Below are 129278 nucleotides of genomic sequence, written 5' to 3' on the forward strand. Positions count from 1 at the left end.
TAATGTATCTAAAATAAAAAATAAAGCTTTAAATTAGCTTTTACAGTTATCTGTGGTCATCACCATTCAGTTTGTTCTGCAATTAATTCAACTTGTATACGTGAAACGTGTGGGACGGGGATTTGCAGGAACAATTCATTTGCACAAGAGAGCTCCCAACTACTACGACTGAAGAGGACATTTTCAGCTCCGTGGACTTGCATTTGAGTTCAGTGGGACTAAGCTGGGACATGTTCCTCGATATCACAACTGATGGCGCTGCCTTCAAGACAGGAAAAAACTCGGGGGTTGTGAGAATTCTTGACGAAGCGCAGAATGCAACTTGGAACCATAGTTTTTTGTATGAACTAAAATCAATCACACAATAACTCAAGAAACCAACTGAAGATAAAATCAAAAACTGAAAACAACAGGTGAAGTTGTCATTGGACCCTCCTGGGTCTTCTTCAAGTCTTACTAAGCACGTGACAAAGCTAAATATTTCTATCTGAGCTGTAAGGTCCTTTCTCTAAAACATTCAGAGCAAGAGTGGATGAGGAGGCTGAGGGCTCCTTAATTTATAGGCTGCCAGTCACAGACTCCTCCCTCTTGTCTATTCCACTGTGATCCTTTAATTCTATAACTGTGAATAAAAATAAACTTATTCAGATATAATATCATTAATGATTCCTTGTATCTATGAATATGTTATATTTTATTGGACTTAAGTGAGATATTTATTTATTTATAATATATTTAAAATAAAATTGTGACTTCAAACGAATTTCGTATCGATAAACTGTGATCGTTATAACTCACATATCACATTAAATGTTATTTATTTGAGTTGTGTACATCCATGTATTGTTTTTTGTATTAAATCAGGTTGTCATTACTAATTTGTGACGTCTACGAATTGTCTTTTTTTATAATTGAACTGTGACTGGTTATTTTAAGCGAATTTCGTATAGGTAAACTGTGATTGTTTTAACTTACATATCAAATTACATGTTATTTATTTGAGATTTCTACATCCATGTATTGTGTTTGTAATAAATCATGTTGTTAATGCTATTTCATGACATCTCCGAATTTTTCTTTTCTTTATAACTGAACTGTGACTTGTGATTTTAAGAGAATTTCGTATAGATAAACTGTGATTGTTTTAACTTACATATCAAATTACATATTCTTTATTTCCTTAGTGTTTATTGGAGTTGTCTACATCATGTATTCTTTTTGTGATCCATCATGTTTTTATTACTACTTCGTAACATCCACGAATTGTCTTTTTTTCAAGAGTCTTTGTGATTTGTGAGTTTCTTTCTTGTTCTTGTGAGTAAATCAATATATATATATATATATACGTGTGTATTTATTCTTTTTGAGTAGTGTAATTTAGATAATATGTTGTACAGAATATCTGGACTTAGATAAACACTGTTGTTCTCAAGTTGGAAGGGTTTAGGTTTAGTCTAAGGTCCATAGTGGTTAGGGTTACGGCCAGGATCCATGGTTAGTTTTTAGGCAGAGAGAACGTGGGTTAGGTTTAGGCGATAGTAGAGGAGACTTAGGTTTAGGCATGGGTTAAAAATGGTTAGGGTTAGGGCAATAGGCCACGGCCAGTCTTATTTAGACTAGTTCGGAGGTTAAGTATAGCCAAGGGTCCATGGTTAAGGCAGGAGTCTAAGGTTAGGTTTAGGAAGAGAGAGTGTGTGAGTTAGGTTTAGGCAATAATAGAGTAGGTTTAGTTTTAAGCTCAGGTAGAAAATGGTTAGGACAAGGGCCTTAGTCTACGGCCAGGAATCTAAACCCACTGTACACTCTATGAATTGGTTCTCCTGGGTGCTGAATGTTATCTTCATTCTAATTAAATGCCCCATGTTGTTTAGTAGTCATGAAATATTCACAAAATTGTTGAATTTATCTTTAACATTCAGGCCAATTGGTTCTATTGTATTTAGGAGGAAGATCCATCTTCTCTCCTTTTTCTTTCGTTCTATATCGGTCCAAGTTGTCTTGGACCGGAGGCCTGCTACTCTAAGTGATTGTGGTCCATGTAATATGAAGTGTTTGACTAGAGGAGTATTTGTGTTTTTCTCGAGTCTCAAATTATACCTGTGTTGTGCCATTCTTGTGGCTATGGAATTTGTTGTTTCTCCTACATGCACAGGGAGCTGATATTAGCCTGACCTAACCAGGTAACGTTGAGCTCTGCAGGCGTGGCTCAGCTGTCAGTCTTCACTTGCGCTCCCCTCCTCTTTGGAGGTATAGAAGAGTCGTTGTCACTCGCCTCGATGTCTGATACTGGGCTATCCTCTGTAATAACACAGGCATTTGTGGCACCTGTCCGCCATTACTAGCAACTTGTTTGCAAGGCAATGAGCTCTGTGAAGGGGTCAGAGCAGGAGTTATGTCTGTCTCCATTTCACCATCAGCCTCAAGTGGTGAATCGTGGTAACAGTGGTTGAGACCTATGATGAGAACGTGGAGTTCTAGAAGAGTCGTTGTCACTCGCCTCAATGTCTAATACTGGGCTATCCCCTGGGCTGCCCTCTAATGGCCAGATTAACAGTATGAATGTAACAAAATTCAATGTAATTTAAAATAAATGAAACTACAACTTATTATATTGTTAGATAACTGTTTCTGTATTTATTATGTATTCAAGTCAAGGGGGGTAGGACCATGAAACAACCAGCATATGACAGAAGCAGCATTTTACAAAACAATGAGGTAATGCTGCCTGTCCTTGAACACACACAAGTAGATCCCTGCTCATCCTGAGACGCCATCTCACACATCCTCATTCATAGATCATGTTCTGGAAATAACAGACAAAAAACAAAAACCCAGCACAATCATTAATTTGTACAAATATTATTTTATCCACACAGAGCTTCTTGATGGATAATGCAATGATAGGTTATCAGGGGTGTGTGACAGTTACTTTTTTGCAATTTCTCCTTCACTCGTCAAACCAAGCCTGATTTTCCTCCATGCATCGCAGCTGCTCCATCTGCAGTTAGTCCCACCAACTTTTCCCACGGCAATTTATGTTTACTTATGGATATCTCCACTGCCTCAAAAATTTCCCGACCCGTTGTGGTCCGATGCAGAGCTACATCCAACAGCTCTTCAATGACAGAGAGGTCCGGCTAAACGCCTCTAATAAAAATGGATAAATGCGCTATATCCACGTTGTCTGTTTTAGGTTTCATCCACAGCTAATGAAAAAGCTAGACTGCTCCATGTCTGTGAGATATGTTACCTTGGCGGAAACATCGAAATGCATTGTGGGAGATGTAGTTTAAGGTCAACGTGTGCTTTTAAGCAGCATACAGTGAACTTTTTTCTAAGACAATAATGCACCCGCTCTCGCTGCCTTGAGATTGACACATGTTGGTTAGAGTAACCCATTTTGTGTTATGTGTGATTGTGTTTTTTAATTATTTAAGGATGATTTATAGTAGCTTGTACAGTCATCTTGGCTATCTGTCTATAATTAAATATAATTTGTAATAAGGGTGTATTAATACACTGAAAACTGATTTGGGGAAATAGTTCTCTCTGTAAACTTGTTGAAGCTGCCTCTGTTATAACAGGCATTTGTGATTTCACTGTTGTTTGTGTAATTCCAGGAGAAACAGCAGCAGTCCAAACTCAAAGACCTTCAGAGAATCTTTTTTTTCTAGACATACAGTCTCTTCACCTCAAAGGAAAACCTTCTCGAGAGGTCCAGCCCACTGAGAAACATTTGACGAGCAGGCATTTTCAATTCGCTTTTCATTTGACTGAAAAGCGAATTGAAGGCAATGTAATGTGACATTATAGCCTCACTATAATGGGAAATCAGGAAAGTGTCATGGGAATTTCTCAATAGTCAAGCACAAGTCATTACAATGTCTTTCTGGAATTTATTTCTACATCTGCAGATGGGCATCAATGTACAAGACCATGGGATAGATTTCATACAATGAGTAATGACATACAAGAAAAACACCAACTCTCCAAGCCCCTCCTAGAGAGGAAACAAATGAAGTAATAGGTGTCGTCGCCAGGCACTAAACTTGACCTCGCCTCCGGCGATTGGACAAGCGTGTTTGTTGATCCAGGATTTGAGAAGGAATAATTAGACACTTATACATGAAGTTCTGGAAATTGAACATTTATTGTATTCAATGAAATACTTACAGAGAGTCTCTGGGGTTCTGCCGGACACGTCACCAGGTTGACTGGATCATGTCGAGAAGAAGCTCACCCACATCCTAAGTCCACAGTATATATAATCAGACACAGGGTGCAGCACAGAGGCGGGTCTTTTTCTTTGAGGGAATTCAGTTATTGGCCAGATGTATACTGTTTCCTCAAAGTGCAGTTTTTTGCAAGCACATCACTTTCAACTGACCAGGTGTCCCACTACTGTGGCCTTGGCCAACGGGGAGCCTGCTACATCAGAGAGACACAGATTAGACACCGAGGAGGATTTCATATCTTTTTCTCACCACGTTTCATGAAACACCTCTTTGTATTAATTCTGGCATGACCTCTCTCTTTCCTGAGAACCTGTGCTTGTTGTGCAAACCCTGCGTCTGAGTCAAAAAGATAGACATCATTCCAAGATAAGAAACAGCTGTAGCATAAGCATTATTGATTATATAGATTATACAGCTAATATTTATTCACAGGATATAGGTAAAATATAATCACAAGATACAGAGAAACATAGATATCTCAACATAGGTCACCAATATCCTGTCATCTACTCTTTCCCAGACCCCTGGAATGTAATATCTGTTTCAAGATCCCTTTCCCACAAATCCCCGTGCTGTTAAGTCTTTGTTAGGTGACCCTGTCAGTGAGGAAGTCATATAACATCAGTTTGAGTGCAACCCTGACTTCTCAGGGAGACATTTCTTGTAAAATAATTGGAGGCAATGTAATTTGCAATATAATGAAATACCACATGTGATCAATTTTCAAGTATTCTGTCTGATTTGTATAGCAAGGGAAATGTTCTTGAAAGGCACACAGCCATGTAGGGTGCATACTCGGGGTTAACTGGCTTCTCTCTTTTCAGACAAATTTGTGGTGCCATGTTTTTGTGCTGCTAAAGCCATAGGAAGAAGTCACTGGCACTGCCCATGTTGCAAAATGATCATGCATCCGAAAGTAACTTTGAGGGGCACTTCTCAATAAAGCATTGTATGCGCAATTTCTCATCATTCACATGAGATATAAAGGTCGTCCTATAATAATACCTACTTTCCAGCCAGGAGAATTTACAGTTTGTACCACAAGTGGCATTCTCTATCCTTAATCCTCAATTCTGATGAGAACACAACCATCACACACTCAAAAGCACTGTTGTGGCTGTTAAAACAGAGAAACAGAGGAGGACAGCCATGCTACAAGTGGGCAGATAGAAGTGCTACAATATTGAGGAAAAGAATAACTGCAGCGGTTTACCACTTCATTAACATTGTTTAACTTTGGTATTCATGCTTTTAAGGGGAAGAACATGGAGGAGCGGACTGGGGCTAGGGAGGAGGAGGGGGGAATGACTGGGGCAGAGGAGGAGGAGAAAATGACTTGGTCAGAGGTTCGAGGTGGAGGAGGAGGAGGAGGAGGTAAAAACGCTGGTGAGGAAGATCATGCCAAAAAACTGTAAGCCTACTTGTGTTTAACTGAATGTCCTCCTGCGATTAGAAGTTAATTTAATGTGATGCCTGTGTCATGATCACCCAGGGAGGTCATTCAGATGGACATGGAGATCTGGGAGAATTCTCACCAGTGGTGCCTCTCGTGTTATTCTAACTCCAAGGCACCTTTATCTGGTCAGTACCGAATACGAGTTCATCACATGATTTCTGATGTCTTTTGTTACCAGAACTCCAGTTGTGCATGACGTGTTTATCGTTTCAATCAACGAGAAATTTGATCACAGGTTTTACCGATCAATCTCAAGAAGAGCTCAGGATGGAGTATTTCTTCGGCCGGGTCTGTATTGTTAGCAAGAGGCTTGTGTTTCATCATTTTTGTCAAACAACCTTTTATTAATCTAGTGTTTGTACAAAGGTTAGATAATAAATAGCAGATATTTCAAAATTTGTTTAGTCTAACAAACATATTTTATGTGTTTAGCTGAATGTTGTCAATCAGTTGCTCAACCAGTGGAGAAGCAGAGTCCAGGAACTGAAGGTTATGAATCCAGCCACCCGCACTGCTTTGGTGAGACACACACCTTCAAGTGGCTTTGGTTTATTGACAGCGACTGGATTTGGATCCTCAACATCTGACTTTGGAAGCAAACGTGAAGATTAAGCATTGCTCATTTATAATCATATCAAAGTTGTCTCACGTTTAGGAAAATATTTTCATAATTGTATAAAGCCCAGCCCATAAAAGCATTTATGATTTGCATTTATAGAATACAAATCATGAAACAATTCGTCATTGTCTTGTATGAACGTCTGATGACGTGGGCTTTTGGGCGCCATGGTCAGGTTCCTTTGAAACCTCCTCCAGTTGACAGGCTGGTTGTATGATACGTGGGGAAACTTCTCAAAGATACATTAAATGTTTTCGTTTAAGATTTTTGTAGAAGTATAGAACATGTGCAGCTGCATAGTCAACAGTATATATATTTTTCAAGTGGCTTTTGTTGTAAAATGCTATTTTTGGGGTAACAGAATATGAACTGTTGATGCTCTGAAGCAGTTTTAGCTTCTACCAGAAGTACAGTAGACGACAGCAGGATCAGAAATTCCCTCATGACATTACTATTACCTGTGTATGCATAGTTTGGTTTGGTATCATGGAGGACTAGTGCCCCCTCCAGGTTCATTCCCTCCAAAGTCCCTAGAATTGCTGCTGCCTTTTACTTATGTACCAACCTGAGACCAAGGGAGTAGCGTTTGGAAATGTTGTAATTGCACCTCTCAACCAGGCGAGGGTGCCAAGAGTATCTAACGTTTGTCAAGCGCAAAGACAAACGAGGCGAATAATAATAATAACTGTACTTTTGAACTAATTTGTTAAGAAGGGGTCTCCTAATGTGAATATAATAAAAAATGTGACACAACATTGGAACTGAAACGTTCCCTGAGTTCTCAACCATCGGTCGAAACACCAGCTTTAGGTGTTCATCCAGTGAAAGAGAGGAGAGTGTGAGCTCAAACGAAAATGAAGGAATGAGTAATTCAATACGTATTCATTAGATGTTCACAGGGTGCGGAATACAGCCACAAAGAGACACCAATAAGCTATTCTGCTGCTATAGGGGCTCTGCTGACGGGGGGCATATTTTCAGCTGACAGTGAGTTTGTGAAATCAGCAAGAGGTGCAAGTGAGCTGTGTGTATGTGTTAGTGTGTGTGTGTGTATTTGTGAGTCAGATCATCTCCAAGTCCATTTTTCATGTCCCGTTAGAAGCGCAGTGCACATAGCTAATACAATTTATACAGTCACATAACTGAAATCCCAACATTTACTGCCAACAACAGTGCGCAACATCCTCATACCTCCTGCAGTAACATCCCAGCGCCTTGTGAGCAGATAACACTTAAATAATTTAATGTATTAATGAACGATTGAAATAGAGACACATAAAAAGGCTCATTACAGTAAAACATATATAAATCTTGCATCCACCTATAGTTTAGATTAACAGGGATGTTTGTGAATTTTAGTTTCCCCAACAGTAAATAAACAGCAGTTCTAATGGCCGACTGATGCATCATCAAATCTGCCTGTGTTTATGTAATGTGTTCTCAAGCTGCACTGATCAGAGCACATATTAAAAGTGAGGGATGAGCCTTTAGATGTGTGTGTGCGCGCGTGCACACGCACACATCTAAACAGATGGTTTTACTTTCTAAGGAGTGCATTAAGACAATTCAATCATATCAAAGAAATTATTATGTTTTTTCTCATATGGCCTGCTGTGTTAAATAGTGAGAATTTTTTGTATGTGAATGCTGTATTTTCCTCCTTCTTACCTCCTGGGGACTGCTGGGTACTCACAGGGGGGAGCAATGACATTTGAGTTGAAACCTGAATAGGAAACAAGAATGAGAATACATACACACAGAGTGAGAGGTTTAATTCTGCAGCTATTTTTCTTTTAATCACATTAATATATCATGTCACTTTTAAAATATGTATTATGTTATCAGCTTTCTGTGAATTTCAACATTCCATATAATTTGCTGTACTTAATATAACATTATGAAATTATTATTATTAATATCAATGTTATTGTTTGAGAAGCACTTGGGAAGGTGCTGTGTAAATAAAGCTATTCATAAACCTTATCCTTAACCTCAACCATGACCAGTTCTTGTCTAACCCTAAACGTAACCAGGCTCTGGTCCTCATGAGGTCCACTGGTCCTGACAAGGCCAGTGCTGGAAAATGTCCTAAAGAGGAAACAAAAATGAGTACACACACACACACACACCTTTCATGCACTGTGCACACGTCTCCTTCCCGCCCCCTACCTGCCCCACCTTCCTGTAAAATCACAAAATACACTGTAATTCAATTGACTCTGACCTGACTCCAGCCACATTCACCAGTGACACGGCGTATATTGTGCTCTTACACGTTTAACACACATTTCCATAGGGGGAAACAAGGCCGTCTGTCTTGTTTATTCCCTATTTAGACCATGTCCTGCAGCTGTGTATGTATGTCGAGCTGGGAGCGGATCAATCCTTTGAATTATAACTCCTTCCTGCAGCTATTGAAATTCCTCCTCCCTGATCAGCATTTTTTCTTTATGACACACACTGCTTAAACGCACATTGTGTTCATTGCTACAGCACGGGCATCATGGTCACTATATCAGCTGATGACAGCAACAGATGCTCCATTCACAGCTTCACTCTCTCTCTGCAGAATGGAAATTAGCTGATTCGAATTCAGTGCCGGGTATTAATGTTTGAAGGGGGGGGGGGGGGGGGGGGGGTTGATTCCAGTCAACCCTCCTTACTGTTGCAACAGAGAAACCAGGCTCAGTAATTGAAACAAAGACTCTCTGGGTATAATTGATCGTGTTGGGCTACAGCGGATGCCTATGGGAAACAGGGCATTGATCCAAGGCTCCTGATTTATGCCTATTTGAGTGGCTTGCCACATGGGTGACCGAGTTCCACATATTTCACCTGGAAGGGTAAGGAGCTGGGTTTTTGCTCAAGGGTTCCCATCAGGACAAGGGCAGCGTGTTCCTCCTCTCACAGTAACAACACACTGTGTTGAGTAAACAGTGTCAGGGCAGACAATATATGCACTGTGTTTGAGAGCAGACCACGGCAAGGCCTGGATCATTTGAACTTAAGTGGACCTAAGTGGCACTGAGAGGCTGAACAGAAAATCACATTACATCACATCCATTACATTCATTTTATTTGTGCATGCAGAACCTGCCGCATGAGCAGAGGAGAAGGAAGAGATGAAGCAATGTCTGTGCAAATGCATCAACCTGCAGGAGACCGGGTGTAAGTGTAGTTAATAGTTTTTATTTTTTTCAAATGCATATTTGCATTGCCTTGAAGTGGTGACAAAGCAACGACAATGCAACTATGATTATGACAAGTCTTGAAAAATACAGATTTTCGAACATGGAACAGGATAGTGAATGTTCTCTCCATACAAGTGAATTTGCCAACCTTCAGTAGATTATCAATAACCAGCAGATGTTATGGTCATAGCATCAGTTGTGCACCTTAGCGTCATTGGGTGTTTCAGCCTTTTATTCCAGACACCCTCTGCTAAGGCAAGCACACCACAGGCTGCTCAGACCTGGGTGTGTGTCCCTAACATATTGGGGCCCAGTTGGGGTCTTACCTTTTTATCCAGTGTCAGTGGCCGTACAAAGGACCTCACAACTTTAAATATAGCTGTTACATTTATCAGCCGGCGAGAAACAGAGGGTTTCCTGCATGAGCAAGTGGCCGACTTCCCTCCCTCATGCACCCTCATCCCTCCGTCTTTCCCAGACACAAAGAGGAGATGAGCTCCACAGGATTTACGCACGCATTCTGTGCTTGCCTCACATGGCCACACGATATCGCTGTTTGCCACACCGGCTGAAAACCCCCTCATACGCGCATCTCTCCTCCCCCCTCCCTTCCTCCCTGTCTCCAAAGAAGCGCGTGCAGTGTCAGAAGCAGCAGCACCGAGCCGAGGAGCAGTCGGACACCGCGCGCGCACACACACACACGCACACACCAGCATCGCGACTATTCAAGCCGAACGATGACATTCACACAGAGACGACACACAATAACAGTTATTTGACAACTTCCGACACCCCGCACCTTCACCTCGCCGGTCCTAGCTGCAAGAGGTGAGTGCAAAGATCTCTCCTTTTACTCCAGGGGCTCGAAATGCTTCCATTTCTGCACAGGGCGATGCATGAAGGATGTGGATTGATGCTCCCGCCCACGAATCATGCAACCAGCAGCAGAGCAGGTGATCGGTGAAAACAGCGGGGAGCGTGCATGGTTCAACCTGGGTGCAGTCGTGTGAACGTGTCTTTTATTGTGACAACGCACGGGGCCGAGCTCAAAGGTGCTGAGCACATGAGATCATTACGATCAGCTGGAAAGACTTGCTTCGCTCTCACATACTCCAACATCCTGCAGCTTCCAGGTTTATGTTTTCACCCATGAGCTGTTTAAAGGCACTGATGTGGTGGTTTGACATGATGTGCACCAGCTAATATGCATTCATGCTGTAAGGATGGATTGTAATTTGACATAAATACTCATCTAAACACAATGTTTCAAACTCCCCAATGCCTGATTGAATTTATTTATTGAATTATTCATTAAGACCTTTGGTATTTTGAACTGTTAGCTCAAAGTAACCAAACCGAGTTTTAACTAAAAAGAGTTGCATTGTGTTTTTATTGTGTTACTGCGTTTGTTGTGCGGTGGTCAGCAGTGTCCTCTCACGGCAAGAAGGTATCTGGTTCGAAACCCAGTTCAGCCAGGGTCTTTCTGTACGCACATCGGGGTGATTTCATTTTTTTGAGACTCTATATTGTCCTTAGTTGTGAGTGTGAACGGTTATTTGTCTCTGATGCTTTTGTCTTTCTTCTCAGCACATGTCTGTATCTTATTCTCTTCATTTACTTGCCCAAATTGTAGGTTTTGCTGTATTTGAACTGTGTTGACACTGTTGGAGGCCTATTAGGGGCCAATGGTATACAAAAAAGGGCCCCAGGACAAGTCTGTGCTGAGCTGCCACCCAGCTTCTGTTTGTTTTTGTGACAGCTGGGGGGGGGACTGTGGGGTACAGAGAATAAGCATATTTCGTAATATTCTGTCTTCTGCCAGGGCTCAGGTCAGGCCAAGTGCACGCTGAGGTGTGAGATTCTATCCCACGGCTGCACACGCATGTATGTAGGCACACAGACACACAAACACAACGACTCACGGGTGTGCGGTTCAAACTGTGCTCCCCACCTGGGCTGTGAGGGACACAAACCAGCCACACGGCTCCAGAGCTACTGTGTTAATGGGTTTGTGTGTTTTCTCTGAATCTCTCTAAGGAAATCGGACAATCTTAAAGCTCTGTTCAATTGTTAGGTCAGGGTGTGAGGTAAAATGAAGCAGTGGACCCTCTTTGGCCCTGTGTTTAAGAAGAAAGGGAATAATCATCCACGTGCTTAACTCTTGAAATCCTCGCCTGAGTCACACTTGATCCCCTGAATAATCCACTGAGACAGAATTGAGACGGTTAAAGCTGGAAATAGACTCAACGCTGTGGTCCGGAAAGCCGCGTTTCTGGGTCTCCATTTGCACTTATCAGTCCCGTATTTATACACAGAAGCCATTTTCCACAGAATCTGCATTTCTATACCAGCAGAGAAGATGGAGAAAAAAATACTGACTGATCATAGAATTTTACATCCTCAAACCGCCGCAACACAGCTCACAAGGGTGTTTATGAAGTATTCATGTTTAGCTCTACGTTTTGCAGGGTGTGGCCGACATACCGCTTTGAGGTGTGTGGTACCACAGTTCAGGGGCCAGACAGATTCCTGATTTTCTGAAATATCCACCAGGTTGAAATGCCTGTGCGTTAGTGGGTGTGCATGCATGCATGCTTGTGTGTGTTTGAGTCTGAGTTGTAGAGTCAGAGATGCGTCAGATAGTATCAGATAAGCTGGATACTCAAAAGGCCAGCCTGGCCGTTATGCACTGTATCATCTTTCATCAAAGAGCATCTGCTCACGCGCAGACACACATGCACACACGCTACACAAAGCTGGTAGCTGAAAAGGGCAAAGGCAAAGTCTAGTGCACAGACACACACACACACACAAACACACACAAACAGACACACACACACACAAGCAATGATACATCTGACCACACTTCAGATCTGTAGCTGCTCCTGGTTCTTCTTTGAAATGAAAATGAAATGAAAAAAAATCAAGGGGCAATGTTGGCACTTGTGGACAACTATTTGAAACGCACAATTCACTGGCCAGCTGGTATGTGATGGGTTTACAAAGGATGGCTGTGTCGGGGTTGCACCTCACTTCCTACTTTATGCTGGATTTGCTAATGAGACACAAAAGTTATTTACAAGATAATTTTTCACAATCACATCCAGACACATTCACATGCACGTGGACTTGTATATATAGTTTGGTTTGTCAGTGTCAGGTTATCGTCTGGTTAAATGCCAGAGGTTGGCATTATCCAAGCAACACAACAGTCCTTAAACTAAAATCAATGCCACTCCACACCTGATATGTGTTTGAGGCTGCTGCAGGAGCAAAGGTAACCTCCATCATGTGCACGTTGGTTACCAATGTGCTCACTTAACACATTTCATGGAGACAAAAGTCTGTTATGGTTTCCAACATGAGTAGTTTGAAACACAATGTGTTTGTAGTTGTTCTAATGATCTTGGGCTCACTGAAAATAATAATCGAATTGTGTGTCATTTATGAAATGTAAAATTAAAAGTCCAGTCTGTAAGATTTAGGTGAAAGGGATCTATTTGCCGAAATTGAATATAAAACAATCCTAGTGATGTTTTTACTAGTGTTTAATCATCTAAATTCTATATTTTCTTGACCCTAGAATGGGCCCTTTTATTTTTAAGTACTTTATATTCATATCTGGAGCGGGTCCTTGCTACGGAGGCCACCATGTTTTTTACAGTAGCCCATACTGGGCAAACTAAACACCTTGAAGGCTACCACAGGTTGTCTTTCATGTTTGGAAGGGGAGGGTGAGGTGAGGGATACTCAACTGCAACATGCAACTTCACCTCTAGATGTCACTAAATTCTTCACACTGAACCTTTAAACATGGACAATAAAAATCCGACTATTGACCTTAATTTTGTCAACATTTCATCCCACTTGAGCAAAACATTGCATTTATTTTGCAAGTTACAAAATGCTCTACAAGAGAAAATAATCATTAATCAACAAAAGCAAAATAAAATAAATTCACAAACAGAACAATGTAAGATAATTATCAAAAACTATAGTGACATATATGCCTATATAATATGACTGAGTTTGAAATACGTCACGTCTCAATTTGATTAGATTCTCGTGTATGACCTTATTCAGGTGAAGGAAATCCGAAACTGCTGTTGACATGTCTAACTATCAAACATTTAAACTACAATCAGACCAAGAAGGTATCCATGCAGATCATAATAATATGATGATATTAATACTTATAATAATATGTAAAGCAAAGAGATCTGACAACAATTGGGAGACACTATCTCTATATATTAAACTATCTGCAGCTATATTGAGGTAAAGGCATAACAGGTCTGTTTCATGTTCCTCCCCTAATGGACTGCACAATAAGTCATTCCATAACAAATATGACTCAGTAAGTTATTTGAATTTTTTAATTTAGACAGCATAATTGCATTTCAAATCTAAAAATATAATATAATTTTACACATTCAGGCTAGCTATAATTAAACACTATATGTATCAGTGTGTCAGATCAGCCAAAAACCTAAACACGCCAGCATCCCAACATGAGGTCACGTATAAAAGCCTATGATAGACGTCCTAAAAACATTAGCTGGCAGCGAGATAGATATGCAACTCTTATGTTGTCCTCCCACAGGATCTGACTATGATCCAATGCACACATCCCTTCCAGAGGTTAAGGGGTAAATAAGAGAGGAAGGCGTGTGCTGGTTGACCCCGGCTGTGTCCCTATAGGCCTGCTGTAGCATCCCCCTCTTAGCAGATCACTCCCCGAGCTGGGACGTGGCGTTGCAGGCATGTTAAGCGGGGTGAGATCCTGTGTGGTTCGCTGCTCCAGGCCGGCCACCAGCATCACAGGTGGGATGAAGACGTGTGGGGGCGGTTGAGGGGTAGCGAGGGAGAAGTCACTGTGACCACATTAGTCACCAGAGAAAGCAGGCCATGAGTCAGGAAAGCTTGCAGTCTCATCCATCACACCCCTCTTAACCCACTTTCCTTCCAGCCCAGCCACTCTGGCTTTTTATTTTGCTATTTTCTGCTGGCGCTCTCCAATCCCCCTGCTGCTGACGGGGTAACTTCACCATCCACTCTTTTGATGGCGATGAAAAGGAGAAGAGGGCAGAACGAGTATGTGTTCAGTGGCTGGACAGACGTGTTGAGAGATGATTCAGGCAAGAATTGAACTCCCCCCCCCTGTCCCACACTCATCTTTTTACATGTGAGGAAAATAATAAAACAGTTAAACAGGAGTTTGTTTGGTCTGCGTGTGCCTGCGGGGAGAAAAGGAAGATAACGCAGTGACATGATGCGTCTCATTTTCACAGCAGATTTCCCACGGTGTTGTGCAGCAAAACTCAGAGACTGCTGAGGGACGATAAGTGATATGAGATCAGGTCTCACTTCTCCAAAAGGCTGTTGGCTTCAAGCCTGGATATGGTATTTGATTCACTGCTGAGATGAAAACACTCTGTTGCGAGCTCAGCTGTGGATGGATTAGTGTTGAATAGAGGGGGGGGGGGAGCAGGGGATTGAGTGAATGAACATTTTAAATGATACTCTGGTGATTTGATGGTTATCTGTGTTTGTGTGTGTGGTTTCATGCCCGTATTTAGAAAGATATTTTCATGCAGTTGTTATTCCTGCAAACACGTAACCGCCGACTTCCCAAAAGACTTTGTGATTCCTGCATGTCTGGTTCATGAACTCACGTCCTATGAACACAAAGGAGTGGAGGGTCAAACTTCCTCAGCTCATATAGTATAATTTGAAGAGAGCCTGAATAATTCTAGTTTAGCACATCTCAGGTTTCATGTACATGATTGTACACTACAGGCTACTCACAAAGGTAATTACTGAGATCTAGAAATTGCAGATCCAATATTGGAAGAAACATGAGCATTCACAAAAACAAGCCCTCATGGTAACCAAACTTATTTTCCAATTGCGAGTAGTAAGCATCCATCATTTTACAGTCTAAGCTGTCAAGCTCAGTTTCCGCGAATCATACTTGTAAAGTTTTCATAAGAAAGTAAGTAGGTCAATGCATTACCGGTGGAAGCATTTTTGGTTTGACCCTCAAATAAGGTGGTTTATATAAACCACCATAATATTTTATTGGCCCATCTGAGGTTGATAAAAATGTAGCACAGTTTATGATGAGTTCCACACTTTTATAACTGCGAAAATCAACCACAAAAAAACGATGAAAATAAGATTTAAGTTTTAAATGGAACATGACTCCTTTTTTGTACTAGGTTAACGAATGTTATTAATGTCCTCATAGTATTTGCTACATTTTAACAGTTGTTAAAAGCAACACAAATATTAACCCTTTTTTGCTTCTCTTACATCACTCCTCTGTCATGGCCATCGGACGTTGTTTCATGCCTCCTGGGCTACACTACTTGTCCATTCTTACATGTAACACAGACTAGCCACTTCCATAGACGATGTATACAAATGGATGATATGACATTCTCCTAAAAACGAAGCCAAAGTATCTTGATTGCCCCTTGGTGGCTGGCTGCAGTATATGTCATAAATTCTGCCTGCTTTAAGGGAATTTTGAAGGAAATATATACCATATTACATGATTGACAGCTGAGACTGACTTGCGATGGGTTTAGCATGTGTATCGGTGGTGCCTCACTAACACGGCTCCATTGCCCAAATTGCTGCTGTGCAGAATCTGGCTCCCAATGACATAATCGGAGCAAGATGGTAGCATCGGTATCTGGGATATTTTGGCTTTATTTCTGGATAGTGGGAGGAAGTGAAGCCTTGTTGTCCATATTTATATACAATCTGTGAACACTGCACTGACTCACTGATGTCTCTGAAGGTATAAGGTGGTTAAATGAGCAATTTGATACCATATTGCATCTTTAAACATCCAGACAGGGGCTAATGTGACCCGTATTTGTAGATCTGATGGAGAAAGTATAAACCTCTGCTTCCCTGCCAAGGCTCATTCAGCATGATTCAGCAGCAGTTTGTGTTAAAACATGGTGTAACGGATCGGATTTATGTCCGCTGTCTCACGGTGATGTCGAAGGAGTGACTCAACGACACACCTCATTAAAGATTTTATTGGATAGAAAGGTAATTTGGCCGATGGGTGAGACAAAGCGAAGGCCCCTCGTCAACTCCACTTTCTGTTCATTTCACAGCTATTAGCATATGATTCAGATTTGTTTACGTGATCGCCGACCGTATTATTGCTCTCGGAAGCGTGAAATAGGAAGTTTGTGGATATTTAATGGTGCTTTGAGTGCATCTGGTCAGTTTGTGTCTGATCCACTGGACTCTCTCGTTCAACGTGGCATTGAAATTGAAAAATCTATGTAGGAGTGTTTTTACATATGATGTGGATGTTGATTCAAGTCCATCAGCCAAGATGGTGTCAGCGCTCTCTCCGTCATTCAATATTATGTCTCTTTCTTCTGCCACACTCTGGCACATACAGTCAGTGCGGCATATGTGTGTTTGCACTACAGCGGGTTTCAGTGTGTGGGATTTCGTGTGTGTGATCCATTTGGCTCTCAGTCATCCCACAGCCTGGCATTCTCACAGTCCTCTGTGTTTGCGGCGTAGTGGCAAAACCGACAGTCTGTTTTCTCGCCTTCAGAGCCCCCCTTATGATCAGAGGGATGTATCAGATACACACACATGCACACACATGCACATACACACAGCAACACCACCCTTACACAATGACAGCAGGCGCTGGGCAGACACACACAATGTCGTAACATGCAAGTTTCCATGGTAGCCTCAGCAGGAAGTGCATTACAGCTCCTGTCTGTCCTTGCACACTGCCAGTAGGATTGTTTATCACAAATTTTTGCAGTGTAAAAACTTACATACATTTAGGATATTTAAATATCCTAGATGTATGTAAATAATCAAGTTTTTCAGACTTTATTGATCATTTTCAAGACAATTGTTAACATGTAGGATATATTGCATGTGCTGCATCCTGTAGTTTAGATTTTGATGCAAATTACCTGAGAAAATGACAGAAGCACACCTTGGCCTGTTAGAAAAATATCAGCTCCTTAAATGTACAATATGTAACTTTGGTTGCTAGGGGTCCTTCAATCAATACAATAACAAAAGGCAGAGTTTGAAGATGAGAACCTTCGTCTCATCGTTTGTTTGTTTGTAATTTAATACAAATGATATTGTCATGTGTCATGCCTAGAAATCTCGTTCAATAAGATAAAAGGCTGATTCTTTTAAATAGCTGATGACGTTTGACAGATGACAAATGGCAGACACAATACTGCTGACATATATTTTTATTTATTTGTTTATTTATGACTCAGCTCAGTTCCCTCTCTGCCGTCCCACATGGGAAATTTGGCACCAGACCAAAGCTGTTGGCAAGCACGCATCCAAATAGACTCAGCCAACAACAAACGCTAAAAATAATAAATTAGAAAGAATGAGTGTAATCAATAGACAAAGACAGATTAGAAGTGGGTAAAAGCAATGAATAGGAAGATAAAACAAGAACAGGAGACGTCACTGTTTATGATCAGATTTATAAATGATGTATTATGGGTGTATGTTGTTTTGCCAAGACCCACAGTGTTTCCTTCCTTCTTTACTTAACAGCTAAACTGTAGGTAAATTAAAAGACGAGCAGTGGCGGTGTGGCCTGTCTGTAGAGAGCAGCTTTAAAGAGGGGGCCGTTAATGGATCGCTCAGCCATATCTTTATGGGAGTGACTGAAAAGGGAAGATCATTTTTTCCTCTCCTGTGCAACTCTGCATCAGTTTACGAGTGTGGACAGTCATACTTGGCTGAGGGGCCATCAGAGATATCATTCAGAAGGACCATTGCTCATGCATAGGAGACGTCAGACTTGGTCACACGCTATACAGAAAACAACACACTTGGAGAAACTCTGTGATCAGGACAGAGGAATTTCAATAGACTGTAAACAAGGAGGGACGACACCTCTTCACTTCCTCCCACTATCCAGAAATTAAGCCAAGATATCCTGTATACGACTGCCACCATCTTGGGCATTGGGAGCCTGAGTCTGCACAGACGGTAGCGATTGCGGCACGGAGCCCGGTAGCATGATCCCATCAATGCAAGTGCTCGACCAATCACGAGTCAATCTCAGCTGTCAATAATGTTGTTTTCCCTTGTTATTTATAGCATTAAAAAACTAATTAAAACAAATTTACCTGAAATTAGCTCATGAACATCAGAGTGAAAATTGACAGACACCATCTTTGAGATATTTGTGTTTGACGTGTACTTTGACTTCTTATGTTTGGGTCTATGTGCCTTCCGCTAACCTGAGGAGAATTATGACCTATACTCCAGCCATCCACCAGGGGACAATGAAGCCAATTTGACTTCATTTTTGGATGCATGTCCCAGTCGTTAGCACTGTCATGTTCTCCTTCTTCGTTCACTCCATTATTCCTCACAGATCGGGCCGCAGCTTCCTCCAGTGTTTTTCTGCGTCCATTCATTATGAAGCATTTTCTCCTCCCATGTCACTCCTCCTTCGCTCTGTCCTCACCGCTCCCTCGTTCTTCTCTGTCCTCACGCCTCTGTGAAAGCCGTCATTTTATTCTGAATGTCTCCCGTCTTTCTGCCCCCCCGTCCTCCTTTTTGCTGCCGCTCTTCTCGCTGTGTGTTCAAAGCACAGAGGCCCCCCTAGAGCGCTGGAGAGTGAGTGCACACGGGCTGGAAGAGAAAAGAGAGGGAGGAGAGAGCAAGGAAGTGGAATACGACTGAGGAAGGAGATAAGGACACATTGGTTCACCTGAATTTATGATTCAAGCCTGAATATCCCCGTTTCTCCTCCTGTCTTTCCCTTCTCGCCTCTAAACAAATGTCACTGCAGCACCTCTGTACAAAGCATGACGCCCCCCCCCCCCCCCCTTCCTCCTCAGCTAATTATTACAACTTTCATTACAAAAGGCCAAGATGTACCCTTTGCTGCCTGACTTCATAAGTCCTCAGTAGCACTTGCTTCACAAATTGCTGTTGGGGAAAGGGTTTTTGTACAGTAAGCATAAACATGGCGGTGGGGGTGTGACAAAGCAGCGCAGTGATGGTGATTCACTGAGACGTCTGAAGCACAGCACACTTACATTTGGCTCTTCAAAGACGTATTAAGGGCAACTTCACTGTACTTGTATTATTTATGATTTGCATCCTCGGCACTGAGTGTTTCAGCAGCGAAATACACGTGTGCATCGTTCAATGGGATCTCTGGATTTAATGTAAAACTGGTGGTGTTTAAGCATCAGCATGTTCGAATTATCCCTGGGAGCACGAGTAGCATTAGCATCTGGCTCGAAGCGTCGCGCATGTGGCGATGAGGGCAGACGCCGGTGTTGATGTGCCGTAAACAAAAACGTGATTCCGGCAGTGAAATTAGTACATTATGTCCTGCCTCCCGCATGATCTGCCCAGATGTCGCCCCTCGCCTGAGTGTTCTAGAGATTGTTCATATTTCAAAGACAAAGTCCAGATAATGTCCAGACCCAACCCGCGCTGTTTTCTGTGTTTGTAATTGTATGTGCAACAAATTAGTGCATTGACTGTACTTTCTGTGAGATTGTGAAAATGATAACAGAAGGGGAAAAGAGGGATAGGTGATGAAGAAAGAGATGATAATAATAATGGTGATATTTATCGTAGTAATAATAAGCTTCATTGAGATCACTTTTCTTAAAGATTAAGTCGGTTGCATTTAGTGACATCTAGTGGGGAAGTTGCATTTTGCAGCTGAATACCCCTCACCTTGCACTGCCCTTCCAAACATGAATGGAAACTGTGGCAGCCTTCAATTGTCATAAAAACTCAAAAGGTGTTTAGTTGTCCAGTCTGGAGTACTGTAAAAAAACATGGCGGCCTCTATAGAGTGGCCTGTTTCCGATGTATATATAAAGTATTAAAATATAAAGGCCCCATTAGAGGGTAAAGCAAAGAACAATTCAAACAATTTAAATGAAACACATAGTGAAACAATTACTAGGATTATTTCAATAACATTTATGCCAAAGGATCCCTTTCACCTCAATCTTACTCTGTTGTGCTTGCTGGCTCATCATAACACTGTCATGTCTTCAGAGGCCTCCTCTGTGTCTGTCCGTTACGGATAACAAAGTTTATAAAGGTCGGGTGGGTGCACACAAACCCACACGCCTGTATTCTCCTGGGATTCAACCGTCCTAGTGATGATTAGAGCTGTAGAGTTTCTCATCTGTCAGTGTTAAGGTCAGACACAGCATAAGAATAAAAAAAAACACACGAGACAAAGACCAGCTGACAGGGTCACCCCTCAACAGCATGCCAGCGCTGACATTTGTGTGTGTGTGTGTGTGTGTGTGTGTTTGTGAGATGTTATTCTTAACTCACTTGAACACCCTGCTGCCATCTGCACTGTCCTCGCCTGCTGACCTTTATATTCTTTGTTTACTCACTTTGCAAAACTATTGGGGATCAGAAAGACTTGTCCGGGCTTTTCACTTGGTATTTGTCTTCTCGTGGTGTAGGAAGTCGTTTCTGCTGCCTCGGCAATAAGTGAGGGGATTTAATTAAAAACTCATTGTCCCTCAGCCCTGGGAAGCTGTTGCTGCAGCTGTAAGATATTATACAGTGTTTCATCAAGATGTTTTTTATGTGGCTTGTCCAGTCTGTTCTCCCACCCTCACCTGTACCGTCTTTTCTCTCTCGTCCTCTCTCCCCAGCCCCCGGTCTAACTGTCTGTCCCGACCTCCTCCCAGCACATCAGGCCCTCCAGTCCTACAGCGGGACCATGATGCTCAGCAGCTCCGTGGAGGTGCCCAGCCCTGGCGGGATGAGCGGCCTCGGCGGGCTGAGCGCAGCGGCCCGGAACGTGGTGCGCTCCTCTAGCATCTCGGGGGCCATGTACAACCTGGAGAAGAGTCCCGGCAGCGGAGGCCCTGACACCACGTCTTTGGCCGGTAACAAGAAGCGGCGCTCCAGTCTGGGCGCCAAGATGGTGGCCATCGTGGGGTTGTCGCAGTGGAGCAAGAGCACGCAGCAGCTCCACCAGCAAGGTCAGATAACAGTTTGAAAAGGCTTTGCTTGACGTTGACTCTGGAATATACTTTCCCTCTTTTCTTTTTTTATCAGTTGTATTTCAACTCTGAAATGTTCCCACTTTAATTTATTAGAGCCCGAGCACCGACTGTGGGAGGCCCTATTGAAATTGTAAGGATTATTATTATTAGTGACCACATCTCCTCACCTGAGTCACTGAGCCAGGGTCAGTGTACCTGGATTCCCCCAGGGAATGTGTGTCCTGTAGCCGAGGTCGATCGTTTCCGTACCGATGATGTTCACACTGAGCTACTTGTAAAAAGTGAATGTTTTAACGCTACATAAATTACGAAACCTCTTCAAGCAGCAAAGTTTGTTATGTAGGTTAAACCTCGGACAAATTTGGTGTCAAGAAGTTTCTATCAAGTCTTGATCAAGATGGAGATAAAAATTGACTCAAAGATCGATTTTTCGTCACACAGTGAGATCGTGGCGTGGCGTCAAAGTTTGATTACACGCCATCTAAACACGAGCTTCTGTATCTCAGGCATATTTGGTCCAATCGAGTCCAAACTAGACATGTAAGACAAGAGTCGCGACCTGATGACATCTACACAGAAATCATGACTTACAATCTAAGCGCCACCTGCTGGCTACAGGAAGTGACATTGATGAACTGCTCCTGGCTGCTTTACAATATACAGCCCAAAATAGCTCAGTCAAGTCATTGGACCATGGTCAGATTTGTGACATTTCCTCAAACCGTGTAAACATTGAGATGCGGAGAAGGTTCATCCTTCGCCAGAGGACACGATGTTGTCATAACTCCAGTGTGCATAGTCCTATCACCCCCAAACTGCTGTCTCATGATCAGAGTCCAAGCCTGAACAGCCTTACGTGTCAATATTTCCTCAGTGTCATAGCGCCACCTACTGATTTGCCATGACACAGGAAGTACTTTGTAAATCGAGTCTGCATTATCCAACTGGCTCCGTACTACTGACCTATGATCACAATCCTGACCTGAACAGGTCCATATATTAATATTTTATTTACTTTTCTTTCCTTTTTTTTGGTTGGATGTCAACTCTGAAATTGATCTTCTCTTCTCTCTTTATTACTTCTGTCTCACACCCTGTGTAGTCCATGGTGACTTTTTTAACTCGCTTTTGTCCAATCATCTAAGGGTTTTTAATGGTTTTAGATTTCAAGTTGCAAATCACATTTTAATCCAAAAATACACCTTTTAAAACTATAAAATACTTTCCTGCTGCTGTTGATTCTTGATACAGATACAGAAACAGAGGAGTGATTATTTTAGTGTATGAATAATAACATTAGCATTATCCACTCCACCAAAGGGTTTTTTGCTGGTGTGCTCTCACAGTTATAACACCTGTATTCAACAAGCTCTCTGTGGCTCTATCTCTTTTTCAAGAGGTTGCTACACTGCTGTATTCATCATTCTGTGTTGAGCCCTAAAGTGGGATTGTTACAGTGGCAGCAGCAGCAGCAGCAGCCAGTGTGCGTTGGAGCTGTATGTCAACGATAGGGTCACTCAGTTCCAAGATGTCATCTGTGGGGTATAATTACAGACACTGCAGCTACAACAGAATGGGCTTCTCACTCTGCACCTCAGCGGCAAACCAAAAACACCTCAGTGCTACAGAGGGAGAAACAGGACAGCCACAAAGGCTTGGTAAAGGCTGAGGGGCAGGGGGTGTGACTTATTTCAATGCACTTAAATATCTTAACAAACTCGTCGTTCGTCTCTCAACATCCTCTCGACCACTCCGTACGAGCACCGCAAACGTCTTCCCGCTCGCCTGCTCCCTTTGCGGTCGTACTGTTACAGGTGATTATTAATTCTGTGAAAACCTTTAACAAGATGCGTTGATTTTGCGCAGGGAGCTGGGTCCCGTTTTTTTATGTTTTTTTAATTCAAGACTGCTGCCATGTAGGAACGGCTGACGGAGTTTTATGACATTAACTCAGTATTCAATTAAGTTGAGTTGTGGAACTGTAGAATGTGTATTTAAAGAAGTGTTAGCTAAAGAGCACTGAAATGAAAGATGGGTTTATTCGTTTTATTCTGATTAGGAGGATATATTTCAATATTGAGCAGAATTGAAATGAATGATGCATTTTTCAAATACGTATTTTAATGTTTATAGTATGAATATAATAGAGCGTGTTACTCTTTTTATCTTCCAAAAATCTTCCAAAGTTTAAAATAACAATATTTACTTTTTGTTGATTTATATTATATTAAACAGAATTTCTTTAGTTTTTGGACTGTGACCTGATATAAATCAATCAAGAAATGAATCTGAAATTATTTGAATCAAGTTGAATATTCCAAAAAGGAAAAATAAATAAGCTGTCCCAAATCCTTAATAATTATCCTGTATCATTACCTGTTTTTGCCATCCACCAGTTTGAGATAGCTGTTGCTTCACTACACACACACACACACACACACACACACACACACACACACACACACACACACACACACACACACACACACACACACACACACACACACATACACACGCACAAAGCCTGGCGCACTCAGGCACAGCTGACACTTGTCTGACGCAGGCTGAGCTGAGCTGTCGATCTATTTTCACCACGGGGCTTTCATGTCTCTGTGTTTGTGGTGATGAGGAGAGCACAATGGAGGGGAAAGGGTGGATGAGGAAGCTGGGAGGCACTGAGGAGGAGAAGAAGAAGAAGGGGAGACGAGGGGTGTGTCTAAATTTAGATGTTCTCAGCTGTCAGAGGAACACATCGCGCTTGGAACAAAATCGCCGAATCATGCACCACTCCTTGTTCCTCCATCTACACTGCATCTCTCCTCACTATAGAGCAGTTTCACCTCTGCTCCTCCACCATGATAGCTTCCTTAGTTTTCATGATGCAAACCTCCTTCTGACAAACTGAGCTTGAGTATTAAACACAGCAGAGCGTGCTTGGTACTGACCCTCTCATATTTATTAGTTCTGCTCCCTTCATTTAATACTTTGAGCTCATTTTGACGTGTTAAGCTACTGCTGCAAAGCACAGATGCAGCATTTTTACTTACATATATCACAAAGTTTGAAACAGAGTCTGAAGGACTGTGGACAGCTACTGCAGCATCAGCAAGCATTTGACCAGCGAGGAAGATTTACAGATATTAAATCTGCTCCAAGTCTCACTATTGGCAGATATCATGAGTATCTGAACAAGTTGGATCAGTGCCTCCCTAAACAAGAGAGTGTGAGGTAGACCCAGACAGTCAGTATCTCAATTGATTTAAACTGCACACACTTCTTTTACCTACAATTTAGAGCCTGACCAATTTATCGGTGACCGCTGATAGTGAAACAAGCCTTTCACACACACATCATATACTCTATTTTGGAAAAGAAGTATAGTATCCTTTTTCTTTATTTAGACTCTATATATTTGGTTCTTATAGTCATTACCTCTGCCAAGGAGGTTATGTTTTCATCTGCGTTGGTCTGCAGGATCTCGCAAAAACTACTGGACAGATTACCAGCTTGTTGGAAGGATGCAGTATGGGTCGGAGAAGAAATTTGTGTGGATCTGATTCACTGTAGATCTAGGAATCTTTTTTCACTTTAACATTGTGAGGGTGTTTTTATTTTACATTTCTGTTGATTTATCAGAGAGTAAATTATTGAGCTTGATGAAAATAATTGGACATGTTTAAGGGACTAATTTCATGATGGTGTGCAGTTTAGAGCAGATCCAAATAAAAAACTGAATCTAGTGAATGTAGATGTGGATTTGTAAGGGAACTGTTGGGCTCTACTGAGTGCCATTCTGTAGTTTCAAATAAAGTTTATGGTTAAATATATATATATATATATGTATATATTTATAAATCAATTAGAATATATTTTCCGATGCAATATATCAGCTGATATATTGTTTTTGATATATATTACCACCTTATATTGGTATCGGCTCTAAAATCCATATCGTTCGGGCCTAACAAAAATCCATCCAGCATCTAGATTACTAGCGATTGGCCGTTATTCAAGTAATGTTTGGTTCCTCGGTTTCTGGAGACAAGCAAAAGACAAAACCAAATGAGGACACCCAAATCTGTTGTTTTACCCACCTCATAATGCACACCAGCTAGAGGCAAACAAATGGTAGCACATATGTACACAGGTGACCCAGGCTTAGACACTGAGGAAGAGAAGGTCACACCCAGAAAGACGAGCAGAGTGATGATAAAACAATCCCCCCCGCTCGGTCAGGTTCGATTAGGGTCCTCTCTATGTTCCTTCCTTAATGGCCCAATCTGGTCGGCCATCAGTCCTCCTTGTTCCGAGTGACACATGCATTGATTGGCTGATGGGGAGGGGTCAGCTCAGGTGCCGGCTCCCGTGCTTCACTCGGCTGGTCACCTAATGACCAGCAAAGCACAGGTTGGATTGGTCCCCAGAGAGCAGGGAATGTGTGAGAGAGGGGGGGTAATTTGGATGCAACAGGATGATAAAGGAATGGATATAAAAAAAGAATCATTGATAAACAAAGATTGGATCTTTTTTACTACTTTTAAGATAATATCCCAATGGCATCTTGGATTTCCCCCCCCCCACACCTTTAAAGGATATTTGAAATAGATAATGAATGGCTGGACGGAAGGACAAACTTAAAATAGTCCTTTATTTTTAAATTCAAGTCTTTTCTACCCCTAATTATGAAATTGAAGGGCAAGAACAAATGTGAATGATTGGAGAGTAATAGAAAGTGAATGAGCTCTGAGGTGACTGATGGAGACTGAAAGATGTAAAACAAAAAAAAAGATAAAGTGAGCGGAGACGATGGGAGGACATGTCTCCATCTCTGCATTAAAGCGCTATTTGGAGGAAATGTGTTTATAGTGTTGTTATTGTGTCAGGAGTCTGTTCTAGCCATGCTCCCCTTTGTGAATTAGATCTTGTCAATTTACAACTATCCGTAGAATCTGTCCCGGTGAGCTCTTGAGCAAGCAAGGTCATGTTTTTGTTGACGTGTCCAAGCAAGAATAGTTTGTTGTGATCAAAATAACATAATTTCTCCCCACATGAAAACCTTTTTCATCTAAGGCTCCTCATGAGGCTCATAACCTGGTTTCTGTCCAGTGCTCTTGCTTTTTTACATGAATCCCCATTAGGGTCAATTAGCTCACAGCTTGGTGCGATGAACACCCAAGGATTCACGATATTTGTGACGTAGATGGTATGAAGACAAACTAGTGCTTACTCAATTATCTACGTGTGTTGTTTAATAAAAGCTTGAGTGAGCCTTACTTCACCTAAGCTGCTTTCTGGCGTGCTATGAACTTCGGGACATTTTCCTGATATTTCCCAGAGGGGCTGGTTGTGAATAGATGCAGGATGAAAAGAGGTGCCATATGTGTAGAAGACGCAGGGGAAGATGTCAGCTTGGAGAGACAATGATATTTTATGGCTTAGGGTGATAGACACAGTGTCAATGTCCTGTCTTTGACATGCTCTTCCCACCTATAACCTGAAAGCTCAGGAGATTTCCTCATGGTTCTGAACATTGTCTGACTTGGACAATCTCCAGCTGCGTACTTCATATCTGAATTGTAAACTCTGGACAATGTCTTGACGCTAATTGCGGGATATTTTTAATTTTAAGTAAATGTGAGTGACTGATTCTTTGCCTAAAACAGAACAAGGACATGACTTGTCAACATTTTCAGACAACAGCTGATACCTCGGAGAGTGTTAATGCCATTTAATTATGGCCGCTGGTCTTTTCCCAAAAAATCTGTACATTTATGAACTCATAACTTTAAGATTTATTTATGATTACCTATTTTGTATCACATATTGTGACATCTGTAGCTCTGATACTTTATATAATGACTACTACAAACCCTAGAGAATAAGGATTTTTAAGTTATTTCCCTCGATGTCGATGTGCAGCACTTTAACAAAACTGGTTGTTATATAAGGTGTTCTTCCATTTTTAGACCCTTCTCTTTGATGAAGGCTATTTCCATTCATTCCTATAGACCCAATATATGATTTTCTAACATAATTCATCTCACTTTTCCCCCATGCGGTTCCATTCATAGCCCTGACGCCCACTGCCATTGTCTCATTATTTTTGGTTTTGTAACAGGCGAGTGTTGGGGATGGCATTTTGGCTTTGTCTGTGTTCTATTTATTACCTGCTATTATTAGTATCGGTGAGGAGAAAGCACACACACACACACACACACACACACACACACACACACACACACACACACGAGCAAGCGGTTTCCCAGAGGTTTAATGGGTGAGTCACTCCACGGCTGAACATGGTCTTATCTCCTGAGCAGGTTTATCCGTGAAGACAGAGCCATAGCAGAGCAGCTCCCGAAACACTGTCAGTGTGCACGGAGGGACGGCGTTGATGAAATACAGTGCACCAGGAGAGTTGGATTAAAGGGGACCAGGCGTTGTCTGTTTTGTTTTTCTTTTGTGTGATTTTATATATATGTGTATAGAGGCGATATAAATATACAAGATATTCTCGTTGTGTGTGTTCGGCTGGCGCACATTCACACTCAATCACCTCACTCTGTTCTGCTCCATTTAGCTCCCTCAACCCACTCAACACCCGTCCTCTTCTTTTCGCCACCTCGGTGTTTTCAATTCCTCGACACACTCTTTATTTAAATCTTCCTTCTGCCTGTTTATGTCTGTGGTGCTAAAGTGGTTCTGTGTAGATACCGCTGGAAGCACACCAGAGACACGAGAGAAGAACCAGATCCGGAGAGGGAAGAATGCCTGACACAAAGAAGAGGGCCAGTTTGCTTGTGAAATTGATTCCAGCTTTGTTCTGAGAATCGATAGCAGCCACATCTTTCTGCTCTACTATTGTCAGACAAATTATTCTGAATTGGCCGACGGTAACTTGAGCTCCTGCCCCGGAGTGCAGATACGTGAAGGGGGCTCTCAGTGTTGTGAGTAATGTTGGAGAAACCCATTTTCCATCCCTCCTTCTTTCAATAAAATCAACCAGGTTGCAGATTGAATTGCTATAAGAAGCTTTAACCACTCCAATACTGCGCTATGAATTTGGTTTTATTCTGTTGTTGTGCCAAAATGAGCAAATTCTGAAAATATTTGAGGTTTTTTTTTTTTCTGTAGAGGAAATTTGCACCTTCTTACAATAACCATGTCTATCTGTGCTTATAATTTATACTCTAGTCTTTACTTTGATTACAATGTTAAACAGTTATGAACATGATGATGAACTGCATTGGGTCACGTTGCGCTCGTAATCTGTTACATAAGTGCTACTTGCAGGTCATGGCAGGGTTTTCATGGTTAACAGACTGTCTCATACCAAATCGTGTCTCTGAGATTATGTCTCCTTTATTAAGTCAGACTGATAAACAGTCAACATTAACAGTGTAACTGAGTGAGTGAAAATGCGGATTTCAGTTTCTCTCCTGTCCTTGATCAGACTGATAAAGGAATAGTTCACTTAAAGTTGAAAATTCACTTGAGGAAACTTAGTAAATAGTGACTTCAGGAGAAAAAACATAACATGCCTCCATACTGCTTATGTGGTGTCATCCAAGTGTCTGGAAGCTCTGACACTCATATTCAACTCGAGACAAGGTCATTTACACCTTGTTCTTAGCCGTAGAGAGGGTCGTCCACTTAGCATAAGTTCGATCCCGGCACCTCCTTTACTGCTTTTCACGGCGTCTCTTGGCAAGATACTGAACCCTGAAGGAGCTGTGGTGACGGGGAATGAACGGTGTGTGATAGAGAAAGTTCTGAGAGAAGAAGGACTGTATGATAGTGTGAATGGGACTTTTGAGGGGTCAGTAATACTGGTAAAGCACAGTGTAAATACATTCCATCACATCCGTATTCTGGTATTTCAGTTCTTTTCTTGTTCAGTAGAGTATATTTCAGTGAAGCTACTATCAGTATGACTACGGATACCAAAGAGCAGTGTTGATTCTGGGTATCTTTGGCTGCTGACAGGCCAATGTTTACCCTGTTTAATCCGTTTGCCTGATAAACAGTGTACAGTACCTAAAAAAAAAAAAATGTTCTCCCCCGCATGGAGAGAGCTCTGCAGGACAGGCTGATGTGATGCAGAGGGCAGATACAGATAACATTTTCTGAGTGTCTGTTTCTGTCTCACAATATGTAAAAATTGCTGCCTTATCAACTCCAGACACAGGCCACCGCACCGACCCATACCCAATTCTCCAGATAAGCCCACGATTTTCAAACTGTTAATTTATACTATCATGCTTTATACTCGCAGTGAGAAACTCAACAACAATGTTTCCGTCCACTGCCTCTTCATGCGTTACAGACTGTGTGAAAGTGGACCTCAGAGCAGACCTGGCATTTTAGTGCTCACGGGTGTTTTCGAGGTGACTCACTCGTGCCCTACTTCTTGCAGCGTTTCTGAGTCACAGCTAGGAAACACACTTTAGGAATGTTGGCAGTGGTGTTTTGGAAAGCTTACGGCGATCGGATCCTTCGAGGGAAAACTCCACGTCCCGGAGAGAAAATCGTGCACATCGAGACAGCTCAGGGAAAAAAAGCTTGTGGACAAAATGAGCAGCAGTGGATAAAAATCATATGTCAACAGTTAAAGTGGCCTTTCATAATAATACCTACCTGGCAGGATGATTACACATGAAAGCTATATTTGCTATGACAACTCATGAAATCCTCCTTGTGTCTTTTGCTATTACAGGTGAGCCTGCTGCTCTGTTGTCTCCCCAGACTCACCTCCTGCTCCTTCGACTCATTTTCTTCTCGAGTCCCTGGCTCTCCTGACACATATAAACTGAAACAATACTCATTTGTCGAAGAGCCTTCCCCCCTTGGTGCTTTTAGAGGCCACCGAACACCAGCTCAGCCGATCTGCGATCACTTTCTCCTCCTCTCTCTGTCTTATCTCTTCCCTAGCCACACTCCCTCACTCGCTCTTTGTGTGTGTCCCCAGCCCACTGACATCTTAATTTCCCCTCTGCGTCTTCCCCTCCCTTCATCTCCATTTCTTTTACTCTCCCTTTCACTCAGAGCGTCTATCATGTTTTCTCAATCTCGCCCACTGACTTCTCCATGCTCGCTGCTGCTCTATTCTTAGCCAGGCAGACTGGAGAACCATTCAATCAATCTTTCTTTGTGCCTCTTTTGTGGAAAGTATGTATGTACATCAAGTAGAGCAAAGGCCTTATATCCAGTTGTTAAACACTGCCCTAATCAATCAAACCAATCGATCAATCAAATTTTATTTGTATAGCCCATATGAGCAAATCACAATTTGTCTCACAGGGCTTTACAAGCTGGGACATCCTCTGTCCTTAACCCTCAACAAGAGTAAGGAAAAACTCTATCTGAGCTTTTGTAGCATGCAGCACATCAGGGTTTTCACCAGCAGTGGTGTAATATAACTCATATGTGGTCGACCTGCTCCATTAAATTACCAGAATATGTGCTCATGCTTGAAAATGAGTAAGAGCACTTGTCGGCACCTCAGCACGAGTTAAACAGGCAGTAAATTGCAGCGTGTCATTGAGCTCAGAAGTGTGTGAGGTGACTCACAGCATTGTGTATGTGTATAAATGTCCGTGTCGACCTGTTATTAAGGTGTCATTACCACTACTCTCGACAAAGAGTGCTGTAAACACACACTTACACAGAATGTACAGAAGCCTGCTACTTACGTACCTTTCTGTGAACTGATCCGGTCCAGTCTACATCCAGGACATGGTCAAACCTTACACCCTAGCCAGTCCACTCCGCTCTGCATCGGCTAATCGGCTTGCTACTCCCTCGCTGTTTGCTGTCCTGGCTTCTAAATGGTGGAGCAAGCTCCCCATTCAAATCAGGACAGCATAAAGTCTGCACATCATCAGCTGCAGACTGAAGACACATCTCTTCCGACTGCACCTTGGTTAAAAAACAAAATATTTTATTTCACTTACATGTAGCACTTTGTAGTTTTGCTTTTTTTAACCCTCATGGTTGAGTCACTTATTGTAAGTCGCTAACGTTGAGTGTAAATTAGCCTTTAGTTTCTATTTGGTTTAGTGTTGATATTACCGCTAATACTATTTCAAATCAGAGGGCACACATCTTAAGATCATTTCCTTTCTGCTCAGTGTTTGTCTACTTGTCCGGGGATTTTTCTTCTTGACGAGGGGCGTAATTTCCTTATCACAAACTTGAATTGTTGAACTTATTATATTAACTGTTAAATGAGATCAGAAGGAAATAGAAATATTTCGTCCCACTGTCAGTTTCGTAATGTAATGACGAGATCTTGTACCAGATATTGTGCTGTTCTTCTCATCTCACTGGTTCTGTCAGTGGAAAATTATCTTCACTGCTTAATTTACAGTTTAGTGAAATTATAAAGATTTGTTAGTTCCGAGCCAACTGATGTCCTCTGCTCCTCTCATCTGCCGGTTGTGTCGTTGGGCCATCTCACATCATTTGGCCATCAGCTGCAGAGTTGAGCAATCGAGAGGAAATTACATCGTAATTAGATTATTCTTTTCCTCATTGTAATTAATTGTATCTAGACAGAACCCGTGTGGCAGATTAACTCCCTAACAGACATCCTGCTCTACCCGAAGCTTATGGATGCTAAGAAATCATTTCCTACGCAGCATCATACTGGGAAAGGCTAATCGCTTCAAACTGACCACTCCCTGCCTCATAACGGAGCAGTTCATGGAATCTTTGCACACACTGATAGAACATACATTAGTCATTCTGTCTTTGTGAGGACACTCATTTATATGATGCATTATCTAGCCCCTTGCTCCAACCTTAAATCCTCATAGTTAAATGGATGTGGCTTCTGGTGTAAAGTGCTTTGACTGGTTGCCCACACTGGAGAAGCGCTATATAAATATAGTCCATATAACATTTGCCATTTAGGTGTGTCTCATTGACTTCTTGTTACTTGCATTAACCTCAACCATTAATAACACTTGCCTAAACCCTTACTCTAAACTTAAACTTAATTTAACCTCACTCCAACTTTGTTGTCTTCAACTTAAAGGTAATGATTTACGTTATAGTTCCTTTTTTGTCCCTTTAAGGAAGGTCCCCACAATATGAGTAATACCTGCCCCCCCCCCCCCCCCCCCCCCACACACACACAGAGAGATTAGTGTTGTTGTAATCCCATGCATTCTAATTAAAGACAGTAACATTCCCGGCTACATTTAACTTTCCACCACATTTCTTTGTTTTTGCATGCTCTGTTAGAGTAAAGTACCTGTCTTTGAAAAGTGGACTGCTGACAGAGTCTCATAAATTGTTGATTTATGTTGAAAATTGTTATAGGAAGCAACACACACACACACACACACACACACACACACACACACACACACACACAAACGCACACACACACGCACACACAAAATGTTTGTTATCCAAACTGAAGGTTTTGTGCTCTACTCACTAAAACTTTTAGTTTCATTATTATAAATAGTTCTTCTCTTACTGTTGATCTCAGACTGCTTGACATTTAAGAAACTATGCACTCTGACCAGTATCAGAATAGCTCTGCCTGAAGACTGGAGACAGCCTGTACAGCCAGTATTAAAATCTGCGTACCAGCATCTCTCAGGCTTATTAACATTGTACAACTAGCAAAGAGTTATTGCGAGATAACCAGAGGACTTGCAGAAGAAATTTCAATAATTGCAGAACTTTTTGAAAAGAGACTTAACCGGTTTAAAAATAACCAAACCTGCTCTAACCTCGGTCAAAGCAGTGTGTGAAAGTAGAATGCCGTCACTCATAATAATAACTGAGAATTGTTGAGGGCCTTTTTATCTTCTGTTGTGTTACTTTGTACTTCTTGCATTGAATTGAAAATCCTAGCAAGTCTTTTTATGGGTACATGCATGTCTGTGTGTATTTGTGTATGTAGACTATATTAACCACTGAATCACCCGCTGTAAGTTACATAACTGTATGATGCATGGTTGGTGCTCTGAATCACAGATTCACACACTTAATCCCTTGTCTCAGTTAAGCTTCTACCTTGATTCCTCCTTTTGTCCAAATTTAGCAGGGGTCCGGCTGTGAAGACACCACAACAGATCTTTCATCTCCGACACCCATGCCTGGTTACTGTTGCCATGCATGGCGGATCGTTTGCCGTCACCGGTGCATCCAATGGGCATGTCGGCACAGCCGGGGAGTCTAAAAACAGCATTCTGTATAACCGCGCATAATGAGAAAGGCTTCATCAGAGTTCTCTCCAAATGTCAGAGCGGCTTTAATGATCTACTGAGCACACACACATACACAGAAGCTGTATTTTGTGTCCGTGTGTGCGTGTAGTCACTGTGTGCGGCTCTTTTCTGCGTTGTTGGCGTTTTTTGGTAATCCCACCTGTCTTTATTTCCCTCTCTGCTATTAATTCTCTCCGCTGAAGCTATTAATTCTTTCCATCCCCGCCACTTCGCTCTCTGTCTCACATCCTAATCTTCCTCCGTGTTGCTGGGTCTCGCTCCGTCATGATTATCAAACATGTGGTTTGCGTAAGTATCTCCAATGAACATCTTGGTTCTTTTTCGAAAGAAAGTTTTGAGTGTGCAGATTGCTCCCAGGGGCGGCACTATTTTTTTTTATTTTTTTCAAGCGAGTTTCAGGAGTGTGTCTTAAGGGACAAAGTATTACTCATCACAGTGAAGCCGACAAGAGATGCTATAAGAAGAACCCTTCTCCTGTAGCACAGTGAACAACAACAGCTTATGTAATGCTGCTATTTTAGCTGCTCAAACGGTTCATACAGTATGTCAGGCTACCTCTAATTACTTCTCCCATTGTGCGTGTGTGTGTTGGTGTGTTTTAGGTTAACACTATACAACAAAGTTATTTCAGCAGAGGCAGAGGAGAAAATCCACTGAATAATTTAAATGGTGATGGACCAGGAGAAGAGATAGATAGGAGGTGTGTGATAAAGATGGACACAGGCCAACTATCAGTGGAAGGAATGAGAGTGAGGTTGATTTGTTGAGGCACGAGAAAAGAAACCAGTGCATTTGGAGTATATGAAGAGGAGGAGGAGGGAATCGAGGATGGAAAAAAAGATGTCAAGCAAAGTGAAAGACCTGGAGATGGAGAGCGGCAATAAAGGAGAGGAGGGTTGGCTGATTAAGACGTGAAACTCGTGGAGAGGACAATGAGAGCGAAGACAGACGCACACATGGAGAGGGAGAGAGAGAGAGAGAGAGAGAGAGGGGAAAGGCTTATGAGCGGGGCTCTTGGTGCAATGCAGACGGCATTGCCATGGAAACGAGTGAGGGGAGGGGGCGCAGGCGAGGAGGAGGGGATTAAATAGGAAGGAAGAGATCGCTGGAGGAGGGGGGGGGGGGATTGTTGTGATGAGAGGGGAGGGGCGGCAAATGAGCAACAAGTGAAATTAATAGCTGCTTGATGGCTAGAAGGTGTGTGTGTGTGTGTGTGTGTGTGTGTGTGTGCAAACTCTGTGTTATAGCCTTATTATTTTGAGATAACTTTCTAAAACACTTTATTCATCAATGGCAGGCTTGTATAAGAGCAAGACCAAGTTTGTGTTGTTGTTTTTTTGTTGTCTTGATACTACCCTGAAGATCATGAGTTTCTGTGAAATGCTACCGTGATAAATTAATAATAATAAAAAAAAAAAAAGTGATGGGGGGGTGAGCTTGTCGCCATGGCGCCAGTTGTCTCAGGTGGCATTGTCTGGGTCCATATCACAGGGCGGGGGTTGTCATGGCAGCAGGAGTGCTTCCTTGGAGTTTGTCTGGGTGTGATGCTGCAAAGACACACACACACACACACACACACACACACACACACACACACACTGTTGGAAATATACTTGACTGCAGGATTATAAATAGAAAGCAGCAGAAGGCAGCACCCCGCTCCTCGACTCCAGCGCTCATGGGACCCCATCATTCTCATCCTCCTCTCCACTCGTCTCTCAACAACACTTACCCCTGCTTGTCATCTCTCTTTCAGAGGCCTCTGTCCCTCTTGTGAAATCTCCTCTTCTCACCCCTGATACCTGCAAGTCGCATCAAGTGGCTTTGTTTGCTATCCCTTTATCTCCATAGAGATGGTGATGATGCGGGGTGTCTGTGGTTGTCATGGCGACGAGATGGGGAACAGTGAGGATGCTTAATGAGCTTGGAGTTGCTCGGGCTAATGAAGTGGGACGGCTGTACCTGTGTGAGTGTGCGTGTGCGTGTGCGTGTGCGTGCATGCTCAACTCGCAACATCGTGCATCTGCTTGTTAAAAGTCTCCTCCGGTGACTTGAATGCACCGTTCCACGATCTCTGCTCCCATCGAGGAGAGGAGATATATGAGTTCCTACAGCAATTGCAGCCGTAATGAGCTGCGCAGATGCAGCACTAAAACAGAAGTGTTGTTCCTCTTGTTATGGCTTTTCTAACCTGTGATTTACAAACATTTACAAGTTCAGCGAAGGGGAAAGGTTTAAGAATTTGAATCCCTGCTGCAGGATTTAAAAAAAGGAGTAAATTACCGGCCCAGAAAGCCCCAGTCAAAGGGAAGTCCCACAAATCAGTCTCGGACTTTATAGCGTTTTTTTTTTCTTCACTGACACAACTGTGCACATGTTTCTCATCCTCCCCTGTGACTGATGTGTCACCCTGTGGCCCAGACTGGTTGTATGAAGACACTGTGTGTAGAAAGTTTAAATGTTGTATGGAGGTGTGACCGTCTAGTGTCAATGTGTGTGTGCGTGCGTGTTTTTTAAATCAAGTTTGGGATAATTGTTTGTAATTAATAGAAAGCCAGTTGTGTATGAAGTGCCCTGAAAGGCTGTGATGAGACGTTGGCCCGCATTGACACGATTCCAAAGTGCACCACGTCAACTCTGAGTAATGTTCACAAAACAGAGATGATGGTGATAGACGGGATGATGGAAGGGGTGACTGCTAAAAACTGTGTGAGTGCGCGGCCTAACGTGTCACATCCTGAACCCAAGTCACCCTCGACTCTGAACTCAGCAAGCCGACGTACAGCGACGTACAGCGTGTCCTTCGCGGGGATGATGCCCTGAAAGCTGTTCCCGGGGTTAGCGGCTCTGGAGCTTGCTCTGTTCTCCTGGTGTCAGCAGAGATGTAAAGCCTAAACACCTCCCCCGCCTCCCTCATCCGGGCTCAGCCTCCAGAATGTCTTTCTTCCCAGACGCTCACAGAGATCCTCGAGCTGCCCACTTGTGTATGTTTCTGCTTCTCAAGTCAGACTCAAAGGTCCTACTCACAGCATCCATCATTAAATCGGCTTCCTGTGTTTAAAATGTGATGCGGTTATACCTGCGAAGTGGAGAGACTTTGTAAAAGTACAGGAACATCCCTGTGGATATTAGGTACCATTGTCTCCTCGCCTGAGTGAGCTTGCTTCAAAACAAAAAAGGGAGAGACGGGATGCTCTAAAACTTGAATTTCTATCCCCTGTCTACTTCAACTTTTGTTTGTCTCGATTATGTTGCCAACATCATTACCAGTAATGAAGTTATCTGTCTCAGAGCCAAGTCAACTTCGAATATGAAGTGAATTAAGGTCTTAGTAAATGAATAAGATTTAAAAAAGAAAAAAAAAAGGAAACATCCTGGATAGTAAATTCATTTATTCATTCTGTTTACTTCGGTACACATGAACAATTTCTTCTAGAAATGTGACGATAGAGCAATTAAGCAATAAACTAACAGAAATCCAATATAGCCTATATATATATATATATACTTTTTATGCAAACCCTTTATACACAGAATTCATTGGCAAGCAATTAAGTGCTGTAGCTTAGGTGACTCATTATAAACAACAACAACAAAATCTCAATATCAAAGATAAACATTTTTGTTGTGTTATGTTAGTTTGTTTTTTTGTTTATTTCCATATTGTTTAAAAATCTTTGAACTTTCACAATGAGCAATGTTTAGTTCCTCATATTTAGAAAAAAGAAGATACACATCAATGTCTTTAATTATTCTTCTTATCCTTTATTTCTTTAACTTACCTTTTCCATATTGGATGTCTCTTGAATCAAACTAAGTTTGATACTGTGTGGAAATAACTATTGATATTGTTTCTACTGTATTTGTGCAGTATTTAACTCAGCTACATAAAATGTTAGGGCATAGAACTTGATAAAAAGTGTTGATTCACATTAGCAGATTGATTGGCATTTCTTATCGCCTCCGTCTGCAATGTGGAAATTCAATGAGGATGTTGGATGTTACTGAAAACATCCAACTTCTTTAAATTTGAGACATTCCTTACAAACTTAAAAACTATAGAAGCATTTTGGGAACTGACTGAGAACATAAATACGTTTTAATTAAGGAGATATACTAAAATATGAATATCTGCATAATGTGAGAATATCTGAAGAGGTTCAGATCTTTTCACAACACAGTGAGTCTTTGTAAAAGCCTTATCCTGCTGGCACAGGTCCTGTTTAATACCTGAGTTCCTTATCAGGCAGCTCCATGACTTCCTCTGATCATGATGCTTAGTGGATCATCCTTCTGAAGTAAAGACACATAATGGAGCTGTGAGCTCTTTGTGTTTTTTTTGTTGCTTTCAGAAGGTGGGACGAAGAAGCTCCGCAGCACCATCCGACGGAGCACGGAGACCGGCATCGCCGTGGAGATGAGGAACCGAGTGACACGGCAGGGCAGCAAGGAATCAACCGACGGCAGCACCAACTCCAACAGCTCTGACGGAACGTGAGTATCTGACCGCAGTTCATCCACCCGCCCATGCACGGTATCCATCCATCTCACATTAACATCATTCTGCCCTGACTCCTTCAGGTTTGTCTTCCCTACCACGCGCCTGGGGCCCGAGAGTCAGTTCAGTGACTTCCTGGATGGACTCGGCCCCGCTCAGATCGTAGGCCGGCAAACGCTAGCTACACCCCCCATGGGTAAGCCAAGAGTGATGGAGACCAACAGCACTAATCTGTCCTTGTCAGTCATGCCTGGTTTCCACACAGTTTGGTTTTGTGTCCGTTATTCCATTTCGTATATGGACTCCTTCCCCTAGTGTTCAACAAAGAAATTCACTTTCTCTGAAGATGGAGAAATGCAAATTTTGACGTTTTTCGACACACAATAGTAATATTGGTTGATTAAGGTTGTGGGTTAAAGCACATTGTTTATGTTGGCATCAATATATCGATTGATACCTATACAACATTGAAATTCACAGTGGTGAAGTACCTGAAAAAGCTCAGCTATAACGTCAAACTACTGAAGTTAATGGAATAGCATCTTAGCAAGTTTGATTTTAGGCTAACATCATATGTGACAAAACGTCTGTCTTGAATCCACAGCAAAATTGTTTTGTTTATGTTTTTTGTTTTTCAACGTACATGTCATTTTGCTCTTGTAGTGTTTGTATGATTCAAGAAATTTTCTCTTGCAATTAACACATTTGTTTTGTTTACATTTATTAAAGGACGGATATAACAGCATATCAGTCCACAATCAATGAATAAATCTGTAATACACAAGCATGTGCATATTCTTGGATTGAAAGATGAGTTACATTTTTAATATGTAGATCTGTATACCAAAACACCAGTGTATTCACTCAGCGGGGATAAAGTTATACTTGCTTGAGGTATAAATCTGTATGCAAAGGTCATTACTTGATAAGAAATGACAGAAGAGAGAGGTGCTGCTCCACCAATCTTACTCATAAAGGCGGATTTCCAGCTTTGTGGTGCCATCTGCTGGAATATGCAAACAACTGCAGCCAAGCTCGTTACAAAAAAAGCTTTTCTTCATTTATTACAAGCTTGTGTTTAGAGATGGTGTGTTTTTCCCTCCACAGGGGATGTCCATGTAGGCATGGTGGACAGAGGAGGGCAGCTGGAGGTGGAGGTCAACCAGGCCAGAGGGTTGATCCCTAAACCCGGCTCCAAGAACATCCCAAGTACTCATTGTTCAGACGTTGTTCAGAAACTCCACTGACTCTGACATCCATGCAGAAGCTTCACTCCACTATTTTTTATTTGTGTGTTGTTTCTGCAGCAACATATGTAAAGGTGTATGTCCTGGAGAATGGAGTGTGCTTAGCCAAGAAGAAAACCAAAGTAGTGAAGAAGAATCTGGACCCCACCTACCAGCAGGCTCTGTTGTTTGATGAGAGTCCTCAGGGCAAGGTCCTACAGGTTAGTGACAATCTGATTTTCGTTATTGTCTAATTTTATTTTCTTCCTTGTACATATGCAAATGACTGTATATGGGTGTGACCTTTACTTCGAAGGCGACCTGTCTTTTGATTTCCGTGTTCGATTTGTCTTGTACAAGTTGAATAAAGAAACAAGTTGACTCTGAGTTGTGCTGAATTGCGTTGCACATCCTTAAATGTATGTGTATACTGTGTGTCCTCATGCTTCCTCTTCTCCGTAGGTAATAGTCTGGGGGGATTACGGGCGTATGGACCACAAGTGCTTCATGGGAATGGCCCAGATCCTCCTGGAGGACTTGGACCTGTCGGCCACAGTCAGTGGCTGGTACAAGCTTTTCCCTACCTCCTCCTTGGCAGACCCCAGCATCGGACCCCTCACCAGACGCCTCTCCCAGTCCTCCCTGGAGAGCGCCACCAGCCCCTCATGCACCTAGACACCCCAGTATAACCCTCCCCACATGCACGGGCACAGGCAGAGTCATGCAGACACGGCCACACGTACTGTATACACACAACTACTGTATTTGAAGTGCAAGACAGGTAGGCATACACGCATATACCCATCTGCACATAATAACTGATCTCATCAAGACAAACACACACACTCACACGCTGACATTCCACTTTTTGCCATATTCTCCACATTGTCAGTATTCTTAGTTGAACAAAACTAATTTACCAGAAACATGTAGCATTGTTTCACCCATGACATTTCAACATTTCTCACAACATGACACGACAAACCACCGGACGACATGTTCTGCATTCCAACGTACCAGATCTCCGTGGCATGACTCATCCCAGGGCCACCCCGATGCCAGTTTCTAAACTCTCTATGCCAAACTTAAGAAAAAATAACCTTTATTTTTTAAAACCAAAGCAATTGTTATTGTTGTTATTCCTATAAGTAGTAGGTGAAGTAGTATACAATATAAAGTATGGATATGTAGCAGAGTCTATGACTTAGATGTAATGCAAAAAAAAAGAAGATACATTCTACACACATGAGCTGAGAAGGGCAGGTCACACACATAAGCATACCTGGGCAGCAGGCTTGGATGTTCACATAATGGCTATTATGTGAGGTAGCAACACTGCTATTCTATAATTTTCACAGGGCAGAGTTTATATACAGACATACATTATATATAAATAGATAGATAAATACTTATTTGTGTTTACGTACGTATCGGCTGCATTCTGCATGTTTGCTTGCAACCCTCGTAGAGACATTTTAAAAGTGCTTGACTCTTTTTATTTAGCTTGCCTTGACCAATGTAACGGGAGTATAGTGCTACTTTACTTTGCGATCCGGTGACAGGGAGAGTGCCGTCATCGCCATCTGCAGCAGAGGAGAACAAATTAGTCGGCCGGCCCACACATTCGCAGAGGAACAAATTTTCCGGATCCTGCCTTCATCTGGAGAGGGAAGGGCTGTCGTACCTCGAGGCACTCGGGGGGTTCTTGTGCTCCACGTTCAGGGGGTGCCACACTCTCTCTCCCTCTATATACCAGCACCTAGACTTGTTTGAACTTTCCCGCTGATCTTTTTTGGTTTTCTTCGCACTCTTCCTGATTGACGAAGGAGGCAGGCAGGCTGGCGAGCGTGCCTCATGCCTCTCTCCGCGTCTGGTCAGATCACAGCCAGACATCCAAGCGCAGGCAAAGACACGTACAGGAATGGTACCACCTATGACCTTTAAATTCTCTTTGGTCACTCCTCTCTGTCACACTGACTGTAACTGAACCTTTTTTAAATGTTTTTTTTTTTTTTTAAACTGAATATTCACCCCAGTATTCCTTTGCTAGCAGGGTGATTGTTAACCTGCCATATACGGTAGTTTTACTTGTTTCAGGTACAATATGTCAAAACTATCCGGTGTTTAATTGTTCTTATTTTATATTTACAGTCAGGCAGCGTGTGTTAAAAATGGCACTTTAATGTAATTTTTTTAATTATGTTTTAATTATAAACCTGCAGTGGTTGACCACTTTTTAAATGATTTGTTAGGATTTTGTCACACTGCATTGATCATCTCTGTTAGAAATGAGCGCCAGCATGAAAGTGTAACTTAAGTTCATAATGAGTCGAAGTATAAGGGCCAATTCAAACAGCTGAAACGGGTCAGTAAAGCCTGTTGCATTGGATTTTACTGTTGGTTGACACATCAATCTGAGCTGTCAAAGAGCTTCATTGCAAAGAAAATACCTGCTTGGAAAAAAAAATCTGCATTAATTCTTAAAGCAACACGGTGTAACTTTTACTGAGCAACAGCGCCACCTGCAGCCACACAGGGGGGGGGGGGGTATTCTGTTGGGTTCCATGTCTGAGCGATTAAGTTGTTTTTATGTCCCACTAACTGAACTGAAACGCTGAGCGGTGGATATTACCCATGATCCACAGCTTCCTGAACCAGGAAGTATTCTTCACATTTTAACATTTTCCTTTTTAATGACTTCTAAGTCTCTTTAACTGATCAACAGTTCGGGCAAGAACAGACGTTAAGGGTGAGGAGTGGGACTTAAGGTGGCACTATTCTTTCTAGTCCAAGTTAGTGAACCTTCAGACTAAGCTGCTGTTTTAAGGTGAAAGTTGCAAAGTGTGGTTTTAAAATGGGAGTTTTCCAAGGACAAATACAGTTACAGGTTTTGAAATTGTTTTAACCCACAAATGTCTTTCTCAACAAAGGTATCACTGACCTGTTGGCTGTTTTAGTTAAATGCGGAATGGTTGAGTATTCACTGACAACGCGACAAACTGAGCTGTTATCATTTAACGTTTACTTTAAGAGTATTTATACCTGTCTGTGTTTTGAATCTGTCGCGAGACCAACACGAGGGATAAAGCCACGAAAGGCTTTCGTAGTTCAGCGACGTTATGAGAGCCGACAGTCTCAAGCTACACCCTATGAAAAGCTTTTGTGTGTGTGTGTGAGAGCTCGCATTTGGTTTTTATCGCAACCATATATTCTGTCGTCTGCTAACAACTTTCCTTCCTTTGTTTGTTGTTCGGCAAAGAACGGGATAGTCCGAGGCATTTCGTCTTCTCGGCTCCTCAGACCAACACAATTCACAATTCAGCGCCCCTTGAACATCGGAAAAAGGGGACCTCTGGTATTCTTGAATATTTTGGGGGTGAGCGTGATGGTTATTTTTAGACCCCCCCACACACACACATCACGTATACAACCTTTTATTTTTCTTAAAAGAACCACCAAAGTCTCGGTTCCAATTTCCTTGCTGGATCTGTACTTGTATGGTCATGTATATGAAGTAATTTCATGTACATTATTGATTTGTATTGATCTATCTTTCTGTGGACAGCTGGCATGATGTAAAAACTCTAGGTATTTGCCCACACTCTCTTTGGTGCGCACATTTTGTGATGGCAGAAAGACAGGTTGGAAATACAACAATTTAAAGTACTTTTTAAACCTGTAGAACATCGCCGCTCAATGTTTAGTCCTTGGAAAATTCTATGAAAAAACTGTTGATATTGTTTTCAATGTGATTTCTGAAGCTTGTACGAGACCGTCTGTGTCCGTTTGCTGTGTCGGGTAACCCCAGAAAACACTCTCAGATCTGGTTATAGTATAAAGTGATGTATAATTATCCTATCAGAGGTGTATTTATAGAGAGCGGATCTGCCAAATTTCGTCCAGATCCTTTTTTATCCCTGCAGCCAAAAGGACAAGTTGAAATATTGCCTTTTCTTCTAAGTGTAGTGTGGGTGTAGTGAAGTTTAGATCTTTTGCATATATGCATAATGAGCAGCGAGCCAGCAACATGTGAGTGGGAGATTTAAAAAGTGTAAATATTTATTTAGGAGAAGGGTTTTCGGATATGAGCATTAAATCTTCATTATCTTGTTATGGCATTTAACATAGTTTAGAAACTTTACTAAAACATGTTCTCACAACATGGTCACACACTCAAATTGTTAACCAACGTAAAAAGAATCTCTTAGTACAATTGGTAAAACACATTTAAATTCAAAATTTCAAATTAAAGCTATCAATTGTGTTTATATAACTTGTTAACCTTAATTTGAACAAACTTAAATCCTTTCTGTAGCTGTGCCTCACTGAAGTTGGTGTCTTTTCAGTGTAATACTTGTGTTGCACATACTCTACTGTTTAGAGTGAGTTAAAGAACTGTAGGTGGTTGGAGAGTTTACATTGTAGCAAAATTATGCTTTCGTATTTTTTTTTTTTTTTTTCAAATGGGAAGGTAGATGCACAAAAGCAGGTTGGTTAATGGTCTGAAGTGTTCGGAGCAGTTTATTGGAGCACGTAGAGCTCGGCACAGTTGGATTCAGCTCGGGTTTAAATGTGGCTCAGCTGAGATTTGAATGTAAAAGGCTGGATGATGCTGGAAATGTAAAACCCGCAACACTTGCTTGTTCCCCCCCCCGTAAAGACCCTCATTGAACATTCCATTCTGCCCCGAGCTCAAAACTTAACTAATGCATCTTCAATCAACCCCCGAGTCGTGTCTTGAGCTCTATGTCGAAGATGTATTTTATTTTTGTAAGAAGAGTGGTATCATTCGGAGAACGAAGGAAGAAGAGTTGGGAGAGGCGCAGCGGGCAAAAGCTGCCTTTAGACTTTAGGGGAAAATGAGGGCTTGTCAGTTTACAATGGCCTTACTTTGTGTAGGAGACATTGCTTCACTATTGTAGCACACAACTGAAAGTTTTGACAAATGTATTTTGCTTGAACTATTGTACTGAAGTTATATATCTGTGTATATGTATAGTTTTACGAATGTATTTCTTAATCCTTACACCAGAGCTGAGTATAATTTGAATTGTTTTTCGTCACCTTTCTTTGCTATACTGTCTCTTCGAAGTCTTTCCAGGGGACGTCACCTGTTTAGGCAGGCCCCTCCCCTTCTTACTCTTATCCTCTGCGTGTTCATTTAAAGAGAGCACCTCTGATGTTGAAATGAGCATGACTTATGTCTTGGCGAAATGCATTTCCTATATTTATTTAAATCGCCACGACGGGTTTCGAGTTAAAAAAAAGAAAAGGGATTGATCCCCCCCCCCCCCTGCACCGATAACTTATTGACTAATCTATCGATCAGATGGAGCTGGTTAGATTTTTGTATTTTGAACTAGAAAATGTTTGCCGCATGGTTCCTCCGATGATTTTCTTGTATTTAATCTTCCCGATGGTATGATAACGATGATTCATAATTCAGATAATAACATGTAACACAACCAAAAGGATGATGATGTTAGTTTGACCCAGTATCACGTTATTAGAGAATCCAAATTTCATGCAAAACAAATATGCTGTATCTTTAAGTAGCATGGACTTTAGCCTAGTTCTTCTGGCAATAACCATCAGCTGTGGCCCCCTCACTGTTTGCTGGGGGCCCCTCGAAAATTGTCCTCAGCCGCTTTCTGGTTCCTTGTGGAGCTGGTGATGTGGTTCCACTGTCGGCTGATGACAAAGAGGATATTCAATCAAATTAAATTTGCAAGCACCGAAGCAATTCAGACTCAACAGAGCATGCAATGCATTACGAATAATAACTTGCTATTCCTATGATAGTCCCCAAGAGCTTCAATTTATGTATTTATTTTTTCATTTTTTCGAATGAAGCATGCATTCCATATGTCTGTTTACTAATGTAGCAGGTGTCGCAGAGAACTAAAACAGACATCACTGCTGAGTTGTGGGGGGAAATTTGTTCAGCTGATGAATACGTCGGGTTTGTCTTCTTCCGCGTCTCTCCATGTCAGTGATCACAGCACAAGCTTCCTGAGTAGCCATTCTGTTCTTTTAGATGTCTGTCAGATGACATGAAGGCCACTGTAGCTTCCCCCTCCCCACTGTCAGGACAACCTTTATCTTATCAAGCCCAGCAAAGCACAACATTGATATGGATCCCCCAACAAGTCACTCTCCGAAGGGTTTTGATTATATTTAATGCACCGCCATTATATTTCCAAGCACACAAAAAGGAGATTGATACCTTGGAATCCAATGTAAAGACGAAAGGAAGCGTCAAAATATTTGCTGGTGTTGGTAGAAGACTGGTTGTCTTTTCTAAACTGGCCTTAACCTTTCCACCGCGGAGTGTTCACACTACATTTCAAAGGGTAAAGCGTAGCAGACTGTCTGAGGAGAAGTCGTTGCTGTTTATGGCAAAGAAGGAAAAAAGGGAGCTGTAATTTTATACCTGTGCTTTGTAAATGTTTTCTATGTGCAGTATTTGATAATGTAAAACTGGTATTTTTGTGGTTTGTATGCTGCAGAATTGATTACTTAAGGTGCACGTAGTTTTGTAAGAAAATGGAACCAAACTGAGGAAAAAGGAAAACAAACCAAAAAAGAACAATTTTGGATTCAGAAGCCTGTATCTGCATGCCCTTTGACATCTGGACGCAAAGTCAATAAAGTTTATTTGAATCACAAAACATTCTCATGAGTTTATTATGACATCTTCAGAGGTGAAACGTGTCACCGAACTTATTCAGGTCGACTCAAGATTTTGAATATAATCAAAACATGATTTATTTTGTATGTTTCCACATGGACAATTATCATGTTACATATTTTGTGGGAAAATGAAATCAAAAGGAGCAAAGTCTATGAAAAAAATGATGACATACTATATACATATTCATCAACCTTATTTAAGAACATAACAGAACATAATAAACAGAGACAATCTCATAAGGAATAAAGAACAATATCTTGATTGACAAGTACATAAAAAGATACATTCCTTTATTTGCTTTTATTTGACAGAAAATATACCAAACCCCTAAAAAGGAACTGATTTCAAGCAACCTTCAAAACGAAAGACGGTTGCAGGTGAAGCCTTATCGCCCTCAGGGATGAATTTTCACTCCCTTTTTCGACAAACACTGTCATCACTAACCGGCAAACGGGCTGTTGCAGAGCAGAACCACCACTTTTCAGGCTGGACTGCTTTTGGCAGCAGTATCGTATTATGCCAGAGTACGTTCATTTGTTTGCCACCTATAGTGGCGCCCTTTGCATATTTACCCCTCACTCAAAAAGTGGCAACTTAACACCAAAGTGCTTCAGAAAGACTGATACTATTTACAGTAATGGCTTCATGCAGATATAAGAATGAACGTATCTAGAAATACTCTGATCTGAGAGATGCTTTGCGTGGAGTTGTGGGGAAAGAGGGTTGGTCAGTGTCCGTCACCTCTCGGTGTTTCAGTTCACCTTTCTCGCACCATCTGTTTGTCGCCTCACAATGTGGTTTGGTCAAATTGTAAACGCCTCAGAAGGACCTGAAAACGCATTTGCCTATGTCACAGTTTGCTCCTAATCCGATGATACGACATTTATAGAACAACTCTGATGAATTGAACGATGCGGCAAAAAAACAAAAAAACAGGCAGCGTTGACCAGAGAACATTCACAGGACACAAGTGTGTGTTGCCAGACAAGAGTCACGGAATAATACAAAAATACCCCAACAATACAAGTATGTTTTCAAAATTAGTCAGGTACATTCAGGACACACGATCATCAACATTTTCTTGGTCAAACACTGATGGACATGTACAGTAGAGCGCAGGACACATTCCAGAGACACATTCGGACATCAGAGTAAACACACGGGACAAACAGTACAATCAGAGCTAGATAAACATTCTCCTCATGCAATTCAGTGGAAGCATCTGAAACACAACTGATCTGTGCCCTTTAAGTTTTTCCTCGTCCCGGCCTCTCTCCTATTTACAGACATTCAACATTAATTGAGGCCTCTATTGTACAAGGTAGATTGTTAACTTGAGTTTCGTGAGCGCTTACATGATAAAATTGCATGCGAGTGACTGTTTAAAGTGTTTTTTTACCCCTTCCCAGGGAAAAAGCACAGTGAATTGCAGTTATAACTAAACATATTATGAAAGAACAGATGAGTCTAGTAATCACTAGTTAAGTAGCTGTACAGTAAAGCAAATGAGAACACTGTACAACCGCATTAAAGCATTGATCTTTGGTCTACCAAAATCCCCTTTATTGATTCTAGAAGATGCTTTCTGTAAATTGAGTAGCAGACATCATTACTTGGGGCTGTTTGGGTAGGTTTCTGCAGCTGAGTCGGTGGAAATCTAGGAAATCAACGCATCTCGCGATTTCTAAAATTCTATTATTGTTGGATAGGTAGGACATATTGAGGAGTACGTTGTTTTTTCTGGGTTTTACAAATATTCTTATTAACACAGAGCCAGTCTCTTTTGATTGTGCAGTTTAATGGTATGATGACTGGGGTAATAAGTAAGTAAATCTTAATTCCAGAATTTTTTATAATCACTAAATAGCAGTTCTTCTCAGAAGCGGGGAAATATAACTTTAAACGAATCTCCAATCAAATCACTTTTTATAAAAGCCTATATGATGGAGCTGAAGGAAATAAAAACCTGTACATACAAATATTGCTGCAGCTAAAAGGACTGTTAGCTTAACCTGAAGCTTTCACTTTAGCAACTATTCGAGAAGGCGCACATTGCTTAGCATAGCACATTGCAAAGTCATTCTTAAAAGCTTTGCTCGAGTACTGTCAAAGTCATCCTGTTTAAAAATATGAATAATGAAATATTATTTAACCTCTTAACATCTTGCTTGTTATAGAACTATGTATAAGGTAATCACACAAATTGTCACGTTAGAATAAAAGCTCAAAAATCTCCTTAACCTATATAAAATTTCAGATTGCCTGGATGATACCATTTGAAATGATATCACATATGTATTTAAGATCCCTTTTGAGGTTCTCATTAAAAAATGGGTCAGCTGGAAATTTCAAAAAAAAGCTGGACAAAGATTTTGTGTACATCGGTGCAAAATCCAGGACCTCATAACAATCCCTTCTGGTGTAAATTACCCTGTTAATGCCTCAACCTTGCAACAAGAAATATTTCCCTCCTTTTAGAGAAAATACTACTAGTTCCAATAGATGTCAGTATTTGAGCGCATCAACCATTGAAGCTACGCTAGGCTAACATCATTGTTCGATATACCCTCAAACTACACACACTAAGAGAGAGTAGATGTATCCATGTGTATTCTGGACTCTAGTCAATAAGGAATTGTGACATCCTCCAAAAACCAAACTTTTCTTGAAAGTCAAGCAGTTTGTTGACACCCACATCCAGCAGATATGTATGTGCATGTGAACACGCTGACATCCAGGCTATAGTAACAAAAGAAGATGCATAGACCTAACCACTGGCCTCTGGACCCTGTTGTCTTGGTCGTCATACCAAAATGTTCTGAAGGCAAGCATGGAAATCTGCAAAACATGGCCATTGATGGGACAAGAAGAGAGGAAGCATGGGCGGAGAGGAGAGAGAAAGAGAGGTAGTAGTGGTTTCCGCAACATCCTCCTTCACACGGGTCTCCTCCTCCTCTTCTTCCACCCTTGCATCAGAAAATGTCTTATGGAGAGTCCAATCCACATGTTCCCACTACTCACTTCCCCCTCTGTTTTGTTGGTCCTTGATACAAGTTCTAAGATGGGTTCATTTCCAGACGTGTGCTGTCATGTGCACTGAACTCTGAGTCGTTGAACCTCCCATGTGTTGACTGCTGTATCCCATCATGTCGTTGGAGTTGTAGACATTCATGCCGGCCATGTGCTGAGTCATCTGAAATCCCCAAAACCCACATTAAATCTGTTTTTGTTCTAGAAAAACTGTGTCCGAGAACTTTCAGTTTCATCTTGACTCACCTGGGCAATGTTCCACTGTAGCTGCTGGGTTTGCTGCGCTCCATAAACCTGCTGGTGTGGTAATGTGGTTAAACCGCCAACCTGCTGCTGTCCCATCATCCCACTCTGCTGCTGTCCCATCTTACCACCCTGCTGCTGTCCCATAATGCCATTCTGTTGCTGTCCCATCATACCCTGGGTCATCGCCGTCATGTAGGGCAACGTCACGATGCCAGTCGGCTGAGCCATGACACGCTGGGCACCCATTATGCCATTCTGCGGCCCCATCATGCCATTCTGCTGTACTCCAATCATAGTGTTTTGTTGAACCCCCATCATGCTGCTCTGTTGCTGTCCCCTCATCGCCATTTGTGATGTCCCCATGGCACCTCCCATTCCAGCTGTCTGGGCTAAGGAATGGTAGGAACCGTACGGGTGTGTCGGGTATCCCATTTGGTTCATGTACAAGCCTGCTGAAAACAATCACAGACAGGGAGCAGTGTTATACTCTCTGATGAGACAAACCTAAACTGAATGGACTGTTTAGTATCACCACTTGGGAGCAGTGTCTGACACTATTTGCAGATCCAGGAGCGGAATTAGCCTTCATTTGCAGTTAGAAGTGAAGTACACAGTGGGTCTTTAGGGCATTTTCATGGAAAACAGAGAAACAAACATTTCACTTGTGGGCCAAAACCAAATCAACTAACTAAAAGGCTCAATGGAATTCAGGGGAACTGCCGGGTCTGGTTGTAATTCCCCTAATTAAAGCACTCTGTCTCTATTTATAGTTAATAGGTCCATTATTACCACAAAAATATAAGTTGATTCAGAAAAGATGGTGAAAATAACCCCTCATAAAAATGAATGCAGTCCTCACCATGAGGAGCCATACTGCTGGCATGCACTGAGGGGGTGGAAGCATACAGGGAGAGAATAGAGTCCTTGGACAGCTTCTTGACTGTGCCCTCCTCTGCTTTGGGTGCTGGATCCAGGAACAGACTGAGGTTTGCAGGCACAGAGGCAGTCACTCTGCTCTGAGGCATAGAACTGGAAACAGGCTTTGGCTTTTCATTGACAGAAAGACAGAGAGAAAAAAGGTTATCGATGGTGACAGGATGCAGGCAAAGGTGACAAAATAGGCAATTTAAAACACCGCTATAAGGGGCAGCTATCAAAACCCCCCGGGGTCCTGTGGAGAGCGTACGGTGTGCACAGTGTTTTATCTCCTACCGTTGTTTTAGCGCAGGAAACAGAGGAGGTTGTTGGCAGAGAGCTAAATAGATCCAGGGCAGAGTGTGCCAGAGGTGAATTAGGCACCGCTGGGCTCCGTGTTGTGTTACAGTCTGGAACACATCCTCCACCATTAGATACTGCAGGACTTGGTGCAGGGGCATCTGACCGATGGGAGATGGAGGTATGGTTATGACAATAATGGTTTCAACTATGGTTGTAACTTTAACTATTTTCATATCAATCTATCAAATCACAAATTCTTGAACTGTAACTAGATATTGGTTGGGTTTAGCTTTTCTGAAGAAAACAAGCTGGATTCAGGTAGAAATCTATATATCTATACAATGCTGCATGAGTGTGAGTGTGTGTGAGCGTGTGTGTGTGTGTGTGTGTGTGTGTGTGTGTGTGTGTGTGTGTGTGTGTGTATGTGTGTGTGTGTGTGTGTGTGTGTATGTGTGAGCGTGTGCGTGTGTGTGAGGTAGAATACCTAGTCCAAGCAGGTCTGTAACAGACGGGGAAACTGTCTTCGGACTGATGTCTTTTTTCTGTCAGAACAGACTAAATGGTTATGATTCATGTAACACATCTCCAGCGACAAACAAGACAGAGTCTCAACAGAAACTCTCCTGCACATCTGAGTCTCATCTATCTCCAAGGACACGATGAGGTCAGTTATGCCCTCTTAATGCTGTGATACAAGCAGCGGGAACATACAAGGATGCACTCACCAATTTCATCTTCTCAAACACGACCGGTTCCTTGGGTATATTGTTGCAGCTTTTTTCTTTCTGCACAAAGATATGTGAAGTCACTCTTGCAGTTCTTTTCTGTTCCATTGATTGAGACACAACTACAACACTTTGAGAGTGTGTGCAGACTCACTTTGAGCATCTGGATGTCAATGACCTTATCCATGTACTTCTTCTTATCATACTTGTCCCTGATGAAGATCTCTGCAGACTGGTCTGTCTCAGGGCGCTGGAAGCACTCGGGTAAGAAAGCCTCATAGAGACGTTTGGCCTTCGCATTTCCCATCTCCTGAACACACTGTGGTCACCAACACACAACAGGTAAGCAGTCTAATAAAGGAAAAATACAATATCCAACATACTCATCCTAATGTGTTTCCAGGGATTTAAAAAGAAGTGGACTTAAAACGATGTAAATCCTTTTTGTGTATGTATGTGGAGAAGAGAAAAAGAAGAAAGGCGCTGACTGCAGGAGGCATAACGCTGACTTTGCCGCCTTTCAAACCCAGACAGGATAAGCAGCATACAAATGAGAAGTTGTCTACTTCCTCTACTGTAGGTATGCGAATGTAAAAGTATTAAAACTATCTCCCTTTCATGCTTAATCATGGCGAATCCTTTTTGTACTGTTTCAAAGTATTGATCCAACAAATGCTCCTTTCTGATGCAAAGGAGTTCTCACGCTATGATAGTGTTGTTACAAAATTAGAAAAGTCACAGTTTGCCAAAAGAAATTCTAGTGCGCAGCCGTCAAGGCGAGTTTGTTGTTTTTAAGTACATTACTGCTTCAAAGTGGAGATATGTCAGCAGGAATCATTGAAACCCAACATCATGTAATTTATATCTGTTTGACACACTGTCTGTTCACACCGATCGTGACGTGAAGGCCATAAATGCGCAATACAGCTTAATCGCAATTTGTAGTTTGGCTTTTTTTTAGCGATGTACTTACAGGATTCTTGCTGTTTTGTAGCATGATACTTGTGTCATTGCATTGACTTTGCATGTAATCTTGACGCGCGTATAATAACACTCTAACATGTAAATAAATGTTACCATCTCTGTTCATATCTGTATCTGCGCGACCTCTGACCTGGACCTGCTCCTGCGTCCACTGATCCAGGTTGACGGACTTGACCTTGGAGATGTGAACGCCCAGGTTTCGATGAATACCAGCACAGCGGATGCAGATAAAAATACCCAAATTCCAGGACGCCCATCTCGGACCTGGTAAATGAAAGAAGACCGATAATGTTAGAGAGTCTTTAGGGGAAGCTGATGAAATACATGGACAATGAAACAACTGAGAAAAACTAGAAACATATATGTTTGTCTTAGACAAACAGTGCAGTTTCACTCCCTCCAGGTGTTACTCATATATTGCAGTCACAATAATATGAGGTACTCGTGACCACTGAAAACAAATCAGTTAATCTTTGCGTCCAAGTAACTGGTCAAAAGTAGATGAATGTCCCTAAAGGCTGAGTTGAGATAGACAGCAAACAGAACAGCTCCGGCCACTGACTGTCGCCCACGCAGGCCTTAAAAAGAAGAATATCTAGAGGTGTATCAGGGAGGTAGAGGTGGTGGAAGAGAGGAAGTAGTACAGAGGCTGAAGAACGATGAGCAAAACTCAGATTAATTTTGGCCCAATTATCGAAGAGACAAGCCTGAAACCTCAATTATGAGTTTGAATTCTGCTGGGAACACGTCTAATCCCGAGTAAGTCATGGGCTGTCCTGACACATAATGGGATCCGATAGGAGAGTTAGCCTACATAATCGAGACTGAGAGGAGAGAGGGGGAGTACACACACACACACACACACACACAAATACAGGGCCTGGATACCTGCAGGGATGATTACTCATTTGGTCATGAGCTCTGTGTGTGTGGGTGCAATGTTATCCAAGTAGCCTATTTTGTCCATTTTACCGCCATATGTAATTGTGGGCTGTGTAGCCAACATTTAGCCCCTTGCATTATTATTACATAGCTTTAAGTGTCATATCGTTTTTGCTTGTCTTCCTTCTATCTGCAGAGCTGTCAGGGTCCTTCGCCTAAACAGGCTCTGAGAGGGGGGTAAATACAACACAACCCCATTAGTCTATTTTTTCTGCTCAAATTATGCAATCGTCTTCTTCAAAGAGTACAGTCGGCTTCAAAGAGAGCGCTGGTGCTTCTCTCCCGACAACCCCCTCTTCTCTCACCCCTCCTCCACTTCTTCTCTTCCCTCCATCTCCTCCTGCCACATCCCTTCCTTTCCTCTCCTCATTCTAGCCAAGTTCCAACCTCCCCTCTGCTTATGTCATCACCTTTTACCGCTCATCTCCGCAATGAGTCCTTGCTTCCAGCCTAGGCACAAGCTGGTGTGCTGTGGTCTTTTCACCACCAGGTGGAAGAGCGGCTTTCAGTTAAGATTCCTTCTGCCCTGAAGTCACTGTGCCATGTTTATTAAGAAAGGCCATTCTATGCAAATGCAAGAGGAAGCCGAGTTCGAGAGGAGAAAACATTCAAAACCTTCCTCTTTGTGCCAGCTGCGGAAACACTGAGTCTAGGTGCTGAGTCAAATAATAGCCAATTGTCTAGGTTGCGTCCTGAGCTCTGCACGCTAAAACATAAACCATTATTCTATTTGCATTATTAACAGGAAACCACTGGACAGGGAGTGACTTTTCATGTGTTTCCCTTTTGCTCAATGTTATTCTGAAATTGACAAACAAAACAGACAAAAAGAGGCAAATAGAGCAAACCAGTAAACAATATAAACAGACGGTCAGTGGTCAGACAGATGTCCATCATCCTGACCGTCTGGCTGGAGCATTAGCTGTCATGCCGGCTAATAATAGTAGAACTACTCCTGCAAAGCCTGCTTAGCTGCTGTGAACATTGGCACTGTCACAGGGAAAGCATAGATGGTCAATTGTGTTGAACTCCCCAAATGCAGGATTAGTTTGTCCTCTTCATCTTCATTCTAAGGCTCCTGCTGTGTCCTGGCCACCATTTCTAATCGCTCTCATTCACAAACCCAGCCTCCCTTTTCTTTTCCCTTGTCCAACCATATCTCTCTCTTGCAGCTCTAATTCTCTTATTGCCGTACATTCTCTACCCTTCACCCTGGTTTTCCCAAATTGGTTGTAAATATCATACGAAGTTCTATCTCTTTCCGGCCATGCTGTGTGTCTCCAGAGAGGTGAGTGTTGGTCTGCTAGCCCATTGTCTGGGTTGACCACTCTGGTCAAGTATGAAGTTTCACTTATCCAGTGAAACAATAGATGTAATTGGTTGACTGTTTTGCAGGTTTTCATGGTGCCCAGAGGATGAATTCTGCTCAGTACAGTTTCCCCTTGACTTCTCATCTGTCTGAAACACTTCCAACATCTGAATGGATTGACTTTTTGTTTTAAGATGAAATTTATGTACTTATATGTGGTTAGTAATGTACTTGTGGTGTCCAGCTAGGAGCCTTTCTTGGACCCATTTTGTTCCTATTAAACAATTATGATAATTTGGCCACTGCATCTTAATCTAATGCAATTCATTATAATACATGTTTGTTCATAAAAAAATTATACCTATTCCTGAGGAAAATTCTGAATTGGATAACATTTCTTAAATGTTAAAACTAAAATTACTAAAAATCAGCAAAAGTTATAGGGGCTTTAACTGATTAAAATCAAGATACTGTCATTACAAACAAGATTTGTTCAGCTTGATACATTATGAAGGCAGACTGAACACTTCTCCTCTCGTCCTACTCTGGTTTGTTATTTAAATTATCTCCTTTTTTTTAAAATTTCCTCAGGAAGGAACGTCATTTACGTCGTCCAAGATTACGAGCAATTGTCAACATACATTTTCAAAGATGAACAGAGCTGAAGATGAAACATTGAAAGTGGATAACCCCTGCTCCCTGCACCACAGGAGCTTTTTTGTTTCCAATCAATGCTTGAGACAGGACCAATGTGCAGTATATCTATCCAGCAGCAGTGCTCACCTCCAGGTACTTCGAACAGATTTAGTAGGAGGAGAGTAGGAGGAACAGTCTGCTAAAAGAAGGAAACAAACAGGGTTTGCATTGCACATTTCTCCTTTTCTTTTTTTTCTCTTTATCAAAGACCAGCCGCCAACACCTTCTTTGAGCTATAATTAAATACGCAAGGTTTGACTAATAAATCAGTCCTCAGGGTTTGCATAAGCGATTGATGAATCACCCTGGCAAAAAATAAAATCACTTTGGTTGTCAAACATGCAGCTTGAGGCACACCCGGGAGGAAAAGGCCGAGACGGGATGAGAGCGGGAAAACGGAGACAAAAAAGAGTGAATTTTTTTTGGGTCATCAAAAAGTGGACTTCAGCTGTTTGATGACCTGCTGGGAGGTGCAGGGGGTTTGACGAGGAAGAGGCACAAGCACAGCTCTATAATGAGCCTCTCTGTCAATCACCCAAACACACAACTCTATTTACGACACTTAAGAGAACCTTCACTTACAACATGTATTCTTTTTCTCTTTACCACTATACTTATTATTAATTTGGAATAATTTTTTAATCCATTAAATAATACGTGCAATTCCATTTGCAAATTTGATTAATTTCTCTATATATTTATAACCACTATTAAGTTTGGATAATCATGCTGACACATGTTGTCTTTGAGTTTGTATGCATTTACCTGCTTCTATTGCAGTACATAATGGTATATATTAATATATTAGCAGTACATTGGGAACGGTTAAGCCGTTGAACCATACAGTTTTAAGATTAATTAGTGATTTATGGCTAAATGGATAAAATCGACTTGACTTAGAATATCAAGTCTACATTTATTGTAATCAACGTGTATCAATGTTATAATTTTGACTGAAACTAGTGTGCAGATATATTTAACTTTTTAAGTTTGTGCAGTTTATTTAAAACTGTTAAATGGACTCAAGTATGACTCAAACAAGAGCCTGGAATCTATAACCATAATTCTTTGGATATTTCTAAGGATATATACCTATCTTTAGTATGGAAAAATAACACTACAAACATGTATGATGCATTAACAAACACACAGCAGTATTATCCAGACTTCTTCTACCAAAACCTTTGGTCAGGACATTTGTAATGAAAACAACGTGGGTGAAGAAAGCTTAGCTTCGAAATATCCAGGGACGAGAAACAACAGATCCTGGTTCTTGGCTCATTCACAGCTAATTTGCGTAATAAAGGAAGTAAAAGACTGTTTCCCAGTTCTCCTGCTGTGAGTTGCATTAACTGTGCTCTGTTCAAGGTTTGAAGTTCTGCGACAAAAGTTATTCCAGCGCGTCTAAAAGATCAGCGCTCTGTGTGGTGCATCACGTTTATAACAGAAATCTGGAGTATTTCAAAGACCACCTTTCAACTGGTGCCCAGCAGACAGCACTTACATATTCACACTTGTGTTCCACGCCAACATGGAAAACCTGTGTGTTTAGTGTCTGTGGTGAGAGCAATTAGAAGCTAGCTGACATATTTTTCTTATTAAAATAATAAATAGCCATCAGGTGGCTTGTGGCCTATGTCAAACAAGCTAAACTGAAAAAAATTGAATCATATTTTAACATCTCTCTTCTTGATATGCACAAATGGAGACAGACACAGGTCCACCATGTCATACAAACAGATTTGATGATGTACACACACAAACACACACACACACACGCTCGAGCAGGTGCATATGGCTCATTAGCCCATATCCCACAAGGATGAACGGCGCTCCATGCATGCACCTAGTTAATCCCACAGGGCCTCAGTCATCAGTGGATTCCTCGCCCTCCGACACCACCACACAAACACTTGTGTAGAGTCATCCTATTCTCGAGCCCCTCAGCAAGAGCACCAACCCACAAACCCTGAGGCCACCCAGTGACCCAGTCACAGTCTGTGCTACACAGATGGACCCCTATTGATAATTTACTAATACGCACCCACCATCTGTGTCACAATGTGAGTGTCACGACTGTGAGGCTGCAGGTGGGTCACTGAGGTTGAATGGATGATACATGGAAACATGACTGAGACTCTCCGTCCCTCTCATCACTTTTCTGCTGCTACTTACACACTGTTGCTTGTACTCTCTGTGGGTCATATGGTTATCTCCACAATGTTAGACTGTGTTCTTCGATCGTATGTTTAATTGTCTATTTGGAGGTATGGAGGGATGGATAGTTGGATGGATGGATGGATGGATAGATGGATAGATGGATAGATGGATAGATGGATAGATGGATAGTTTGATGGATAGTTTGATGGATGGATGGATGGATGGATGGATAGATGGATAGATAGATAGTCTTGATTCTAAACTGGGATATTCTTTGCAGGGTAACCTCTTTTCATACACACACGTATAGCCCAAGGCTTATATGATTCTCTTTGCACTTCTACAAGCCCTGGCTTACATGGCTGTAGAAACATTTTAGTCCTATGTTCAAGCAATTTTTTGAGGGTATGACCCAGCAATCCCACTGCTAACCATGCTCCGGAGGGCAATATAGGCTAAAGTTAGGGTAAGCCCACTTTGGACATGAGGTAGGATAGTGCCAGTGTGAAGCCTTTCTTACCCTGGGGCTTAAAGCTCCCTCCGACCCAGGCTAAATGTAGTGTGAAAAGCCAACCTTCATCCACTGTAATCCCAAAAACATGATGAGAGCTAAAGCTACACCCTCTCAGGAGATATCTGCTTTCTCTATGAATATGTTGACAGTTGCATTTTCTTTCTACCCACTTCTATTCTACAAGGTGCTCCTGGCTGTTGTCCACGATGTCCCAGGTAAACCAGCTATAGCAGGTTGATGTTTGACATGATCTCACTGCACCTGATGCACCTCAAATGGCATGTCAACAACCTCAAGAGGGTTCAACGTCATCACCTCATCTTGAGACCAGACTTATAATAAATCAAGTTCAGGTGATGCTTTATTATGTGTTATAGAACATTCCAGGAATAATGTTTAAACTGCACACAGAGTGGGAGGACCTGGGTGGTTTAAAGGGGACCCAGTGGGTTAATATGCCCACATGCCTGCAGCCACGCCAGTGTATTAATGTGAAGTGTACTCTGTCACTGTGGCTCCCAATCCATTGTACATGTGTGACTTTGAACTCTCTGCCAGCCGTGTGGGAACAGCCAATCACCTACTTGTCTCAAAGGAAATCCCTGCTGGCCTCTGATTGGATGAGATTAAGTGGTGGGAGGGGCGGTGTCGTGGAGGGATAAGGCATGACATCGCCAGGTGATGTCTCCACAGCAACCAAGGCTCGGTATGTACGTAAACACAAGCACAATAGGAGACAATAAAGGAGGCAGGCTTCTATTCTAGCGCAACACACACACACACAGAGACACAAACACATACACACACACACACACACACACTCACACACACACACACACACACACACACACACACACACACACACACACAAACACACGCACACCCACAAAGCCAATTGAGACTGAAGCCAGAGGGTAAAGTGTTGACCACATTATGCACCTGCCTCAACCTCTCGACAGGCTCTTATTATTATTTGCTGCAGGATTTACAGTAAAGAGGTTTCATTGTGAGGAAATGATAGGCATACAAATACTAAAGAAAGGGTTAGGGTTAGGTTTAGGTACAGAGAAAAGAGAGAGAGACTGATGTACCATAGCTACATTGCAATGGTACTGGTACAGTAAGAAGAGCATTGTAGGGAGATACTGTTTGTTTTTTTCACAGGCTGGTGTAAAACGCAGTCTTTGCTCCACACATCTCACCACTTCCTCTTCGCTCTGAGGGAGGGAGGTGATAAACGCACGGTAATCTGCGCCAGAGCAAACAAGATTACACCGAACCTCATCACGGGCCATATGGCCCAAAGCCTGACTCGAGATGAGGAAGTGGAGGGGACAAATGAGTTTAAGGTGTGCACACGCAACATGTGGGTTTTGCAGGAGTGTGCATCCACAGAAGGGTAACACTTAAACATGTGAGAAAGTGTGCTGAACAGGAAGGAGGTGAAACATCTCGGTTCATGCACCAGCCGACATCACAGTGTCTGTGTTTTAATCATTACAGCTACATGGAAAAAGGTGGGAAATGAGATGAATACTGAGCCAGATGTTATTTTTTACAGTACATGCAGAACAGAAAATTGTGCTTCGGGTTGTAGCAAGAAATACACCTTGACATTTGACCCATGAATCTAAGAGAACTCAAATTGGCCAGAAGGATCCCTTCAAGGCGTCTGTAAGATAAAACAATCTCAAGGTGGAAAAAAAGGTTTTGTGATGACTTGGTGACCTTGACCTTTGACCTCCAAATTCTAATCAGGTCAATCCTTGATTCCAAGTGTTCGTTAGCACTGGATGTGATGACATTTTCTATGGATTTTTATGAAACAGCACAAGCACAAGACCACAAGGTCACCATTGCCTTGATCTTTGACGTTTTACCAGAAAAGTCTGATCGTTTAATCCTTGAGTCAAACTGAATATCTGAACCAAATCTAAAGAGATTCCCTCAAGGCCTTCTTGACCTATCGTGTTCACAAGAACAGGAAGGAGGGACGAGCCCAAAACAAAATGCCCCCGGCAACTGGCTGTCATTGGAGTGGAGGCCCAATCGAAGATGATTGAGGAGTGAGACGTGACAGGTCTCAAATTAAAACAAGGCTCAATCTTCAAACCAATCAAATGTATGTTTTTTCCCTCCTCACAATTCCACTGCCACACAAATGCACAGCAGACACTGGGCTGTTTACATCCTGTGCTTTTGTTGATTGTAGTCAAGACAACAGTCACTTCTCTATGTAAGCTGCAAGAGCTTGATCACGACTGCTTTTTTAGAATCGGTCACGAGTGTGATTGCCTGGAGCCAAACAACAACAGTCTAGTGGTTCTATTTATATTTTATTAAAAGAGTATGAAAAGGGCATTTTTGTGAATAAAGAAACACGTGTTCCCAGTGTGTTTTACAAGTTTTACACAAACCATGTCATTGTCTATGAACTGTCCAAGCAGCGTGTGGATGAGAGGTTTGATAAAACACGACATTGAGATTTTTCTGTATTTCAGAATTAAGCGAGAAAACGGGAAAAACAACCTTAAGAGTAGAGATGTTCAGATACAGATATCAGCATTCGAGATGCTGGGTTGGAAATCGGTGAGTACACGAAAACCAATCTGATACCGCGTAGTTCCGACCAGATAAAACTGCAACTCTCTTTCCGTGACAATCACTTCTTCTTCTTCGCCGCCACAAAACTGTCGAAAGTACAGTTTTAAGTGCGGCGAGAAGAAGATTCCTGCTTGTGTAGCCGTTGCCAGAGCTGTAATGCTGATCAAATGTCAGTTTGGTCATATGTGTCATTTGAAAGTCCCACAAATATAACAGCAAAAAGGGGCTTGACGTGAGCTTCCTCACTTACAGGAGCAATCGTTTGAATTTCAATATCAGCAAGGCGGTGTCATTCAACGTTATGTAAGTAGATCTCCAGAAAAAATAATTGCATCCGTATTTTTCTTTTCTCAACACTTGACCTGCTCACTGTCTCTGATGAAAGACTCTGCAAGGCCTCATCAGCACAGTCGATCATTTGGCAGCAGAAGAGACTGAAAGAGATACAGAAACACAAAGACGGGGATGCACACACACACACACACACACTCACGCACACACACATACACACACACAGGCACACAAACACCCACACACACAAAAAGAAATATAAAGAGACACAGAAAGGACACCCGAGCAGTGACATTCATACAAATGAACACAAAGCACTGATACTAAGGTTAACTCATTTTCCAGAGGTCAAAATACTGTCTGTCTGTCTTAAACGTCTACCCCCCCCCCCAACATCCTGACACAGCAGTGCTCCATGAATCCAGAGATCAACGACCACGACTTATTGATCTCACATGTTTCCTCCCGCTGAGTCACGAACCCGAAGGCAGTGGAGATTACAGGGAAGGATTTTTTTTTTTTTAAAGCCGTGACACAACTGATACACGAGTATGCACTTATAGCCCCCCCCCCCCCTCACTTCCTGTTAAAGACAGGGGAAGCTGCTCGTTGCTATCATTCATAAAGTTTTCATGAGGAGGCCAGCTCCCCACGTGACCGCGTGCTGTGATTTACTCCCATCCAGCGGCCTTCCACTGGGGAACTAATGGCCGAGCCGGGGAGCAGAGCCAGTGACGTGCAAGTGACGTGTTGTGTCATTCCTCGCACCTGCTGTGGCGTCACAAGGTCGATCCCATCAGGCTCAACAACACGTTGCATCAGAACAAGCAGCGCACGGGTATCATGTGGACGATAGGTGCACCAAGAGATACGTAAGAACAAATCACAAAGATATGACAGCTCTGTAATTAAGACTGAAAAGTAACTGAAAATACCTTCTGTTACAATTCGTTTATCATTTTGCCATCGATTCTTTCGGGTGAAGCACTTTGTGACCTTGTTTAGATCAGTGCTACACAAATAAAGTTCTTATTGTTATTATGTTATTACTGTCAGTGACACAGGAGGAGATTCAACCGGCACCTGAGGTTTATCTCTGAGGACCAACAATAGTTGTGTCCACCAAGGAGCTTGTGTTTTTGCATGAATTTGTGTCTTTCTTTCTTTGTCTATTAGTTGGCAAGGTTACACAACAAACCACAGGACAGGTTACAAAGAAACTTTGATCAGGGTGCAGATCCAGGTTTTTTCTTTTTACTTTATTTAATATTGGAGATGGGACGTTCTTTCCACATTCTCCTTGATTCCTCAGAGAAGAATTCAGGGATGCTGAGGGGAAATAATCAGTTAAAGAGACGGATATTAAGGAGTGTGTGTATTTATGTGCAAATCAAACTAAAAATCTGGATCTAATGAATGTTAACGTGGTATATATATCACATATGGACCTGCTCTATAGTGGCACACATACATATATTTTGAGCAGTGATATCATCAACTTTCACACAAAAAGTTGGAGAACCAGTTTGTGGCTTCAGTCCCTTACTTGTGAATTGGTGAAACAGCAATGTTTACCTCACCACCAGTATGGCAGAACAGGTTCAGCCAACAGCTGATGACATTGTCCAAGGCCTGCACTGGTCGAGGCTACAGTCAGAGACGGGTCAGTGGGTAAAACGGACTCAGTGGCTCTGATGCTGCCACGTGTGTAGTAATAATCCTTCAATATACTGTATATCAGAACTAATGCAGAAGTTCATGTTGATCTAAGTCAAGGGAAATCCATAAAAAAACCATAGACCTGCAGTATCTATCACCATTATGAGATTATTGTGTGTCGAGTTGAAAATGAGTTTTCTTATTCACTTTTGTGCTTTTGTGATTTGTTGTGTTTTCTCATTTGCCGTTCTGTTTTCCCTTTGCTGTTGTGTTTTGTCATTGTCATTGTGTTTTGTGTTTGTTGTTGTGTTTTGTCATTGTCTTTGTGTTTTGTCATTACTGTTGTGTTTCTCATTGTCGTTGGGTTTTATCTTTACTGTTATTTCTCGTTGTCGTGTTTTTTTCATTGTCGTTGGGTTTCCTCTTTGTTGTTGTGTTTTTCTCTTTGCTGTTGTGTTTTCTCATTGTCGTTGTGTAGTGTCATTGTCGTTGTGTTATCTCATTTGTCGGTGTGTGTTTTATTTGCCATTGAGTTTTGTTGGGGGGGGGGGAGCATGGCATCATAGGGCTGCTTGCCATGCTCCAGCCTTGTGAGGATGTGGCCCCGTGCCTTGCACCATAGTACAATTTAATTGGCCGAGAGAGCTCATGAATGCAACACCGCATTTCTGCAGTGTAGTAAATGTACACACACACAAAGAGACACACACACATGCAACGACCATCCAGGACCCAATCACAAATAAACCCACCAACCTTTGGAGTCGCAGTCGGCGCAGAATTTATTCTCCTCCCGCGCCAGCAGCGAGGTGAGGACCGCCTGGTATCTGTCCACGTCCTTCACTGATCTGCCCGTCATCATCGCACCGGTCCGACCTCCTCCACAGCCCCTGCGCCGCTCGGTCCTGAGATCAGCCTCTCCTGTATATGGCCAGATAGAGAAGTGTGTGAGCGGAGGATTGATGCGCTCCGTCGCTCCTTCCTCCTCGATGTGCAGCTCGGATGGGATGACCGACTCTCAGCCAACCAGCACGCGGGTTACAGGAGGCGCAAATAGTCCTGATGGAGACGTGAGGTGGAGGAACAGACCATGTGACCGAGCTGAGAGTCAAGATGTGATGTTAACTTTGAAGAGGAGCGAGTGCTCTTCCTGCTCTCTCTCTCTCTCTCTCTCTCTCTCTCTCTCTCTCTCTCTCTCTCTCTCCCACACACACACACACGAATGCAAACAGTTGTTATACATAGCAGAGCTTCCAAAGTGTGACCAGTCTATCGAGTTATAAAGAATACACATTTTCCAGCTGCATTAAGGAAAAGATAAGGTCGTTCGTTTTATTTAATTGTTAATATATGAGCTGTACTGCCACCCTGTGGTCACACGTGAGAAGTTCATGTGAAACACATGTCTGCTGTTCTTCTCCAGAACGCCAGAGGGCGATGTCTAAACTGTCGAGCGTAAAATAGCAGAAGAAAAGTTGGTGAGACAGCCGACATCAAGCTAGTCAAAGTTAGCTAAACCATTACCGGAAATCATCTTCAAAATAATGTACGAAGATTGTATCACGTGTTGAAAACGAACGCTGTTCTGAAGAATGATCTGTAACAGTATCACAGTTTTAACTGTATTTGTTTGCTCATCATCTCCGTTGCCGTCCTGCTTTGTATCGCTCACTAATTTCCCTCGATTCATATTTTAGCTCTGAGGTAACGTCGGAAGTTGACGCTGTCATCCTAGTTGTGCTTGACGTTGAGCGGAAGTGAGCCACCCCACCGGCCACTGCGGAAACAAACAGTTCAGCCAGAATCAAATAAATAAAGGATTAATCGCGAGTCGCCTCCTGGTTAATCCCGTAACTGTGTCCACAATGTCCCGGCAGTCCAACCGAACAACTGACAGCAAGAAGATGGTAGGCGATCAACGTCAAAGCCCAATCTAGCGTGGCTAGCTAGTTAAATGCTAACCGCAGCTAAATAGCGTTAGCGCTCTGGTTCACCTCGGATTAATGTCCTCCTCAGCCACACATCCTTGTTTGACGCAGCTCGATTTGATTTGAGCAGCTTTTAAAACATTAGGATACGTATTTAGATTATTGTTGAGCATTGCATTTGTTGACGTGTGTCCCCATCTCACTGCGTTAATTTCAATATCAAAACAATATGACTGAAACATCTTCGTGGCTGAGTTGAACTCAATTTCCTGTGAACAACCTTTTATTATTCTCAAGGAAAGGACTCAACAACTCTCGTGTCATGACAGGGATCAATGTTATTATTATTATTATTGGTATTATAGAATAGGGAGGTTCTGCAGTGAAGCGTGAAATATTTCATGTGAAAATCTTATACATCATATTGATTAATTATGAAAGGGTTAATAAAATGTGTGTATCGATTTTTAAAATCTTTATCTTATGTTTGATATTAGGTTTGATTTCAGCACCAGGAGCTGTCCATAGCCGACCTGTTTAACCCCCTGCAGCAGGAAGTGGCCCGCTGAGCGTTTATATACACATCTAAACATTAGTTGATTTCAATAGAGAATCCTAGATGCCTGTTTATTTATTTGTTCTGTCTGTAGTATTTTAAAGACATTCCTCTTAAGCTTAACATACATGAACTGACGCTCCTTTAATGCGTTGTTTTCATTGTGAATGAACAAAATCAACCCTGTGATCAATAACGTATTGTATTATTTAAACATGGCCATTCCAAAAAATCTGTTTGGGTCTTTACGAAACACAAGTCAGTTAATATAAGTATTACTTGATTTTAACTGAACGTTCTCTGATGTGTTTAGCATATCCTTCTGCGAGTGTATCTGTGTTCTTGTTTTTTCCAGAGCCTTTAATTAGTTTATACTAAATAACATGACATTTTTGATGTTTTTATATTTTTAGAATTCTGAGCTGTTCACACTGACTTATGGGGCCCTGGTCACCCAGCTTTGTAAAGACTACGAGAATGACGAGGAAGTCAATAAACAACTGGACAAGATGTAAGTATGCACTTCTATTATATCCTTGTCAAGGGGGGAAGTACCACAGCAGGAAAGTAGGAAGGATGCTTCCGCCTTTGTCCCAATCCAAAGTGACTTATAGGTAACATTAACTAATTCAAAACCAACACAGGAGACAAAAGAGATGAAAATCAGTGGCAGTATCACTTCAAACTTAGGCCTTTCTCTAAAGTAACTCAAACAGGGGAATACTAACGATGGAACACTCAAAGGTCCTGACAGGAACAGACACACACTCTCACACAAAAACAGCCTCACACACAGACACAGGTCAATAATATAGCTGAAGTGCTACATGAACAATACATTCATTTAAATAGTCTTTACCATTGAATGATGCACGCAAAGCTTTTTAAAAATCATGTATGTTTTCATTTAGTTTATTATGACATGAACCCTTTATTGGTAACATATATCTTTTCATTTAGGCTAAATTTCAAACAAATAAATGTATAGCATAGTATAAATATATATTTTGCTGAGTTCATATCGAGAATGTAAATAAATGTTAACGTTTTGCTTGTTTAACTTGGGGAGGAGAGGGGGGTTTGATTTGTGTGTGTCTCTTTGGCTCACAGGTTCCCACATTCTACTGTTCTCTGCTCATAGTTTACTTTGGCACAAACTGGAACAGTGGGATGAGGTCATGAGGTTTTACTTCTCACACTTAAGTGTCGGAGGTTCCCCAAGAATCCTGTTATTTCTCAGAGTCTAAGAGCTTTGAGGTGAACACTGATTTGTGTTTTTAGGAGAGAAAAGAGCTCAGGAATGTCCGACTAGACACTCATAAGATTTAGGTAAAAGGATTGGTCGATAACTCAAAAATTCTAAATATCCTGTCATGATGACAGTACTTTGAACTGAATGTACTCTGCTTTCCTGTTTGTACAGCAGGCTTAATCTCTGTGAGATGAGGTCTCTCTTACCTGGCCTTAGAAGGCAGCAAGTCTGCACTGCCCTCTCTGCCAACTGGTCAGAGACAGACCATGTTAGGAACAGGACACATCAATTGGCTTCAGACTTCCAATCCTAATTGTCTTAATTTTCCTAGTGTATGACCCACAAATAACTTGAAACTTTAGTAACTGTCTTTTAACTCCTAACGGACCCCAACTGCTGCAATTATTCCCATATCAACTCTTGACCTGCACAATTATCAAATGACCCGAGACTCGACCTGTCACACACGATTAAACACACATGCTACATACACAGTTACTCATATCTAATGGGTTGTGGCCTGCTCATCCTCCAGCTGTGGTGGTTGGGTTGTATTCTTTGAAAAGTATCTGTGGATTGTTGCAGCACAAAGCCACAGAGAACATGTCCACCACTGTCTTATTTTGTCTTTACTCTCAGTAGTGACAGTTATCTGAGCAGAAGTTTAGGGATCAAAGTTGGAGTCAAAAGCTTCAACAATAAAAAAAAACTTTGTGGTGGACAAGGCTTCAATATTTTTTACTTGCCATGTTGTGGAGCAACAGTCCACTTGAGGTCGAGAGTATCTGACAACAAACATGGCGATGTTGTTCTCATGACTTCCAGTGGTACTGCTGTTTTGCCTGTATCTGCACGTTTTCAGAAGATGTGCACAAATACGAACAAATGCAACACACAGACAGAAGGCATATATGTGTATACAAATGTAATGTTAGGCATAAATGAGCCTTTACCTGACCTTTTGCAGTTCTGTGCTTTAGTCTATAAAGACTAAGAGGGCGCTGAATAACTTCGTCTGTCCTTCTCTTGCTTCTCTCTCTGCCTTTCTCTCTTCCATAGGGGCTATAACATCGGAGTGCGTCTCATCGAGGACTTCCTGGCACGCTCCAGCATCGGCAGGTGTCAGGATTTCCGAGAAACGGCAGATGTCATTGCGAAGGTAATTGCGAAGGTTCCAGGCCAATCAGAGCGTGACCGTGGATCTCTACCAAGATTGAAGGGAGGGGGGAGAAGGAGCAGGAGGGAGGACAGGAAGCGCAGAGTAGAGAGAGGGGAACATGATGAAACACCCTAAAAGTGACCAGAGACAGAAGAGAAGGATGGTGGGAGGAGGAGGGAAAAGGGATGATTGTGGCCAAGCAGAGGACAAAGCTCCTAGAAAGTATTACTCTGCATTTTCCTAAATTTGAGGCCAAGATCACATTCCTCTTTGCTTTGTGTGATAGTTACCTTGATACTCGGAAGGTGAGGATTCTCTTACATGTGGAATCAAATGTCAGTTGCTCTGTATTCAGTGATACTTCCTTTCTCCTGTTTCGCAACTGGCTACAGCAGCGAAACAACTACAGCACGTCATGTCGCGTCTCTCTCTAAAGGAGTCAGTCGTCTTGTCATTTACCGAATCACCCAGCTGATTACATTACAGCTGTACTTCCAGTCCTTCCTCTCTGTAGTTTTCTCTGTGGAGAGGCAGTAGGACTCAGGGAGACAGTGAACATTGTGTGTTCAGCGCTCCAGCTGTTTTCAAGGTGTTGCTGCAGCTCGCAGCTCGGGGAGTCATACCACAGATGTAACTCTACACGAGCTCAGGGAGCTGGCTCATGGTCATGAAGTGAAGGGTGATGTCTGTAAACGGAGGAGCACTATGGGACAGAGGTTTGGAAGGCACGGTGACAGCCTTGCCTCAGGATATCACATGACCTGTTGCCAAAATAATGTACGAGGCCTGTGATTTGATCAAAAACAGATTTTCCTGAATTATTTCATTATTTTTTTATATTTTCAGTGTTGTTTTTTTCACCAAAGATAATTGTGTTGATTTAAGGCAGAGGTACTGGTCGATTATCTGTTCTACATTTCTGAGTCAAAATCTTCCTACTGCCACTCCATGTTTTAATTGATTGGAGGGGCCGAGCTGGCATTTTGTTAGCTTCATCAAATTTTTTATTGGATGAGCCAGTTTGTTGTCCGTCCTGCAGAAGAACAGTAGCAACAGACAACAGTTACCAGAAAGGTATGTACAGTTAACACTGTCAGTATTCCTGTCAGTATTCCACTAATACAAACACAAGGTTTCCTGCAGCTGCTTCACAAGTAAAAGCTTCCTTCAGAGATGATGACTTTTACTGTGAAGAAACTGAAAATCAGTGAAGGTGGTTAGTCCATCAGTCAAACTGGTTTAGCAATGATCTACAGGCTCAGTTGATGTCAGAGAAAGTCCCATAATAGCAAAACCTTAGTGTACAAGACAGATCACAGCGTTGGACATTGTAACCTGTAATAATAATACTTCAGTTGGTTTTAGCACGTGTTCTGGATAATAGAAGAAATGTGTCATTAACTCTGGCTTTGCAGCTTGTTTCTTTATGTAGCTGTCCAAATCTAAAATCTAAAAATGTGTTTTTCTTATCTTCAAGGGATGTGGCACAAACTATTCCACCATGAGACATCACTTTTCAAGTGACTAATCCTGCTGTGTTTTATCTTTCACCAACTCCCCACCCTGTTGTGTTTTCTTTCGATTAGGTTGCATTTAAGATGTACCTGGGAACCACCCCCAGTGTGACCAACTGGAGCCCGGCAGGAGATGAATTCTCCCTCATCTTAGAGAGCAACCCGTTGGTCGATTTTGTGGAGCTGCCGGACAACCACAACACGCTGATCTACTCCAACCTGCTGTGTGGGGCCCTCAGAGGGTCACTGGAGATGGTAATTACCACACTTATACATCAATAGTCTGAATCATTTGCAAATGTATTATGTGGAGGAGGAAAAAAAGAGGTAAATACTGGCACAGCTACTGTCACAAGTTCTTACAACTAATAAAACTAACAAAGTCATTTAAAAAGTAAATGTTCTTCCTTGGGTCAGTAAAGATAAACAGACCCTTCTTGGTGGAGTTTTTATGACAACACAACATTAACCAACGAGAATAAAGGTCTTCAATGGGAAAGTGTGTGTATTGATGTTTTTGTGCACGGCATCGTAACTGATCATGAATCGTTGTTTTAGGTCCAGATGGCGGTGGACGTGAAGTTCGTCCAGGACACTCTGAGGGGGGACAACGTTACAGAAATCCGAATGAAGTTCATCAAGAGGATTGAAGAAAATCTCCCGGCAGGGGATGATTAATGGAACCGGAGGAGAAGCAAATGCAAAACATCTCAATAGGACGTTTCCCTGCAGTCTTGAATATTATATTAGAGTTGAAAGACTCTGTATAAACACCACAGCCTGGATCTTTCACATTCAAGTTTTGAATGGACCAATGGCCTATGTTATAGAGAGACTCCCTTACTTCTAGCATCTTTGTCCTCCTGTTTTATTTTTTTCTATCTGCGTTAGGAGAAGAATGCAAGGATTTAGAGGAGACAACTTAGATTCATCCCAGAGAAATGAAAAACTGTACACTATGTAAACACAGCATCAAAACACAGCTCGGCTACCTTGATTCATTTATGGGTGGTGAAAACATGTATTCAATGACCTGTGGTTCAATTTGGCAGTGCAGAGGAGTGAGACAGGGAATTAATCTGTCACCGTTTCTTCATTTGATGTTTCAATTTATTTCCCTTTTCTTCGTGTGAACATGTGTAGGCTGTTTATATTTTTTTTCCGGTGTGAAGCTGGAAAGCCCTACATTGTCATGTTTTCATGTTTTTGTCTTGTTTTGCTTCATTTTCTTAATTCTTTACAAGATCACATTCTATATTGCTGTCAATTGTCTGGCATGATAATTTATGTGGATGCATAATATCAAATAAATGCAACATATTTGAAAAGAGGCTTTTTTTCTATCATGTTTGTGGACGTTTAGAGGAGTGAGCCTCTGTAACAAACCAAATTCTAAGCCTAACCCTAAACCAAGTCCAAACCCTCAAAAATCCAATTTCATTTGTATGGACCAGCCAAAAAATTCTGACTATGTCAAAATGTCCTCACAATGATAATATGGAACCAAAATTGGCCCCCATAACTATAGATAGACATACACACACACCATGTCCTCTGTACCACCTTGTCAGTTCTGCTTCAGGGTGCTGTGAGAGTGTTATCCCTTTGGAGTACTGCAGCCACTCTGCAAAGGCAAACAATAACAGACATAATGTCTGTCTTGTGTTTGTTCAGGGTACATGGAAGTAATCTGTGTGGTTGTGGTTGTGGTAGTTTGTGTGTGTGTCTGTGTGTGTGTATATGCGTGTGTGTGCAAAAAAGCAAAGGCCGCAGTGCTTGGTTCTGGTTGTCACACCTGTGAATGTCTTTACATCACCCATAAGTAATGAACACAACTTCTCATTTAGTATCCACTGCACACCTCGTCAATAACTTAAAAACACAGACGTCCATTCACACACACTCTCACATTCACACACAGACACACACACACAGCTGCCGCTTTAGAAGCAAAAATCTGTTCTGGATATACAGGAACAATGTTTTTTGTTTTTTACCGTGTAACAGAACAATAACATTTGTACCAAACTCTTGAGTCTGCTTGAAGCACTTAGAAGATGAGATGGTCAGATAGGGATTTCCTGTTGGGGAAATCTGTCAGCCATTAGCTGCTGGAAGCCCTCAGTCTCTTCACATCCTATTTTATAGCTGCAATTGCATCAAACACTTCTCTGCTTTTACAGTTTTAGTATTATAATATATTATCCTATCGACCACCAGAGGTTGCTGTGTGCTTTATGTTTCTTCCCTGTTGGCTGCATTTTACCCGAGTATGAGGTTATGTACATTTAGCATTTTTTCGCCAAAGATGGATATTGTGTGGGAAATGCATTCCTTTATTTGTTGGAGGTGAGGTCAGAGCTGCCAGAGAACATAGATACAAAGTATTTTTTCAGATTATGAATTAGGAAGAAGGAAGAAGACGATTAACAGTGTTTGGGCAGAGTGGCCGAAGCCAATTTGCGGACTTTGGCTTTGATTTGGCTCAAGATTAGACAAACGATGGCAACATGCAGTCTTTGTACTTTGTAATCCTGAGGAAGATGTATTAGGATGGGATTACTTAGTGTCATTTAGTGCCTTGAGCCTCTGCCCACGCCTGTCTGAGGGTATGTGCTCACTTAAAAGGTTAAAAAGTGGAAGCATTGCAAGGGCTGTGGGTATATGCAATAAGCCCAGGAGGCCATTAGGCGACCTTTCAATACATTACGTGCACATATCTACGCACCCTGAAGGCCCGCGATGTGGATGTTGGATGGGAAGAAGGAGCAGAAGCTCAATGTACATGACTTGGCTGGGGGGAGTGAATGGACAGCTGGGTTTGTGTATTTGTGAAAACCTTTATCACTTTGCCATATGTTCACAAGAATTTAACTTGACAGACGCACACAGGGGTATGTGCAAATACTGCGCAGGGAAGCCAAAGAGAGGATGAAATTTATTACCACCAGTGTGCTCAAAAATAGGTGTTTATACACACTTGAAGGACCTTGTTCAAACACACAAATAGGCCGTTTTTCTGTTTCCTAGCCCTTAAAGTTCTACCTCTTAAGTCTAATGAGAGTTGTGTGTTGATTGTTTCCACAGTTTAATCCATTAAACAAGAAAGTATGGAGACTCCAAACTAACTTAACGCTCCGTTATGACTTCACTCCTCATAACCTGTGCATCTGCGATTTCTATCCCTTTCGCAAGACTGCAGATGTTGTCGCAGAATGAAAACACAAGGAGACAAAAAGAAAAGAAGAAGCAGAGTTGTTGCTGAGGCACTTAAGACTCCCCCTGAGCCACGAGGAATTGCTTTGAAGATGCTATTTTTATCTATTGTTTTTTCCCCCCTCTCCTGTCTCTTCTCCATAGTTTTTTTTTTTATAAAACCCCACATGTGCATATGCAGTCTGGGTGATGAGTATTTTCCATCACTCATATCTCATACCAGTGGCGGATTTAGGATATTTCTACATCGGGGGCCATAAAGGGGCCACAATATGCACAGAGGGGCCATTTTTATGTCAACATCCACAAAATTCCTGATTCAGTAAAGTGCTTATTTAAGTCACGCCTTGTTGACTGTTGAATCTGTAGCTTGAGTCACACATCATTGAATACATTCGGAAAATTGTCCATTGTTCAAGCACATTGCGTACCTAAAAAAAGATTAGAAAATACAATCTTCTATCTATTGTAGTAGTGACTACTGCCTGTATTGGGGCACCCCTGGCACCCCTGGCCCCACTAGATCCGCCCCTGTTTCGTCCCCAGTTTGTTCAGTGTCTCCCATTGGCAAACAGGCTGCTCCAATTTCATTTTTTCATTTTATGTATTAATATTATTTACTGCAGCTGACTTTATATCTAAGAAAACTTTACTGAGACAGAGCTGGAAAACAAGTAGCAACTGTTACAGGCCTGAGACAACGCACGCCGATCTGCTTTAAGCCAGCTAAATGTTACCATGTGGCCTTTATGGGAAACAAATGGGGAAAGGCACGCTGTGACAGTAAAGCCCAAGCACACAGCCTGGTATTGACGTGCGCTTATTGAACACCGCATCCCTTTCCTCCACCTCCTCTTCATTCAATTCCTCCAACTGTTTTCTTAGTTTTCCCACTTTATTTTTCTCTTTTTTCTCTGCTACTCTCATGCCACCGGATTGCTGATCTCAGTCAAAGAGAGGAATCGTGGTAGTCAAACGTTTTAGGCAACGTTCTCCTAGGGGAATTGTGTTGTCTCTCTTAGGTGAAGGTGCAGTCATCCAGGATTTCCTGAGGTTTTCTGGATTGCGTGTTTTGCGTCTGCTCAGTGGAAAGAGCGGAGAGATGACAGTAAGATGGACAGCACTCTGTAAGCAGAGAATGCAGTGAGTCAGCAGTAAGTCAGTGTTCCTGGTTGAAAAAAATACCTAAACTCCAGACAGTCTGAATTATTTCCTCAGGCACTGTGGGAAGAGATACTTGATTTAATGAGCACGTTGCTGATGTGCACCTGAAAAATGCTCCCATGAACCAGAGATGTGTTCCATAATTGATGGGCTCCACACTTGTCTACTAAAAACCCAGTGAAAGTGTGACTTTTGTGGTCCGTGCGGATGTTTCTCTGGGATTTATGCGAAGAGACACCTCAGTAAATTGATGTGAAAGTGTGGGTTGATGTGGTGTTCGGTCACAACGTGTACCCGCCGAAGTCTGCTCCAGCATCTGCAAGCCATTTGGAATATGAATCATCACCCACTTCCAGACAAACTGTTGAGCACTTCCTATAAATATAATAACTCATGCTTTGCTCAGCCATTTAGCAAGGACCGACGCATCCAATAGGAAGCGAGGAGTCTTCAGGCCCTCGTGAAGTTATGTTTGGGTCATCGGGAGCGTTGGCAGGAAGGGTGAGACGAGGAACAGAACTGATACTGCACACCTCACCGAGCCTGAAAATAAAAGCACGGATCAGACACAGCTCACTCGGGAAATCAAATCCTGGATCACCAGAGTCACAAGGGATTGGTGTTAACAAAGAAAACATCTTTTCAGCAGGAAGACATGTCAGGCTGAAATCGGTTCAAAGCTGGGTCTCTTCTCTGTATTAGCAGTGACCTGGCTGGTTCCAGGAGGGTTTCAGTCGGAGCCCAGGAGGACGCCGAGCCATTTAATGCCTTGTTTTGAGTTTTTCCTCCTTCCCTTTCTTCCAGGCTTTTTGGATGGGAGCTTCTAAGCTGCCTTCACTCTGCTTCCAATTTCCTCCTGCTCTTTCGTTCTTCCTCTTTTCTTCAGGATCTGACGAAGAGGAGTTTGTAGAAGTTCCCGAATGATACAGGTTTTACCCGTTCCAGATCCTCTTTATCTTTGTGCCTCATTTTCCCACAATACGCTCTTAACTTTTGTCTTGCTTTTCTTCCTCCTTTTCCTTTTTTCTGACCTGCAACCGCTCGAGTTTATGTAACGGCAGCCGAACTCTCCAGCTTGGAACGAAGATGCAGCGAGGAGAATGAGTGGGAGAGAACAAAAAAAGGTGTCATGTATAATTTTACACAGGCTCGCCCTGAGGGCAAACGGCACCTCACCTTAGACTTCATTATTCCTGGGCCTTTTCCTCAAAATGCACATATGTAAGAATATATTTATATCAGTCTCTCAGGCAGTAACCAATATGCTAATTCCAATTGAAACGCAGGAATGTGAAAGTCCTGGTTTGCCCTGGACTAAAATCAAACCATGCTTCCCTCCCAGAGCACAGGGCTGCCTAGAGGCTGCACACCAGCTGCACTGGACGGGATATCTCCGCTCAACACTGCCAAGCATGAACCGACCGTCTGTGTGTTTGTGTGTGTGTGTGTGTGTGTCACATTAAGCTCAAAACAAAAACGCACCATACCCTGATTAGATAGAAGTACTTCAGATGATGCATGACTCCCAAACTGGCCATATATTTAAGTTTTTAAGCACGAAATCTGAGATAATATCGCAGCGTAAATCTAAACACCAGCTCCGAGGCTTTAAGTCTTCAGCAAGTCATTTATTATCCTCCCACTGCAAGAACCCCTCACACAGGTCTGTGCGACTGTGAAGGGTCTGGATGTCGTATTAAGAGGGGTAGACATTTCAGGCCCTAGTTGGCTTTTCCATCGAAAACACCTCAAGCTGTCACACAGGAAAATGAGACTGGAATCTGAAGATTGGACTGGGATTCATGGCAAATCCCCATCTTGAGAGATACGTGATGGGGCAATTATTATTATTATGAATATCATCCATCCATCAAGGCTAACACATACCTGCTAAAAAAAAATGATTCATTCAATTCACCCGGATGTATTTCTGTCTACTAAAAATGGACCTTCAGTTAAATGGATTGCTACATGAGCTTTGGGGTGAATACTTAAAAGAAGACCTTGAAAAAATGACGTATAATAATGTATTTATATAATGTATTATATGAGTGAATTAAGTCAATGTCAGACTAGGTTCCTGAATGCATTTCAGTCCTGTAAACAAAGATGTGAAAACCCGGATACAAACTCTGCCGTTTTAGTCTGTGCAGTAGCCAATCGAGGGTTGGTGTCCCATCATCCGGATGCATCCTCTTTGCTCCATTAATGATTGACTGGCTAAAGTCCCAAAAACGTCCCCTGCTTGTGTTGCTAAACAAAAACTCAGGGAAAATTCATCTTCTGGGGACCAGGAATGTTAATAACCTAAAACCTCCAGTATTGGAGCTGTATTTTAGTCTGGACTTAAACGGAGGTTTGACAATAACCCTGCCATCTTGAGAGCCACAGCACAAGAGCAGTCAATAAAAAAATCTCCATTTGCCAAATTAATTGCAAATGTAGAAAATGTGTAAATTGTCTACATAAGACACAATTATATAATTTCTACCCTTAAACGTGTTGATTATAATGACATGGTCCAGACAATTGCCGTCAATGTCACTAACTGTATTCTTTCTATCAGGGGTTAGTATTTCTTTACCTCAGCATATTCTAAAGTCTGTAGTGATGCGTTTGCCCGACTGTTCTTCAAAGTCCGTTTTTTTTTTAAAAGTATTATTGTTGCAAGGTTCAGGACCTCTTGTTCACATGCTGGCCACAGACACAAAGGCCTCGTGGTGATGAGAGATTAATGTACTGGACCCTATTTATCAGACAAGCTTATATGCAAAGAGCGTGCCTCTTCTCTGTTGCATGATGGAAATCAAAGGTCAGATGAGATTACATACGCAGTAGATTTAAAATTGCTTGTGAAAGGTGTAGTTCTCACACTTTCTGTACAGCAGCGGTGGTTTTCTCTGCCCTTTTTCTTGCCTGAAGGGGAAAAGAGGTCAATGAAGATCCTGTGCTTACGACATATGTTTAATTTTGAAAACAAAAGCATGATTTATGCTAACCTTGTGGGCATTTTGAGCATCTTATTAGGACAAGGGAGGATGTTTTTAATACAGGAAAGGGCCCTGCGTTTCCCCTTGCGTGGGCCTGAGAGAGAACAAGAGGTGATGTGTACCTGCATGTATTTACTGTCCTTCAAGTACAACACATGCTGTAAATATATTTGAGATGCATAATGTGAGCGTATTGTCAAAGGGAGATGTTCATTCCAACCATGTGTAGCTGGATGTAGAACTTTTTCTATTCCCTTGCTCGTGTCATTCAGTAATGCGAACACCGTGCCAAACTTTTACTTAACTTTTTATGGCCTCTGAAATTACGATGTTTGTGTGTGCGTGCATACATACCGTGCTGCAGAGAATCGACCCGTGCGTACACATGTGCATCTGCTTCACCTCTTTGCCTCCCTATGAGGTTTTGTTTCTCATTCGAGGCAGAGGTGCTGAAAGCGCTCTCCGCGGGCCTCATATCGTACAAGCCTTTTTCTAATTAGCCGGCCAGGTTGTTTTCAGTGGTGCTTAAATCTACTGTAAATCTGGCCCAGACCAAACACCCACTGGGTCCTGGCCCAAAGGGACAGATCGAGGGAGGAAGAGGGAGGAAGCTGTCAAAAGCGGTGTAGCATTTTGTGGGATGGTTTCCGGGCCTCTCGTGGTGCAGGTCAGTGTCTGGTCGTGCGTCTGTCAGCATCCCCATCAGTAGGCCAGGTAAAGGACTGTCATATGGTTCTGGTTTCATGCAGGAAAAAAGTCAAAAGCTGCACAGATTTCGATCTCAACTTACAACCAAACACTCGTGCAAATATCAGATCTGTCAACTGACTGTACAAGGCACAAGATACAAGAGCTTATTGTTTTCAGTAAACAGTGAGTAGCTGATTGTCACCATGCAAGATTCTCAGTCTTTGTTCATCTCTCCAGCCACTGTAATCCGACCGCACTGCGGTTGAATTTTCACGGTAACCATTAAACAATTTTATTGTGAATATGTTGTGATAACATGTAATTATTTCCTACTTCCCCTCTTTTATTTCTTTGAAAAGTGTTTCTTTGATTCAGAAATGTAACCATAATCAGTCAAACCCAAATTGTGCTCCGAAGAAACAAAAGAAACTGAAACATAATCACAGAAGACAATCTGTTTTCATAAAACCACATTTGGTTTCTTTTGCCCTCGGCATGCAGCACGCACCATGGAGACATTTTTAGTAGACATAAAAGCCAGTGGGGTTGAGTGAATGAAACCTGGATGTCCTCGGAGATGTGCTTTGGAAGACAAGAGGATGATTTGAAAAATGTGTGAGAATCCAACATTCACATTTTTCTCTCTGCTTTTATCTCAGCTTTGTCCTTCTCTGTTTTATCTGCTTCTTGGCAGGTGTGAACAAGAGCAACTTTGATGATGTTGTGAGAAGGACGAGGACCAGGCGTTTGCCAAGATGGAAGTGCTGACCCTGTCTTTTAAGAAGTACGTTTTTCTGGCACGAGTAACCTGTGCATGACTTAGTCCACATTAGTGTATCAAATCTTTTCCTTCAATACCTGATATCGAAGGTTTGCCAAGGTTTTTTTATTATGTAGTCCTCAATATTTATGTACACGTGAGAAACAGCTGTTCAAAACGGAAATACCATTAGCACCCGTCTTTTCTAATTATGTCGTTTTGAAAGGGGATGCAATGTTAGCCATTAGGTCTGGCCACTTCTTCAATCCAGACTAAAATGTCTGGAAATCTGTGGGGATGGACTGCAGTGAAGTTTTGTACAGATGTTTATGGTCCCCAGAGGATGAATCCTACTGACTTTTCTTCAATCAATTTGATGGATTTTCATAACCAATATTATGTACTGTGTGTTGCTAGGAACCTGAACATTGGTGGTGAACAAAGGGGATATTTTACCTGTTGCATATCCACATTTTTTGAATTGTCACTTTCAACATGTTAGCATGTTGATGTTGACTTTTAGACAAAAAAATACCACTGTGCTCAGTTACGCACTCACAGAGTTACTAGCCTTACTGATATATTACTTTCAGGTGGAAGGTCAAATGTGAAGAGTTTCTCTTGCAGCACTAAACAGAATGGATTTGTGTTTGTACTGATCCACAGGTTTTACAACACTTGTGAAAACGTCTGTCACAATAAGTTTGTAATAATTTTGTCTCTGATAACTCACAAGAAAAGTTCCCGGCAGCAGCCACAAAACATGAACTCATAAACCATCTCTCTTCATGGCATTGCTGTATTTATTAATATGTGCTGCAATAAGAATTTGACTCAAACAACAAATCAATTTAACAGGTAGAGGCACCAACTGTCCTGTTGACGACACCTCCGCCATGAATGCAGGATCTACTAGGGTGGACCTGCTTATAGAAACTCAAAGACTGGACTGTTCACAGACAAAACCGCCCATTCAAACACAGCTCCGGTGCTGCATGGTCTGGTTCAACTTTACAACATTAAGGGGGGGGGGGGGGTCTTAAAAACATGCCCTGTCACTACTCAACCTTCAAAAAATGTCACTGATTTGCACATAAACACACACACACACACACACCTGCACATGGCGCAGCGATCTTTGACACATGCCGGGAGGTGGGTGGGGCCGCAGTGTTACCAGGACATTAATGATATCATGACATCATCAGGGCAGGTGATGGAGTGCTGTGTCATGCTTTGTTTGGTTTTCCAGCTCTAACCATATTAGCAATAACACCAGCGCTGGGAAAACATGTCAGGGGAGGATACAAATGTGATTGGCCGCAACTGTGAGGGGAGGAAAAAAGATAAAGTAATTACCCAGGGGGTGAATGTGTTCTGAAGAAATGTGGCATTGAACATTAGTGTGTAATTAGAAGAAGATGATGTCAATCACAGTCCCAGCTCCTGCGACCAGTGCCCCCACTGTTCCTTCACACCTCGGGACCCCTGACCCCCTAAACACACCCCACAACTCCAACACTGTTTCTCTGTGGCACACGAGGCACCTCTCAACACCTTCATACTCAATCTACTGCATGATGCTTACATATCAGTGGTTTGGATGTTGTAGCCCAACTACAGTGTAGTTACAAGAATACTCACCATTTCAAGTGTTTTTCAATAAATGTTCTGTTTTCAACAATTCGCGCTAATTTAAATTTAAGTTTCATGGAATTGTACTGTAGATGCAAGCACACAGCACAGCATGTTCGTGGAAATTTAAATAATCCCAACACTTAAACAACAGTCAGACACATTTCATAATCGCCATGTGTATTGGTTCCATATATTTATATTTCTCTGTAACATAGCTCATTCATGTGATGCATTTTTTGCAAATGTATGCAATTTATTTCTAATAGACTAAGACATCCCAAACCACCAGAATGTTTTTTTAAGTCTGTGAGCAGAATGACCGAACACAGATTATTATGATTGATTATATTAAAACAAGTTTAGTCTTTTTATAGCTAACAGCAAACTAGAGACTGCTGAGAAGGTGGAAAATGTATGTAATTTGTAGCTAACAGGCTATAACACACACATGAACAGGACTAATTTAAAGAATTGAACTCTGACAGTTGGATAAATGAATGGACTGATGGTGAAATGTAACGTTTTCATCTAGAAAATATCATCCTTTCATTGCACTGTGAAAACAAAAAAGAAACTCAGACTGTGAGTCTAAAAAACAAGATTTATGTCTACAATTAAAGCAATAGAATTGGCTAGCAGTTGCAAGGTGTGGCCACTTCCATCAGCAAGGAAGTCTAACAGGCGAAGTGGATGGTTCCATGAAGTGTGAGTCATTAAATATCACCTATTTTTAGAGTCTTGCACCTTATTTTAAAAAAGGTACACTGTGCCTAAAAATAGAAACATGCTTGGAAAACAGCTGACGATATTTCCATTTTCACTTTTTGTGTACTTGCGTAAGCCGTGTGATGTGGTTCAAACTAAAGGGATGGTGTAATGGGTTCAGAGACACACAATGTTTAGACTCGCCCCTTGCTAAGTGGGCCTGAAGCACCAACAAGCAGCTCCAAGGAAATCCACAATTATTTCCATCTACTGAAAGGGCTCAAATCTATGTATTTCGTATTTTGTGTTTATGGCAGTGTGTACAGTGGACTACCAAGAATTCTACATCATTTAATGCATGCATGCAGGACGACGTGTCTCCACTTCCTCCCACTTTAGAGAAATGAAGCCAAAATATTCCTAACACAAACGCTGCCATCTTGCATCACAGCGTAATCTGGAGTCAGAAAATGTTGATATCAAACAACTATTTAAAAACAAACTAACCACAAAAAAAAGAGCTTGAACATACATACATTTTTATAGAAGCTGCCTAAAACTTAAAATGTTGGCCCATGTCCCACCTGCTAACATCGAGGAAGCAGAGTGTACCTATACTACAGCCAGCCACCAGGGGGCAATCAAGATGCTATTGCTTCACTTTCAGGGAGCTGTCTTGTTGTCTATCTTCATATACAGTCTATGGTACACACCTATGACACATGTTTAAAGGACAGCAGGATGGTAACAATGTTTCCTGTCGGGTGTCCTTCGTTCCAGGACACCCAGAGACTGAGGTGGGAGGAGTGTTGGTGCCGGCCACAGCTGACAGATGACAGGAAGAAGGATGCACTTCTGTGACCTGTGTGTTGGGCGTAGGAAATGTGAATCGTCATCTGTGGCCAAGTGAGGCCAGGTCAGTCTGTCTACGTCTCTCATTCCGTACAGTAGGCCCTTGGTAAGTCTAGAAGCATTTCGATTCCATGGAGAAACTGAGAACGTGCACAGGTACAAGATGTTATCTGAGAAAAAGTAATATTGAGAAATAAAGTTGTGACAAAGCTAAAATGAAGATAAGACAAGAAGAGAGCTTGAGAAGTTCGTTCAAGCTTTCTCATCTCTGATCTTCTGGCCAGTCACAGTGCAATGTAAACATGTAAGTCCGCTTGTCAGTTTTTTAACGTTACACAGTATATTGTGACTTATCACAAGGTTTCAACAGAAGGTTTCATCCGACGGTCTAGACCTCATCGAATCATAAACTGGTAATGGAGGACTCAACTGCATAATCCAAATAACAAATGGGGCTCCTTGTTGGTTTCTCGTGACAGGCTTTGTTGGTCAACCCCTAAAAGTAACTATATGGTCAGCTTTGCAAGATAATTGACTTCCATTACCCTAGTCTGGATGAGAGGGGGCCAACAAAGCTGTCCTGCAGAAGAGGGATACAATAGTCACCCCTCTGCCCACCTAATCTAAGCCACTTTTGAGGTGAAACTGGAGAGGTCATTCCCACATTTTGGAGGAACTTGAGATAGCTGGGATTTAGGTGATAAGGTATGAAAGAAGGAATGACAAAATATATAGTTGGGCATGACTATTTAAGAGGGGTGTTACACACATCGATATGGATGGGGGATTCAAGATGTAGAAGACAGATAATAGAGTTGGCTTTAACCTGTGTGTTTTGCAAGTTAATTTCTAAGCAAACACATTTTTCTCTTTTGTTGTTTTGCTCCATCATCATCTCCTTCTCCTTTAACTCCTCCTGCGCATCATTTTTCTTCTTAGTCTTGTGATTTCCAACTGATTATTCCAATTTAACTTTAAATCTCTCTCACTGGTCTTTAACATGGACTCACCACTGCATAGCAGGCCCGGGCAAATGCACATTTCTTCATAAACCCCTCTATCCTATATATAAGACTATTATTCTTGCATATTTCAATCGGCCTGGAGCGTGAGTGAGGGGTGGAGGAGGAAGGGGTGAGTAGGAGGTGAGAGAGGGTAGGAATGAAAAACACAAGGAGGTCAGTGAGAGAGACATTTCTTTCTTTCACACCATGTGTTACTGTAAGATATTCATTTCCTCTGCGATTCCGCTCCCTCCCTACAGCCTTTTGTTTTTCTTCTCCATCACTGTCAGTGTGCACTGGCTGAGGTAGTCCAGGTCGCATCAAGTCCACCGGATCCCGTCTCTATCTTGGATCCCTCCCTTCAAATCGGTTTCCCAAATTGTAAACTGTGCAGAGCGCAGCTGTGGCGGTAACCCGAGAGTTTTCTGCTGTAGCTCTGGGCCGCCAAGGCCCATTAAAAATGAACATGTTTGACTTCTGAGCCTTAGTGATTGAACTAAATGGACAATCTTATTTATCAAATCAAATCTAGATAGAGATCTGTTGACTTCATGTGAGATTTCTAGTCAAGCTCGGGAGGCGGTGGCAACAAGACCTGGTTAAAGGGTTTTGATTTGTTAGCCAGGGAAATGTTAAAAACTAACGTCATCCAGTAATTAATAGATAATTTTGCAATCAAGGCAAGTGGAAAAGGGGATTTTCCTCCATTATTTCTCGCTAATTGTTCGTCTTTTTGCCTTTATCCATTTTAACCACAGGCCAGAAGTGTGTCATCACTAGGATGAAGTTATTATTTAAGACTGCAGTATGGCTCTGAGTTTAGACGTTCTTATAATAAAATCATAAAAAACGACTGTGGTTGGACGTCGATATGCAAAGCATTCTGGCACTTAAGAGACCTGATATACACTAAGTCATTCCATGTGGAAAGGGAGGGTCAGTGAGTGTCACACGCTTCTGTTGCAGTTCCCATGCACAGTAGCCAAGGATCCTCATTAAATCACGTGGTTAAGGTGGTGTTCAAGTCTCGGAAAGTTGCCGCTAACATCATTGCAACCCGTCAAAGTGAGGAACAGGACGTTTTTGACATCCAGCCTGATCCAAATGTGATCCTTTTTTTTTTTTTCAGCAGATGTACTGTGATAAATCTCTGCAAATCAGAGGTCGTGCACTGACAGGAAGCTGAACTGTCACTCAGGGTAACCAAAGGATACCATACATCTCTGTCCTGCCTGTGGATTTTCTGCGTTTGTGGCCTTTTTGTGTGGTTGATGTGTTCATGTCAGTGACAAATAAAACGGCCAGAATCTTGGAGTTGTCCAAAAAAATCTCCATTGTTCAGGCTCCATCCATTGAACTCCTAATTTCCTCAGTCCCATTTTAGAAACATTCAAAAAATGTAGTTTTGAGGCTCAGTTTTCAGGCCTTGATGTGTTGTTTTTCACAGTCAGTCCAAATTGGCCAAATATTTTCCAATCCCACAACTGACCATTTACTAATCCCCTCCTCTAAACAGTGATTGTACGATCTTAACTTTCTTGTTTTTCTTGGTTTAACATTCGTTCTTTCCTTCCTTCGTGAAATGTTCTAACATGTCAGTAGTTATTCTTCCTGATAGCTGGCTTCTGTCCAAACATTTCAACTGTAATTTCATACTAAGTCAATGGTAAATCTTTGTAGCTCGTCCAAACACCTCTCCTAAAAGGTATTTCAGGATCAATCTGAGCTCCCAACCATGAAGATACATCAAACCTATGACGCCTTGGATGTCTAACCCAAGGCTTACATGTCGGTTGATCACGATATCCAGTTTCCACTGTATAATGTGAAATGTAATGCTGTGTCCAAAATATGTCTTGTCTTACAAAATGAATTGGTTTTCATTCATCTTATTAAATTCATTTTTTGATTTATTAGCTAGTGGGCGGTAGCTGAAAAAATTGGAGGTCATCTTTTCAGCTGGCCAAAATGAGAGTCACTGGCCAGAAGGTTTTCAAGTGGTAAATCTACTACCATCATCTTTGTAAACATCATATGATGAATTTGTTGTCAGACACAGTGAATGCAGTCATGTTTTCTGAGGAAGTCAACAAAGCATTGCTGGGATAATATTAAGCGTGGTGTTGAATGTGGATGGGGAGACGTCTATTAACCGGAGTTCTTTATGTGATCCATATCCCTCTTTAGCGGGCCCTCTTTGGAGTCAGAGCAGTTATACAGAGGCCTATCTTGCACACTGTCCCCCAGAGAGAGTCGAACAGGAAAGAGCCTGACACAATGATGGAGAGAGCGGAAAAGGAGGATACCAGATATAGACAGAGACCGAAACCCTGTGTCTGACAGTGACAGATAAATTCTATCCAATGAAATGCTGCATTTCAAGCCCTGTGCTCTTGCTTTTGTCAAATCATTTGTCAGAGAGATCATCTGATTTTGAGTGAAAAATAGCTCCAAGTAGAAGTAGAAAGCTCTGCGAAATTATTTTGCCTCGGGATATTGGATTCCCGTAAACTGAGACATATACAAGCCTGGACGGGGCCCATCCAGTGCCTTACTTTCTGAACCAGACACCCACTGGCACGGCATGTAACTGGTCAGAAAGAAGGAAAAGGCTTTCCAAACCCCACCCCACTAACCGACGTCCACGGAGGGCACCTCACCACACATGTTCAACTTTTTAGTTTGCATCTCTGAAAGTGGAAGAAATTCAGGAAGGAGAGGAGTGAGATTTGGACCTTACCAGAAGGGCCACCTCAACGGCTTGGGTTACCTCTGCTCATGCTTCTCTCCTCTCTTCCCTCCTTTTTTCCACATGGACAGGAAAACCCTGGCTCTCCCTCCTCTCTGGTTTGTCTATGAGAGAGAGAGAGGTGGGCCAGGCTGGATCTGCTCGGCCTTGCGAAAACCACATAGAGTGGACCCGGCCTCCGACAAGCTCCCCACTGAGAAAGGCACATCAGGGACAGCCGTGGCCCTCTCATGAATTCTACACCCCGCTTTCATCTCTTCTATGTCTTTCTGTGTTTCTTTGTGTCTTGCTTCATTCTTTTTCTTAAGTTTCACCAAGTAAAGCATTCTTTCTTTCCTTCCTCCCTTTTTCAAACGTGCAAACATGTCAGCGGTAATTCATGTTGATAGCAGCCTTTTGTCCAAATATTTCCACTGTAACTTTAACCAAGAAATCAATGGTAAATCCTTTTAATCGAGCTGTTTGCTGAGGTGGCCACAAAGTCCTGCTTTCCTTGGCTAGTTGGCAGCAACCTGTTTAAACATACGCCGCTCCTCTGTTTGGAGTGAAGTTTTGGATTTAACCCCTCAGCCCCGCCAGTCATCACACCTGATGGGAACAGATAGGCTGAATCTGCTTAAGCTGTCAGTCAGGGTTGGTCTTGGCCAGCGCGTGCAGCATGTGTGGGTTGCGTGTGTATATGCAATGGATCTCCAGTGTGTCTGTGTTTTGCGCATACAGATTTGTGGGGATAGAGTGTGTGTCATCTGGATGTGCAGAGTTTACATAGGAGTGTAGGCTTCTTGAGAAGTCAATGTAATATTCTCTGCGTACATATGATTTCACTGTGCGTGGATTGTGTTCATAGTTAAAATGTAGGATTTCTCCTACGGTTCAAAGTTACAGAAGTTCAGTAAATTGGCAGCTTTTAATTCTCGTAGCTGTGAAGGTGAGCATTAATGGTGTCAGCTCTGTAACTTTATTCCTCAACGTATAGCTACTGGATGGATGGATGGATTGATGACTGTGGAATTCAAAATCCAATGTTACAAGGGTTATGCACAATGCCTCAAATGCTACCTTAAGGCAATAGTCATCCTGAAGTGTTGCATCTGTAACCTAGGTTAACGTTGATCATAAGCTTTACAGAAAGCACAATCATGGCTTTACATTTTGTGAGTGAGGAAGCTTTTCATTTTCACACCATAGATAGAAACATTGAGGATTAAAGGTGTCACTTTGTTTGCTGACTGTGTAAAATGCAGCACACAATATCATTCGCTTTTCCCTCGTGATTCATTGGAGCTATTCACGCACACTTCACAAACTGTTATAGCAATTTATTCAAACTTGAAAAAGACTTAGTGTGCAGTGTTCAATGAATGAGTCTGTGTTTGAGGATATTTATTGCTGGTACTTATACTGGATGTAGTATGCAGTAGAATGTACACACAGACCCCTTAAAACTCTTAAAATCAACAGGATGATAATGTTTTTTGACGGATGTAAAGCATTGCCGCTGCCAGAAGTGAGCAGAATGAATCTATTAGCTGTGTCAACTCATCGGTTGCTTTGACAGTACTGCTGATGCTCTGAACATGTGAATAAAAAAGAATCATGGCATCCGAGAGACACGAACACCCCCCCTCTCCCTTCCTTCACACATATGATTGCAATTATACAATCATACACCCTGAACAAGCTTACTTTCCACAGTGACTGATGACTTGGATTTCAGGGAGTCAAAACTGTACCACTTAAAAACACACACGTACGTTGATACAGCGACACACGCTAATATGGTAACACTGGTAATACGGTCTCCACAGAAGGATTTATACATGTTACACAACATAAACTATACTATTTTAAATACATCGTAACTTCCCATCTATTCACACAGTCACAAGCTCTCTTTCTACCTACACACACACACACACACACACACACACACACACACACGCACAGACACAGAGCGCAGTCTGTTCTCATCCGCAGTCCACCCCAGCCCACAGATGTTCCCTCTCAGGGTGATCTCCGGGATTTGGGGAGTGTTTTGAAGCGTCGGGCCAATGACGCGCTGCAAAGCCCCAGAGATTTCACTGGCGGGTTCCTAAAAGAGTATTTGCCCTACCTGCTGAACTCTGCGGCGATGCTGAGCTGGTGCTGACCTTGGTGTCTGAAGCAGCGAAAACAAGGTGTATTTGTGAGTATGAGTGCAGAGACAGGAATCTTCGGCTTGAAGTCATCGGGAATACGAGTAACACAGCAGTCTCGTGAGCCTTATTCTTGAAGTCTGTCGACTGTTTTTACGTGAAGATTGCATGTTGGCAATTTACCTCTTGTACACATGTCTTCTATTCCTTAATTTATGAGACTTTACATTGACCCTATTTACATCTTTTCCCCCCAATAACCAATATCTTTTGTAGATTCGGCCCTCTCATATTTAAGGGCCATTGGGGAATGTTCCCAATAAAAACCTGGAAAAAAACATCTGTATACAAATCTGTGTCTCAAACATTGCTTTGGTCTTCTTCATGTTTTTTTCTCTTTTCATACTCAAATTACTTTTTGATTGTTTGCTGACCAGTGAGCTTGACGAAGGCCAGGCTTGTTCCTAATTATGCTCTAGAACAACAACAGGCAGATTCAGTTTTATTTGTCAATCTTGCCCCAAGGGTGGTCAACGAAGATATTTAACTAAGCAATATTTGCAACATATTACCAATTAATTTTGTTCTGACAGCATGTCTACACAGACAAGTGGTTTCACTTTGATAAATACCACACGTAAGAACAATGAGAAAACACAAAAAAATGAGCCCAGACTCAGCACGCTCTCATAAACATTTCACCGAAATGAATTCTGAAGGGAAATCTGGGAACGATTTTTCAATTTAATGCAGCATTGATTTTTATCAATTTTTGGTCACTATAAAGTATTTCATCGTCATTGCACAACAGGCAGTGTGTCACAATCCAAGTTTGACGACAAGACACGCAAGCGCCTGTGTGATTAGTTGAGGCTCAGTTACTGACATAATGCTAATATGGTGCCACAGGAAATGTTATCATACTCAGGTACTGAGCAGGTATACGTTTTAGCGTACAGCATGCTAACATTAGCTAATTAGCCACAAACAGTTGGCTCTCCGGATATTTGATAATAAACTACCGTATTGGAAAGAATTTAAGTTTGATACGAATTGAAGAGAAAACCTAAGACATGTTTGCGGGTAAGCAGATCAAGAATTTCAAATTACATGACAGTCCATTCAATATTATTAAACCGAAAGGATTCCAAAAGTCATTCATCTTGGGAATCCTATAATATCTGTAAAAAAGAAAGGGTTGAGATGTTTCACTATATAAGTGAAAACTTTGACCTGTTGATGGAACTGTTGATTGCATTTAGTCCTATTAAATGTGTTTCAGTTATATACAGATGTAAAAGTTCTTGCTAGTACTACGTTGCTTCATATCCCCCCCCCCCCCCCGCACCACGCTTCACGCATGACATCATTCAAAGCAAACAGTGTATTTTTAAATTTTGATAAAAATATGAATGCTTTCTTGTTGGAAATTATATTATAAGGGTGTTTTTGTATGTGGATTTTGGCAACTTGCTGCTGTCCCCTCCTCCCTGCACTGAATGCTGGCACTGAATCCTTTATTACAGAGAATCAAACCATCCTTTCATATATATTTTATATTCGTCCACTCATCTTCCATTGATCCCTTGCTGAATGCAGCATAGACTCACATGATGGATGGTGATATAAAAATGAGACATGTTGTGTGTCATAGTGCTTCTGCTGTGTGGAAAAATAATTTCTTCTCTGACTGTATGTATTTATATCATTCAGAGGCAAGAACACGCTTATATGCAATCAAACTACCTCAGTCTGGGATCAGTTTGGCCTCCTTTCCTTTTGAAATTAAAAGGTGACTTCAGAGGAAATTCACAATCTGATTATTTTCCCACCATTTCCATGGGAAGTCAACAAGAGGTATGGATCTCAGAGCCCAAAACTGGCAGTACAGGGCTTATTCAAGACTGTGGTCATACACTGCAAGCTCCATATGAAGAGAAGATATCACCCCCAGATAATAATACTTACACATTAGGAATATGTAAAGGTTTCCTCACAGCCAAAATACATCATAAGAAAATCGTTTTCATGTGGATTCAAAGCAAGGCCATCTCACAACTTGGACGACCAGGGGCATTTTGTTGCCCAACTTTTGGCAACAACTTTGGTTTCGCAACTATTTTTATATAACTCCTTCTGATTCAGCGGTGCTCGCTGCCGATGAAGAATGTACACAACTAAAAGAGAGCTGGATCTCCACCGAGGTTTCAATATGTTTCCATTTTCATCCTCAGAACCCACACTGGAAACACGCGGCCCCAGCCAAGACCCTTTTTGAAACATATGAGCGAATGTTACAACTTACAAACACGTTTTCCTTTTTCGTAACATACAGGATGGAAAAGCAGAGAGAGTAGAGCACTGTAGGACTTGGTAGTAAACGACTGCCTTTAAATAGATCGACTCATAGCAGGGTCAGGATTTGCTCACACAAAAACAACACGCCTGACTTTCAAACTATTGGACTGTTTTCACCATAACGGTCAGTGTGCTTTTTAAGAGGGGGCTAAGATGTGTACAAGAATCCCATTCTGGGGTTTGTCAATGTTGACAATTGAGGACATTTTGTTTCGCACTTATGAAATTAAAGCTTTAGTGGAGGATTTAACCCTAACCCTAACCCTAACCACTGTTTGGAATGGGCTGTTCGCTTGGCCTCTGGTGATGCTGTTTGCAGCCGTCTTTCTGAAACTGCATAAGTGACCTGCAGTAATTGAGCAAGTAAAGCAAGCACAGCAGGTAGAAACTGAATGTGGGACTTGGTCCAAAGAACCCCGAACCACCACTGCTGCACAAAGAGCTGTTCACCGGTTTATTCAAAGTTCCGTGAAGCTTAACTCAAGTAAACATTGATCGTCGTAAATGCTCTGATGTTGTGATCGTCAACATCGCTTGCGTTGACGAGTCCCAGCCGCTGCTGCTGCAGAGCACTGGTAGCGTGTTTATCAAACACACGTTTTTTTTATAGAAAAAGAACTGGTCAAGATATGAGGCTGATTGATCTGATTTCTATGTTTCACTTCATGGTATTAGGACGGTGACACTTTGGTCTATGGTTTAGTCAACAACTCAGAGTGCTTAACTCAGCGACAGTTATGACTGTACAAGGGCTAAAACCTTGATATGTATGAGCTGTATTCTCCCATTCTACCAAACGCCCTTTGTTTCTGTGGTTCTGAAAATTTTCCACTGAGTCAACACAGAGTGTAACCGTCTCTCCAGGCCATGGTGAGTGTGTGCCTGTGCACTTTTTAAAGGATGAGGATGGGATTCATTGAGGTCTGAAATGGGAAACAGACTAGCAGAGGCTCTTCCAGGGGTGATTATATCTGTGGGATAGTGGGGTCCACCCAAATGTGTGTGGCGTCTTTGTCTCTGCCTGACATCCTAATGTCCCCCCGGGATGCAGATCAGCTCAGGGCTGAAGGGTCCTGCCTTCTACCTGTTACTCTCAAGACTCAGCTTTCAGCATCCTCCATGAAAATTTACCTTTCTCCTGTGGAAGCACTGGTATTCTGGCCTTTCCAATCTCATGAACCCATTATTTACAAGGACAGATAATTATAATTTACTCTGCCTGGGAAAACAGATAAAATACCCAGCAGCACTCCAACAGGAATCATAAAATCTTGACCTCAGAATAGAGGTTATCTTTTCAAAATATGGCAAATAGATGATAATCATGGGATATTCAACAACGTGAATACCGTGTTTGTCCACATGGTACTCCTGGTCCTTTTATGGATGCCGGTTCCTCCTCTTTGCTTTGAGTTTTGTGGAATTTTTTGTTTTGTTTTCTTGCAGATCAGAAACAGGCAACAGTCGGCATACACTCTGGCCTCTATTAGGAACAAATTCAGGGACTACTCTGCTTTGATTGCTTCAAGATGAGAATGTGTGCCTAGTCTCTGTTACCTGTTTATCAGCGGTGCCTTAAGACTGCAGAGCAAAAACATGGAGGGTCTGTGCAGGAAGAGCTACTCTGAAGCTTTTGCTCCTTTTGAAATCATAAAAAAAGTGAGAGTGGAATCTTTCCGTTGCCTAATTGACATGACTTGATTACACATGATTAGATGTTGAAACTATGAACAATTCCATGTTGTTTTCTGTGTACAGTTTGTAAATTTGTTAGTTTTTCCAAACAGTTTATTTTTAAAGTCAGATGCATGCTAAACGTGCGCACTATGGTGGGCGCATGATTGGCCTATGGAGGTGTAAACAGGCTTTATTTGGTTTGTTTAAATGTTATTGGTAAGAGATGCCTCCCCACAGGAAACAAACATCCCCCCTCCCTGGATTGAGACAGTGTGAGGATGTTGTGTTTAATAAAAGGACCTGTGCGCTGTTTGTGCGCTGTTGTACCGCGCTGCCAGCGGTGCAGCATGCTCATGCCCCCTCAAATACCTCCAGGCGCACATTGCCAATTTTCTTGGAACGGCACACAAGCTTCTCCTTTTAGGATGTTCATGGATTGGAGTCATAATCTGAACTGCATGTCGGAGTCTTGGTTCCATTCTCTACCAACCTCATTCCTTTTTCTCTTTCATTCCAACTTCCTCTCACTCTCTCTTCCTGCCCCTGCAGCTGTTTGAGGGAATATTTCCTTTGCTTCTTTCATTCTCTGTTTGGTCAGAGCATCTCAATATATTACCTGGTGGTAGAACTTATGCAACGCTTATCCCTAACTCCCTGAACCTTTACCTTGTCTAAAACCTCCCTCTTCATCTCCGCTGGCAAGCAAAGGTGTGTATGTGAATACGTGCATGTGTGTATATTGTGTACTCCATCCGTGCACTCTACTCAGCACATCTGCGCGGCAGCTGAACGCTCCTTCGGGCAACGTTTGCACTGTTTGGTTTTCAACATCTTGTATGTGTGCGTGTGTGTAAGAATGTGTGTTCATGTATGCTCTCCTCTATAAGATAAGACAACCCTACACAGGATTTAAAAAAAGGATGGATGGATGTCTTTTATGTTTCAGTACGTCCCCTCGTGCTTTAATCTGTATAAAGTGTGTTTCAATGTACATCTTGCGTGCATAGAGAATAAAGGTGGTTGTAATGAACCCAGTCACCCCTACTCCTATACAGCTTCCATACTGTTTCCAGGTCCTGCAGAGCTAATATTGATTTGAGAATACCAAACACAGCCAATATAGAGGAACTGCCCCATTGCAGTCTCTTTTATTTCTACTCAAAGCCTGAGAACCAGACCAAAGTCCACGGACAGCGGTGATGTCTTCTAGAGAACAAGTCCTAGGCCGACACGCTGTAGCCTGAAGGCTCTCATGCAAGCTTTGAGTCTTTGGCAGGGATCAGGGCCTGTTTGAGCTGCGCCAGGTGACTGTCTTTTCGCCTGTGTATTTTCTCAGTACTCAGGTATAAATATTTATTACATTGGAGAAGCAGAACAGAAGAGGTTGTTTGTGTTCAGTACCTCAGGCCCCAGATGATTTTCTGTTTTTTTTCCTACTTGTTATGGATTTTTCTCGATAATGCAAATTTGTTAACATGATTTAAAAATCATAGAGGCTGTACTGGACACGGGGGCTTTTATATGTGCTTGTTCCATGTGAAATTGTAAAAAAATGTAGTAGCTATTGATTTGGGACATCTTTTAAAAAAATTGTCCGGCTCACACAGTTTCCTGCCATCATTTCACTGCAAGTGCAAACTGTGCAATAGCTACCTAGTCCACTTCCTTTCTATAACACAGCGCTGAGTGTGTAGGGGCTGCCAATGACTCAGCAGGTGAGTAAGAAGGGATGGGGAAACTTTTTCCTATCAAGAGGCATTTTGTTTTATATAAAATCCTTTGAGGGCCGCTCCAAATGACTAAATATATATATCACACCAACCTTTCTAATGCGATGACTGGAAGTGCTTAAAATCAGTTTTTGGTTGTCCCAAGACAGAGAAGTGAACGTCAGTGCCTGTCTCTATATATAGTTTACCGAGCTTAAGCAGAGGGGTTTGTTGTAGCTTTGACTTGGCCATTGCTTTACAGCTCAGTGATTTTATTTTGTAGGATGTCAGGCACATCAGCTGGTTCCAACCAATATGTTCAGCTCCTTTTGTTGACATTTTCTGTCCTGGAACCTCTCAGCCAATGCCTGAAGGATTGTTACAAACTCATAGCAAGCTTTTCTTCTTGCAGAGTAGGAAAATACTTAGTGTTACCCCCTTTCTAGTTGCACTTGTCACAGCAGGCATGGCTTGTTAAGACAGTAATTCCTCCTTCCCACCAAAATTGGCAGTGATCCCATGCACAAAAATGGCTACTTGGTCAGTATTTGTTATGTCTGACAAGAGCAACTGACACTTGAGAACAACAGCTCTGCTGCGGCAACAAGGCACCTCTTCACAAGTTCTCTCTCAGTGTCTTAGCTATAAGCTCGCTCACCGCAAATCTCGCCTTCGCATCATTGTCTCTGTCAGAATGTGGTCGGGTGCTGGCTGCTTGTCACGGCACCCAAACTGTCCTGAGGAGTGTTAACTTCATACATACACATTTGCATTTGGAACTCCTCCGGTTGAGCTGCCTGTTTCCAGCTGAATTGAAAATCAAGAGTCGTCTTTTTTCATCACTGTGAACGTGTCCCCACAAGCTGCTAACACACCTGTCTTTCTTCTACAAACAAAAAAGTTCGTCCATTTCTCTTAGAAAGTGCAACATTCTGCCTCCACTTTTCTATTTTGCACGGAGGTGTCCATCCACATGTTAAAGAGATTTGAAATCGCAAACAGTATCTAACCAACACTATGTCTGCTTATTGAAGGGGACAAGATAACATCTTGTATCAATATTTATAATCTCTACAAAATGACAGGCTCTTGTCAGTTGCGCACCACAGAATTTAACGCCGGCTCTCAAATGTCTGTCAACCCAAGCTGTTTCCACAAACAACTGCTCCATCATTATATTCCTAAAATAAGTTTGAGAAATACACTTCCACAAATAGGTAGAGTTCCTCAAATGATCCTTTACACTTTCTGCACATGAGGCCAGTGATTAATGGGCAGAGAGCACAGTGAACTGGTGTAACTGTGGTGGCAGGGATCGGCGTATACATCCAAATTGAGATTAATGGAGAGGACATTATGAATTCCACTGAAAAGGTGCCCTGCACTAACTCATTGGATGCATGAGCTGCTTGCCAAGACTATGCACGAAATGAAGTCATGTGCATATAAGCTGCATTTCAAGATATATCGTGAGCCCATTAACAAAATTCCTCACTGGAAGTCTCTGAATTATTTCCACTGTACGATCTTATATTCGCATTTCCCAACATAGATTTTGTTTTTAACGATATGGAATATTTCCGAATGGCCACTTTTGACATTTACTTCAGTGATTTAAATTACTTTGGCTCTCAGTTTGTTTTGTTTTTTAAATTTAACCTATACATGAGTGTAATTTCTGAATGGTACCTTTCACCGATGGATGCTAATTTCTCTCTTATCAAACTGTGGGAAACTCAAGATGAATAAATGTAATTATTGACCCAAGAGAGACACACACACACAGACACACACACACACACGCACACACACACAAACGCACACGAACATGTTATCACTGTCGGGGATTGTGTTGATAACATGCTACTGGGGTCAAAAAATACACCTCTAAACTAAAATAAATGAGAGCAAAATGTATGACCCAGTGGATTTACTCTTGTCGTATCAGTCAGTCCCAGGTGTTTAGACATTCAGTGCGCTGAATGTCAGGTTATCATATCCACACATGCTCCAACACAAAACTTTCAGACAGCGAGGGGTCATAACCCGGGAATGCAAATCCAAACAAAAGCAGGAATTCTTGCAACAAAAGGGAAAACGAGTCAGTGGAGCAATAAACTGTAAATCAGGAGTGTGTTCTGACCCCTGGATGATGGATGCTGGCTGCAGTGTTTTGTGTTTACCGGGGTATCGAACGCTGTTTATGAGCATGGGTGGGGGGGGTTACCATGGGAGCAGACAGACCATCCGAGGGTCGTGTGACGGAGGCTTTGAGAACTCTGTCATCGCCAAGTGGAGCTCTCTTCTTTGATTTCCTTTATTAGCTCCCTCGGCTCCCCCTGTTTGCCTCAGTGTGCATGTGTGCGTGTGTGTCGGGGTCGATTCACTTCACGGGTTGCTTGCGTCCTCGATGATTAATCCAACAGCGGAATGTTATCCATTAAAACTTGAGTGACATGTTTAGAGGGCTGTTAAGTTTTTTGGTCGCAGAAAACTGGTTCCTTGTCCAGACTATCTGTCTTTGATCACAAGTGTAGTGTGTGACAGAGCAGGACACATGTGACACAAACTGCAGAAACACAGTGTACACTGTTTGCTGTGGTTAGTGCGGTGCATGTGCCAAAGGCTTGAACAAGGTCAGCATCACTGTTTCAGAGTTAGAGCTGCAGGCTATTTGATGGCTCATGCCAGAATTGAGAAAAAATTGGCTGATATCAATTTGTCTTAGTGAAATCAAGCTCAACCTCAATCAAATTTGTCATTTTTGACCTCATGACCATCCTGCGGAAGACTGTACATAAAGATGGACGACATGACAGCTGCCCAAAACTAAATCCAAAACATGTTGATCGCCACCTGGTGGCTGGCTGCAATACAAATCATAAAATCCTTCATCGTAGTTGATGGGCCATGACTAAATAAAGAATTCAAAGCAGTCTACATGTCGAATACATTTTTTTCAAAGATGGTCCTGTCATTTTAGGTAGTTTATAACACGCTGATGATTCATTTCCCTAAAAACAGGGTGAAACATCATGATTGACAGCTGAGACTGACTCGCAATTGGTTGAACTTGTGTATTTGAGGGACCTCGCTACTGTGGCTCCACTTCCTGTTCGCTGGCTCCAAATCCAGGATATTTTGGCGTCATTACAGGATAGTGGGAGGAAGTGAAGAGACGTTATCTATCTTTTTATGTACAGACTAATATCTTAACCTTCTTCTGTCATAAGAAAAGAGATTGCAAGTGGATAGTTGTCTGCTAACCTGAATGTCGGTGGTTTGATCCTTGGCCCTTTGAATGTGTGATAGAAAATTGGCAGCAGATAGCGCTTTATGAATGTATCTGGGAATGGATGAATGTGACCTGTGGTGTGAAGTTCTGTGACTGGTCAATACGACAAGAAAAGCTCGATAGGAACGCTGTCCACATAAAGTCACACAGCAAAAAACTTTTTTCGAATGGCTCTCCTGTTGCTGCCTGAAAGATTTTAACAACTGTGGCAATATGAGCCGTGCTTTCCAAATGTTTTTACAGTCAACATTCATGGTCCTCGCCATGAAGTATATCAATTACATCATTGGAATATGCACATTCCACCTGTCATTGGCCGAGGCTTCGGCTATCTGCCAAATGGGAGGAAACCAGAAAATGTGATTTACCATCAGATTAATGCGGAGAGCATGTTTATGCCCCGGTATAATTGTAATTCAGACATTAACTTAGTGTATTTATGTACTGAATCTATCAATCACGTGGCATTACCAAAAGAATTTGGGGAAATGTAGAATTGGAGCTCAGTGAGCATGGGAACCAACAAAGGAGATGTTCGCACATCTTGAGTCGAAACATTTTTCTACAGTTACAGCAACGGAAAGAAAAAAAATCGGACACCACAGTTATGCAATTAACTTCATTCGTTTAGGGTTCGGTTAGCCACACTATTTTCCAACGTTATTAATGATATGGTAATGAATGAACATACTTACTGTAGATTTACATGTTTTTTAATATAAATTTTGTTTACTTACTTTCTTTTTTCATTCTATTTTTCTTCCGTTTGTTATATTTTTGAACTTTCCGCCTCTCCAACAAGATTTTCCAGCAACAGTTTGACTCTTTGGCTCCACCTGTCGAGTTCTAATCGATGAGATCACTTTTGTCTCCAGAGCAGCTTCCACTCTGAGATGGTTGTATAACTAAAAGTCCAGTCTACTGTTTGCGCCCGAACGCAGACAGGATGTTATGAAAGGCCCACTTTTACAAACAGGAAGCATTTTAAGCAGTTTGCAGTCTTTTGATTAGGATTTAGGTATAGACCCCCCCAACAGCATTGTATGCAAATGCGTGATTTATTTTGATACACTTGCTTTCTCCTTGAAGTGATGAAACATGAATGCTGGATCCATTAATGTGGTGAAAGCTCTTTTTTTCTTCATCAGATGATTATGCGATTGTATTTTCTGGTTGATAATCAACATTAAAGGCTTACTGTGTGTCAGCTGGGTCCTTGAAAAAATCCATGAAAATCACTTCTTGTACATCTTGTACATGTGCATTTAAACAAATGTCTCTTTACTTAGTTTGTGCAAAGTTAGAACAGATTGATAAGGAATGCCCTACTTACTTGAATTCATTCATTACACCAATGCATCTTGTGCATATCCTGCTCTGCTTTGCACCATTGCAGCAAAGTTGATTTCCTCAGATTGTCTCGTCACACTAAGCGCAGGAAGCAGGAAGTGCTTGTTGCCATGGCGCAGTGTGAGTTTTATGCCCTGACAAACACTGCTCAGTGACACTTGGCAAGGAGCGTTGTTACTGTCTGGACCTCCGGGCGAATGTGCAGACGCGCGTGCGTTTTCCGCGTCTGCTTGGGTTTTCCTGCTTCCTTAATGCGTCGCTTCCTCCGTCTATTTGTCTTCACACAGACGGGTGGCTGACTTTGCGCAGGGGGCTAATGGGAGATAAGCTTCAGAGGTCACAGAGTGCTTTTGAAGCTCCCCCCTCATTGACCAGCTCACTGTTTTCAGACTTTCTCTAGACCTCTACATCAATGCCTATTAGCACAGCTAGGAAGAAAAATGAAATGGTTATTGGACAAATGGCAAAAAAACATTAATCAGTGAGGGTCTAATCTTAAAGAGCTGTGCTCCACAGCATTACTCAGCTGGAGGCGGGAGGAGAAGATGGATTAAGTGTTGGGCCCCGACCTCTGCTTTTCTCTCTCCCAGGAACTCTCTGATCTTTATCCCTGGAAGTTACCTCTGACAGAAGCCCCATTTGTCCAATTCATATACGCTGTTTGTCAAAAACAAAATGATGGGATGACGGGGCAGTGTGTGTGTGTGTGTGTGTGTGTGTGTGTGTTATGAAACAGCCCTTTTGAATCTACACCCTCGGGCCTAACTCAAAAGTGGCATGGACATGATCAAGAACACATGCAGCGGACTGTCAAAAAGTGCCTTTGATTGTTACTGAGGCTGGCGAGTGTCATGTACCCCACTCTGGGTATATGAGAGGCCGGCAGGCTAACTACCCACTGGGGAGCGGAGACTTTATAACCGACCTGTAATCACCTGTCACCCCGCAATCCTGTTACAACTTCTGAGGTCATGCGAGCATGTGTGTGGGTTTTAGTCTGAGTAGAGAGACAGACAGACGAGGGAATAAAGAAATACTCAAACTCATTCATCATCTTGGGTACAAGACAAATGAAGAGGCCAGAATTAGTATTAGCTTGTTATTTCTTGAGAGACATCGGAGTGCAAAGTAAGCGAGGGTCTCTAAAAGCATTTGGAATGTGCAACAAATGTTTCGGGCGCCGTTTTTCAGTGTTTTTACATTCCAGACACACAGTGATGAGGGTCATTTGTCTTATGTGGTAGTTTGTGTGAGTGCATGCCTGTGTGTGTGAGTGTTTGTGTGTGTGTGTGCAATTTAGTGAAGGCGGCGCACATAGGATGGGAAACAAAGAGATTTGCCAACGGATTATGTATAAATGGGTGTACAGCGAAAGACAGGAAAAACAAAGTGAAGATCGATAAAGTGAGAGAGGGTGGAGTGAGGCGGAGAAAATTAAAGGAAAATAAATGGAAGGGTGGAGAAGGCAAGTTGAAGTCGAGGAACGGAGTAGGGTGGAAAATAGTGGAGAAAAATAAGGGGGGCAGGAGGGGAGGGCTGAGGGCCTGAGGGAGTGGCAGCGAGGGTCGTTTGAGTTGGAGCGAGAGGAGAATGGGCTTTGGGAGGGGAGAGGGAGCGGGGGACACTGTGAAATGTTGAAAAACCTCACAATTGATGGTGTTTGATTTCCACCGTAATTACCATTCCTCTGGCTCTGTGCATTCCCAATCTGGGCCTATCTTATATCCACGCCACATTCCGCAAATGATTAGCTGGCCCACTGCTTCTCCCTGCTGCCCACGGACAGTCTATAGAGGAGGAGAGGGAGAGTTGGAGTTTGGATGAGAAAACAGTCTCACAAATACCTTAACTCAGCTGTTATAACAACATAAAGGTGCATGACCATTACATAAGCTCTTTGCCCTTATGTTGAGGAAAAGAAATAATGAAGTACAGAAAATCGCGAGACAGAGAAAGGAGTCGAGAGCTTTCTGCCAAGATTATTCTCGCACAGCTCCAGCAGCGGCCATGCTAAGCTGTGTGAAAATAACTGGCTCCGGGCTTTCAGAAAACGTCCACTCCACTTTTCTCCGGTGATAATCGTTCACCAGAGCAGAGTCGGTGTGCAAGGCCAAAATACATGCAGCCCTTCAGAGCTAACTGCCGCTCCATTATCAGTTTAAGTCTGTGTGTGTGTGTGTCTGTGCTCTTGCAGCATTTAAAATCCTACGCGTGTCTTCTTGTGGTGTTTGCGTACTTGTGTTTATGTGTTTGTGTGTGCGGCTGCATAATGCAAAGTTTGGAGTGTGGGAGATTTAATGCTGCCGCATGGAAAGGAGCAGACTGTAGCTCAGCGGGCGCCCAGACTTTGGAGCACCTGGTGGTTTTCGGGGCCCAGCCGATATCCCATCAGGCCCATCATCAATCATTGTCCAGTTACACAGCGGAGGGCTTCACTGTATGCCCCCGACGCCCGCAGAGCAATAAAGTCACATTCATATTTTCCAATATTACACATGGCAGCATGAGCACAGGCCTGTAGTGTACGCCTCTGTACGCTGAGACTATAAAACAAACACACATATGCAGGCTTACATCACACATTGATATATCAACTTGGGGCGAAGAGGACGGCCCTCGCGGATGTTCTGCCCCCAGGGGTGATTCTGCATCACTGCAGTCTAGACTGAGCACCCAGAGGTACCATGTTCGGTTACTTATTTTCCCTTCTGTTCTGCTTGACTGTCTCCAAGGGACTGTGGTGTCAGTGGTTTATAATTTAATCCAGATATTGTAGTGTTTATTTGTCTATTAATTTGTTTATTTATTTATTCATTGCTGTACTTTGGGTCTTGGACTGTGGCTCTGTTCTGAGTGGGTGGCAAACCTGTGGGCAAACAGTGCTGAGGTCAGTGCGTAGTTTGTAATGTAGATATAATGTAGCTCTCTGGCACGAGGCCCCTGCTTTTGTCTCCTGTGCTCCGCTGCTGCGTGAGTAGCACTGCCGCAACGTTTTAATAGACAAAGTATCACTGCGGCTTTACCCCGTTTCCCTTATCAGAACTCTCGTGAAGCAGCATGGTGCACTGTTAGAGCAATTTTAGCAGCCGGAATAAAACTTAATTAGTGTGTAATTATAGCACATTTACTGACCTTTTTAAAATGCAATTGCTTAAGTCTCACTGTGGTTTTTTAATATGAGCCCATGTTGTGTTTGTGTGTTTTCGACTCGTGAAATAAATTGAAGTGGTACCACAGTGATTCATAGCAAGACATGTCAAATAATTGTTTCCAAAATATTTTTTTCTCAAAGCGGTTTCTGTCCTCAGTGATGTTTGCCCGAGAACTAATGTTGTCATGATTGGCAGCCGAGACTGACTGGTGATTGGTTGAACACATGCATTGGCGGGACTTCAATACAGCGCCTGTACATTACTGGCACAATATGGCGGCACTCATACTAGGGATATTTTGGCTGTGGGAGGAAGTGGAGAGGCGTCGTCCATCTTTAACAAACCAGTATTCATAAAAATCCATATTTTCATCACATTTGAAGAGAACCTACAGTCCATGTTTCGTACTAACACCATAAGAACAGTTTCACAGTAGTTTTCGACATTTGCTGTAGCATTTCAGCTCAGAATTTTTACAGTGTTACTCAGTGTTCTCCTTTGCCAAAACTAAAGAAATCATTGTGGTAGGAAACTATTTTGGTTGTTTGTCCTTGAAAGAGAAGCCATGCTAGTTTCTGCATTAAGTAACAATGGAAACACATTTCATGAATAAATAATGACACGCCATTTATAGCAAAGTGTTTCCTGATGCAGCTGAGTTCTTTTTATCGTCTCTATTTTCTTTGCCAGTCAAACTAACTCACATTACATTGTTTTGTTACGTGTTTATGTAAGATCGCCCGAACAGCTGAATGGAAATATGATTATGGATGACTGCTACCCTGACTCTTTAAACATCTATCGAGCGGCTTTTGTGTTGTTGATCATTGCTGGCTGAAAAAAAAAGACCAATTATGTTTTATGTTTTATTTTGACTTAAAGAATCGCACAATAGAAATGTCTCCAATGTGTTTGAACAGGCCCAGTTAAACCCATATCTGTGGATTCCTCTATAAATGGGAAATGACGGATGAAAGAGATGGGGTTGCTGCTGTTGGAGAACTTTCGGGCACATTATCAACATTTCTTCTCTCGAGACATTGAATATTTGGAGAAGTGACAGTTGTGTATTTGGGTAAGGATGAGAAAATTCGTTTAAGCCAAAATAGAGGAGGGAAAATGAAAGTGAGAAAACAAACAGTGAATTCAGTTGCACACTTCAATTGTGCAATGATTGCAAATATGAAATACATTTTCCCTCTCTCTGTCGTTCAAGGACAAGCTGGCGTATTCCCTCTGCTTTGAATTCTCTTTCTTTTGTAATTGTTGCTTCAACCCCCACAAAGCGCGTTTTTTTCCCACCTCCTCTCTGGGGTGCAAGGATAAATATTTAGCGTTTCCCCGTGTCCCACTGTATCACAATCTTTTTCTTCGCGCAAGTTTTCACAGGTGTGTAGTTACCGTCACAGCTTTGGAAACACTTTTCTTCCTCTCGGTTTGATCAATAAATAAGAAAGAAGCGCAGAGCGAAGCTGAGGTCTTGCATTTGCATAGGATTTTGGAATGATCTGCTGATGGGTTGCAAAGTGTCTGGTGAAACGCTCCCCAGCCACAGGCTTTGATCAGGCGTGCTGGGAGAGGACAGATCGAATAGTTTTGGACTTTCCCAAGTGAGAAAAGACAAAGAGGTGAGGTAAAGGAGAAAGTGTAAAACTGAATTTGTCAGGAGACAGGGTTCATACAATTTGACCAATGTAGACATTTTGTTTTCCAACACTCTGGGTTTTATTTTTTGCCTGCTATTCCTGTCCATATTTCTATCCTTGTAAGTTAACTGCTGGGATGTAGAAATATAAACAGACCACAACGACACAAATCAAACCCAAGTTGTAATAAAACAACAGATGTTTTGTTATGAGTCGATTGTCCCAAATCACAAATACATATACTTATGCATATTGATCACAGTGAGAGCCAGCCATTAAAATAAATAAGTTTTGATTTGACATGAGCTCTCCACCATGACATTACTGTCAGGGACCAGCAGGAAGACCAAGATTTATAAAATGGTGAGTATTGACCCAAGTCAATTTGAAAAGCAAAGCAAAAGTCATTATTGCCTAAATTGGTTATACAATTTTATTCAATCAAACCAATCAAACTGAGTTCATCCAAGATAAAACTGAGCGAAATAAATGACACATGAGGGAGAAAGTAAAAATGAACTGAACAAATACTCATTCGTGCGGCTGCCTATGCCCCTGCCTCGAGCTTACTTTCCTCTGCTGCCTGATCCTCCAGGTGGCCCAGTACAGACCCAGTATGTGTCGAGGTCAGCCAGGGAAGCATACAAAACCATCTCTGACATCAGGTGGTGTCTGATGAAGGAGTTGGGACAACACTGAGTACTTAATAGGGATGGAATTAAAATATAGCAGATTTCCTCCTATCAATTCTGTCCTGCAAGTCAGAGGTGGATTTTTGAAGACCTGGGCACAATTCATTGAAAGTATGTGCACAGCTGGTAGAATCTGGTTCATAATGACAAATATTCATAGCAAAATGTATGCACAATTCAATATGAGGATGTGTTGTTTTGGTAGAGTAGAGAGAGGTGCATAGAAAAGTGGAAAAGTGGACTCACAAACATGGAAACACATTGGCTAAGATCCTCCGACCTGCTGTGTCACTCTGAGCATGCAGCAGTAGTTTCATTGAGAAAACTAAAAATGAAGTTATTGCAGTGATAAGCTGTGTATGAGTCTCTTGGGACAGCTTCATCATGGAGCTACACAACACTGAAGCATCAACCTCCCTCTTCTAGTCGTAAAAGTACTTGGCAGCAGCCAAATCAAGCCTGATGAGCGATTGTTTTTATGTCATGAAGCAAACCCTGCTCTCTTCTTTCTCTCCTTACAACTGTCTTTTCATGTGCCGTCGCACATGCACCTCATAATCCTATCTTTTAAAAATACAATCCATCAAAGCAGTTCAGGTTCCTTTCCTTCATCCCGAACTATGGCAAAAATGTGTCTGCGTGTTCCCTTTTTAGGAATTGGAAGGAATTCCCTCATCATTCTCTCTCTTGTCTTTTTTTTTTTCACCACCTTTCATTTACTAAAGAAACAGCAATGACGAGATGCATGTCTAGACCTCTGTGCAAAGATAGCCCTCAGAATAAATCCGGGAAGATTCGCTGGGTTAGTTGAAGTGGAAAGGTACACCACTGATTCACTATGAAGCGCTGTTGTGGAAGGAACGCACGCCAAGGCGGCTAGAGCGGTTGGCATTGTTGAGAAACCGTATGGGATTCTGGGATGATAAAAAATAATTTCCCAAGCCACCATTCATCTGTTTGCGTTTTCTCTGACAGATAAAGTCGTCACCGGCATCCCTCCATCACTGGACTGGTTATACATATTTTGAAAACATCTCATAATAACATAAGAGATCGCTAGTTTGGTGTTTTAGCCCATTGCTGCATTGCAGAGCTGTGATCAGCATTATTTTTGCAGTGCTGTTTCCCGCATAGTCCCTTGCCCTTCTCCTTCACTCTTAAGTCGGTGTACCTGTCACTGGGAATCTGTTGCGCGTGAGAGTGGCATTTGTGCGAATGGTAACACAAGTGTCAGGGCGAGAGGGCGGATGAAACTCATGTGTGCTTTCTGCTTGTTTATTTAGCCTGCAGAGAGAGAAAGCCGTCCGTGGAACAATGTGTGTATTTGTTTAAACTGAAAGGTCAAATCCAGGGCAGGGGGTCAAATGTATTTCAGTAGTCCCAGGTTGTTCTCTCTGAAGTGGGGGCACTGGAGAGAGATTTGAAGGCGGTGGACCAGCACCCCTAGTGATCTTCTGTCACTGGATCCCCTGCCAAAATGACTCTCATAGTCCAGAGGACTTAGAGATGGTAAAATGAGGGCGTGCAGAAAACAAAAAAAATTCCACACCTTTGAGATCTCTGCATCACATGTCAAATGGACTACACCTCTTCTACAGGTTTGTAAATAAAGATGTGATGCTCACCTTTGCCTGAAACCCTGCATATACAGTAGCTGCACATCCTGTCTGACTTACATTAGGTGTAATCCTCGGCCCGCGCTCCGGACCAGATGCTATCAGTCGCAACGAATTCCAGTCTCACCCCCTGCTCTCTCCGATCCAATCTTAGCAATTGCTCCACATTTTCAGCATTCTTTGCCAGCGCTGCCATACCTGATGAAACTTGCCCCTTTGACACAGGCAGCAAGGGGAGAAAGCCAAAGAGCGGTCACCCAAAGTTGGGAAACAATGAGGGTGATATTCAACAGAAGCAGGGCGTCTGGATATTACAGCATAATGGAGTGGTAAAACACAGGTTATACAAGCCCCTTGATGCACAGGCTCAGACTAACAGGCCTCAGAACACAAATAAAAAGTATACAAATATGGACTTTGTTTCAAAATGAGCTAATGCCCATAGTGTGTCATTTTCTGCCTCTAAGCAGACAGGTATTTGCCATAGAAAGGTCCATAGCTTATGTTAGCTAGAAGGGCCTGTAAAATGTGGTCTAAGGTATATTATACCTCCTAAGTGAATACACCTGGCTGGGAGTTTGCACATCAGCAAGCCAATGAGTGTATGTGAGTGTGTGTGTGTATGTATATGCATAGAACAGATAATGTGTCTTTGAACTTTTTCATTTTGCTCGTATGAGCTGCCGATTGTTTGGCTAAGTCAAGACACAGTGTCCGTTTAGTCTCAGTTTTGACATTTTGACATTCAAACTAATCACCTCTCACTGAGACCAGGCTTCTGGCTCAGTTCATTAAAAGAGCATTAAAGCAAAAACGTGTCAACACTGCCGCAGTTCAATGTGCGCAGCCGTTTAATGTCTGTTTTCCAAAGTAAACATTTTCCCTAGTGCAGCTTTTTCGTTGTTTTTTAGCTAAACAGTTGCAAGTCTGTAGCTAACAAAACAGATCATGAATACAGAAATACAGAAATGAAATGGCCCCTAGAAAAAAGTTAAATGGCGTCTCCTGGTGGTTATAGTTACGTCCATAATTTAAATTTCTGCTATTACTTTTAAATGCTGTATTGTTTGTTAATTTTCCTTATACAGTCCATTGCTGAAGCTCCTCTTTTCAGCCTCTGTCTGAAACACTCGGTTTTAGCTCCTATCTCTTTAAGGCACAGCTCCAGATGAAGTTTCTGCAGGACTACTGACGAGGTGTTTCAGGAGCTTCAGGGAGAGAGGAGAGGAACTTGCTTTACCACAAACATTGGGCTTTACAGCCTTTAACATACACAAAAAAAATGTTACAACACACCAGAGGAAAGAAAAACTGAAAAAAGGCATCGTATGTCTCCTTTAACACACTGGCCCTGTAATCCAAACAGACCCAAAATATCTTCATTTCATATCATTGCCTATTTCTCTCTTACTTCAGAGATATTTTCTTCCTAACCTGGAACTTAGTATTAATGAGTAAACCAGCCAAGCCCCCAGGAACAGCACTGGGTTTTGCTGTGCTGCAATTTTGGCCGTGTGGTAATAGTGAGAATTTCATTCAAAATTATGAAAGAAACCCACAAAAACGTTTAATGAGCATTATAAACAATAGATTGGTTTGGGGAAAAAAATAACATGAGCATCAACTCACGAGATTTCTTCTGAAGCTTTCTGTAGCTTCCATCTTTTTTATTACCCCAATTTAAACCTTGTGGTGTAGCATTGTATCAGTGTAATATTTTCCTGCTATTCATGTGTGGGAAGTCAAGCTGGATCAACCAGAAAAGGATGTTTATGCTTTGCGGGCCCAAGATCGAACAAGCTGGAGGAACATTTTCAGTGTAAGCACATGGGTTGGCTTTCATGGAGTGTATGGGGCTCTGTCTTGGCTCATGATATCCAGTTCTCTTAATACAGCTATCAAATGCCACCCTCAAACATAAAAATATACATTGGAAATTACAAATTGTCATAATAAACCCCCTTTTTACTGTTAAATGCAGCTGTCTATATCTCTGGGAGAAACTTCAAAGATGAAAAAAACATGGCACTGGAGCAACAGAGGTAGACTGAAGTTCAGACCTTTCAACATCAACCTTTCAACCTCCCAGAGACTATCTAAAGTCTTTCCTATCTCCTGTAGGTATCCATCCTTTCTGTTTGTGCTTGTGGTGGTGATATATATATATCAGTAAAATCTGACATGCCTGGAAAAGTTTTTCGCTTGATTTCCCAAGCGCTGGATTTTGATGATCTTCCAGCCCCTTCTAGTGTTCTGAGGCAGCGATACACTGTGATGGCGAATGTTGTCATTCAGTGTTGAAAACGGGGGTGAGACTGGAATTCCTTTTGCAGCGACCTGACAAGCATTTAAATAAAAATAGGATTGGGAGTTTTTACTCTGGAGTTTTTGTTTTCAACTTTTCGTAATGAAAAACATGTATGGAAATAGTACACCAAGGTGTATGATGAGAATCCTGCTTTGTTGGGGACTTGGCTGTGGAAGAATTAACAAAGCTGCTCTTTAAAACTTTGGGATTTTGTCAAGTTTAAGTGGGCTTCCGGCTGATCGAACAAGATCAAGGGAGCTCCTTTCTCAGGAGTCACACACATGACTTTTATTTTCCTCTAAAAAAGGGAACTCACCCAGAATACTACCTCAGACTCTACCTGTTACTATTTAAAATTACAATATGGTATTTTCTCAGTTATTTTTAGCCCTGAAAGGATACAAAGAAATGGAAGCTGAGGAGAATGGGCCCCTCTGCACAGAACAAACCAGACACTGTGGCCTTCCAACTCGTATTATGTTGTTGAGTGTCCTCTTGGTGGCTTTTGAGCAGGGACATTTTACTTTAAGCTCCTCTCCTTGCAAATTCCAGTTGTGTGACTTGGCCTTTGGTGTCTCCTTTAATATTTCAACACACCCACACATCCAGGCACAACCACTCTCTTTCGAAAACATTTCAGACAGAAGCAGATATTTGAACACGTTCGGCTTTGTATCTCATCGGTTTAGTGTTGCTTTTGTTTCTTTACTGCTGATCAGAGCTGATGTTTAAATCACACGAGGAGGAAGCTCTTGTCAAACCCCACCAGCCAGGTTTTCAGCACATATTCGATACGAACAAGTGACGCCTCCTTTGATTTCCCCTCACAGGGACCCATGAAACACCTGGAGAATTCCTAACAAACTATGCCTACACAGAAGACATGAAGATGGTATGGAGGTAAGAGTTGAGGCTGCAGCTGCAGGCTTTTTCTCTGACTGAAACACAGAGCACTATGTCTTTCCAATGTAACAGTTAACCCGTGCCACTAATGAGCTGGCACGATGAGACCGAAGCAGCTTGAGAAAATTTCATTCTGATGCAGCGTTAACGTTCAAGGGGACGTAATTGAGGCCTTTCTTATTTCTTATTCTGATGGCGGCGTGTCTGTACTGTGATTAATTCATTCAGTTTTGTGCCTACTGCATGTAGCTGAGCTCTAATTTAGCATGCCTCAGCCTCCGTGTGTGGTCTTCCCCAAAGCGCTACATGTGGCCACGGTTAAAAGTGGATTATTTCAATTGTTCAGAAATCTGAAAATCGCCCCAACCCCCCCGCCGCCCTCTCTCTCCTTGTCACCTCTGCTGAAAACGAATGGGGTCTAATGGCATTCTTTGGATTCTTGGTGCGTGGCGCTGCTGTTTCCGTATTACGCAGGATCTGAATGGTGTGGCCCAGGCAGTCTGGAATTCCTGGCTGGGAGATCAGAGGTCTTGATTTATCTGGATGTTCTCTCTGTTAGGTGTCAGCATGGTCAGGGGGAATCTCAGATGAACACAATCGCTCAAGTACAATTTCGAGAAGCCTCCGTCACTGACTCATGAAGTGTCAAAAAAACAAATGAGCTACTATTGGTGGTTACATGCGCTCAAAGGTGTGGTAGCACATGCATCGGCAGTGAGTCGGCATCGGCAGTGAGTGTGTTAAAGTAATAACTACAACAAAACACGACACCTCTGTTGTTGGATGGGGATGCACAGAAGGGACTGATTTGGGTCTGACGCAGATTATTATTATTTACAAGATTATTATTGTATATTTCTTTTGTAAATACACTTTTTATTCTATAGTTTAATTATTATTGTTATTTTTTCTTGTAATACTTACTTAAATACTTTATTTTTGCTAAGTACTTCAGAGCTTCCCTACAAAGGTTTTTCACATGATTGTATTTCTATAACCAGTGTGATGATAAACATCTTCATTCTCGAGTCTAAAATATACCAGATTAAATAATTGCTGCCTTGACAACGTTTCAGACATATAAAATTCTTCCTCTAAATATTATTAACCGGTATGCAGTGTTTTTCCATCTAATAAGCTTTTAAACCATGGCTCTGTTACTCAGACTGGATTTTCTGGATTGTGTTTCATGTCTCTGCAGTACCAGAAACAACACACTCCCATCCACGCAGCCCCTTGCATTTTCTTAACACAGGACAGAGCAAACCTCACACATGGTGACGGCGCGACACAGACCCTCACTCTCCAACTGTGTAATACATAACCTCATGGTCTAACGTATCCCTCTCCACTCCTGCAATTAAGCAGAGAGCTATATGCAGTTTCTTTGCCTTATTCTCTGACGCCCTTGCCGTGTTTTTCTTCATGTGACACCGCAACCTTTGTGGATTTACAGGAGGATTGAGTTCAGGCCGAAGCATTGGTCCACCCAGAAAAACTGTACGTGTGCCAATCAGTGTGGTCAGCGCACACAATCTGCCTGAGGGTGCCTTACTAAAAATGTAAAAAAAATACTCAAAATAATAAAAAATTATCTGCTACACTGTAAACTGTGACAAGTTTATCTTACTTTTAAAAAATGTTAAGGAAACCTTTATATATTAGACTCAGTTTATGTTTACTTTCATACTTTTTTATTAGTCTTACTTCAAACTTGGTTGTATTTATTTTGTCCAACTTAAAAATATTTCAGTTTATATGGAAAGAGTTAGTCTGACTGGATAGGTGTGCTTAAGTCAAGTAAACAACAGCTGCTTCACTCAATCCAATACATTTAATTAATATTAAATGTATTGTATTTAATTAATATTAAATGTATTGTGTGTCCAAATCTGATACTGCATCAATACATATGGCAAATGTGAAGCCGACAAGACGGCTCTCAAGATATACAACCAACTTACAGACAGACAGAGATTTCTGGAATTATTAGATAGATGATGACATTAGCTTGCTACTGTGATAGAGCAGGAGGTCACAAGGCAAGAGCCCAAGCAAAGAGAGTGGTATTGAGAGAACTACAACATTTTGTAGGAACCATGTTTATTTGCCCACTCACTTGTGACTAACTGTGCACATATAGTTTCCCTCATGGCACCAAAATGCATCCCTTTAGCAGCAACTGCACCTAGCTGGTTCTCTGGTAGCTGGAGTGAATGGCTCTCATTCACTGCGGGTTCACAAGTCCGGTTTACTCAAGTGAACATAGTTGCATACATCTTTTAGGCAAAATAGAAACATTAATATGGCGACGCCTGCAAGCTAGTTCTGGCAGGCAACTCGAGCTGCGCTATGCCAATCATGTTACATACATAATGTGACATACCTCAATCTCCACAACCATCAATAATACAAACCCACCTTATCAGGTGGTCTATTTAACCAGAGAGACATTTCCCATCAACCCCTCTTGCTCGCACGTCTGCTGCAGTATTGCTACCTGTTGCTTCAGCCCCTCCACCACCCAAGCATCCACCTGTAGGCTCCAACGGGGGTTACAAGTATTTGCTCATCACTCCCATCATTCCTGTGTAATCATATGGGGGAGTGATTAAGTTGGAGCCTAGACGCCAAACACTAAATCTGTTGTAATATATATAATATATGATCGAATGTGAGTTGTCTGACTGAACTCACATTACTTGAGTTAAATCAACTGGATGGTGAGAAATAAGTAAAGAACACTACTATAATGTAATTAAGCATAAGTGTTACAATTTTACATAGTTGATCAATTCATAAACACAGTGTACTAACATGGTAGCCATATGTTATTGAAATTGATTATTCTTTTTTTCAGATTTGGTTAATTTGCATCAAGTGTTTCCAGAAGCATGCTTTTTAGTTAACATGCTATAACATGTTTAAGCTCTGACACTGAGACATGTGACTAAGGCAGTAGCTCTTTGTGGATGTGTTATTTAAAAGAGCGATAATAATTTATAATTCAATAATTTTAGCAGCACAAACAAATTTATCATCGACCCAAACTGCTCCCAGCCTCTCCGTTGTCCAAACCGTATGATTGAAAAACAGCTCTAAGTATTGTCTTGGTGATTTGCTGAGGAGGGCGTGTTAGGTTTTAGTGAGCTCTCCTGGCTCGGAAGTGGGAATGTCAAAGTATTTTATTTACACCAGACCAACTCGATTATTAGTCCCTGCAAAGCAAACACAGTCAACACAGTTATGATGCTGGGGGCAAACTTAATCACCAGGTTTTCCATGCAGCAAGGTTTCTTATTCAGAGACGCCATGGCATGAGGTAAATGTTGAATATGTTCCGGCTGGTTATTTGGGGAAAGAGCAAGCTCTTAACCTTTGAGGATTGACGCAGAAGAAAATGATGAGAGCAGCAACTGTGCACTGTGCCAAGGTCTTATTTTTGAAAAGCAGCACCATTAGGATGAAGTGGCTTGAGTCATAAGTGGTATTCTGTAAAACGTCCTTGTGTTTTCATTGAATGACACCGACAGGTCGGACTGTAAAACACATTCTGACTTTGACAGATCCATCATGGTGAGTTTTGTTTTCCTTCCTCCAGGGTGGAATCGATGTAGGAGCATGAGTGCTGAGTCATGACTTTGAGGTGGCTGAAAACTCTGTTCAAATGACTGTCTTGTTCACCTGTGGTACCAAGGTCCCAAGCCCGGCGCATTTACTCAATCACAACCAGCTGTCCACATGCCTGAAAACACACCGTAAGCCACAAAACTTAGTTAAAATAAAGAGTGACCCTGCTTTAAAAGCCCCAGATGAATACCTGCCTGCTGTTTTTGCTGAGGACTGGAGCCACTCCTGAAACACCCGCAGCTTTCTGGAGAGAGAGCTCCACTGAGGCCTTTTAGTGCGTAATTACTCTATATGGTGCTTTTTGCACATTTTATTGGCTGTCAAAAAAAATATTTTGAATGTATAAAAGTGTCAAAACAGCAAGATTTTCTGCTGAAATGTCAAGGTGTACCATGTCAAGGTGTACATGTCGACTCTTACGATTGATGCAGATTCAATTGGAAAAGTATATTTCTTCCAGTAAAATAGTTCCCTGTCTCCCTGTGTTAGAATTTACCCTGTTCCCAACAACCTCAAGGCCTGCTATCATGAAAATATGTCTTACCTGGATGCAAAACGAAGACGTCACCCTATGGCAGTGTGCATGCTTTACATTCCCCAGGGCTGAGGGAATCAAAAAGAGGCAGTGGCCATTTTGCACTGAGAACATTCCAATAGCTATTTTTGCTTAAACTGTTCAGAATCTGGAAACCCATCCCAGGATGAGCTGTGAAAGAGGCGAACCACTTAATGTGTAATACTTCATTAATTCTTTACAGCACTACGTTGAGCAAGATGTTCAGAAAACAGAAAATACGAACAACCTACAGTTACCTGGCAATTGCTATAAAGTAACTTTATATGACGTAACCCTTCCATTCTTTACACTCACACCCTTACCACAGACTGTAAAGATGGTTGTCATGACAGATCCTCAAAAGTGAAGCCAAAGCTGCCTGATCACCACCTGGTGGCTGGCTACAGTATAGGTCATAAATCAAAACACAATGGTAAAAATACAAATCTTTTTTTTGCAGTTTTCGTTGGTTCTTATTACAGTGCAAATTAGTCCTGTAATTTTAGTTCCAATTAGTTATTAGATGTCATAAATTCAGTGTGAAATGTCAAGACTGACTCATTGAGTGTGTGTTTATGTAGGCTCTTGATATAAATGCGCCCCACCATGATCACTACAGTGCAGATTCTTGCTACAGTTGTGGTCATTGGCACAAGATGGCAGAGTTTTGTAATAGTCATTATTTTGGCGTCATTTCTAGACAGTGGGAGAAACTGGAGACATGCCTAGCATTTTTATATACAGTAAATGCTTCACACACATACTGTTATAGCTGCAACATGAATGTTATGGACTGAGTTTGCTATTTTCACAAACAATCCAAACTTGATTACAAGTTGCACGTTGAGTTGGAAGCTCTTAAACTTGTACCCCAGCTGACATTGAGCACGAGGCGGGGTACACCCTGAACAGGTCACCAGTGAATCACAGGGCTTACATACACACACTCACAACCATTCATTCTCACATTCACACCTTCGGCCAATTTGGAGTCTCCAATTGACCTAAACTGTTAGTCTTTGGACCTGGAAAAAAAAACTACACAAGCAGTTTAATTTGATACTTTTAATACAAGTAAAACGTGTATGAACAACAAAACAGCTCTTGAGTTGAGGTCATACCGACCATAATCACAATTTTGGAGAGAGCTAGTGTAGAGCCACACACACGGGAGAACCTCAGACAGAGGGTCTCACAAAAATCGCTCAGTCATTCAGGCAAACACGAGCCGACACCCACAAGTTAAACGTACTAGCTAACTCAATAATGACATTAATATGTTTTCTTATTATCCCCAAAGTAAATAGGTATCCATGTTAAAAAGGTTAAATGAGATTGTGTAAAGTCAAATGTACATGTATTTTACAACCAGGGGTAAATAGGTAGAGAAAACACTTCTACCCGTTTATCCCTATGACTTTTTGACGGTTACAATTACATGTGAATGGCCCTTGTTAAGACTCCTGACCGTTTATGGTTTCCGGCTGAGTACACAGGTTCATATGTTTTTTCTCCTCATTTAAGGGGGAACATTAAAGACCGCCTCTGAGGCCTCGCCGCAGAGGGGCCGATGATCTATGCCCCGAAGACCTCGCGCTATTTGTCCCCTTTGCCTTTCTTCTCCTCTTCCTTCTCTTTTTTCCTTTACTGCATTTTGTCATTTCTCCTGCCAACCAGCAATGCTCAGTTCACTGAAAGCCATAAAATGAGTGTTTAAACAAAAAACACTGGCATACTTTTTGCACTCCTTCAAAGGCGACTTTTCTGGCGTTGGACAGAGTACAGAGACTCCTCTCATGTCTCGTTGCATATTCTCAGACACATACTCGTTTGACCAACACAGAGGGGCGGGATATTTGCATGGCAATTCCAAGCATCACCGCAAACTCCAGACACATGGCGCAAAGAGACAAAAGATGAGAGTGACAACCTTGTTAAAAAGAAAAGAGAAATGCACATAACTCAATACCTGAGATGGCCTTTAAGAGTGAGCGATCCCAGAGCTCTGATGAGTACTGCGCTCTGGCGCTGCGGTTCCCATGAGGTTGTGCGCTCCAATCTCTCTAATGAGAGAACCTTCCAGGCTAGACATTGTGGGCTCTGGCTCCAGCCGTCAGCCCATGCTGTTCTCACCACAAAGAAACAAGCCAAGTTATTCACTGATTCCTCTCTGACATCCCCGGCCAAAATGTCTCCAATCCTCTCCTCCTACTGCCACCACTCACGACTTTCTCTCTCACACTTACCCTCATCTTTCTCTCTGTTGTTTTTCTTTGAAGAACTCTTACTTTCTCTCCTAAAATGTGGTTGTAGTTGTTATTTCAACCCAGAGAGCACACACTCTTCTACGAAAGAGGGGATGAGACACATAAATAGAAAATGTAAGGGCACAAATCCTACATGGGCAGCGCTTGGACGAACGGATTCACACAGTCGAGCTCTTACAGGAGTGTTGCTGTGTTTGGCATGTTCAGCGAGCGTCAGTGTTTACACAGCATGTGATCGCTCTGGCGAACAGGAGGGAGGAAATAGCATCTGCAGAAAGGGTGGCCAGTTCTAAAGGAGGAGGTCCATCTGTGCAAACAGCACCTAGTTACGGGAGTTATTAATTACCCCGGGTCACTGGCCAAACTCCTGGCCCAGAGCAGGAGCACAGGGGAGGAGACAGGTGACGTTGAATAGGAGGGGGAAGAAGTGTTGAGGATAGTGAGGTAGTTGATTTTAGGAACCCAATGTTGTGGTGTTTCGCAAACCAGTTTCGTTGTTTACAGCAAGAAAGAAATCAACCACAAAAAGAGACAAGTAAGAAAAGCAGAATTGAAGCTTCATGCAAACATTTGGAAGGCCTTGTCTTAATAGCACAACAACACAGTTTTTTCCACATGTCGTCCTCTCTTCTTCACTTTCTTTTCCTCATGAATTTGTTAGAGGCAGGTCAATGGTCCTCCTTTCTGCTTTCAAGAATGTCTGCAATGCCTCACAGGAATCCTGCCTTGTTGACTTTGGTTTGGGATAAAAGGTATAGCCTTCTCTGTTCTCCGTGCTGATCCGTAAGGTGATTAGGCCGGCCTAAACATGAGCTTGTGAATAGCCCGACACGTTGGCCCAGACAGATTACCCTACGTTCCTGTGAACTCCCAGGTGAAGAGATAGGTGAGAGGGGAGAAATTAAGGCAAGAATGTTGGTAGCTCGGTGGTGGTATAGAGAGGACACGTTTGTTATGAAGCAGAGTTAAAGTTCAGATGCTGTTTGTATCAAAATGCTCCATCTGGCTCTTTTCTGGGAAAAACAGGTGGTTCTGCTGGACTCAGTGATTCTCAAATAATTAGAGCTGGTTCCCAGACCGATTATGTCCCAGCCAGGTTAAAGGTGGAAATTATGTAGCAGTTTGCTGATTCAAATATTTGTTGTTGCTGTATAGAGTTTGTTAGTTTCATCACATTACCATTAGTGTTTCATTATGATCGAGTTCAGACTGTTGCAGGTTGTAACTGTGTTATTAATACATCCATTATCTACATAACGTATTCCTTTGCGGGGACTACTCCTTCCTATGTTCTACTTAGAGTCTCCAAATACCCAAAGCTTCCTGTCTTTGTTGGAGACCAAACCCCTGGAAAAAGCCAATACAGACATAGGAAGAACATGCAAACTCCATAGAGAAAGGCCAAAGGATTTTCGATCTGAACTCAGAAGCTTCTTGGTGTGGGGTAACAATGATAACCAACGCATCACGGTGCAAAACATTCAAAGTTCACATATCTGCCCCTCCTTACCATTGACAAATGCCACATTTTATGAAACCATTTTCTTACCTTAATCCTCTTCATCCCTTGTTGGACTTAAGGCCACAATGAGCGTCTTCCATGGTTCACTACTCTGGGCAACATGGCAAGCCACATCAAGTTCAATTCATTTTGGCTGTGTCACCCGTCGTAGTTCTTTACCAGGCTATTTTTGGTCGGCCAGGTTTTCTTTAGCCTGGAGGGGGCCCATTTCAGCAGAACCTCTGGATGTTACCCACCTCAGCTGGAATAAGGGAAAACAGTCCCATCACTCACTTCTTTTTGTGCAGAATCAGCCTGTCAACACTTCTTATTGCCTTTTATATCAAGGCATATTTCCTCATCTCAATGAGAACTTGTCAGATACATGTTTGGGACAAGCCATGTCCAAAACATTTCCACTGCAACACTTGGTTTTGGAGATGCCTTTTTTCGTTCCCTTGCTTTATTATTCCTTTTCCCTCTACACTATAATTATTCTCTCTCCCCGTTTATCCCAGCCCCCCCCCCCCCTCACCCGTCTTCCCAAAACTACCATCAGGAAGCTCTGAATAAAACTGGTGTTTAGAAATAAGGAATATTTCCACATGCACCGTACTCTGATGCATGCGTGAGAGAAAATTGTGATTAGCCTGCATGAGCCTACAATAATATTGTGTTTAATCTAGATATCATTACATGCAAAACGAGCAGGAGAAATTCAAGGGCACCATTGTTTCCCTGGGCCAGTTTTTCAGGGGTCCAGTGATGGGGTGTTTCCTTTAGAAACCCAAACCGGCAGAGATGTGGAGGTGCCACTTACAGTGTTTGGGCAAAGTGAAGAGAAAGACCTAGAACCAGAGTGACAGGAGGGCAGAAGCTGAGACAGAAGAGATGAACGTTTACATGTGTAGACAGCATGTTTGACTCTGTTCTGAAGCATGTTCTGTGCACCCAATCTTTTGGTTGCACTTGAAATTACTTGTATACATGCAGTTAATCCTATCCCTGTTTTTCCCCCCTACTGTGAAAAACCAATGCCAGGGCCAACATTTTCCTTCTGGGAATTAGAGCAGGAGATCAATCGGCTAATTAATCGATGAAGGTCAACAACCTTTTGTTTACTATGTTTATTACCTTTAATAAACATAATTGCTGAAATGCTACTCTCTGGCAAACAGGGTATATTTACCAGATAATAGCTTGACCAGTTTGACCAGGTCATGTTATTCATGTCATTTAGGCCAGCAAAATCAAAAGCTGTCATCTGAAAGTGGGTTTCGGCCTGATTTTCTTCTATTTTTTTCAATTGCCAAAGGTCGGCAGAGGTAACGTGAAGTGGAAAAGCGAGTGCTTCTACTTGGCGCTGGTTTGTCCTCATGGATGAGGCACTGGGACAGAGACAATCCTCTGCTGCCCCGTTTCTCATCACCTCAATCCAAGAGGAAGAATCGGGGCCAAGTGCAGCAGTAGAGAAACAGGAGGAGGAAACAGAGGCAGGGACATCTGCAGGTTCCCCAAACTCAGCCAGAGAGACTGATGGAGAGTTGTTGGAGCGCAGACAGTTCCAGTAAAAGAGGGAAAAGTAAGAGGAGCAGGGTAAGGACCAACCGCCCATTCACCTCTTTTGGAAAAATATGTAGAAAAATTTTAATAGCTGTACAAAATGTGGAAAAAAGTTCTTTCTTTCCCCCTTTTCTTTATTGGAGATGATTTGTTACTTAACTGCAAAATGTAGCATTTAGAACCACATCTGTCATCGCTGCATCACTTCCTCTATGCGTTCTTGTTGAAAGCTCTTCTATGAGTTGCAACACATCAAAAGACTTAGAATTTTATCCTTTTTGTTACTGGATGAATTCAAGAACATTTTTGGTGACTCCTAGTGGTTGTATTTGAAAAGACAATTACACAGAATAATGCACAATACAGTTAAATCCGCATATAGAACAAAAATGCATTCGGTTTTCCGTTTATAAGGCAAACTTAGCTAAGAAATAAATACAGCCAACAGTGCAAAATCAATATAAGGTATTTACTAAACTATATTTTAGTTTTTATTTTGTGATTTTCCCTGTTTCTTCTATTTTGTCCACCCCAAATGAGATGAGGTTACATTACAGACACACCTCTCTGTAGAATGCAGTACGGTTCAGCAGCACCACAAATTTCAATCCAAAATGATCATGCAATTGATGACAATTTTTCTGAAACATGCCTACAAAGCTATATCCTTAACACGGCCATAGAGCTGGATGGTCTGACTCACTATTGGAGTGACAGAGAATCATCACTGTCTAGTTAGTCCTAATTACTACTGTTGGTTAAGTATACAATCACACTGGTCATGCTATAACTGCAGTGTGGGTTTACCTCTATTGACGTTGTAGCAGTTTACCTGAGGGAGGCGCTGCAACAGCTGTTCATCATCCACGGTGACGTCAATCATGCAAATATAAAGACTCTTTTACAGTAATGTAACCATCATGTCAAGTTTGCTACAAGGAGAGAACACTGCGGATAAAAAATATTTAGAAAGTACCTCTTAAATTTTTAGAAATTGCTGAGTCTGGTGATAATAACCTTTGCCTGCATCACTACAAGCTATGCCTTTCATAATACACATCTGATTTTTCCACAATATTAAGATTAAGATTAAGATTAAGATCCATTTATTCATCCCAAACACATGCACACTCATGCATAGAACACCATCTAAGCAAGTGATTTACACCCTTATATACGCACCAGAGGAAACAATAGGATCAGCTAATGCTCTTGGTCTCCCCCAACCCCTTCTTAATAACTCCTCAGAGAGGATGAGAGGAAGAGGAAGGAGGAAGAGGTTGAGAGTGCCACGGGATGTGATTAGGGTCGACCTCCCGTTTATGATTTCTGTATTACAGGCGATTGGTGCCAGACATTCCCTCCATGGAAGGAATGTCTTCCTAACCAGTTCCATGTGAATGGTTTAGGAGGGAACCACAGCCCACTGGTTGGGTTGAGGGCTCAGCCTTTAAAACACACACCACGGGAGAAATATGTGGAGGATGCTGGGCAAGAGGCTGGAGAGGAGGGAGAGCATGAGAAGAAAGGGAGAGCAATGATGAACAAAAGGTCCGAAGTGAGTGCACCGCTCTAGCGTGTTGTACACCACATGCACAAACCTACTTCTGTGCACCATTCACTCCACGTTGTCTGACATGTTTCCCCTCAAACTGCTACCCGCTCCAACTGCTATGGATATAAACTAACATGGAATGCTGAATTACACAATATTAAGTGGTGGTGGGGATTCAAATAAAGTTACTGATGTGGCTTTAGGTTTCATACAAAACACAGGCTAATATCTTTTCCAGGATAGCATGACTTCAGCTTTATATGGCAAATAGAGGGAGGGGGCAGACTGTAACCCAAAGCAAGAGAAGAAAGCAGGTTATATATATATATTAATAAAGGTTGTCAGCTTTTATAGATGACTTCATAGTGTGATCATGTAAAAATGATATTAGATGATGCATCATTTGCTGTTGCTTGTGCATAAACTGGATCCAAAGGTCGTAGCACGTACTGCACAAAGAGAGGCCGTTGTTATTTTCATTATTATGACCTTTTATCACGCAGACATCTAGAAACTCAAACATACTCAGACGTTAAATCATGCGTTTAGAAGTGAGACTACATTAATTCCCCAGACTGCGCTTGTGACAATTATGCGCAATTGAATCGTAATTGCAGCACTAACAAATCGTTATTTCCTTTTTATTTTTTTTTATTGCACTTGCTCTGCAATTCACATTCGGCTTCTCTTCCCACGAGAAAATGGCCGAGAGAGAGAGAGAGAGAGAGAGAGAGAGAGAAAGAGAGAGAGAGAGAGAGAGAGAAAGGGAGAAAGAGAGAGCGAGCACAGGCCCAGCTCGGTTCCTCTCCACAAGTTATTTGCCCAGTGTTGGATGCAAAGTGTGAACGTTTGTTTGTCCTGGAACTCTGACTGGGCTGGATTACTCTCCTGGTGATTTTGGCCACGTGTAACATAATGATAACAGTGGTTGTGGCGGGACCGGCTGCAGTCTCCGAGCAGGGAACAGAAGGAAAAAGCTTCACTGAAAAAAACAGTTGTTCAGAACATTTGGTTGGCAACGTAACAAAAATGTGCCACAAAATACAAGTGCACAACAGGATCTTAGACATGGCTTGACATCTGCTGTCATTAATGTATGTAATGCCTGATTTACTAATGTCTCTTCTGTATTCCCTGTTACTTAATTTCACTTTTCTGCAATTCCATGCATCAATACAGCCCACCCAACCTCCCCCCCCCCCCCCACACACACACACGCACACACACACAAACACAGACATGCCAGAAGTCACGACCTTGCCCTATACAAGTTACTGGCCTTAGCTCCAACAATAATGTTTATTTGTCTGACTCAGGAAAGAAAAGACAAGCTTGCTGCGAGCAGCTAGTCAAATCAGGACACTGATTCTGTAAAACTCTTAGCGTTTGGCTATCCGTTAGAGTTTCATGTTGTTTTTACAATATATTTATGATCATATTTATAGTATTCAATGTGTATACATTCAGTGCCTCCAAAATATTTGTTTGCAGTACTGGAGTCTGCCATTGCGGCGCTATATTCTGTTATGGAGGTAATGGCAGTAGCTCTGGTAGAGAGGACCCAAGTGCAGTTTATGTAAACTTTGCTGTTTGCAGTTTGCTGTTGTCTTTGTTTAGCCTCCTATTGCTGTGTCAGAGACAAGTTATTACTATAGATTGTATTTAAGAACGAACAGACACTCCCGCTCCGGAAAATGAAGCCAGTGCAGAAGTGCCTGAAACCTGTGGTCTCCCCAATGACTAGCAGATGGTGACTCAAAAAAATGACCCGTGATTTATGCCAAGTTTATGGTCTCAATCGATAGGTGAAGGGGTGACTGGTTGCACATCAACTGTTGAGCCCACCTGTGTGTCTGCAGCGATACTTTTATGACTTCTTTATCAAAACAGTGTGACTGGCCAAGTGCCATGGCTGGTTGCACTGTAAACAAGTTTACCTTACGAAATTCCTTCACTTCGAGAGCTGTAGTATTAAACATTTGTTGTTACCTTAGTATCATGGTAAATCCCTCGGCTACCGGGCTGCATTATGAAATTACCACATCTCCATGTACTCCCCCTTCTATCCCCCCTCTGTTCCTTGTGCTCTCTGTTGTTTTTGTGGCACATCTGTACCTAAGTCTCCAGCCATCCATGCATGTCAGGCTCTTTATCTGGTAGCGCCCCGATCCAAGAAGCTGGTTTTGGTCTTGGTCGCTCACTTGCCACCTCAATGGGTGGTCCTTTGCTGCAGTTTTCCTGCTGTGCTGTTTGTACAGTTCACAGGTCTTTGTTTTTCTGGCATGTCCCTCCATGCTAACCAAACCCGGAGGCCTGCTGCCTGTTTTCCTTTGCAAAGCTACATATCTGCCGGCTTTTCAGGGCGAAACATGACAAAAAGCAGAAAAACAGAAGTAGCGACGAGAGGCCGAAAAAAGGCAGAAAACACAATCGCCTTGCCGTCGATTCCAAGTTGTCCATTTCTCCCCTCAAGTGCATGTGGGAGTCGCCGTTAGCCTCGCTCCAATGACATAAACTGTGGTTTGTTGGCAATGCACTGGCACACATGTTGACAGCCTCATTATTTATACTCCATTTTGACAGCTTGTTTTGTGTGATGCACACACATGTATTTCCATCTCCGCGCCACCCTGTCTTCTCAGTTTCACAGGAATAAGTCAATTTATGAATTTTGCATGAAAAAACAGTGCGTCCCTAAAGGGTGTGCTATGGATCAAACAGTCACTCAGTCACCAGCGCTTTATGGCTAATTCCCCCGACTGAACAAGGTCATATTGTTCCCTGTTTATACTCCCAGAGTGATCAAAGTTGAAAAATGATCCCTTCCGACAGTTAATATTTCTAAATGTCTCTTTGAGAGCCAATTTTGTGTTATTCAAACTGTTTTCCCAGATGCATTTATCAGGACATATTACCCATGCAGAGTCTGTATTTCATGATGTTATTTCCACAGTGTGTGTGTGTCTGTGAGCCGAGCGCTGAGACGGCGACTGCAGTGTCATTGCTCCGTTTCCTCGTGTTTGGAGGATGGTGGATGCTGGGACACCTGGAAACAGCTGTTTAGGGAGGAGGTTCCTGTGAGCATCAAGGTCAGGACACACTCACAAAGCTAGACAGGAAGCCAGGTGGGACAGGACGCCTCTTACGTTGCGTGTATGTGTGTGTGTACATTAAGCAGGATGCATGGTTGCACTACAGCACCACTGCAGTGTTAATTTTGGCAGCTATTTTTGATTTAGTCTTAGTCTTTTGACGAAAATGCATTTTAGTTTTAGTCACATTTAGTCATTTTTATCCTTCTTAGTTTTAGTCGATGAAAACAAATTACATTTTAGTCTAGTTTTAGTCGACGAAAACAAATTCCATTTTAGTCTAGTTTTATTCACATTTAATAGCCACATTAAACTCCTTTTCTATAAAAACATATAGCTGCAGCCTAATAGCTTAAAAATAGATATTTAATTTTAAATGTGAAAACAAAAAGGGAGAGCAGGTCAGACTGGAGCCGGACACAGAAACTGAACATCGGTCCAAACCAACTGCAGCTTCTGCTCTGATCAAGAAGCTGAGGCGCTGATCTCTGAGCAGCTGAGACCAGAGAAACTCTGTGTTTTCACTGTTTCCATAGTTAAGAAACAGTCAGTCACTGAGAGGCTGCTCCACGAGAACGAGCTCTGCTTTCACTGTATCTCTCTGAGCGAGTCCGCGGGGCGGGAGGCGGAGCTACGGACCGGAGCGCTATCTGGGGCTCACACACACACATACAGACACACACACAGACACACTCACTCGCCCGCTCCTGATACTTCATAACGGCCTGATACGATGATGTTTTAAAAATTATTGTGACTTAGTCATCCACCTCCATTTTCGTCTCGTCTCGTCTCGTCAACGAAAATTTAAATAGATTTCGTCATAGTTTTTATTTTCAAAGATTCGTTTTCGTTACGTCTTCGTCTCGTCTTCGTCATGGAAAAAGGGTCATTAACGAATATATTTCGTCATAGTCTTCGTCAACGAAATGAACACTGCACCACTGACAGCGTCACAGTTAAAGCTTACTGGGGATATTCGGCTGTAAAGGGGCTGTAACACAAACAATACTAGAAAGTTCTCCAGGGTCAGAAACTGGTCAATTGAGTAAATGAGTTTGTTGTATTAGGACTAAACGTAAACCAGTGTGTTGGAACGGTCCGCAGTGACCTCCCCAGGCATTTGCAGTGGGAACGCAAAAGCAACTTAGTTTGAACGCAGAGGGCAAAGGTTGGAGAAATAATTTCTGTCACACAAAAGGTCATAACCCAGGTTGTTGTATAGTGCGTATAGAGAGCAGGACCTACAAGTGTGAACCGTATGCCGCTTACAGTGAAGTCTGATCTTTAAATCCTTCAATTTAAATCCAGGATCAGATATTATTAAAGCTTTGGTCTATTATTAATTTTAGATAACAAAAATCTAGGTTTGAGTTGCTATCTCGTTTATTATCACAACCTGTAACTACAACCTAAAAAATGTGATAATCACACAGGAAGTATTAGATGAATATGTATTGGATGACGTAACACAACAGGTATTGTTTATATTTTATTATGTGTGACGTATGTTGTGTGTTGTAAAGTGTCTTAAAGTACTGAAAATGTGCATGATCAGTTGCTCCCAGTTGGGTTCCAGTATAGGATAATTATTGATATGGTATGCATCCAAAGCAGAGCACAGGCACTGTACTTTTGATGAATACAGTTGATTTATTATTCAGATGATTTATCAACCAGTTAAAGTTTGTGCTGCTTTGCTGTTTTGAAAATCCATATGTTTTGCATAATTGCTTATAAGGGGCACGATGGTGCGTTGGTTAGCTCTATGTCCTCACAGTAAGAGGGTTCTGGGTTTGAATCTGTGTGGAGTTTTCATGTTCTTGGTTTTCTCTCTCCCACAGTCCAGAGACACACAGGTTGGGTCAACTGAGAGACTCTATACTACCCGTAGTTGTGACCAAGATATTTTAGTTCTGATAGATTGTTTTTCACCTGCCTTTGAGTTGAACTACAAAAATGAACTCTACATGTTTATCGTCATGAAGAGTCGCTTAGTCGTGTTTATTTATCTAGAGAAAAGACACTGGAATCTAAGTAGAATGTTTCCTGTTTAGGGCTAAAGAATAACTGAGGACAAAGGTATATTCTGCTCTAAACACTTTGTCATTGAACTGCACTTTGTGTTTAGAGACAGTAAGAAGTGACGGCCACTTTGAGTTCATTTCACCTTTCTTCAACTCTAGCAGTTTATTGTGACATGTTATTGTGCCTGCTTTTGTTTTCACAACAGGAAGCCAGCTGTCAGCCTGCTTATCTGGCTTGTTTGGCCTCTTATCACACGATAACTTATCACTTAATTACTACCATTTTGATATCAGTCTGTTTTCTTAGGTGGGGCAATCAACCATCTAAAGAATAAAAATGCTTAGACTGTGCTGTCATGTCTCCTGAGAAAGTGTTATTGTGAAATGTTTTCAAGGTCTGACAGAATAAACTGTTAGTGCCAACACCACAGATCTTTGTCAAGTGTCTGTTGAATAAAAAATTGACAAAGTGCTATTTTATAGGTTTGCAAGCAATTAACGAAACACACACTTTAAATCAAGTAATGACAAGGAAACAACCTGTCAACGTCTTTGACGTCTCACTGTGATTCAACACGTTTGTGGGGTTAAAAAAAATGCAACGCTGCAGCCTGTTATATCAAGATAATGAGATAATGATGTCATGATTATGAGAAACATCTTGTTATGAGAGTGAATGAGATACATTAACGTGTGGAGTCGAGATAAAGGGCCTGCTGCTGCTCTGGGCTCCTGTACTCCACTCACAGGGCTTAACATTTTCCTGTCTTAACAGTCATTCCTGAGGTTTAAAACACCCACGGGTGAACTTTGCACATCCTTGGACAACCACTCCAGTCCTCTGATATCTTTATATCTCATATCACAAGAGTTTTGGAAGTGCAGCTGAGGTCTGTAAACTGTGTCCGTTGACTTAACTTATTGTGAGCTGATTGTGTGGGTTTGAGAAGCTGTTGCTCCCGCTGTGAGGGAAATCGCTCTCCTGGCTGCTGGTTCTGAAACTGTAAAAGCAAAACAAACCTTCACCCTGTTTTTTAGCCATTCTCATTGGCCCCCGTCTGGACCGGCTTCCTGTGACAAGTCTGTCATCGCGAGGGAGAAAGAAAATATAATTTTTTAATTGTTGAATAGCCGGTAGAGTGATGAGCTTATCAGCTTAGTGCAGATCGGTGGGTGTGTTGTTTTTACTGTTTGCATGCGAGTGTGTGCTCGCAGAAGACTGGCAGGATGTGGCTTTAGTTGGCAGCCCAGGGAAATTGCAGTTGAGACGTCCGTTTGGGCTGGAATGCACCTTTGAGATCGTTTAATGAAAGATGAAGAGGAATGCCAGCGCTAATGCACTTATCTCATAACCTTGACTTGTGGCCCAGTAGATGCATATTTTATACACACTTACAGTCAGACCCACACACACACACTGCAGTGAAAGTCCTTCTGTTTGGGATATAGCAATGCTGTTGCTCTCTGGAAACAATTACCCCGGCAATAATCTTCACATTCTTTCATCCCACCAGCAGCTCAGCTGATTGGGATATTCACTGCTAACCTCAAACACGCTAACACACGCTTGCACATTTAATGGTTCTACCGTAGAGTCCGGTGTAGGTGCTCCCGCTCCCTCTGTGGTTACTCCCGAAGGCCCTCTCTCTTTGTCAGGCTCGCACACACACATACACACGCACACACCTGACATCTGATTCCCGAGCGATGATTAATGACCCTCGAAGTCTTTCAGCAGGGACCACCCAGGGTCAGAACAACTTGCCATAAATACAGAAGCAGTAAATTACCATTCAGTCGCCACTCTCCCATTTGCACGTTGCCCCCGAAGCATCTTGCAGGAGTGAGAGTGTGCGTGCGCATGAGTGTGTAAAATGGTGGACAGGTTAACTTCGAAAAATGAGCATGACCCCTCCTCACTTCTTTGATGAATAGTGGGGAGGAAGGGGGGCACTTGGCTAACACCCTTCAAACTGCATAACCTCACATTCATCTTCTGCCCCCTTCTTCCCTTTCTCTTCTCCTCCCTGTCTTTCAACAGACAGAAGAATTGCCCCGGCTGTCCTCTAATCTCTCCGAAGAGCTTTTTTCCCAGGGTGGAAACACTGCCATCCTTTTTTTCTCTCCACTGCTCCTCCCTTCCCCCTCTTTATCAGTGTCAAATGATTACCCGGGGGAAACCGATCTTGGCAACAATATGCGTCAGGTGAGCCACGGGGGAGTGCGGCCAAAAACCTCTCCTCCTCTACCTGTACCCTCCCTTCATCCCTCCATCCAGCCATCCCCCCTTCTCCTCCTGTCATGCCCTTCAATCACCCCTCCCATGTAGGTAAGTGTGATGGCGGAGCACCAAGTCCATCTCAGAAGAATTTCCCCGTTGAAATTTATATCAATTTCAGAGGCCTCAAGTTTATCCACAGCGTGTGAAAAACTAAAACTCCCCACTCCCTGCAGCATTCCCTTTCCATTCCTTCCTCTCTCCTCTGTCTGCTGCGTTCTTTAAATGTTTCTCTCCCTTTCTGCTGGTCCTCTCCACATTTCCCCTCTTTTTTTGACCGTTTCCTTCACAGTAGCCCTGCTCCTCAACTATTTATCTATTTAAATTCGCTTTCCTTTAGCCTTTTTTTTTCCCTTTCTCCCTCCCCACCTTTTTTCACTCTGCTTAACGGCCCTGCGTAGGCACAGCGCGGCGAATGCCAGGCATTCCTTTGTAAGGTTAGAACAGACAAAGGTGGACCAAATCACCTGAGAGAAAACTGCCCTTTTTGGGTCATCGCCCGAGTGGATAGAGGCTGAGAACGAAGAAAAGAGGGAGTATAAAAGCAGAGGAGAAGAGAGAGATGGCGGCGACAAACACCTGGACTTCGCTGTCCTCGTGTGAACCTTCAACCCTCACCTTTGCTATGTGATGCCTTGTTTGAATAAATGGGCCTGAACTGAAAGAAAAGGGCTTCAGGTGGAGGAGCAAACTCCAAAAACCAGGGTTGAAAAAGCAACGTGTTTGTGAGGTTATAATGGGGTTTTCTGTCCCTCCAAGTGACGAGATTAGGAACATATTTAGCTTGTGCTATCAATGCATCTACTACCATACAATACTTCACTCAGTTTATTCAGTGACTTCAATAAACAAAGTCAAATTACCGCCCCAAAGTTAAATCCAATCCAGCTCACAAACACAAACAACTCCACCCTTCGACACACTCCAGCCATTCACAAATCCCTGACAAGGAAAATGCCCACTCAACACACCCTCATACAAGTCCACCCCACCACCGCCTCCGACGAGAAGAGACCCCTTCACGTGAACACATAGTGGGCCTATGTCTGGTGATGCTAGGTGTGGTGCAGGGTGGAGTGTATCGGTGACGCCAACACGCCCTTCACAGCCTATTTTTGGGCTCTTTGACGAACATCAAGGACAAACGTGCCCGCGTGATGCAACGCAACGGTTTTTCCAGTCAGTTAACGGCTCCTGTTTGTTTTTAGTCTTACTAATGGAACAGAGCGAAGGGGAAAGGAGTAGTGTAAAAAAAAATAGGCTTATGACGACCAGGTGTTTTTTCCCCCTCTTCCTCGGGAATGTTTCACCTTGTAAAAGCAAGCGAGTGGCGGGAGGGGACTTTGTGTGCCATGCTGAAGTGAATGGTTTGGGGATTTGTCAAGGGGGTGAATGCAAGAGTATAAGAGGGTAGGCTGAGTGTTTTTGTTTTTTTTAGGAAGCCAGAAGGCAGAATTCTTCATTGGAACTGTAGCATAGCCATGACTGGAAGAGGCGGAGGCTTTCTCGTGCTTGGGTAGGAGCCTCCACCAACCAATTTTTGGCCTCATTGAGCCACAGAAAGCTTTTGCCTTTTTGCGGTAAGGGTGTGATTCATAACACACGCACACACGCTCACGCAGGAACACACACCTGGGAGGTTGAATGAATGGCAGGCCTGAGTACCACACAGGGCTCCTATTGATGACATCATCGCGGGGCATCTGGTCACTCCACCCTTTCCATGTTCAGAGAGCCATTCACTCAACTTTCGACTGCACCATGGTTCTTTTACAGACATTACGGCGATTGCTTATTTTTTTGAAATTATTTAATTAAACCGGCTCCTGCCGCAAACAAAATATTTTTCAGCCGACCCTAATAGCACAATCAACAGTCGGGCCGCTTTCTGACCTGCGTCAATTCCATCCTTTATTCCTCTAATTCATGTTTAATCACTTTGCAACGGAGCAACAGAAGAGGAAGAAATGTTGACGTAATGACACTCATTACACAAATATGTCCTTATTGAAATGTAGCCTATAGTTCTCATGCAAGGAACGGCTGACTTTGTTTCTAATGGTTGGTAGATTACACCGTCTGGAGAATTTTATTAGTCTTTATGAGCAAAACATGATTGAAAGGAGGCCAGTCGATCTGCCAGCTTTTGATAACTCGCTGGAATTTATGCAGCGATTGAAAGTAATGGTTCAGCGGATGTTACTGAACTGGCAGACCTTTTAATAAATCAGTTCCAAACTGATGACCTACGAAGCCAAAATAAACTTAATTCTTTCTACCTCTCTCTCCTCTCGATGTAGCGTTTCGAGATCGACTTGGATAACATTCTCTATCTGATCTCTGACTCAGCCAATGGCTCAGTCCCAGCGGGGTCTTTCAGGAGGAGGCTAGGCTAGCTTTCCTGCTACTCGTCCAATCACGAGCACATGCACGGCTTGCTCCTCAAGGTTCACTCCCATAGCATAGGGCCAGCTAACACTTTGCCAATTAAAAGCCTGAAAGCTAAGCTTGCCCTGAACCCTCTGCTCTGTTGAAAGTTACAATATGAAACCCCTGTAGTTCGTCCAGGTTGTTCGCTAACGTCCATGAAACACGATTTCCAATTACCCATGTTGATGAGATTTTATGTGTTTTCCCAGCAAAAACTTGGCACGTTTTAAATGTAAGTTCTATTTGTTGTGTGTAATACATCTTTTAGAACTGAATGGCTCTACTTGTAGTAGGGAAATGTGAACCGCTGTCATTTACTGCTGTGCTTTGGTGATTAAACCCAAGAGAGTGCTATCATGTAACGACTACAGGCGAACTGCAGCGTGTTTTGGGCGAAAACACAATGCTCCTTTATGTATTATGCACTTATCCAGCGTTATGTCATGCACACAGGTTATTAATTGACCATTAGAACCACAAGGTTAGTGAAGAGAGACATTTTGTGGGTGACTCTATGATCAAAATCTCTGGGGTGTGTCATACCAGCAGCTACCGTTGAATTCGATTTGATGATTTGATTTGTGAGCGTGTTTGAAAAGCAAAAGAATAAAGGGCCGGGTGATATCATGGAAGGTGAGTCTGGGAAGGAGAGGAGAGGACAGTGGAGGGAGGCAGAACATGAGCGAGAGCCGCCTCCCAGCTCCTCTCTTCTCCTCCCGTCTTTCTGCGTTCCCTGCCCTCCTCTTCATCCTACCCCACCCCTCTT

At 42.2% G+C, this 129278-nt stretch overlaps 3 protein-coding genes across 5 annotated transcripts; 2 read left to right on the forward strand and 1 right to left on the reverse strand.

The window, feature by feature from the left end:
* Nucleotides 1-10179: 10179 nt before the first annotated feature.
* rims3 (regulating synaptic membrane exocytosis 3) lies at nt 10180-46035 on the forward strand. Of its 2 annotated transcripts, none has more exons than XM_062410170.1 (7): nt 10180-10329; nt 21195-21527; nt 38152-38293; nt 38381-38493; nt 39405-39506; nt 39605-39744; nt 39986-46035. In XM_062410170.1, the coding sequence occupies exons 2-7, from the start codon at nt 21263-21265 to the stop codon at nt 40196-40198; spliced, it is 975 nt and encodes a 324-aa protein (XP_062266154.1). In that variant the 5' UTR covers nt 10180-10329; nt 21195-21262; the 3' UTR covers nt 40199-46035. The 2 variants fall into 2 exon arrangements, with proteins under 2 accessions (XP_062266154.1, XP_062266155.1); XM_062410171.1 differs by having other exon boundaries at nt 38155-38293.
* Nucleotides 46036-46187: 152 nt separating this feature from the next.
* Nucleotides 46188-64127, reverse strand: smap2 (small ArfGAP2). 2 transcript variants are annotated; one of them, XM_062410169.1, is made up of 9 exons: nt 63352-64127; nt 52551-52684; nt 51591-51755; nt 51437-51496; nt 51196-51253; nt 50706-50869; nt 50353-50539; nt 49494-49942; nt 46188-49410 (listed from the first exon to the last, which is right to left on the reverse strand). In XM_062410169.1, exons 1-9 carry the CDS (start codon nt 63455-63457, stop codon nt 49285-49287), a joined length of 1449 nt encoding a protein of 482 aa, XP_062266153.1. In that variant the 5' UTR covers nt 63458-64127; the 3' UTR covers nt 46188-49284. The 2 variants fall into 2 exon arrangements, with proteins under 2 accessions (XP_062266153.1, XP_062266152.1); XM_062410168.1 differs by having other exon boundaries at nt 49494-49945; nt 63352-64111.
* A 210-nt stretch (nt 64128-64337) lies between these two features.
* trappc3 (trafficking protein particle complex subunit 3) lies at nt 64338-70335 on the forward strand. The gene is made up of 5 exons (XM_062410351.1): nt 64338-64502; nt 65493-65590; nt 67391-67490; nt 69077-69259; nt 69563-70335. Exons 1-5 carry the CDS (start codon nt 64461-64463, stop codon nt 69680-69682), a joined length of 543 nt encoding a protein of 180 aa, XP_062266335.1. The 5' UTR covers nt 64338-64460; the 3' UTR covers nt 69683-70335.
* The last annotated feature ends 58943 nt before the right edge of the window (nt 70336-129278 follow it).

This window comes from Platichthys flesus, chromosome 17 (genome assembly GCF_949316205.1).
Source record: "Platichthys flesus chromosome 17, fPlaFle2.1, whole genome shotgun sequence".
In the NCBI taxonomy this organism is placed as follows: domain Eukaryota; kingdom Metazoa; phylum Chordata; class Actinopteri; order Pleuronectiformes; family Pleuronectidae; genus Platichthys; species Platichthys flesus.

What these genes read in the sequence shown, in the direction of transcription:
- rims3 (XM_062410170.1), top strand. Translation starts at nt 21,263, where the DNA reads ATGATGCTCAGCAGCTCCGTGGAGGTGCCCAGCCCTGGCGGGATGAGC. An exon ending in GCTAGCTACACCCCCCATGG is followed by an intron (nt 38,494 to 39,404) that starts GTAAGCCAAGAG and finishes TTCCCTCCACAG; the next exon opens with GGGATGTCCATGTAGGCATG. An exon ending in CTCAGGGCAAGGTCCTACAG is followed by an intron (nt 39,745 to 39,985) that starts GTTAGTGACAAT and finishes TCTTCTCCGTAG; the next exon opens with GTAATAGTCTGGGGGGATTA.
- smap2 (XM_062410168.1), bottom strand. Translation starts at nt 63,457, where the DNA reads ATGATGACGGGCAGATCAGTGAAGGACGTGGACAGATACCAGGCGGTC. An exon ending in TTGACATCCAGATGCTCAAA is followed by an intron (nt 51,497 to 51,590) that starts GTGAGTCTGCAC and finishes ATCTTTGTGCAG; the next exon opens with AAAGAAAAAAGCTGCAACAA. An exon ending in TACAGTGGAACATTGCCCAG is followed by an intron (nt 49,411 to 49,493) that starts GTGAGTCAAGAT and finishes TGGGGATTTCAG; the next exon opens with ATGACTCAGCACATGGCCGG.
- trappc3 (XM_062410351.1), top strand. Translation starts at nt 64,461, where the DNA reads ATGTCCCGGCAGTCCAACCGAACAACTGACAGCAAGAAGATG. An exon ending in CGGCAGATGTCATTGCGAAG is followed by an intron (nt 67,491 to 69,076) that starts GTAATTGCGAAG and finishes TCTTTCGATTAG; the next exon opens with GTTGCATTTAAGATGTACCT. An exon ending in TCAGAGGGTCACTGGAGATG is followed by an intron (nt 69,260 to 69,562) that starts GTAATTACCACA and finishes TCGTTGTTTTAG; the next exon opens with GTCCAGATGGCGGTGGACGT.